Source organism: Phacochoerus africanus, chromosome X (assembly GCF_016906955.1).
Source record: "Phacochoerus africanus isolate WHEZ1 chromosome X, ROS_Pafr_v1, whole genome shotgun sequence".
Taxonomy (NCBI): Eukaryota; Metazoa; Chordata; class Mammalia; order Artiodactyla; family Suidae; genus Phacochoerus; species Phacochoerus africanus.
The window spans coordinates 45,102,594-45,216,703 of record NC_062560.1 but is presented as its reverse complement, the minus strand read 5'-3'; the positions used below and the strand labels follow the sequence as shown (position 1 = coordinate 45,216,703).

The following is a 114,110-nucleotide window of genomic DNA, read 5'->3' as shown; positions in this document are numbered from 1 at the left end:
CTAGCGGAGGACTGAGCTTAGAACCCAGGCTCGGAGCTTCGGTGAGCATTGTAGAGCGGCCTCGGGTGGCGGTGGGGCTTCGAAGGAGCCTGGCGTCCACGGCGTATCCCAGTTCCTTCCTAGTTGGGTGCCGGGGCGTCCCGGGTCCGGGTCTCCGGAGGCGGGGCGGGGCGAGTCCTCAGGTCCCACCCCCTACCTGACCACGGGCCCAAGAAGAGCAGGCGGGGTCAGGCCCTGGGTGGGCTCCAAGGGGAGGAGGGACTGCAGAGGACGAGAGAAGGCGGGAAACGGAGAAGCCAAGAGTGAGGCAGAAACAGGTGAAGAGAAAAATAGAGATTGAGGGACATCCACACAGGGAGATAAAGACACTAGTGGAGATATAGACAGAGATGGTGGCAGAAAGAGACAAACCAGAAATAAGAGGAGTTCCCATTGTGGCTCAGGGGAGACGAATCTGACTAGGATCCATGAGGACATGGGTTCGATCCCTAACCTCGCTCAGTGGGTTAAGGATCCGGTGTTGCCCTGAGCTGTGGTGTAGGTCGCCGACGCGTCTCGGATCTGGCGTGGCTGTGGCTGTGGTGTAGGCCAGCAGCTGTAGCTCCGATTGGACCCCTAGCCTGGGAACCTCCATGTGCCGCCACTGCGGCCCTTAAAAAAAAAAAAAAAACAGACAGGAGGAAGGACAGGGACAAGAAGAGAACAAGAGGAAGCTGTGAGGGTCAGAAATGCAGATGGGGGAGTTCCTGTCATGGTGCAGTGGTTAACGAATCCGTCTAGGAACCATGAGGTTGGGGGTTCGGTCCCTGGCCTTGCTCAGTGGGTTAAGGATCTGGCATTGCCATGAGCTGTGGTGTAGGTCGCAGACGCAGCTCGGATCCTGCATTGCTGTGGCTGTGGCGTAGGCTGGTGGCTACAGCTCCGATTGGACCCCTAGCCTGGGAACCTCCGTATGCTGTGAGGGCGGCCTAAGAAATGGCAAAAAGACCAAAAAAAAAAAAAAAAGAAAAGAAAAGAAATGCAGATGGGAAGACCGAGCATCATATGGAGGCCAAGGGAGGGAGGAGGCCAGGGGGCCGTGTAGAGGTAGAGTTGTAGTTGGCTTGAGGGCTGAACTGACTGTCAGGCCCGGCCTCCTCAGGCTACCTGCCCCCTTACCCTCGAGCTGAGGGGCCCTCAGGGAGGTGCCCGAAACTGCATCCTTTCTCTTCCTCTCTCTCTCTCTGTCTCTCAGCTCTAATGTAACCCCATCTGTTTCCAATTAGAATTTCAGCAGCACTCCCTTGGGTTTTTCTTTACTGTCTTCCTCCCTGCCTCAGCCCTCACTCTGCCTCTGTCTTGCTCTGTCTTCAGCCCTCCTTATTTCTCTGCTTTGATTTCTCTGGCTGGTGGCTCTCACACTCCCTGAGCCCCTGGGGAGATATTTGATGGACTAGGAGGGTTAGGCAGGTGGCCAGCATAAGGGAAGAACAAGGCGGTCCAGCCCTAATGGTGGAGTTGGGGATGCACTGTCTACTTCCTCAGGCAGAGACCCTGAGAGGCTGGGGAGAGAGACATGGAGACGTCAAAGACAGACAGACAGACAGACAGACAGGAGAGAAAAGATACCAAGAGAAAGAGAAGCCAAAGTTTAGAGACAGTAAAGGAAGGATAGAGATGCAGAGAAAGAGTTACCAAGAAAGAGAAGTACATGTAAAAAAAAAAAAAAAACACACGAAAAAAAAAACAGAGCCGGAGTTCCCGTCGTGGCTGAGTAGTTAACTAGCACCCATGAGGACGCGAGTTCAATCCCTGGCCTTGCTCAGTGGGTTAAGGATCCGGCGTTGCCGTGAGCTGTGGTGTGGGTCACAGACCCAGCTCGGATCCCGCTTGGCTGTGACTGTGGTGTAGGCGGGCAGCTGTAGCTCTGATTGGACCCCTAGCCTGGGAACCTCCAGATGCCATGGGTGCAGCCCTACAAAGAAAAAAAGAAAAAAAAAAAAAGGACAGGGAAAAGAGGGAATAAAAGTGATAGAAACAGAAATTGGGAGAAAGAGAGATGGCAGAAAGAGAGAAAGCGAAACAGAGGAGCAGAGAACGTCAGAATTAGACAGAAGTCAGAGAGTCAGAACCAAGAGGGAAAGAGAAGGAAAGACCGAGTTAGCCACACACCTTACCCTGAGTCTGGGAATTGCTGGTCTGAGTGTTCTCATTTCCTCTGTTCTCTGAGTGGCGGTTGGAGAATAGGGCCTGACTGGGTCACAGGAGGGATGCTCCCCTGGGGATACACCTTTAGAGCTCTAGGCTCTGAGGTTGGGACCTGGGAACCACCTCAAGGAGCCCATTTCGGGCCGACCTCTGGAGTGGACCAATGGGGGCCATCTCTGGGGGATCGGCTGTGTGATCAGATTACCTGCAAGCCCTTGGAAGAGGAAGGAGGTGCCAGTGATCAGTTGTGAGCTGACAGTGGACTGGTCCTTTCCTCACCCTCATTATACCCATGAGGCAGCTGCACAGAAAGGTAAAGCCACTTGCCCATGGTTACATGGCCTGAACTCGGCCAAACTGGGAGTTATAGTCTTATTTATAGGGCGGAGAGTTTCATTGAGGTCATTTGCAACATAATTTCCAAGACCACACGTTCACCATCATAATTAGGGGTGTCGGAGTTCCCGTCGTGGCTCAGTGGTTCACAAATCCGACTAAGAACCATGAGGTTGCAGGTTCGATACCTGGCCTTGCTCAGTGGGTTAAGGATCCGGCGTTGCCGTGAGCTGTGGTGTAGGTCACAGATGCGACTCAGATCTGGTGTGGCTATGGCTGTGGTGTAGGCCGGCCGCTGTAGCTCTGATTGGCTCCCTAGCCTGGGAACCTCCATATACTGCAGGTGTGGCCATAAAAAGCAAAAAAAGAAGTTTCTCCATTGAACAGCTCACCCCGTCAGATAGTGTGAACTAGCTGTATGATGCCGATGGAACCTCTACCTCCACAGCCAAACGAGAGGGGAGCATCTCCATTCCTTCTTAGATTCCTTTCATGAATTATAAAGGCAATTATAAGGCTGGACTCTGGAATTTCATTCCCTGAGCACTAGGAAGAAAAAAAACAGGTTCATGGAGCCAAATTTTTATCGCAAAACACAAAGGATAGGGCCAAAGAGAATTTTTTTTTTTAATTTCGGTGGAATAATGAACACACGTTTTCCTTCTACAGAAGGAAATCTCAATTCTAATCTAGCCCACCAAACCCCATTAGTAATTTCAGTCCACACAGGCTCTGCACGCCCCTCATTCGTCGCCCTCCCCCCACTGGAGTCTTAACAGGCATCTTCTCTCTTTTTTTTTTTTAGGGCCACACCCCCGGCATATGGAGGTTCCCAGGCTAGGGGTTGACTCACAGCTACAGCTGCCCGCCTACACCACTGCCACAGCAATGCCAGATCCAAGCCTCATCTTCAACCTACACCACAGCTCACGGTGATGCCGGTGATGCCGGATCCTTAACCCACTCAGCGAGGCAAGGGATCGAATCTACATCCTCATGGTTACTAGTTGAGTTCGTTTCCGATGCATCACAACGGGAACTCCCACACAGGCATCTTGTGAGATGTGCCAGGTCCCATTGTAGCCTTTAGATGTTTGACCTGTGCCTAATGCTCTTGCTTTAGCCCTCAGACTGGCTCTTAGGTTCCTCTGAATAGATCTCTCTCTCTTGGTCAAATCTGTGTCCCCCAGGGCAATGGGCAACTTGTTCTTCCCAGACATGATGGGAGCTTGATGGTTTTGTGAGCTCCATCTGCTAGAACAACATACAGATGTGTCTACCCCAAAAGATAGTCAGCTTCAAAATACATATAGTTGGGAGTTCCCTGGTCGCCTAGTGGTTAAGGATCTGGCATTGTCACTGCTGTGGTGCTAGGTCGATCCTTGGTACCGGGAACTTCTGCATGCCAAGGGCTGGCAAAAACAGCAACAACACAACCCAGCCATATAATTGACAAAAGATTAATAGTCACAGTATATAAATGATATCACCCCCCACCCCACCCCACAACAATAAGAAAAAAGCAACCCAATAGAAAAGCAAGGAAGCAAAGGATGTGGTAAAACATTTTACAAAAGAGGAAACACAAATGGCCAATAATAAATATGTGAACATGTGCTCGTGGTACATCAGCCGTGTCTTAAAACAGCAAAATACCATTTCATCAAGCAAATGGGCAAAAAATATAAAATCCAAGAATACCAAGTGTTGCTAAGGATTTCTATCAACAATGTGTCTCATTCAGCGGATGGGAATGTAATGGGTATCACGGTCATTTTGAAAAGCTGTTTGGCAGGATTTACTAGAGCTGCATATTTGCACACCCATCACTGTGGTGGCACCTCTAGGTATATACCTAACAGAAATGTGCACAAACATTAACCAAAGACATGTACATGAATGTTCAGGCGACCCTGCTGTGGCACAACGGGATCAGCGACATCTCTGCAGCGCCAGGATGGAGGTTTGATCCTGAGCCTGGCATAGTGGGTTAAGGATCCAGCGTTGCTACGGCTGACACATAGGTCAAAACTGCAGCTCAGATCTGATCCCTGGCCTGGGAACTCCATCTGCCATGGGGTGGCCAAAAAAGGAAAAGAAAAGGAATGTTCATAGCAGCTTTATTCATAATAACCCCAACCTGAAAACTCTCCAAATGCACATGAACCAAAGAAAGGATCAGGAGGTCCTGTCGTGGCTCAGCAGAAATGAATCCAGCTAGCATCCATGAGGACGCAGATTCGATCCCTGGCCTCACTCCGTGGGTTAGAGATCCAGCGTTGCCGTGAGCTGTGGTGTAGGACACAGACGTGACTCAGATCCGTCCTTGCTGTGGCTGTGGCGTAGGCCAGCGGCTGCAGCTCCAATTCAACCGCTAGCCTGGGAACCTCCATATGCCGAGGGTGTGGCCCTAAAAAAAGACAAAAACAGAAAAGAAAAGATCGATAATTCATGGCGTATCCACACAATGGAATCCTATCGAGCACTGTTGTGGTGACAAGTCTCCGCAGATTCCTCGGGTTTCTGCGTGGTTCGTGGCTTCAGAGGGAAGGGCATGTTTGAACATCAGTTTTGGAAATTAGAGACAGTGCATCCCTCTGGAGAGATTTAGAAATAATTCAGGGTAACACACCTGGAAATGCCCCAACCCTCCCCCCAACCAGGAGAGTATTTGCACTCTGGGGTAGTGAATAACTTTTTTTTTTTTGTCTTTTTGCTATTTCTTTGGGCCACTTCTGCGGCATATGGAGGTTCCCAGGTTAGGGGGTCTAATCGGAGCTGTAGCCGCTGGCCTACGCCAGTGGCCACAGCAACGCGGGATCCGAGCCGCGTCTGCAACCTACACCACAGCTCACGGCAACGCCAGATCCTTAACCCACTGAGCAAGGGCAGGGACCGAACCCGCAACCTCATGGTTCCTAGTTGGATTCGTTAACCACTGTGCCACGACGACGGAAACTCCGTGAATAACTTTTGAATACTGAGGGGAGGACAGCCAGATGTGTCAGCAGCTTCATAACAACTCAGCCTCCTAGCTTCAGGTCCCTCACCTGTATGGCAACCCTCTGCACTCAAGGGAAACATCTGGTCCAGTACACGGGGCGTGAGGGACCAAGGCACATTGTCGCTTCGGTTGTTGCTTTTTGCTGGAATAAATGGTCTGTTTTCCTGACATGCGGGTCTTGGTTTTGTTCGTGTGTGTGTGTGTGTGTGTGTGTGTGTGTGTGTGTGTATGCAAAACTGGGGTAAGCCAACTTGTTAGCTTGCAAATAGGGTAAAACCTCAGAGCCCACTGGTCCATGAAAATGGACAGCTGTAATTCCATGTGCACAACATGAATGAACCTCACAATCTTGGGGAAAAGAAGCTGCTAGATGTTAAAAGATGCAGAGCATATGATTCTCTCTATACAAAGTTCAAAAATCAGACTAAATTAAACCACGCTGTTATAGGTCAGGATGATGGTTACCTTGGGAAGGGGGTTAGTCACTGGAAGTGGGTATTTGAGATGAGGTGCTGGTCCTGTCCTGCTTTTTTTTTCTGGGTTTTTTTTTTTTTTTTTTGCGTTTTATGGCCACACCCGAGGCGTATAGAGGTACCCAGGCTAGGGGTTGGATCAGAGCGGTAGCGACCAGCCTACACCACAGCCACAGCAACGCAGGATCCCTAACCCACTGAGCGAGGCCAGGGATCGAACCCTCAACCTCATCGTTCCTAGCCGGATTCGTTTCCTCTGCACCACACGGGAACTTCTGTTTCTTGATCTGGTTGCTGATTACATGTGTATTCAGTTGGCAAACATCAGATTATACCCTTATAACATGGGTACTGTCCTGTATGTATATTATAGCTCTCTAAAGAGTTAAATGTAGGAGCTCCCTGGTGGCTCAGTGAGTTAAGGCTCCAGTGTTGTCACCGCTGTGGCTAGAGTTGCTCCTGTGGTGAGGGTTCCTGGCCTGGGAACTTCTGCATGCCATGGGCGCAGCCAAAAAAAAAAAAAAAGAGTAAATATGAATTAGAGCCACATGTGTCAGTATGGATTGTTCTCAAACCTACAGAGTCAGAAGAGGAAAGTTGAAGCCTGATATGTAGAGTATGGTATTTGTTTTCAATAAATTTAAAAAACATGCAAACAATATATGCAGTTTATGGATACCTGATGACATGATAAAGGGAATGATCCATAATAAATTCAGAAGTGCAGTTACCTCTGATGAGGGAGGGAGAAGGATGAAATTGGGTAGGAGAACCTAGTAGGGTTCTTAGGGAGCTGAAATACTGTGTTTCTTTCTTTTTGTCTTTTTTTTTTTTTTTTTGTCTTTTTGCCATTTCTAGGGCCGCACCCTCTGCATATGGAGGTTCCCAGGCTAGGGGTCCAATTAGAGCTGTAGCCGCCAGCCTACGCCTGAGCCACAGTAACTCGGGATCCGAGCTGCATCTGCAACCTACACCACAGCTCATGGCACTGCCAGATACTTAACCCCCTGAGCAAGGCCAGGGATAGAACCTGCAACCTCATGGTTCCTAGTCGGATTCGTTTCCTCTGCGCCACGACAGGAACTCCTTTCTTTTTGTCTTTTTAGGATCACACCCAAGGCATGTGGAAGGTCCCAGGTTAGGGGTTGAATCAGAGCTGCAGCCGCCTGCCCACACAACAGCCACAGCAACGTGGGATCTGAGCCACACCTGCAATCTATGCAGAAATGTTGACTGGATCCTTAGCTCACTGAGGGAGGCCAGGGATGGAACCTGCATCCTCGTGGATACTAGTCAGGTTCTTAACCCACTGAGCCACAACGGGCACTTCCTGTGTTTCTTTAAGGAAAAAAAAAAGGCAAATGGCAAAATGTTGAGAGTTCGCAGGTGTTTATTATTTTCTTCTACAAATTATTGAGTACTTGAAATACTTCATAATTTAGGAGATTAAAAAGAATCCTACTGGCGTTAAATTAAATTTAGAGATTACTGTGGGGATACATTTCTCCAATGTTGATTCTTCATGCCTGAAGCATGATATCTCTCCCCATTTATCCAAGTCACTTTTTTTTGTTGTTGTTTTATTGCCTTTTCTAGGGCGGCTTCCCGCAGCATATGGAGGTTCCCAGGCTAGGGGCTGAATCAGAGCTGTAGCCACCGGCCTACACCACAGCTCATGGCAATGCCGCATCCTTAACCCACTGAGCAAGGCCAGGGATCGAACCCGCAACCTCATGGTTTCTAGTCGGATTCATTCACCACTGCGCCACAACGGGAACTCCTATTCAAGTCACTTTTTCTCCTGTACAAATGTGTAGCACTCCTCCTTTTCTTGCTCACTGTCTTCATAGGAAGTTGATGGATTTTGCTACCATGATGAACCATATCCTGTTCTAGTAGTTTTCTAATTGTATTTATTTATTTAATTTTCTAATTTTCAATGTCGGCAAAGAAAGGCTATTTTATTTTGTATTAGGTCTTGTTTTCTGGTCACCTTCCTCACCTCTCTTATGAGGGCTAAAAGTTCTTTTAGATGATTTTCTGGAGTTCCCATCCTGGCTCAGCGGTAATGAACCGGCCTAGGATCCATGAGGGTGCAGGTTGGCTCCCTGGGCTTGCTCAGTGGGTTAAGGATCCGGCGTTGCCGTGAGCTGTGGTGTAGGTCACAGATGCGACTCAGATCTGGCGTTGCTGTGGCTGTGGCCTAGTCCAATAGTTCCAGCTCCGATTTGACCCCTAGCCTGGGAACTTCCTATGGCCATGGGAGCGGCCCTGAAAAGCGAAATTAATAAAATAAAAATATTCTAGTGGAGGAGTTCCCATCATGACTCAGCGGTTAATGAAACCGACTAGCATCCATGAGGACTCGGGTTCAATCCCTGGCCTCACTCAGTGGGTTAAGGATCCGGCGTTTCTGTGGCTGTGGTGTAGGCTGGCAGCTACAGCTCCGATTCAACCCCTAGCCTGGGAACCTCCATATACCTCAAGTGTGGCCCTAAAAAGACTATATATATATATATATATATATATATATATATATATATATATATCTCCTAATGGAGCACAGACTGGACTGAGAGTATCTATGTCATTTATTAGAGCAGGAAAAAGGCAATTTGTATCGCTCAAAAGGGATAGATTTTTTTTTTTGTCTTTTTTCCATTTCTTGGGCTACTCCCATGGCATAGGGAGGTTCCCAGGCTAGGGGTCAAATTGGAGCTGTAGCTGCCGGCCTACACCACAGCCACAGCAACACGGGATACCAGCTGCATCTGCAACCTACACCACAGCTCACGGTAACGGCGGATCCTTAACCCATGGAGCAAGGCCAGGGATCAAACCTGAGTCCTCATCGATGCTAGTCTGGTTTGTTAACCGTTGAGCCACGATGGGAGCTCCTTTTTAGGTATTTAAAAGAAGAGTGGGAGTTCCCGTTTTGGCTCAGTGGTTAACGAATCCGACTAGGAACCATGAGGTTGTGGGTTCGATCCCTGGCCTTGCTCAGTGGGTTAAGGATCCGGCGCTGCCGTGAGCTGTGGTGTAGGTCGCAGACGCGGCTCAGATCCCGCGTTGCTGTGGCTCTGGCGTAGGCCGGCGACTACAGCTCCGATTGGACCCCTCGCCTGGGAACCTCCGTATGCCACGGGGGCGGCCCAAAGAAATAGCAAAAAGACAAAAAGAAAAAGAAAAAAAGAAAATTAATCTTGTTCTGTCATCTTGAGGAGAAGTCATCCACCTCGGCAGTCTTCAGCTTCTGGAGAATTCCTCTCTGAATCCTCAGTTTGAAGTCTATTAAGGTCTTTTCCACTGATCTCCAAGAGCAGTGTTCTCTTTGATCTTGCACGCTTTATTTAGGTGGATATTTTGAAAATGCAGCTTGAACCTATTGCACAGCCATCTGGAGGCACCATGTTAAGTCTGCACGGGAGTGCAAATATTTCTTCGTAAGTTCCCGTCGTGGTGCAGTGGAAACGAATCCGACTAGGAACCATGAGGTTGCAGGTTTGATCCCTGGCCTTGCTCAGTCTGTGAGCTGTGGTGTAGGTCGCAGACGAGGCTCAGATCTGGTGTTGCTGTGGCTGTGGTGTAGCCGGCAGCTGTAGCTCCAATTAGACCCCCTAGCCTGGGAACCTTCACATGCCGCTGGTGCGGCCCTGAAAAGACCAAAAAAAAAAAAAAAAGTCTTCAAGATCCTGCTTCCGTGCATGAGGTTTTTCTTTTTTCTTTTTCTTCTTCTTTTTTTTTTTTTTTTGGTCATTTTTTTGTCTTTCTGTCTTTTCCAGGTTCCCAGGCTAGGGGTCCAATCGGAACCACAGCTGCCAGCCTATACCACAGCCGCAGCAGCTTGGGATCTGAGCTGTGTCTGGGACCTACACCACAGGTCAGGGCAACGCTGGATCCTTAACCCACTGAACGAGGCCAAGGATCGAACCTGCAACCTCATAGTTCCTAGTCGGATTCGTTTCCACTGCGCCAGGACGGGAACTCCCCACATGAAGATTTCTAATGGTGAAAGGCCTGTTTGTCCAGAGGTTGGTGGTCTGAAAAGACCTTTGACCTCTTCAGCCTCCAGGGCCAGCTCGAGAATAAACATATCTAGGATATGCTCATTCTCTCCCCATAGACCTCTCCTTTTGTTGCAAAATAACACTGACCTCAGTAACCAAATATAACACTCAGACTATACGCGTGGACAGGCTGTAGGAGCAGATGGTAGAAAGATAGAAAACAATTTACCAAGTAACAATATCCATCTGATCAGATAACCCAAGTCCGGGGTGGGGGTGGGGGAACCTTATTCCTACGAAAACAAACCAAACAAGGAAATTCAATGCAGAAGGAACACTTTGAAAGGTCTGTGTTCAATTCGCTGTGAACGTACTCCCAGGCACCGGCAAAGAGGTGTGACTCAATTCGCTGAAGGCACTAAGAGTTTCCGATAGAGGCACTGCTACTGAGTTGAAGGTCACAGTCTGGGCACCGAGGGCTTCAGCAGAATGGCAGAGGAAGCCTCTATTTGCATAAACGCCTATCTGTTAAAAACCATAAAGGAACACAGCAGCAGTCAAGCCAAGTTGGGTTTATTGCCTTGCTGCAAATGAAGGCGACCACACACCCCGGGGAACCATGGATTATCTGAAAAAGACCTGTTAGAAATAAGTTATCGCCGTTCCTCCCGTTGTGGCGCAGCAGAAAGGAATCCGACTAGGAACCATGAGGTTGCAGGTTCAAGCCCTGGCCTCGCTCAGTGGGTTAAGGATCCGGCGTTGCCATGAGCTGTGATGTAGGTCGCAGATGCAGCTCGGATCCGTGTGGCTGTGGCTGTGGTGTAGGTCGGCGGCTACAGCTCCGATTCGACCCCTAGCCTGGGAACCTCCATATGCCGCGGGTGTGGCCCTTAAAAAAAAAAAGGCAAAAGAAATAAGTTATTATTGGATTCAAGTTCATGTTAGGCAGTTTTGTAGTTTTCTTCCACTTATTAAATTTCTTGCTAAGCGTTTTTACTCTTTTTTAAAATTATAGTTGATTTACAAAGTTGCTTTGACGAAGCGTTTTTATTCTTTTTGATGCTGTTGCAAATGAAATTGTTTTTTAATTTCATTTCTGGGCTGTGCATTGCCGGTCTGTGGAAATACAATTGAATTTTGTACTATTGATCGTGCAGTCTGAAACCTTGCTGGTCTCATTTATTAGCTCTAATGGTTTTGTTGTGCATTTCTAAACATTATCCGTGTATGAGATCATGTCGTTTGCAAATAGAAGTGCTTTCACTTCTGTCTTTCCCATACAAATGCCTTTTATTTCCCTTTCTTGCCGACCTGCCCTGGCTAGTACCTTCTGCACAATGTGAAATAGGAGTGGTAGAGGGAACATCCTTGCCTCGTTCCGGATCTTTGGGGGAAAAGCTTTGAGTCACCATTAAGTATGATTTTTAGGTTCTTTGGAGCTGGGTCTTGGGGTGTGTGCTTGGATTAGTTGTCTGATGGGTTTTAGCAACCCTTTTTCCACCCAGGATGGGGGGCTCCAAACACTTTCGGGGAAGGGGAGCCTGGTTCTAGTTATCTTTTTTTCTTTTGTCCTTTTAGGGCTGCACCTGTGGCATATGGAGGTTCCCAGGCTAGGGGTGGAAGCGGAGCTATAGCCACTGGCCCGCACCACATCCACAGCAATGCCAGATCCGAGCCGGGTCTGTGACCTACACCACAGCTCAGGGCAATGCCAGATCCTTAACCCACTGAGCAAGGCCAGGGATCGAACTCGCAACCTCATGGTTCCTAGTCGGATTTGTTTCCGCTGCCCCATGATGGGGAACTCCTCTCGTTTTCTTTTCTTCTTCTTTTTTTTTTTTTTTTTTTTTTTGGCCATGGCTTTAGTAAGTGGCAGTTCCCAGAGCAGGAGTCGAACACATGCCACAGCAGCGACCCACGCCACTGCGGCAGCAACACCAGATCCATAACCCGCTGTGCCACAAGAGAACTCCCCAAAACTGTTTAATTAAAAAAAATTTTTTAGTTGATTTTTGCACAACGAAGTTTCAACTTCTTAACCTTTTCTGCTGCCTGGACTGCAGACACTGACTGACCTTGAACTACAGTCCCTGTCATTCCCATGTCTCTCCATCCCCCTAACCTCTTCCTCCTGTGGGCTCCAGGGTCTGTCCATTTGTCACTGTGCTGTCTGGGGATTGGTACCAAGGTGGCGTGAGATTCCACTTGTGTAGAACTTTGTTGAGTAAAGTTTCTTGTGGAAAAAAAAAGTCTGATGGTAGCTGTGGGGTTTTGTCCTTTATCAGGCTGAAGAAGTTCTCGTTTGTTGATGATATACTGATTCAGGTTAAAAACAGGTGACAGGGGGAGTTCCTGTCGTGGCTTAGTGGTTGACGAATCCTACTAGGAACCATGAGGTTGCGAGTTCGATCCCTGGCCTCACTCAGTGGGTTAAGGATCCGGCATTGCTGTGAGCTGTGGTGTAGGTCGCAGAAGCAGCTCGGATCCCGAGTTGCTATGGCTCTGGTGTAGGCTGGCGGCTACAGCTCTGATTAGACCCCTAGCCTGGGAACCTCTATATGCCGTGGGAGTGGCCCTAGAAAAGGCACTTTGTTTGTTTGTTGTTTTGGTAACAACAAACAAACAAACAAACAAAACAGGTGATGGGGTGTTGAATTTTGTTAAATGATTTTCCTGCTTATATTGAGATGATCCTTTGGTTCTGGTGCTTTCTTCCACTGCTCTGGGCTTTTATATTAATTGATTTCAGACGTTTAGCAACCTGACATTCCTTGGATAAGTCCCACTTGGTCATGGTATATGATCCTTTTTATATGTTGTTGGATTTAGTTTGGCAGGAATCTTTTTTTCTTTTTCAGCCACCCCAGCAGCATATGGAAATTCCCGGGCCAGGAATCGAATCCGAGGCGGAGCTGTGACCTATGCTACAGATGCAGCAACCCTGGATCCTTAACCCACTGTGCCAGGCTGGGGATCAAACAGGCACCTCCACAGGGACAAGCCCCATCATCAACCCATGGTGCCACAGCGGGAACTCCTAGTTTATTAGGATTTTTTTTTGCCTTTTTTTTTTAAGGTCTGCACCCATGGCATATGGAGGTTCCCAGGCTAAGGGTCGAATTGGAGCTGTAGCCGCTGGCCTACACCACAGCCGCAGCAACGTGGGATCCAAGCTCAGTCTGTGATCTACACCATAGCTCACAGCAATGCTAGACCCTTCAGCCACTGAGCAAAGCCAGGGATCGAATCTGCGTCTTCATGGATACTAGTCAGATTTGTTTCTGCTGAGCCACGCCAGGGACTCCTGGACTCTACTTTTCTAGTGTTGCCTTAGTCTGATTTTGCTTTTGGCCTCATAGAATGAGTTGAAAAATGTTCTCTCCTCTTCAATTTTTTGGGAAGAGTTTGTGAATTGCTACTAATTCTTGTTCTTGTTCTTCTTTTGCTTTTTAGGGTTGCACCTGCAGCATATGGAAGTTCCCAGGCTAGGGGTCGAACTAGAGCTGCAGCTTCTGGCCATAGTCACAGCTACAGCTATGCCAGATCCAAGTCGCATCTGTGACCTACACAGCAGCTCACAGCAATGCTGGATCCTTAACCCACTGAGCAAGGCCAGGGATCAAACCTGTGTATCCTCATGGATAATGGGTTCGTTAACCGCTGAGCCATGAAGGGAACTCCCATATTTATTTATATTTAAAAATAAGTGTTGTTGGAGTTCCCTTGTAGTACAGCAGTTTAAGGATCTGGTGGTGTCACTGCAGTGGCTTGGGTTGCTGCTGTGGTTCGAGTTTGATCCCTGGCCTGGGAGTTTCCACATGCTGTGGGTGCAGCCAAATGAATAAATAAATAAATAAAAATAAGGAGTTCCCATTGTGGCTCAGCGGTAATGAACCCAACCAGTAACCATGAGGATGAGCGTTCAATCCCTGGCCTTTCTCAGTGGGTTAAGGATGGGGCGTTGCCATGAACTGTGGTATAGGTCACAGATGCGTCTCAGATCCTGCGCTGTTGTGGCTGTGTCCTAGGCAGGCGGCTGCAGCTCTATTTGATTCCTAGCCTGGGAAGTTCCATATGCTGCAAGTGCAGCCCTAAAAAGCAAGAAAAAAAAAGGTGTTATTGATTTTCCTTGAAATATTCAGCTGGGATTTGAATCGAGATTCAACTGAAATTATATATTAAGTTGGAGATAATTGAAATATTTATAATATGAAATGCTCTCATCCAAGAGTATGAAACATGTCTTCATTTATTCGTCTTTTAAAATTATTCATGAAGTTTAACATTTTCTCTTTAGAAATATTATCCCATTTATACTAGTTTTCTATTGGTGTGTAACAACACTGCCATGGACTTCTCAGCTTAAAGCAGCATGGGTACATAAGGTCAGAAAAAGAAACAGTGAACCATGGAGAGGATGGAAAAGAGCTTTTATTGAGCTCCTACTGAATGTCATTCTTATTAAAACTTCCAAGCTGCTCTCAGGGGCAGTTATTAGTACCCCCCCCCTTTTTTATTACCCCGGGATAGCAGAAATTTTCTTTCCTTTTTTTTGTCTTTTTATCTTTTCTGGGGCCGCTCCCGTGGCATATGGAGGTTCCCAGGCTAGGGGTCCAATTGGAGCTGTAGCCACTGGCCTACGCCAGAGCCACAGCCACGCGGGATCCGAGCCACGTCTGCGACCTACACGACAGCTCACGGCAACCCCAGATCCTTAACCCACTGAGCGAGGTCAGGGATCGAACCCGCAACCTCATGGTTCCTAGTCGGGTTCGTTAACCACTGAGCCATGACGGGAACTCCTATTAGTTACCCCTTTATGCAGGTAAAGGGGTTGTGCCTTAGAATGGTGAACTGACCTATGCATGGTCACGTCACCTGGATTGAACCCATCACCCTGTAAAGGCGCTGGTCCATAGGCCATCTGTAACTGCTTATTCCATGATGTATCTCGTCCCCAAGGACGGAGAGGTGGGGACCAGACCCCTATTCCACTGCATTGAGTCATTTTTTTTCCCTGCCTGTCGGCTGAGGCGGCAGCAAGGTCTGTTGCCTTGGCAACTGCCCTCCTACTGCCATGGCAACCGCCATCGCAGGCTCCAGCTCTCCACCCTGCCCCTTGGGCATCTCCATGGGGACCGGCGGGTTGGAGGGGCTGCGGGAGCTCGGCGGCTGCGCCTGCGTAGAGCGGCGGGAGGGGATGGGGAGGGGAGGGCAAGATTCCCCCGCGTGCGCAGCCGCAGAGCACCACAGCCGTGCCAGCTATCCCAGGCGCTGCGCACTTGCTAGCCAGTCCGCCCGTCCGGAGCCCGGCTCGCTGGGGCAGCATGGCGGGGTCGCCACTGCTCCGCGGGCCGCGGGCCGGGGGCGTCGGCCTTTTGGTTCTGCTGCTCTTGGGCTTACTTGGGCCACCCCTCGCGCTCTGCGCAAGGCCGGGAAAGGTGCGATCCGGGTCTGGCTCGGGGTGGGGTTGGGGGTGGGGAGGAGGATGCTACGGGGGAGGGTCGGTGCCCGGCCGCTGGTCCCTCATCCTCGATGGTTCTAGCTCCCGGGACGTGCGGAGAGATCAGCCAGGGTGGTCCGGGGTCCAGCCGCCAGTCTGCGCCGGGCTCGGTCTATGGGCTGTGCGGGTGGCAGTGTCCGGGGCTCATCCGGCGCCGCGCCCTGCTCAAACCTTGGCACCCGCCTCTGGGCCCGGCTTGGCCCGTCTGCCGCCTCTGGCCTTGTCCATGGGACTAGCGCGCTTTCAGGCGGGGGGGTGCAGGTATCGGTAGGTGTGTGCGCGTGATGTGATGACGGGCGTGAGAGTGTGCTACCCCTGTGTGTGTCCTTGGATGTTAGCGCTTCTGAGCGTCCATACAATGTGGGTCCGGGTGTGCAGTGTGTGTGATGCTTCTGCGTATGACTTTTCTTAGTGACACCATGTGTTTTCAAATCCTCCGGTGATGGTGTGACTTATGGGCGTGTCTGTGTGTGTGTTCGTGGGATTGGGGTTTTTTGGGAGGAGGGAATGGTCTTCACCTCCCCGAGTGCACATCTCATGTTGGTTCTGTTGAACTGAGCGACTAGGATTTCGTATGTGTGTTCACGAGGCTGTCCCTCTGAGTTCCTTGGAGGAGCTGTGTCATTGTGGAGAGAAGCCATGATGTCGCTGTCGGTGCTGCATTATGTCTTTAAGGGTGGTGCGTGTTCATGCATCTGGATGGCGTTGGTATTGTAACAGCACAAGCAGCCATGTGCGTGAATGTGTGCAGTTCTTTGCGTGTGGATGTGTTAGTGTTGGGTTGCGTGTGACATCACAAGGCCTGTCCGTCCAAGTGAGTGTGAGGTCATGATTGATGGGTATGATCCCTGGGGAGTCTGAGGGGTGCTGGGCCTCAAGGGCACTCGGACCATCTCCTCCTCTAACGAAGAGAGTTCAAGGTTGTCTGCGTCAAGGATTTTTTTTTTTTTTTTTTTAGGGCCGCAAGTGCAGCAGATGGAATTTCCCAGGCTAGGGGTCGAAGTGGTGCTACAGCTGCCAGCCTGTGCCACAGCCACAGCCATGCCAGATCCAAGCCTCGTCTGCAACCTGCACCACAGCTCAGGGCGATGCCAGATCCTTAACCCACTAAGCAAGGCCAGGGATCAAACTCGCATCTTCACGGATACTAGTTGGGTTTGTTACTTAGCCCCAACGGAAATGCCAAGGGATTTTCTTTAATGAAATACTTTTATAAATGACATGATACATGTAAACGTATGTATATAAAATGTAAGGAGTGATGATCAAATAACCCCTTTGTGTACCCATTACTCAGCTTAAGAAATTGAGCTTAAGAAATTGACCCAGCATTAGAAGCCCCTGGGGGCCTCTCTCCATGGCAGCCCCTCTTCTCCGAAATCCTTATCCTGTGTTTTCTGTGAATTTTGTTTGTAGCTCATCACATATGTATGTATCTCTAAACATTATCTTGTCTAGTTTTTCCTTGCAGAAATGGAATCTTACTGGGCGTCTGGCTCCTGGTAGTCACTAGGGGTCACTAAGAGATCATCAGGGTGGCTGGTAGTTGCAGGCAGTCTGCAGTGGATTTCTGTATCCTTTTTTTTTTTTCTTTCTCTACAATGGTGGAGATTCATCCACATTGAAGTCTGTGGCTATAATTTATTTATTATTTGTTTTTTGTCTTTTTAGGGCCGCACCCAAGGCATATGCTGCGTAATGTTTTATCCTATGAGTGAATCACTACCATATGAGTACATCGCGGTTTATAGATGCGTTCTCAATACGTCAGCAACAATATTTGGGTTGTTTCCAGGCTTTTTTCTTTCTTTTCTTTTTTTTCCTCCCTTCCCCCCCCCCTTTTTTTAAAGCCACACCTGCGGCCTATGGAGATTCCAGGCTAGGGGTTGAATTGGAGCTACAGCTGCTGGCCTTTGCTACAGCCACAGCCACAGCCACACCAGATCCAAGCTGCGTCTGCGACCTACACCACAGCTCACGGCAACGCCAGATCCTTAGCCCACTGAGCGAGGCCAGGGATCGAACCCACAACCTCATGGTTCCTAGTTGGATTCGTTTCTGCTGTGCCACGATGGGAACTCCTTAATGGTCGTTTTGGTCCTTTTTCATACTTTTGATACTCTTATTTCTTTAAACTCATTGAAATTGCTTCAAACTGCTTGAACTGAAAATTAGTCGTTGGGTAATTTATTTTACAGATAGACTTGAACACGTCAAATGGTATATGAACACGGTTATTCATGCCAACATTATTTATAAGAATAGGAAAATATCGGAAACGCCCTAAATGTTCATCAGTTGACCACTGGTTAAATAAACTATTGTACATCCATACAAAAGGGATTCGATGTAGAAGAAAGGAAGGATGCAAGAGAGAGAAAGGGTGATCTTAAGGTACTGATCTATAGATTTCAAAAAGCAAGGGGGCAGGAGTTCCCGTCATGGCACAGCAGAAATGAATCCGACTAGGAACCATGAGGTCGTGGGTTCGATCCCTGGCCTTGCTCAGTGGGTTAAGGATCCGGCGTTGCCGTGAGCTGTGGTGTAGGTCGCAGACGCGGCTCGGATCCTGTGTTGCTGTGGCTGTGGTGTAGGCCGGCAGCTATAGCTCTGATTCGACCCCAAGCCTGGAAATCTCCATATGCTGCAGGTGCGGCCCTAAAAAGCAAAAAATAAAAATAAAAACATTAAAAAAAATAAGGCGCAGAACAGTCTACTACCTTTGGGGTAAACCAACTGGACAGTAGAAATCTATAAAATGCCAAAAAAAGGATCTATCAAATGCAAATATAGCTACCTATTGTCCACGACATGAACATAGAAAAATCTATAGCTGTCATATCGTGACCGGTATAAAGAAACCTGGTCTTTAGTTGTCCAGGGGCAAGTTCTAAGTCCCTAGGAAATTGGGCCCGGGGGAGGGAAAATCTAGGGGGGTCTTTGGTGGTTCTAAGTGTGTCCGGAGATATTTGGAGTTCTCCACTGGCCTTAGAGGTACTTGCGCACAACTGAGGGGCCAGCGTGCCTTTGGTGGCATCTGGGGATATCTGAGGTACATTGGGGGCTTCCCTGACCTGACGGATGCTGACTACCTTCCCACCACCTTGTCTTCCCGCAGGAGCCCCGCAGCCTGGGCGCAGCCTCGCCGCCTATGGCTGAAGCCGGTACTCCCCGCCGTTTCCGGCGGGCGGCGCCCCGGGGAGAGGCGGCAGGGGCTGTGCAGGAGCTGGCGCGGGCGCTGGCGCACCTGCTGGAGGCCGAAAGGCAGGAGCGGGCGCGGGCGGAGGCGCAGGAGGCCGAGGATCAGCAGGCGCGCGTCCTGGCGCAGCTGCTGCGCGTCTGGGGCGGACCCCGCACCAACGACCCGGCCCTGGGCTTGGAGGACGACCCCGACGCACCCGCTGCACAGCTCGCCCGCGCCTTGCTCCGCGCCCGCTTGGACCCTGCGGCCCTCGCAGCCCAGCTTGTCCCGGCCCCTGCCCCAGCCGCGGCGCTCAGACCCCGGCCCCCAGTCTATGATGACGGCCCCACGGTACCGGATGCTGAGGACGCCGGCGACGAGACGCCTGACTTGGACCCGGAGCTACTGAGGTACCCCCATTAGAGGTGGTCGGGGGGCAGACACTTGCTTCACCCGTGGAGGTGCGAACACCTAGGTCCTGGGGCCCTCGGAGGGAGTTTGGTCCCGGACCAAAGATGTGGGGGCAGAGACACCTGGCTGGGAGGATGAATGGGAGGCGGGGAAAGTAGTTTCTGGGAGGGGAGGCGGGGACATCTGCCTCCTGAAAGCAGTGGGACGCCAGGGTGGGAGGAGGCAACCAGGTCCCGGCGGGTAAGGAGTAGCGGCGCCATCTAGGTCTTTGGTCAGGGGTGGTGACGCGCGGACACATCCTCACTGCATTCCTCTCCGCTCCCCTGCAGGTATTTGTTGGGGCGGATCCTCGCCGGAAGCGCGGACTCCGAGGCGGTGGCTGCCCCGCGTCGCCTCCGCCGCGCCGCGGACCAGGATCTGGCCCCTGAGGTTCCCCCCGAGGGCGTGCTGGGGGCCCTGCTGCGCGTGAAACGTCTAGAGAACCCCGCACCCCAGGCGCCAGCGCGCCGTCTCCTGCCCTGAGCAGCGCCTGGATCCTGCGCGCCCTCCAGCCCGGGACCGCCCTGCCCCTGACACCCTGACAGCTCCCTCCCGCCAGAGAGCGGCATATCCCGCCAGCCACAGTTGCTGCCCTCGAACCCCATGATCCCCACCCCGGACCCTACAATAAATATGATCTGAAGCAGCTTATGTGTTTGTTTGAGTGGCAGCGTCCAGGGGGCTGGGGGGCTGGGTGGCAATGGCTGCCCTTAGAGGAGGAAAAAGGGGCCCCTGCCCTCAGTCCTGCCCCCGCCCCGCAGTCTGCGTCTCTTCCTCACTTGGGAGGTATCCATATAGACAATGGCAGTGACCACCCAGATCCCGCGACGGGGGAGCCCAGAAGGCTCCGAGGCCACATTCAGCAGCACCTTCCAGGGGTCCATCCTCCAGAGGACAAAGGGGTGGCTGTTTTGAGGCTTGTGAGTAGAGCTTGGGCAGGGCTAGTTGGCACATCCATAGGCCCAGATCAGCTGCCTTCTGGTATGGGTGGGGATGGGATACAGCTGACGTGGCACTCACTAACCTGATGTGGCTGGCACTAACCGATTTGTGGTCATAGCCTTTGCACTAGTTATCCACAAGTTTTTGTTCAAATTGTCCCTTACTCAATAAGGCTTTCCTTGACTTCCCTGTCACTCTATTGCTTTTAATACGTAGCCTTATGTCATAGTCACAAGGGCAGGGATTTTTAGTGTCTTGCTTGCATCTTTTACACCCAAAGCAAGGCCTGGCACACAGGGGGCTCCCCCGCATTTCTTTTTTTTTTTTTGCTTTTTAGGGCTGCACACACGGTATATAGGAGTTCCCAGGCTAGGGGTCGAATCGAAGCCACAGCTTCCGGCCTACGCCACAGCCACAGCAATGCAGGATCCCAGCCGCATCTGCCACCTACACCACAGCTCACGGCAATGCCGGATCCTTAACCCACTGAGCGAGGCCAGGGATCAAACCCGCAACCTCATGGATCCTAGTTGGGAGCGTTAACTACTGAGCCACAAAGGGAACTCCCTTCCCCACATTTCTTGAATGAAAGAATTCTCATAATTCAAGTACTAGTCTCCCCAGTCTCATTCCCACCCACATAACACTTGGGATGGAGGCAGCTTTGAAAACTGAGAACACCATTTATTTAATTTTGCACCAAATCTCTCAACTTGACACAACCAACACTACGCCCCACATTGCCAAAAAGCCCATCACCAAAAGAAAATCTCCCTAGGAGAGGGGTCCATCTATCCCCAGTACACCAACAGTGTCCCACATGGCTAGTTGCTGGGGGGGGGGTCACAGGTGAAGGAACCGCCACCCTAGTCTGGGGGAGGGTCTGCTTTTCTAGGTCAAGATCTTCAGGCCACGGAGCAGCCACAGCGGCACATGGCTTTCTGGTGCCGGGCTTTATCCCCACCTGGCCCTGCCATGGCCTCCTTGGCCATGGCCTCCCGGAACCTTTGGATCTCATGGATGAGCAGGGAAAAGGCCTCCTCCACACCTTGGCGTGTCTTGGCTGAGGTCTCCACGAAAGGGGCCCCCCAGCTCTTGGCAAGGGCTGCAGCAGCGGCATGCGCATCTCCGGTGGTGGTCACTAGGTCGCACTTGTTGCCCACAAGGACGAGGGGCTGGGTGTGGTGAGGGCCCCAGGTGGCCCGCATCTGCTGCAGCTGGGCTAGAGATGAGAGGTCGTCGAGGGCAAAGACACCCAGCACACCATCTCCAATCGCCACACACTGGTCACGCAGGGCCCGATGGGTGGCCTGTCCTGCCGTATCCAGCACGTTCAGAATGCAGCCTCCGTGGTCCAGGGCCATCTCCTTCCAGTAGGAATCCTGGATGGTGGGGTCGTGATCTTCCACGAAGCACTGGTGGTTCAGCTGGATGGTCAATGCGCTCTTGCCTACACCACTCGCACCCACCACCACCGCCTTGTACTCGGGCAGCTGCTTGCCCACCCCCCGGGAGGGTGCCCGAGCCTTGTGCTTCTGCTCCTGGGAGCTAGGGCTCCAGGTGCCCAGGCCCAGATCAAACATGCCAGGCTTTGTTGGCAGCGCCATGCCCCCAGCGGGCAGCTCGAAGAAGAGATGCGGAGAGCAGGCCCTGCAAGTGGGAAGAGATGAAAAACACCACAGGGGGTGGGTAGGGAGGGATTAGGCGAGACCATTTAGGGGCAAGGGGACAGTTGGGTGTCACTGAAGCAACAGTGACTTGAGGGCCTGGTGTGTGTTAATCACCTAATATACCAAATACAATACACATGTTGTTTTCCTCTCATTCCCTTTTACAACATAAGTTCCGTGAAGGCAGGGACTTTTCAAATGTAATTTCTAGGGAGTTCCCATCGTGCCTCGGTGGTTGACGAATCCAACTAGGAACCATGAGGTTGCGGGTTCGATCCCTGGCCTCGCTCAGTGGGTTAAGGATCCGGCATTGCCGTGAGCTGTGGTGTAGGTTATAGATGCAGCTCGGATCCCGCGTGGCTGTGGTGTAGGCCAGTGGCTACAGCTCCAATTGGACCCCTAGCCTGGGAACTTCCATATGCTGCGGGATCGGCCCAAGAAATGGCAAAAAGACCAAAAAAAAAGAAAAATTCCATACCTTCAAGTTAACTTGGCTAAAGTGTACAGTTCAACGTGTTTTAGGACTGTGTTCACCATAATCTAATTTGGTAACCTCCCCAGTCACCCGGAAAAGACACCCCCTGCCTATCAGCAGTCCCTCCCCATTCCGGAGGGAGGGCGGGGATTTGGTCGGTTTGGATTTGGGCTTGGGTCACTGTAGGACCCCAGACCGGCATGGTGCCCACCGGAGTTTGAGCTGAGCAACATTCCTGCCCCCAGGGAGTTTCTGTTCTAAAAGGTGGAGACAATAACCCAAATAAGTAAGCAAATTATGAGGTCTGTTGGCCATTATCATTGAAATGTGGTCTTTCTTCCACACACAGCTATGGAGAACCTACTGTGTGGCAAGACAAAGAGGTGAGGAAAAAAAAAAAAAAGATAACAAACCCTGGGCCTCATGAACCTGACATTCTAGTCCGGGACACAGACAGTAACAAAGGTACGTCCATCAAATAGGTTTAAGTTCGGAGATAAGGAGGCACAAGGTGCTTGGTTCGTGTTAGGCGTTTCTATTTGAATTTAATTGTCACATTAATTCGAGGACCTTCCAGCGTGCCAGGCATTGTAATGGGTGGGGGTGGGGGTGGGAGGGGTGGGGGTGGGGGTGCAGCCAGAACAAAATAAAGTCCCTGCCCTTGGGAGGATTAGATTCTGGAAGTGAGAAAGAGACAATAAACAAGATAAGCAAGTAAATTACCATGTAGTTAGAAGAGGATGGGCACACAGCAGGTGCTCAATTAGCGTTCGCTATTAATAGCGAGTCCCCATTAACCCATTCAATACACATCCTGGTCTTGGTTCGGTGTGTGGCCTCAGGAAATGCATCATAATAGCCGTGGCTCCAAGTCTCCCTGGAAGCCCTGGGGCAGGGGCAGTTGGGGCGGGGGGACAGGTGGCGGGTCTGAGGGATCCACGGCGGGGGAGGGGGGGGAGTTCTGTGGAGTCTGGGATCTGGGGGTCAGAGTGTGGGGGGAAAGCAGCGTCCAAGGTGGGGGACCGGGCTGTGGGGGGTGGGGGGCGCCCAGGAAGGTGCTCGTCCCGGGAGACGGGGCCATGATGGGGAGAGGTGAAGTGAGGACAAGAGTTCTGGGGGGGTCCCCCTGGTTGGGGGCAGAAAGGGAGAGGGTCTGGCCGTGAGGATCGGCCGAGGTGAGGGGGTTAGCACGGCAGCAGGGCAGGTGGCCCGGGGGAGGGGGGGACCTGGAGCAGAGGTGGGGTTCGGGGATGTTCCGCGGGCGGGCCTGACAGCATTTGCTGAGGGATCGGGAGGCCGGGGGGAGGGGGTCTGGGGACTCCGGCGCCGGGGTCCGGGCGGCTGGAGGAGGGGGGCGGCGACACCGGAGGCAGGGCCAGGTGAGAAGGGCCCCGGCTCCAGGCGGGCGTCGCAGGGAGCAGCGTCCCCGAAGCCCCTCCCGACACCCGTCGGGGGCACGGGCTGCCACGGCCACGGGGCGCTTTTTGTCACCGAGGTACCGCGAGGCTCGGAGAAGGGAGTGGCGGTGACTGGCCCGAGGTCACACAGCCCATCGCAGGGCCAAGTGCCCCGGTGTGGTCAGGGGTTCTCGAGGCCCTGGGCCCCTGCCCCACGCCCGGACCCCGTCCTTCGTGTCGCCTCCCAGATGGAGGGACAGGGTGGTGGTGGGGGGACTGGGATCCCCACTCCATCCCCAAGAGCAGTCTCTTTCGTCCCCTTCAGGGCTGGCCTAGGTCCCCGCACCACGTCGGTCACATGTCCCGTGACTAAGCCCGGGCGACCGGCCAGCGTGAGGTGGGGAGGGGGGGATCCCCAGGTTCACCCCGAAGTCATGACCCCCCGCCCGCCTGCACTTCCGCGCCCCGCTCCCCGCCCGGCGCCCACACCCTCACTTAGGCCCGTCCTCACAAAGGCGTGAGTGTGCGGGGTGCTGGCCCTTGAGGAGAGAAGGCCACAGGGGAGGGTCCCCTCGCACCCGACTTCAGCCGCATCTCCACAGTCCTAAGCAGAAGGACCTCCGAGATCGGGGCCGGGGCCGGGGCCGGGGCCGGGGCCGGGGCCAGGGGCCCGGGCGGCCCAGCTCACCTCTGTCCGGGGAAGGCGGGTGGATCCGGGACCCGAACCTGCTGGCCGCTCTGACAGGACTGACAAGGGCGGAGATGCTCCCCAGGGTCCGGTGGCCGGGGTGGGGGCGACGGAGTGCGCATGCGAGGAGGACGGCCTTTTGGCCCCTCCGCCCCCAGCCCCCGCCCCCCCAGCCCCCGCCCCGAGGTGAGCCGGGTGTCACCGAGGGGTGTCACGAAGTGGGTTTTCTTGGGGTGCGCTCTGCGCGCAGGTCCCTCCTGCATCCTGCTGGCACCTCTTCCTTACCTTGCCCCCATCTGGGACATACTTTGGTGTTTTTAGTGGGCGTGGGGTGTCGGATTTTTTTATCTCAGCCTCTAGACTTTGCAAAATGTTTTGTGAGGGCCTCTTTGAGGCCCTGGGAGCTTGCGCTGCCTCAGGTGGACTTTTTGGTAGCTTGGGAGAGGGTTGTAGCCGACCCTGGAGGGAGAGAGTTGTAGAGGAGGGCTTATTCTGTGAAGACAGAAAGAACCCGCTTTGCAGAGGAGGGCTTATTCTGTGAAGACAGAAAGAACCCGCTTTGAGGTGGTGGTGTGCCCAGCCTTCTCTTAGACTCTCTTGCAGCTATGACAATCATGTGAGACAGTTCTGACCAATGAAATGCAAGCAGAGGCCTGTGGGCCTAGGACAACCAGGACAATCCTTCCAAGGGGATGACTGAGCAGGCCAGCATTCCCCATTCCCCTCTTCTTGACCGGGTGGGTCTCTGCTGGTCATCTTGTCCCAGAGTGGCCATGAAGAAAAATACAGGAAACCTCAGCCCGGCTCCTTTGAGCTGCCAGAGCAATTCTCTTTATGTGGGAGAAACAAAACCCTCACATTATCCTCCAATCCTCAACCCCACAGTCAATAGCAGACACTCCTTCCTCCAGGAAGCTACCCTTGGCCACCAAATCGAAGTATGTTAAACCCACCTCCCCACCCCCACCAATCAAGACCAAAAAGCAGGTGGGGAGACTGAGGCCTAGGGAGTTTTCTTGCCTTCTCAGCCCAGGGTGTAGCTGGGACCGGCTGGGAGGCTCCTATTTCTAAGGTGGGCGCTTACTTTCTCACAGATTCCACCATTTAATCCCTTGTGGAGCCAGTCGAGCTATTGTTCTACTTGCAGTTAGTTTGAGGGGGCGCTGGATGAGCTGGGGGTTGACATGAGAAAGACCCACGCCCTCATGCCTTCATTTACACATCAGCCCTGCTGGCCAGGGGCATGGGCTTCTCTACCCACTCGAAATCAAAGCCTTTCTCCAGGTTTTTGTAACAGCTTGTACTTTACTGCATACGCCACCCCGCCAGACCTGCCAGTCATCCCCCCTTCCCTTCAAAGTATCATCTTTACATCAGCCCCGCCTTGGGGCGACTGTGCTACCGCCCCTTCCTTCGGGGGCAGAGTAGATGGAGTCCCTTGGAGCTGGCAGTGAGCAGGGAAAGACGTACAAGTGATCGTCACTGTCCTCTTAAAAGTATTTACACTTCGGGCGGCACCCTTGAGGAGTGGTAAAGGGGCTTCAGGATGGGAGGGAGCGAGGCTGCCTCTCCTCCAAGGTACAACTTGGGATGGAGTAAAGCAGGCCCGCGAAGAGGCTTCTGGGATCTAGCGGGAGTGGGGCACGCCCTCCCCAAACTTGTTCTGGTGGGCGATGTTCTTCACAGCCAGGAGAGCCTGAGGAGGAGGAGGAGGAGGCAAGAGAGGGGAGGGGAGAGAGAGTGAGCACCCCTCTCCCTCAGCGAGGACGCTGCGCCCCCTCCAGCCCTCCACCGCCTTCTCCCTTGCATTAGCCCCCATGCAGAAGGGTCTCCATCCGCCCCTGACCCAATCGCAAAAGCTGGGGGGGCGGGAAGAGGGGTGTGCGCGAGTGTACGGGAGTTATAGAGTCTGCCCAGGGCCCACCTCGTGGTGAACATAGGCCTGGCAGGGGTAACACCAGGTAGACAGGTCGGCATAGCTGAGGACCAAGGGGTGGCCTGAGCTTTCGTGGTGCTGGAGCATATGGGCGTTGATATAACGGCCGCAGCAGACCTAAGGTTGGGGAGTGCGGGTTGGGTGGGGGTCAGTGGCCCACTGTGGTTTGCTCCCGGGCCGGCTGCCACCCTGCCCCTTCCTCGGTGCCATACCTGATAGCAAGACAGACACACCCAGTTCTCCTGGAGTGCTCCACAGTCTTGACAAGGTTGGGTCACGTCCAGGCCCGCTTCAGGAACGGGGCGTACTGCCACCACATGTGGACACCAGAGCAGTGGTGACACAGCATAGAACATGGCCTGAGGTGGGTGACACTGAGTAAGCGACGGATGCCATCTCCTCCTGACATGCTCCTATACAGCCCACGCTCCGATGTTGGGGCACAAACGGGCCAAAGAAAGAAGCCGCCGCTCTAGCCTCGGCCTGAGCTCACCTGGTCACTGTCAGCTTGGTTTCCAAAGACCTGCATCAGCATTAAATTGTCCATGTTCTGACCTCCAGCTGCCTCTCCTAGCAGCCCTTCCTCTTTTGGGGACTCCTGGATACAAGGAGGGAGACAAGTGATGTATCCAGGAGGCCTGATTCTTGTCCCTTCTCCCTGCTATTGAGGCGGGGAGGGGGCTTACCTGAACTTCATTTCTTAGTTCCAAGGCTCCGAGATTGCCTACCAGCTTGCTGGGGGAGATCAGAGTTGTGGATCCTTGCTGTGGAGACGCTGGAGGGGTCTGGTTGTCACCGCCTGAGGCTGGAGGGCTTTGGATCAGCTTAGCTCCTCCCACAGCCTCCCCTGTGGCGGCCTTTGAGGACTGGTCCTGAGTAAGCTCCACCAGGGCTGCCTCTGACTTCGTCTGGCCTTGGGGGGACGCTTTCACTGATGATACCGAGGTGGCCTTCCCTGTGCCTGCTTCCGGAATGTCCCTTTTTGGGGCGGTCATCCCCTTGGATGGCTTAGGCTTGGCTGGTTGGGATGGCTTCTTGGCGAACGACTTAGAACTGGAGGGTCTCTCTTTGTCTTCGACCTCTGGAAGCATGAGAGGGAGATCCTTGAGTGTGGGGGTGCTATTCCTTCTCCTGCCTCTAATCCCTGCCCTCCCGAGCCCCCACTGCCCCCCGATTCCCCAGGCCCCCTCACTTGTGACCCGCAAGCTGCGCCAGTATCTGCGATGGATTTGGGTGGTTTCGGCGATCGAGGCCAGGGCCCGTGAGAGTGGGGGCCTCAGCAGGGTCAGCAGGGGTGGTGAGTCCCCAAGGAGGGAGCGGGTACAAGCAGCCATGGACTCCGAGATGGATATCAGGTTATAGCCACCCTTTGTTAAGGAAAAGAGGAGGGAAAGGTATGATGGGGCGAGGTCCTCAGACAACTGGGGAGACTGGATGTCCTGCCTCCCTGGGGGCCCTGCAAGTCTGGAGGGTGGGTACTGGGGACAAGTAAGTAGAACACACATCTGTCAGGTGGACAGCACCCACTGCGTGTGGTAGTTGTTCAGGGGGATAAAGTGTGCTGTAAAGTGTAAGATAATAATAACCACCGCCACCACCACATTGATGGCAACTTTAGTGAGAGCTGATTTCTGTTAAGAGCTTGCTGTGTGCCAGACCCTACTTTAAGCACTGAATCCTCACAACTGCATGTGCTCAGTGTGTGTGGGAACCTTCCTGGTATGGGACCCCCTGGCCCCACCTGCACAGAAGCCTCTGCCCTGACCTTGTACAGGAACTGGTGTCTCCACACAAATCTCTGATTTTTTGTATTTTGCCTTTTCGAGGGCCGCTTCCCGTGGCATATGGAGGTGCCCAGGCGAGGGGTCGAATCGGAGCTGTAGCCACCGGCCTACACCACAGCCACAGCAATGCGGGATCCGAGCCGCGTCTGCAACCTACACCACAGCTCACGGCAACGCCAGATCCTTCACCCACTGAGCAAGGCCAGAGATCGAACCCACAACCTCATGGTTCCTAGTCGGATTCGTTAACCACTGAGCCACGATGGGAACTCCACAAATCTCTGTTCTGACCTGGTATGGGAATCCCCTTTTCTTATACTCGATAGGAACCCCTGTCTCTGCTCTTTTTGCAGAGAAAGCAACTGAGGCTCAGAGTAGTTGGATGACTTGTGTGAGGTCCTAACAGCTGGTCAGCTGAGGCAGGAACCCGGGCTCTCTGAGGAAAGAGCCCACCACCCTGCTCCACCACTAGCAGGCCTGGGCACACAGTGGGCACACCTCACCAGCCACTTAATATCTCTGTGACTTATTGTCCTCATCTGTAAAGGAGTAAAAGTGACAGCACAGTACATTGCTGAGAAGGTTAAACTAATGTACGAACAATAATTGATAATAAGCTACTAGAGGTTTCCTGGTGGCTCAGCAGGTTAAGGATCTGGCGTTGCCCCTGCTCCGACCTGGGTCACTGCTGTGGCGCGGGTTTGAGCCCCGGCCCAGGAACTTCTGCATGCTACAGGCATGGCCAAAAAGCAGCAGCAGCAGCAGCAGCAGCTAAGCTCTTGCACAGGGCTTACCATGTGCTGGGCACCTTCTGGGATTAGCCAGCCGCATCTTAGAGATGAGGAAACTGAGGCATAGGGGTGGGGGTGGGGCGCTGGGTAATTTACAAGTCAGTGAATTTACTTTGTCTCAGGATCTTGTTGGAGGCAGTTCAATTAGTGGTAAAAGGCCGAGACTCTGGAGCCAGACTGCCTGGGGTTCAAGGCCTGGCTCTGCCAGTCAATGTGTGACCTTGGGCTAGTCATTACACCTCCCTGTTCCGCAGTTTCCCTGACCTTGAGAAGAAAATGATGAGGTCAGCAGACCACACTTCACAAGGCTGCTCTGTTAAGTAAATGCATTAATAATGCAAGTCAAGGAGTTCCCACTGTGGCGCAGTGGAAACGAACCTGACCAGGAACCATGAGGTTGCGGGTTCGATCCCTGGCCTCGCTCAGTGGATTAAGGATCTGGTGTTGCCGTGAGCTGTGGTGTAGGTGGCAGACACAGCTCGGATCCCGCGTTGCTGTGGCTGTGGTGTAGGCTGGCAGCTGTAGCTCCAATTTGACCTCTGGCCTGGGGACCTCCATATGCCGCACCTGCGGCCCTAAAAAAAGCAAGAAAAAAAAATAGTGCAAGTCAGGTGCCGAGAAGAGTGTTGTTTTGCACACAGTGCGTGCTCAATTCAAGTTGCTCATGTTGGTGCTATTATTCATGCCCAGTGTATGATGACAACCTCAGCTGGAGACACTCAGGGGAGAGTTTAGGAAATTGTCCTGAGTGTGGCAGCCAGTCAGCAGAAAAGACAGGACTCTGAGTCTCCCGAACACCCTCCCACCCAGGGGAAAGGACCGAGAGAGTTACCTCTAGGATTAGAATAATACGGCCATTGGCCAGGCCCATCAGCAGGTGGGTGAGGTGGGCGTAGCACTCAGGTGACACCTGGCAGCCACCCAGCGGGTCTCCCCGGGCAGCGTCGAAACCAGCTGAGACCAGCACCAGTTCCGGGTTAAACTGCGGTGGGGCGAGAAGAGACACAGGAGCATGAGGGTGGGGGGGTCTGTGGATGCGGGAGTTGAGGGAGACCCAGACACCCAGAGCCAAGGACAAATGAAAATACGGCGATGCAAGTCAAGAGAGATGGTGACCTGCGAGACATAAGACCAGAGCCCTGAAAACATCGAGGGGAGGACATGGAGAGACCCATGGGAGACTTGGGGACGTGGGTACATCAGACACAGAGCTGGAGACGCAAGCAACATGCAGAGATATGGAGACACCAGAAATGGATAGATGGGGACATGAAGCAGAGTTTTGAGATGGGGAGACTTATGTCAAGAGATGGTGACATGAGACAGAGAGGGAGATGTCCTCACGTACACACCAGAGAGTGAGACCAAGAGGCACACCCTCCCCTCCCTGGATCAAACTTGGGGACACATGTGCACAACACAGGGTTTTTTGTTTTTTTTGTTTTTGCTTTTTAGGGCCACACCTGCGGCACATGGAGGTTCCCAGGCTAGGGGCTGAATTGGAACTAGAGCTGCCTATGCCAGAGCCACGGCAATGCCAGATCCGAGCCACATCTGTGACCTACACCATAGCTCACGGCAATGCCAGATCCTTCACCCACTGAGCGAGGCCAGGGATCGAACCCGCAACCTCCTGGTTCCTAGTCGGATTCGTTTCTGCTGCACCATGACGGAAACTCCCTAACACAGGGTTTTATATACACAGTGCCAAAGCGAGGTGCACACACGCTTCCATCACAGAAGGTGACAAGCGCCACACACAGAAGGCAGTCACAGCCAGCCACACACCCACACACAATCAGACAATCTCCTACAGACCGGACTCATACATGGTACTAGTCACGCGCACAGTTTCTCAGAGGGAACAGGAAGCCACCGCTACCCCCACATGGACACACACAGTCATACACACACCATCACCGCAATCCCCACAGTCACACATATACTGTTGCGCCCCCAGGAGGTGGTCACTTGCACACGGTCACACACACAGAAGGTAGTCACCTGGCACTGTGTGGCATCAGACACACATACACACCTGAACACTCATGTCTGCACAGAGGGCAGAGCGATGGCACTCACACTCATCCACCTTCACAGTCAGCCACACACACACATGATCTGTCACAGACACAGAGAGGTTACACACAGAGAAGGCAGCTACCTACAGCCACTCACGCAACGTCAGGCACATATATACAGGCCATAGGAGACAGAGATATGACTGTCACACTGACACTGGGTCACAGAGAGCCATGTGCAGTGATATACACTATCACACCCATCACACAAAGAACTGGTAGTGACAGCTACCTGGGCGAGGGCTCACACACACGCGAACCCCTCCCCACTTTGCACATGTGGCTCCACTGAGATGGCAGTCACATGTGGCCACTATCACAGACAGACAGGCACTAGCGATGGTGAATACAGAGGACACGTACACAGCCAGGCACACCCCCAGGCATGCCTGCCCCCGCACACCCAGGGGTCCCTCTCAGTTACACACAGAGAAGGAAGCCACTATCCCCTGTCAAACATACCCAGAGGCCATCACAGGCACGTCCCCTGCCTCAAAGCCATCAGGATGGCCACCCACAGGCCCTCTCACAGGATCAGTCGCCGGCACATCAGACACATGCACATTCGCTGCCACCCACACAGTCATGTCACATGCGTTCGGGACGGTACCTCATAGGCAATAGGAAGCACCAGCCGATGCCATGCAGCCAGGTACTCGGGGTCACCCATGCGGGGCCCATTCCAGGCCACGTTGACAGTGAAGCCCGTGCCCGCAGCCTGACCTATCTGGCTGCTGGCACCCTCATCCCCCATGGGAAAGAAGGTGCCATGATCGTAGCGGTGCAGGGAAATGTAGAGCACACTGCAGGGGTGGGGTGGGAAGGGGCTGGTTAGCGGGTTAGCGGCTGGCCTGCCTTGAGGCACAGTCCGCCCACCTCCCTGGTCGCACCCCACTCCCTGCCCCAGTGCCTCACCTGGGGTCCTCCTCAAATAAGTGCTGAGTGCCGTTACCATGGTGGACGTCCCAGTCCACGATCAGGATCCTGGGGAGGGGACAGCTTCTCAGTTACCTGGGATACTCGCCCTCCTAGGGGAGGGCAGGGGCTAGATCCCTGTAGTCTGTATGCAGAGGCATTTATTGAGGGTGGCAAGACCCTGGCACCCTGGGGAAAGCACTAGATGGTGGGCTTATGGGTCCTATCAGGGTCCTAAGGGCTTCACCGAGCAAGTACTTAGGGGCTCGGGGGGCTGGATCTTGGGTCTTTTTTTTTTTTTTGCTGCTGCGCCTGCGGCATATGGAGGTTCCCAAGCTAGGGGTCCATTGGGAGCTACAGCTGCCGGCCTACACCACAGCCACAGCAATGCGGGATCCGAGCAGGCATCTGTGACCTACACCACAGCTCACAGCAACGCCGGATCCTCAACCCACTGAGTGAGACCAAGGATCAAACCCACAATCTCACTAGTTAAGATTCATTTCCACTGCACCACAACGGGAACTCCTGGATCCTGGGTCTTTTGAAGTAAGGAGGGGGGAGACGCAGCAAGGCGTGACACTCTAGGTTCTGTTGGCATAGCAGCCAGAAATTCTGGGTTTAGGGGACCCTGGATTCTGCTTTATAAGCATCTGGGTGCCAGAGTCTGGCGTCCTATCCCGGAAAACACTGAGAGGCTAGATCCTTGGTCCTTTTCTGAAAGCGCAGGGCGATGGGCCCTTGGGTGTTTCAGGGTGACTTGGGGGGGGGCAGCCCTGCCGGGCCTGAGGAGTAAGCCCTGGGTAGGGGGAGGGGGAGCCAGGGAGCCCTCACCGCAGCGCATGCCCACTGATGGCCTGAGCATGGCGAGCAGCTACTGCCACAGAATTGAAAAAGCAGAAACCGCAAGCCGAGTCCCTTTCTGCGTGGTGTCCAGGGGGGCGCACCACAGCAATACCATTCAAAACCTGGGTAAGGGGCAGGGAGCAAAGATGAGAACACGCACCCTCACCGCTTTCTCTTCCCTTTCTCTCCTCTCCCCTCTCTCCGGTCCCTCTATTACTTCACCAGCTGCTAGGGGGCCCTAGCCCTGGAGCCCCCATCCCTCCCTGGGGGTGCTTCCCCCGCGAGCAAGGCCTCTGGTGAGCTGGGGGCCCCTCCCCATCACAGACCGCTGCCCGCGCCCCCTTTTCTCAGCCCGGGCCAAATTCTCAGAGCTGCCTCTTCCCCCACCCCCACCCCCAGAACTTCCTCTCCTGGAGCCTAAGGGCCCCTCCCCAAAGTGGAGGCACCTCTCCGGCCAGCACAGCCTCCACCAGGCGGCAGGCGGCGCCCACGGCCAGCTGCGCACATGCGAAGGTGCCAGGGCAGATGTAGATGGAGTCATAGTTGGCACCCTCGCGGTGCAGCTCCCGGGTCCTCATCTTCTCCGTTGCCCGGATGCGACTCACGTATTCAGCACTGGAGGCACAGTGGGGGGTGGGGGGGTACTTGGGGGGATGGTCAGGTAACTCTGTCCCCTGCGTGTCCCCTCCCATGTGTCACAGCAGCTCCGTGTACCAGAGAGGCAAGCCCAGGCTCCAGCCCCCAGGACGCCCATCCCACACCCCCACCCCCAGCTGCCGGGGTCCGACCTGTGGCAGGCAAGCAGCTCAGCATCCGTGGCGGGACGGGCGGGCAGAGCGAGGCAGCGCCCGGCGAGGCCCAGCTCCTCCAGTCGGCGCATGATACGCAGGATGCGCTGAGGCATCTCGGGGTGGTGGCTGGGGGTGGGATGGGGGGAACCTGAGGCAGGGGGCTTTGTGTTTGAAGGGGGGGTCCCTCCCTGGGAGGGTCCCTCCCCATGTCCCCACTTCGCCTGGCTCTCTGACTGCATACCTGTCCCATAAGTTGTAGTGATCCATCATCTGTTGGTCGTAGACCAGCCCTGTGCGAGCCTGCAGCACCGGCCACGCCAGCATCGGTAGCTCAGGGGGCTGCCACGGTTCCTCCTCCTCCTCCTCCACATGGTCCCCCTCCACAGTGTCCTCGTCCTCCAGGGTCTCAGCTGCAAGGGGAGGCCACAGTCACCCTCCTCCTACTCCCCCCACCCTGGATTCTCCAAATACTCTGGAACTCAGTTTACCCAAACCTCCAAAGGGGGCGAGGCCTGGAACCAGGGCCCACTGAGAGAGAAGGGACCTCCACCAAGGGACCTCCCACTGCTCATTCCCCCATCCAACTCCCCCCCATCCAACTCCCCCCCACCCAGCACCCTCCACACCTCCTACCAGATCTCACAAGGACCTCCCAGAAGGGCTCAAGGGCTTCCAGAGCACAGGATAGTGACGCCTGGGCACTGGAGGGCAAGGGGAGGGCAACGTGACCCACGGGCCCCTGAGTGGGGCAGTGAGGGTCCTGCTTCTCCCCTTCTCCACCTGGGCTCACCTGGGACAGGGGGCGCCCGGGAACTCCAGCAAGGGACAAGGGTCTCCCAGAAGGGTGTGGAGCGAGGCGCTGACGCCCTCAGCCAGGGAGCGGAGGTTGTAGCCGCCCTAGGAGGGGGAATGTGAGGGCTGTCAGCGAAGAAGCAGACACTAGTGGGTGCGAGTAGTAACAGTGGGTTGCTGACTACATGTCAAGCAACAAGGCCCTGAAGGCTGACTTTGTGTCACTGGCTGCACAACACTATGAGGTAACCACTATTATGATGCCTGTTTTACCTAAGAAAAATGGAGGCCCAAGGCAAGGTGAGTGACAGGTGAGGCTGCCCAGCTAGGGAGGGGAAATGATGGGACAGAAACACCTGCCGGGCTGGCAAGTTATTTTTTTTTTCTTTTTTTGTCTTTTTCTAGGGCCACACGTGTGGCATATGGAGGTTCCCAGGCTAGGGGTCGAATCGGAGCTGTAGCCACCGGCCTACACCACAGCTACAACGTGGGATCCGAGCCGCGTCTGCAACCTGCACCACAGCTCATGGCAATGCGGGATCCTTAACCCACTGAGCGAGGCCAGGGATCGAACCCGCCACCTCATGGTTCCCAGTCAGATTCGTTAACCACTTGCCACGATGGGAACTCCTGGCAAGTTGTTCTCCTGTCTTCCAGGTTCCACAGGCTGAGAGCCGTAGTGGGTCACTCACCTCCAGTGAGAGGATCAACTTGCCTCCTGCCAGACCCATGAGCAGATGAGTTAGCTGGGCGAACCCTGCCGGAGTGGCGGCCATCTCGCCCTACAGGGGACGTGGAGGGTCAGTGTGGTCCCCTTCTGCTCCCCACACCATCCCAGTGAGCCAGCCTTACCTTGGGGTCCCCTTGGAGGGCATCAAAGCCAGCGGCTACCAAGACCAGCTGGGGCTGAAACTGCAGGGGGAAGGGACCACATGAGGCCACCTGCCTTCACGGCCCATCCCTCAACATACCCCTGCCTCAACACACCCCTGCCCCTCAGGACCTCAAGGGCGACTGGCAGCAGGAGGTGCAGGAAAGCAGCAATGTAGTCGGCATCTCGCATCCCCACCTGCGGACAGGGAGGCATGATGGGGACGTCCTGCTGTCTACCTTGAAAGGCCGGGGTGGGCCTCACGTTGGGGGCAAAGGGTGGGCGGACATTGACCTGGTTCCAAGGCACATTGATGGTGTACCCCTGGCCTTGGCCAAAACCCGTGGTGGACCAATTAGAGGCCTTAAGGTGGGGCCAGAACCGACCCTGCTCGTAGCGGTGGATGGAGAAATAGAGGACGCTGGAGGCAGAGAAAAAAGAAGAGGAAGGAGTTGAGGAGAGAGTCAGTCTCCCCAAAAACCCCCAACCCATAGTTACCACAGATTTCTCAATTACTCTTTCATTCTCTCCTTAGTTTCCCCACTAATTCTTTTTTTTTTTTTTTTTTTAATGGCTGCACCTGTGGCATATGGGCCAAGGATTGAATTTGAGTTGCAGCTGTAACCTATGCTGAGGCTGCAGCAATGCCAGATCCTTCAACCCACTGCCCTGGGCTGGGGATGGAACCTGAGCCTCCGAAGCCACCCGAGCCGAGCTGCTGCAATCAGATCCTTAACCCACAGCGGGAACTCCGCCCCCCCCCCCCGTTGATTCTTTTTTTTTTTTTTGCCTTTTTTCTAGGGCTGCTTCCCATGGCATATGGAGGTTCCCAGGCTAGGGGTCGAATCGGAGCTGTAGCCACCGGCCTTACACCACAGCCACAGCAACGTGGGATCCGAGCCGCATCTGCAACCTACACCACAGCTCACGGCAATACTGGATCCTTAACCCACGGGGCGAGGCCAGGGATGGAACCCGCAACCTCATGGTTCCTAGTCAGATTTGTTAACTACTGCGCCACGAGGGGAACTCCTGATTCTTTAATTCATACATTCATTCATCCTCTCAATCATTAATTCTTCCCTTTATCTGTGACCTCACTCACTCAAGCGTTTGGTCTCTTACTGAAACCCCGCCCTCAGCAAACATTGCTGCCCCCCCTCAGGGCCCGTCCAGTTCCAGCTCTCAGATCCTGAGGGCTCTCAGTTCTATCCTACCCCTGCCCTGTGGGGGACACTAGATCATGCCCTCCCACCCACCCGCCCCTGTGACCAAGGTGGTGACCAGCAGGACAAGTCTGTGATGTTGGAAGCCCATGGGGGCATGTGGCTCTTACTTGGTGGAAAGCTAAGGCTGAAATGAGCATCAGGCCAGGTTAGGGAGCTTGGTGTTTCCCCTGAATGAAGTGGGGAGACTTGGGTTAGGGGTTAGGAGAGGCAAGACTTGGTTCTGTATGTGGAGCTGGAGTGGGGATGCTGGCTGGGGCTCCACGAGGCCAGTAAGGGGGGGCAACCCCTTGTCCCCAATACCTTACAAGCCAACTCCACTACTTCTATTTTCTAGGTGAGAAACTGAGCATTCAGAGCAGGGAGGGGGACTGACACAAAACAGACACTGGAAAAACACGATGGTGTATGTTCTGATAGCGTGGTAGGAAGGCTTGATTCTGACTGAGGCGATCAGAATGAATAATCCCTTGGAGTTCCCGTCGTCGTGGCTCAGTGGTTAACGAATCCGACTAGGAACCATGAGGTGGCGGGTTCTATCCCTGGCCTTGCTCAGTGGGTTAAGGATCCAGCATTGATGTGAACCAGGGTGTAGGTTGCAGACACAGCTTGTATCCAGCGTTGCTGTGGCTCTGATGTAGGCTGGTGGCTACAGCTCCGATTCGACCCCTAGCCTGAGAACCTCCATGTGCCACGGGAGCGTCCCAAGAAATAGCAAAAAAGACAAAAAAAAAGAATGAATAATCCCTCATCCATTCTTTCATCATTTATTCATCCATCTTCCTGCCTTGTTCCAGAAAGGATTTAAGGGGTGGGGCGGGATCAAGATGGCAGAAGAGTAAGAGGTGGAGCTCACCTTCTCCCACGAACACAACCACCACCACAACAAAGCCCATCCGCATGCAGAAAGGATTTAAGGCAGTTTTTTTCGTTTTTTTTTTTTTTAGGGAAATGCAAGAAATAGTGGTAAGCAATGACTCTAGACCAACTTAACAGTCACATTTTAATAAATGCTGATAACGCAGCTATGAAATTTAATACGATTGGCATAAAAGGATTTTTGAAATTGAAGAGAACTGTCTTGGAATTAGGGAATGAAATCCATGTGAAAACTCGGGTCTTGCATAGATGGGGGATGACTCTTTTACTTTTGACTCTGATAGATAAACACACAATGGAACATAAAGATTATCATTGGGGAAAGAAAGGACTAAAGAAAAGGACTGAAGAAAGTCCACCCCACAAGAGCCACCAGAGTCAACAAACAGAAGAACTAACACCTGGGGACAGGTGGGGGGTGGGGGAGGGATGGACTGGGGGTTTGGGACTGGCTTATGCACACTGAGGTATATGGAATTATTGGCCAATGGGGACCTGCTGTATAGCACAGGGAACTCTACCTGATATTCTATGTGGGAAAAGAATCTGAAAGAGAATGGATGTGTTTACATATATAACTGAATCACTTTGTTGTATAGCGGATATCATTACAACCTTGTGAATCAACTATACTTCAAAAAACTTAAAAAAAAAAAAAAAAAGAACACCCAAGGAAACTAAGTTTACAAAGCAGACAGAAGGAGGAGGTCCCGTCTTGGCACAGCAGAAACGAATCAGACTAGGAACCACGAGGTTGCTGGTTCGATCCCTGGCCTCGCTCAGTGGGTGAAGGATCCAGCGTTGCCGTTGAGCTGTGGTGTAGGTCGCAGATGCAGCTCGGATCTGGCGTGGCTGTGGCTGTGGCATAGGCTGGCAGCTGTAGCTCTGATTTGACCCCTAGCCTGGGAACCTCCATATGCCACAGGTGCGGCCGTAAAAAAAAAAAAAAAAAAGGGACAAAAGACAAAAAAATAAAATAAAGCAGACAGAAGGAGATTTTTTTTGTTATATTTTGTTGTCTTTTTAGGGCCACTCCCGTGGCATATGGAGGTTCCCAGGCTAGGGGTCGAATCAGAGCTACAGCTGCCGGCCTACACCACAGCCATAGCAATTTGGGATCCGAGCCGCGTCTGCGACCTACACCACAGCTCACAGCAACACTGGATCCTTCACCTACTAAGGCCAGGGATTGAGTCTTCAAGGATACTAGCCGGGTTTGTTACTGCTGAGCCACAATGGGAACTCCAGAAGACTTTAAAAAGAGGTTCAACAGACTTTCAGTGAAAGAATGGTGAACTGATAGAACAGGTTTCCCTCCCCACTTTCCTACAATCCCAGTCAGAAGACAGTAAAGGAATTTTAAACAAGTAGGAACCCAGAAAGAGAGTAGGACAAAGGATGTTAGACAATTGGAGACATGCTGAGCAGGTTGGGAGGGCACCCGAGACGATCTGAGGTTTCCCTTCTGGGTAAGTCAAGCACAGACCCAGGTCCATGCACATGAAATCAATTCCTAACAGGCCACTCATTTAATGACCAGTTCACTAAATTCACTCGTTCCTTCTGACTACTTAGCTTTAGTCTGTTTTCCTTGTCTTCATAATAGTGTTTTAGTGACTATCCAATGTTTCTCCATGCTAGGACGCTACTGATGGAGTTAAGAAACTAAGAGAAGGAGGAGTTCCCGTTGTGGCTCAGTGGAAATGAATCTGACTAGTAGTATCCATGAGGACACAGGTTCGATCCCTGGCCTCGCTCAGTGAGTTAAGGATCTGGTGTTGCCATGAGCTGTGGTGTAGGCCAGCAGCTGCAGCTCTGATTTGACCCCTAGCCTGGGAACCTCCATATGCCATGGATGTGGCCCTAAAAAGAGAGAAAAAAAAAAAAGAAACTAAGAGAGGGGGACCAGGGAGAGGGACATGGGTAAGTTTTTTTTCCACTTATACATTCTTATTCATTAAGGAAGAATGTATTAAATATAGTCTTAATTTTCCACATCTATACATAGTCAATAATATATCCATAAAAGAACACAGCTATAGCCTCTAGTGCATTTATTACAACAAGAAGAATGATTAGTAATATTAAGGAATTCTTGGTAATTTGTTTAGGCATAATACCATGGTTATGTTTCTTTTTATTAAGAAAAGTCCTACATTTTAGAGATATAATCTGGAATATTTACCACCATATCAGAGAAATGATATGGTGGTATCTGGGATTAACTTCAATGTAATACAAGAGGGTGGCAACGAGGGCAGGTATAGATGAAACAATATTGGCCAACAAGTTGATAAATGTTGAAGCAGTCAATTCAAGAAGCGAGACATGAACAAAATAAAGAACACCAGAGGAAGAAATTTATAAAGGTTAAAAACATGAATTACCATTTGATCCAGCCATCTCACTCCTGGGCATCTATCCAGAGAATCATGACTCGCAAAGACACATGTACTCCAATGTTCATTGCAGCACTCTTTGCAATAGCCAAGACATGGAAACAACCTCAATGTCCATCGACAGAGGAGTGGATCAAGAAGAGGTGGTACATATACACAATGGAATATTACTCAGCCATGAAAAGGAACGAAATACCGGCATTTGCAGCAACATGGATAGACCTAGAAATGGTCATGCTAAGTAAAGTCAGTCAGACAGTGAGACACCAACATCAAATGCTATCACTCACATGTGGAACCTAAAAAAAGGACACAATGAACTTCTTTGCAGAGCAGATACTGAGTCACAGACTTCGAAAAACTTATGGTTTCCAAATGAGACAGGTTGGGGTGTGGGGGGTTGCCCTGAGGGTTTGGGATGGACATGCTATAAAATTGGGTTGTGATGATTGTTGTACACCTATAAATGCAATACAATTCATTAAGAAAAAGAGATTAAAAACACAAAAAATAAACAATAAAATAGTAGAGATAATCAAAAAAGCCAAAGGCTAGATTTGAAGAGATGAGTAAAACAGATGAACGTTTGGCCAGGCTAAGGGTAAAAAGAGATGTTACCCCAAGAAGAGACCCCTCCCTTTCCCCAGAATTTGGCAGGATTTTATCTCCCTGTCCACACTCCCTAAAATTGAGACTTGTAATGGACATTTCCTGCCCCTGGTCCCAGGGAAATGCCTTTTAGGAAACAGACCTACATGAACCATAGCAGAGCAGCCTGAGGACAGCTACCTACAACAGTGCTTCATTCTTAGGTTTAAATGGCCAAATAAGGATTACTAGACATTTGAGGAAAACCACCAGCATGAAAGAGAAAGACCAAGGAGTTCCCGGTATGGCACAGCAGGTTAAGGATCTGCTGTTATCTCCAGTGGCTTGGGTTACTACTGAGGCATGAGTTTGATCCCCGGCCTGGTGCAGTGGGTTAAGGATCTAGTATTGCCACAGCTGAGACACAGGTTGCAGCTGCGGCTCAGATTCAATCTCTAGCCCAGGAACTTCCATATGCTGAGGGTGCAGCCAAAAAAAAAAAAAAAAAAAGAGGACCAAGAAAGAACAGTTCCACCATCCCCATCCCCAGAATAAACTGGCAATTCAGGAGTTCCCATCATGGCACAGCGGAAACGAATCCAACTAGGAACTATGAAGTTTCAGGTCCGATCCCTGGCCTCACTCAGTGGGTTAAGGATTCATCATTGCCGTGAACTGTGGTGTAGGTTGCAGACATGGCTTGGATCTGATGTTTTTGTGGCTATGGCGTAGGCTGGCGGCTGTAGCTCTGATTGGACCCTTAGCCTGGGAACCTCCATATGCTTTGGGTATGGCCCTAACAAGCAAAAAAAAGAAAAAAAAAAGAGGCAATTCAGAAGAAATTTTTTTTGTCTTTTTGTCTTTTTAGGCATAAAAAGGCATATGTCCCTGTGGCATATGGAGGTTCCCAGGCTAGGGGTTGAATCAGAGTTACAGCTGCCAGCCTACACCATAGCTACAGCAACTCCAGATTCGAACCGCATCTGTGACCTACACCACAGCTCACGGCAACACCAGATCCTTAACCCACTGAGCGAGGCCAGGGATCGAACCTGTAACCTCATGGTTCCTAGTCAGATTCGTTTCCGCTGCGCCACAATGGGAACTCCCAGAAGAAATTTTTTTTGGTTATACTCTCGACATGAAGAAGTTCTTGGGCCAGGGCTCGAACCTGAGCCACAGCAGTGACCCAGGATGCTGCAGTGACAACACTGGATAATTAACCTGCAGAGTCACATGGGAACTCTCAGAACAGAAGAAATTTAAGTCTTCTAATTAGTATTCTATAAAAACAAGATCAGGAACGAGAGGGCATAGACAGAGAGGATGAAAGCGCTCTTGGAGATTAAAAGAATACATACATAAATAATTCAACAGAAGGACTGGAAGGTAAAGTTGGGAAATCTCCCAGGACACAGAGCAAAAGGCAAAAGAGACAGAAAACATGAGATTAAAAAATAAAAGACCCCGAGGGTCAACCCAGAAAGTATAACATCTGACTAACAGAGAGAGAGCAGAGGAGACACAGGAGAAGAAATCATCAAAGATCGAATAGAAGAAAACTTCTGAGGATTTACGAAAGGCATGAGTGTTCAGATGTAAGATGTCTACCACTACTGGTAATCAGAATGAGGGGCGAGGTGATTCAGAATGCTAGGGACAAAGAAAAGCATAAAACCTTCCAGAGAGGAAAATATCCTGGAAAGGAATGAAAATCTAGACACCTAGACATCTCTCAACAATATGAAATGGGAAATAATAAGGCAGTGTCTAGAGAACAACAAACCCCAAATAGATAATGGGTCATAGGAGCACAGGAGCTATGGAGAAACAGTGGAATTTATGCAGTTGAATTTGATAAACGTTGGATAAAACAACTATTTAGTCATGTCCCCTACTGACAAGGACTTGCCCAATCATTTTCTGCAGGGAAGTCTGGCAGTAGATTCCAGATTTTAATGCATACTGACTCTCTGATGACTTGGAAATTCATCTTACAGATATGCTCAGAGCAATATAACATTATGTATTGACCAGACTATGCAGTGTAGAATTGCCTGTAATGGCAAAAACTGGGAAGTGCTGTAAACACCCTGGGGTTAAATGACTAAAGGTACAACCATACAATGGAACACTGTACAGCGCTTACAAAGAAGGAGATGCTTTTCAAAGCCACTAACATGTCCCTGTCATGCTGTTAAATGCAAAAAGCGAGTTGCTGAAGAAATGGAGCGGTAGTATGTTAATAATAATGATGATAATGATGAATGTTTGTACATCTACAGGAAGAACACTGTTAAGGATATAACTTTATCAAGGGTGTATTTTTTTTGTCTTTTTTGCCATTTCTTGGGCCATACCTGCAGCATATGGAGATTCCCAGGCTAGGGGTCGAATTGGAGCTGTAGCCCCCAGCCTACGCCAGAGCCACAGCCACAGCCACACGGGATCTGAGCCGAGTCTGTGACCCACACCACAGCTCACGGCAACACCGGATCCTTAACCCACTGAGCAAGGCCAGGGATCGAATTTGCAACCTCATGGTTCCTAGTCAGATTCGTTAACCACTGTGCCATGATGGGAACTCCTCAAAGGTTTTTTTTTTTTTTTTTTTTTTCCCTTTTTTACAGCTGCGCCTGAGGCATATGGAAGTTCCTGGGCTAGGGGTCAAATGGGAGCTGCAGCTACTGGCTTACACCACAGCCACCATCACAGCAACGATGGGTCTGAGCTGCATCCAGCTTGCAGCAATGCTGGATCCTTAACCCACTGAGCGAGGCCAGGGATCGAGCCCGTATCCTCATGGACACAGTGTCGGATTCTTAACCCACTGAGCCACAACGGGAACTCCCTATCAACAGTTATTTTTGAGGGGATGGGAATTACAGGAGACTCACTGCTTTAGACAATGTTACATTATTTAACTTCCATTTTTTATTCACTTTTTCATTATTTAATTTTTTAAGTAAATCATTTGTAGTATTGTCATAATCGGGGGAACAAGGTAGTAATTTGAGGTTCACTCCAGCTCCAGGATAAACTGGTGAGATTTCCAAATATTTGTGGGCTCAAATTGTGTCAACTTCTTCTCTGTGGGACCTAAGCTGTAAGCCTCAGCTTTCCCATCTGTAAAATGGGGGACCCAACAGTCTCTGCCTCAAGGTGAACGTCAGAGAGAGAGCAGACACACAGAGAGCAGCACAGAGCCTGTTCCCAGGGCAGGCCCCATGAATGCGAATGCCTTCCTTTCCCTCCTGGGCCCCTCCTGGCTGGGTCTGTGAAGGTATAGGGGGGTGGCTGGGAGTCTAGCAGCTAGCGTGGCACTTGGGACATACCTGGGGTCTTGGTCAAAGGTGAACTGTGTTCCCTGACCATGGTGCACATCCCAATCCACAATAAGGACCCTGTGAGAGGGAGAGAGGGGGGCACTGTGTAAAAAGATCAAGGTGCATCTGGGGGGAGTGCCCAGACGTGCCCACCCTCATTACACCCGCCCAGCTGCTTGCTGCTGACCTCTGAATGTCATGCTTCTGCTGAGCGTAGCGGGCGGCCAAGGCTACGTGGTTGAACATGCAATACCCGTCCATAAGACTGTGCTGGGCGTGGTGTCCAGGAGGCCTGGGCAGGACAGGGAAGGCCATAGATATGAGGGGGTCCTCCTCAGCAGAGAGGGACTCTTTCCGGCTCCCTAATCCTAGACCACCAACGTCCCCAGTGCCAATGCCTGCACAGGTCCCAGGCTAGGGGTCCAAGCGGAGCTGCAGCTTCCGGCCAGAGCAACGCGGGATCCAAGCCCTGTCTGCAACCTACACCACAGCTCATGGCAACGCTGGATCCTTAACCCACTGAGTAACTGGGGCCCTTGGCTCCACAACCCCCAGTCTGCTCTTCTCCTCCAAAGGAAATTTAATAATGCTCACTAAAATTATCAATGCATACACCCTCATACCAAGTCCTTCTGCTCCTGGGGACTTAGTCCACAACCTATATAACAAAAAGGGTGAAATAACATGTTTATCAATGGATGATATTTGCTGCAGCAGTTTTTTTTTTTTTGGAAAAAGCAAATGGTGGAACCAAAACGCCCCATGGTAAGGGGCTGGTTGGCTTACTGCGCCACTGTGTAGTGCTGTTTTACGCTGTTCAGAGAAAAGCTGTCAAACAGGTGTGAGTGAAAAATGCACAGTACGCAAAGGAGTGGGTCAGGTGCTACCACCGTTTGTGGTTAAAAAAAAAAGGGGAGGGAGGAAAAAAGGCTACATCTTCTGCATGTCATCACTTCTGGGGTGCCAGTGACGATAAGATGGACTGGGATTTTACAGGCCGACAACAAAGCAGAAAATGCTGCCAAAGGAATTCTGAGACCTCCTCGTTTCTAAGGTGCATCTGGATTTTAAGATGTTACAAATGTGGAAAAGCATACATCTCAGAATCAGCAAAAGATGGTATTTCCTCCATGACTAGGCACAGACTATTTCTGGGAGGACACATGAGTCACTGGTTATACAGTGACTACCTCCAGGAGAGGAAGCCGGGGATTGGGGACGGGGGGGGGGGGGGGGGGGGGGGGGGCGTGGGGGGCGTGGAGAGGACTTTAACTTGTACCTTCCCCCTCAACCTTTTAGAATGTTCCATTCTTTTTGTTTTCTTTTTAGGGCAGCACCCAAGGCATATGGAAGTTCCCAGGCTAGGGGTCCAGTTGGAGCTGCAGCTGCCGGCCTACATCACAGCCACAGCTAGGTGGGATCTGAGCCCTGTCTGCAACCTACACCACAGCTCATGGCAACGCCGGATCCTTAACCCACTGAGCGAGGCTAGGGATCGAACCCACATCCTCATGGATCCTAGTCAGATGCTTACCACTGAGCCACAACGGAACTCCTAACCATTTGATTCTTGAACCGTGGAAACATACTACCCCTACCATTACCTTTTATATTTGAGAAAGGATTTTTTTTTAACATAAAAAGCCAAAGGCCAGCAGGTCCTACCTGATGATGGCCATGCCATTCCGGATCTCAGCCCCCAGGACGGCATCCACCAGCCTGAGGACGGAGCCTGAGGCCAGGCAGGCGCAGGTGTATGAGTTCTGCAGAGACAGTGGGGAGCCAGAGAGGGAGTGAGGGGGTGAGCAGCCCTGTCTGCTCAGCTGCTCCCCCCAGGGTGGGGGGGATGGGGGGATAGGCATTGCCACCACCCTCTGCCCTCGCAGCTCTCAGCCATACCGGATGCAGATAAACCGAATCATAGGTGTCTGCTAGGACGCGGAGCTCCCCCTCATTCATGTACTGGGTCGTCTCCATCAGATCAATGTACTCTAGGCTGGGTAGGCGGATGGGAGAGGAGATTCAGAGGCCTGCCTCCCTCCTTGTCCCTGAGCCAGGGCCCTGTCCCCTTCCCAGCTGACTCCTCCAGGCACCAACCCCCTGGACAAGACAGGCCTCCTTCAGCTGTCAATTGGGGGGAATAACTGGAATATAGAACACAGTCCTTGCTTCATCCCTAGCCTGCCTCATTTCCAGTAACATCCCTTGCCCTCTGCTCTGGTCACACCAAATCCTACCTCCAGGCCTTTGGCCAGAGTGTTCTAGCCATCTGTACCTCCCTTCCCTCAGCCTTCTTTGTACCACTCTCACTCTTTTTTTTTTTTTTTTGGTCTTTTTAGGGCTGCACCTGTGGCATATGGAAGTTCCCAGGCTGGGGGTCCAATCGGAGTTGCAGCTGCCAGCCTATACCACAGTCACAGCAATGTGGGATCCAAGCCGTGGCAGTGACCTACACCATAGCTCATGGCAATGCAAGATCCTTCACCCACGGAGCAAGGTCAGGGATTGAACCCGCGTCCTCATGGATACCAGTTGGTTTCGTTACCGCTGAGCCATGATGGGAACTCCATCTTTTTCTCCTCTTAGTTATTTTTTTGGCCACACCCACAGCATGTGGAAGTTCCTGGGCCACAGGGATTCAGGAATTGAACTCGTGCCACAACAGTCACCCAAGCAGCTGCAGTGACAAGGCTGGATCCTTAATCCACTGAGCCCCAAGGGAACTCCTCTCTCTCCTCTTAAAGCTCAGCTGAGATACCCTCTCTGCCAAGTTAATGTCCCTCGAGCCATATCTCACCAGGCCCCTTACCCTGGGTTCCTGCAGCCCCCTGAAGGAACCTCCTGATCACTCTGTCCACATACCCGTCATCTGTTTACACATCAGATTATAGTAACGAGAGTTCATCCGGGCTGATGATATATCAGGCACCATTCTAAGTACCTCACACAGGTTTACTGGCCCCCAAGATAAAGGCGATGACAACAATGAGATTCAGAGAGGCTCAGTGACTTGCCCAAGGCCACAGAGCCCATGACATTTCTTGCCAAAGCATCCAGCCTGCCCTGGTTGGCCCAGGGCAGCCTCCTCCCCATCCCTACAAGGCACCCAAGCCTTCACCTGTGAACCAACATCAGCTCCTCCTTTTCGGCGAATCGGGCCTGGGGAGACATGAGGAGTAAAGAGCTATAAGGCTCTGGCTGTGCCTGGGTCCTGCCAGCTGCTGCCCTCCATACGGGGTGTCGGCTGGGGAACTCACCTGAAAGGACACGCAGCGGTCCAGGAGGCCCTCCTGCATCAGCTGCTCCTTGATGGCATGGAGCCGCTCAGGGCCTTCAGGGAAGCTGGGTTGACAGAGACACAGACATATGACACTGGTGAGCACGTCTGCTCCTGCGCACCTTTCCCCATCCACCTGTCCACAGCTGCTGATGCCGGAAACTCTGGAGTCAGCCCTGGCGCCTGCTGGCTCGGTTCTTACAGTAGATCCAGAGCCTGCCCCTCTCCTCATCACCTCCACCGCTGCTACCATGACCTCTCGCCCGGACACCTCCTCACCGGCCTCTGGGGTCCTGTCCTTGTCCCTCTCTCTGCAATGGTTAAAGCTCAAATCAGATCACGTCCCTCCACTACTCAAACCTTCTCATGGCTCCCATCTCATTCAGGGTAAGCGCCAAAGTGCTCCCCCGCCCCAGAAGGCCCTTAACCATCCACCCCGTCACCTCCCTGAGCCTCATCTCCCTCTGCTTCCCCCGCCCCCTGCCACTCACTCTGCTTCTCCTGCACTGGTCTCCTCCGTGTTCCTCAACCAAACCGAGTACGTCCCAGCTGGCACTTCTCCCTGCCCAGGACAAGCTTCTCCCAGATGTTCTCTGTAGCTCACATCCTCACCTCCTGCAGATCCCTGCTCGCATACTGAGGCCTCCCCTGACCACCCTATTTATTCTGGTCTTTTTAGGGCCACACGCACAGCACAGGGCAGTTCCCAGGTTAAGGGTCGAATCGGAGCTGCAGCTGCCGGCCTACACCACAGTTCACGGCAATGCTGGATCCTTAACCCACGGAGCGAGGCCAGGGATCGAACCCGCATCCTTGTGGATCCCAGTTGAGTTCATTAACCACTAAGCCACGAAGGGAACTTCAATAGTAAAGTCTTTTGACATCCTGACTCTTCCACTGGGATAGGGGTGATAGATACTAAACTGGTGAATACATAAGTATAATAACAGACAAACAATGACACGGCTAGGAATAATCTGAAGCTCAGGGGAAGGGGAGTGGTCAGGCAAAGCCCTCTCTGAGGGTCTCCTGGAGACGTGAATGTTAACTGGGAGAGAAGGTGGAAGTGAATTTCTGGAAAGGGCATTGGCCAGAGTAAAGGCCTGAGGGGAGGGAGTGCCTGGCATGTTGGAAGCACAGCAAAGGGACCAGTGTGTGTGAGGTGAAGCGAAGCAAAGCGAATGAGGGGGAGGACTGGCTGATGAGGTCACCAAGGTGCTAGGGAACCAGATCACGTGGAACCTTAGAGGCCAAGAGGCTGGGGTGAAGAATGTGAACTTTACCTTCAGGGCAACAGTTTGCCCTTGAATGACTTAAAGAGAGAGAACATCATCTTATACATATTTTTGGTGTGGAGAGGGAGCATGGGCAGCAGGGCTGAGGGTGGGAGGCCTCTGCAAGTCTAGGTCAGAGATGATGGTGGCAGCAATGGAGGTGGAGAGGAGAGGTGAGATTCTGAACATAGAGCCAAAAGGATGTGCTGATAGATTGCAACGTGTGACTCTTCTGTATCAGCACAGACGTCCCTTCTTCAAGGAAGCCTCCTGGGAACCCTGGATGCTAGTCTAGGGTCCTCTATTAAACACTTCTGACTCCCCTGGTCTCGAGTCCTTCTTCACGAAAACACCTCACACTGCTGGCGGCTGTTTGATGACCTGCTCTCCTTATCTCCTGTCAGCTCCTGGAGAAGGATCCTTGTCTATCTGGTCTGATACATCTGTAATCACCATCCCCGGGCACACAGTAGGCTCTCAATAGATATGTGTTGGCTAAATGAAAAGAACCCATTCGAGCCTGAGCCTCGTCTCCCTAGGTCATGTGCTACAGTAAGAAAGGATTCATTCTTGCTAATGGGCTCTAAGGGTGTATGTTTGTGTGATTTGAGTATGGCCTGGAGAAGCCAGCCTCACCTGTCATCCCAGAGGCAGTGGAATTCATTTAGCTGCTCATCCAACACCAAGCCAGTGCCAGACGGTGTCCTGGCCTCCAGGTTCAGATCCTGTGAGGAAAAAGAAAAAAGGGAAAGGCTGATGCATTGAGGGCCTGAGTCAGAGGGAACCTCCCACACTCTCCAGGATGGAGAACCTCACAGTTTTGATTGTCACAGGAGGCTACATTGCAGCCAGGCCCCCTCTCACCAGCCCTTGGAGCCCCACGATTAGGTCTTGCTCGGCTGCTTGGCTAAGCTTCTTCATTCTGCCTTTCTTCTTTACATCCGCTAGATTGGGGCTGGAGCGGAGTCCGGCACCCTTTTTAACACCTCGCTTCTGCCAAACAGAGAGAAGGGTCAGAGTCCAGTGCACGGCCCACTGCTCCCCCTCCCCCTCAAGAGGGCCAGTCAGGGGCCTCACCGAGGTGACGCTGGAGTCGTGTGGGGGGGAGTGGGGGTTGTGCCTACTTCTTCGCTGCCTGGTTGTGGTGGAATCCTGGCCGGTGGAGGTCATGGCTGGGGAGACTTCACCCCTGACGCGGTTCTGGGGGGTGGGATGGAGGTGACTGAGAAGGGGCCCCGAGCGCCCTGAAGACCCCTCATCCCAGCCCCTTCCCAGGCCCCGCCCCCTACGCTAGCCTCCATCCCTTAGGCTATCTATTCCCCACCACCTCTAAACTCCGCCTCTCTCAAGGCTCTCTCCCTCCAAGGGGGTGTCCATTCCACTTGGTCCCGCCCATTCCACGAGGCTCCACCCCTTTACACTATTCTTTACCCTTTCGGTCTGGCTCTTTCACAGAGCAATTAACCCCCTGGCCCAGTCCTGATCTAAGCCAGCCCTTGCCAGCTAATCACCGCCCCTTTCACTCTATCAAGCCCCATTCCCAGATCCTTTCATTCCTCAAAGCCTCGCCCAGGCCCCACCCCTTCGCAAACCTGCCCTGGCCAGCCAATCTCCCGGGATAATCACCCACCCTTTCACTCAGCCAGCCCCAGCCCCGGGCCCCGACTCCACCCTTAACGATCCACTTAACTCCACCCCTTATCGGGCTGGACCGGCACCTTCCACTAGGCTAGATCCCGCCCCTAACGTTTCAACGAGCCCAGCTCCTCGGGGGACTGCCCTTTCCCTTCCGCCAGGCTCCACCCCCTGCCCAGGCCCAACCCCTAACGCTTCCCCAAGCCCCTACAGCCATTTCCGAGTCCCTCCCCCCAGGCCCGCCCCCCCCTCCCCGCCCCCGCTGTCGACGTTGACGAATCTCTCCACTCACTTGGCGCAGCCCCTTTCTCAAACTCCGCCCTTGGCGCGCGCCGCCAATTTCTCGGCGACCTGTAGGGCCGCGGGTGCCTGAGCCTCTCTTTTCCATTGGGCCAGATCTCTCTACAGCCCGCCCCGATCCCGCCCACACTGGGGAGAGCCCGACTTGCGCCTCCAGCGGAACGCACAAACGGCGGATCAGCGCGTCAATGCGCGACGCTGGCTGTGCCGCGCCTGCGTGAAGCGCGCGCCGGTTGCCTGACGCGGCGCTCGGGCTCAAGCTTCTCCCCTCCCCCAATCGCCGCAGCTGTCACCCTGGCGGTCATGACCGCGGTTTCTCTGTCCCTGTCCAGTTACCTTAGGAGCCCACCGGACTCGCGCCAACTGTACCGTGCGGTGACTCAAGAGTGCAAGCAAGCAAGCGAGGGAGTTAGGAAAGGGCGTCTTCTCCCTGCCCCCTGGCTTCCCGCGCGGCGCGCCCTGATGACGTAGCGCGGGCGGGCTGGTGGCTGGGCCTGGAGCGCGGTGGAAATTGGACGAGGCTGGTGGCGGCCAAAAAGGGAGTGGTGATGATGACAAATGTGAGGATTTTCTGAGTTCATATTCACTAAGGTGGTACGCAAGGAAGCACTCACCAAATGTTAGCTATTAATAGTCTGCCGCGAAAATGGATGGTGGAATGGAAGGGGGAATGATCGTGACGATAGCAAGTTGTATGTGACAGGCATTGTCGTAAGCCACAGTTCTATGAGGTACTTCCCACTACTAAGGCTGCTTTGCAGATAAGGAAACTGAGGTTATGGGACTTAGCCATGTGACTTTGGGCAAGTTACTGAACGACTCTGTGCTTCAGTTTCCTCCTCTGGGAAATTGTGATAATAGTGCCGGGGAGTCAGAATGGACCTTGGGAGGGGAGTTTTTCTTGGGTGACAGCTCTTCCTGTCTGCTCCCTCCAGTGGGTAACCTCTGCACGCAAGCTGGAATAGAAAGTGTATGGGTAGGGGGGAGTTGCGGCCCCCCCCCCCATGCGCCCTCCCAACTCTCTCCCACCCCATGGCTCAATGTCTGAATATCAGCCTCGCAGGAGGCCGGTTTGTCCTCCTAATCTCCCTCTCTCATTCTTCACCATTTCCTACCGGGCTGTAGGCTGGGGCGGGAGAGATAAGGGGTCTGGGGTTCAGCATCGCTGACTAACCAACAGATTGACAGCCCCACCGCCCAGTAGCTGGGCCCTCTGACACTCTTGCAAACCCCAGTTTCAACCTTGTCTTCCCTTCCACTCTTTTCCTACCTGAACGTGTCTTTTGTCCCAGTGGAAGAGGGTCGCAGCTAAAAGATCTTTACACCTCCACGTACGCCAGAGAAAACATGTATATGCAGTGATACACACAGAGGAACGTTCTGAGGTGATGCTTGCAAAGTGAAAGAGTAGGGAGTCTTGTAAGGGCCAAGACCCACTTTTTTTGTATAGTCAGAAGGGAGGTTTCTGTACAACAAAGGTTGGCAAACTTTTTCTGTAAAGGGCCAGATAGTAAATATTTTAGGTTTTGCAGGCCACATACTGACCTCTGGGGCATTTTCTTCCTTCCTTTTCTTTCTTTCACTTTCTCTTTTCTTTTCTTCATCTTCTTTTTTTAGGGCTGCACTCGCAGCATATGGAGGTTCCCAGGCTAGGGGTCCAGTTGGAGCTGTAGCTGCCGGCCTACACCACAGCCACAGCCACAGCCACAGCCACGCCAGTTTGGAGCCGTGTCTGAGACCTACACCAGAGCTCAGTGCAACGCCGAATCCTTTAACCCGCTGAGCCAGGCAAGGGATTGAACCTGCGTCCTCGTGGATGCTAGTCAGATTCGTTTCTGCTGAGCCATGACGGGAACACCTTCCCTTTTCTTTCCTTTTCTTTCTTTTGCCTTTCCATGGCACACAGAAGTTCCCAGGCCAGAGATGGATCCTGAGCCACAGCCACAGTGACTATGCCAAATCCTTAACCACTAGGCCGCCAGGAAACTCCTCCTTTCCTTTTTTTGTTTCCCTTTCTTTTTTTCTTTTCCTTCTTATTTCCTTTCCCTACCCTCTCTTTCATTCCCATTTTCTTTTTTTGTTTGTTTTTTTCTTTTTGCCTTTTGTCTTTTAGGGCCGCACCCTCGGCATATGGAACTTCCCAGGCTATGGGTCTAATTGGAGGTACAGGCGCTGGCCTATGCCACAGCCACAGCAACGCCAGATCCGAGCCGCGACTGCGACCTACACCACAGCTCACGGCAACGCGGGATCCTTAATCCAGTGAGTGAGGCCAGAGATCGAACCTGCGACCTCATGGTTCCTAGTCGGATTCGTTGCCACTATGCCATGACGGGAACTCCCCCTTTCTTTTCTTTTCTTTCTTTCTTTTTTTTTTTTTTGCTTTTTAGCCCATACCCATGGCACATGGAAGTTCTAACTAAGGGTTGAATTGGAGCTGTAGCCACTGGCCTACACCACAGCCACAGCCACACCAGATCCAAGCCGCATCTGCAACCTACACCACAGCTCAGTACAACACGGGATCCTTAACCCACTGAGTGAGGCCAGGGATTGAACTTGCATCCTCGTGGATACTAGTCAGATTCATTTCCTCTGAGCCATGACAGGAACTCCTGTTGCCCCTTTTCTTTCTTTCTCTTCAAAAATGTGAAAACAGGATTTCTCTTGTGGTGCAGTGGGCTAAGGATCCTGCATTGTCCCTGCAGTGGCTTGGGTTGTTGCTGTGGTGCAGGTTCAGTTCCTGGCCCGGGAACTTCCACGTGTGAAAACAGGCTGCAGTCTGGCTTTGACCTGAAGGGCTGGAGTGTGCTGATCCTGGCTATAGAGTGTCAGTCTTTGGTTTTATCTGTCTGGGATTCTTTTCTAGGATGAATGCAGAGGTTCTATGTTTCCTGAGTAGAGGTATTCCTATTTTTATGACTTTTTTTCCATTATAGTTGACTTACAGTATTCCTTTTGTGTGAGGTGTGAGGACAGGGATTGATGGATAAGGTCAGGTCATTTCTGGTGTTCTTGTATGGGGTCAAGCAAATGTTCCTGGGCCGAGTGAGGATAGGGATGCCTATAGTTTCTATAGTGTTGTTCCTCTACTGAACCAAGCAAGGGTTCTAGACAGGACAAACCAGTTGCATCTAGGGAGCTCCAGACTAGGAGTTCTCATACAAATTCAGGATGGAGCTCCTTAGACTGAATTATGACAAGTTCCTATGAAGAGATCAGGGAGCCCAGTTCAGAGTCAGCACAGGTGTTTCTGTACCAGTTCAGAGTTGAGTTCGTGTAGACATTAGGATCAGGGTTTTTTTTTTTTTTTTCTTTTTGCCATTTCTTGGGCCACTTCCGTGGCATATGCAGGTTCCCAGGCTAGGGGTCAAGTCGGAGCTGTAGCTACCAGCTTACGCCACAGCCATAGCCACATGGGATCCGAGCTGTGTCTGCGACCTACACCACAGCTCACGGCAATGCCAGATCTTTAACCCACTGAGCAAGGCCAGGGACCAAACCCACAACCTCATGTTCCTAGTTGGATTCGTTAACCACTGAGTCACGACGGGAACTCCTGGATCAGGTGTTCTTGTTGAGATTCAGCCAAGTGGTTTTATGAGTTGGGCTAAATTATGTCAGCTGCTATAAAACCCAGCCTCTCAGAGGCTTCACAGATACATGTTGATTTCCTACTTATACAAAAGCTGTTGGGAATATTTATTATTGGTCATTCATGGACCCAGGCAACTTCCATTTTGCAGCTCTGCATTCCTCTGAGCCCTTGGAGGTCTCACCTGGCAGCTGGTAGATGGGGAAGGAGAGAGAGCGGAGGATTGTGTGAGAGACTTAGGGGCCAGGCCTGGAAGTGTCGTGTATCAGTCCATTGGTGAGCGCTCTGTCCCATGTCCACATATAACTGGAATGGAGGTTGGAAAAGTGTGTGCGCTTAGGAAGAAAAGAAACAGGTGTCTGCTACAGGTTCTATAGACGCCACAGAGCTGTGCTGTCCGGTGTGGTGGCCGCTAGCCACTGAGATCTTGAAATGTGACTGGTCGAATTTGAGATGGGAGCCGTGAACTCCCACACCGGCTTTTTTTTAAGTATGAAAATAATTGGAGTTCCTGTCCTGGCACAGCAGAAACGAATCCGACTAGGAAACTTGACGTTGCAGGTTCGATCCCTAGCCTTGCTCAGTGGGTTAAGGATCCAGCATTGCCGTGAGCTGTTGTGCAGTTTGCAAATGAGGCTCAGATCTGGTGTTGCTGTGGCTGTGGTATAGGTCAGCAGCTACAGCTCCGATTAGATTCCTAGCCTGGGAACCTCCATGTGCCGTGAGCATGGCCCTGAAAAGACAAAAAGAAAAAAGATATACTATTTGCTCTTCAAACACAGGTTTGAATTGAGTGAGTCTGCTTATGTGGAGTTTTTTTTTTTTTCAGTAAATACTACAGTACCGCATGATGTGAGGTTGGTTGAATGCACAAATACGGAGGAACCAGGGATATGGAGGGCTGAGTGTAAAGTTATACATAGTTTTTCTGCTGCATGGGAGTATTGGTGCCCCAACCCCCTTTCACTGTTCAAGAGTCAACTGTAGGGAGTTCCCTGGTGGCCTAGTGGTTAGGGATCTGGTGTTGCCACTATTGTGGCTCAGGTTTAATCCCTCCCTTGGGAACTTCCTCGTGCTATAGGTGCAGCAAGAAAAAAAAAAAAAAAACAACAACAACAACAAAAAGCCCTCAGGAGTTCCCATCATGGTGCAGTGGAAACAAATCCAACTAGTAACCATGAGGTCTCGGGTTCGATCCCTGGCCTCAGTGGATTAAAGATCCGGCATTACCATGAGCTGTGGTGTAGGCCAGCAGCTGTAGCTCTGATTAGACCCCTAGCCTGGGACCCTCCATATGCTGTGGGTGGGGCTCTAAAAAGCAAAAAAAGTCCCCAAAGAGAAGTTCCTGTTGTGGTGCAGTGGAAACCAGCCCGACTAGGAACCATGAGGTTGTGGGTTCAACTCCTGGCCTCGCTCAGGGGGTCAAGGATCTGGCGTTGCCGTGAGCTGTGGTGTAGGTCGCAGAGGTAGCTTGGATCTGGTACTGCTGTGGCTGTGGTGTCGGCCAGCGGCAATAGCTCCAACTTGACCCCTAGCCTGGGAACCTCCATATGCCATGGGTGTGGCCCTAAAAAGCAAAAAAAAAAAAAAAAAAACCCAAAACCCAAAGAAATAACAGCTTCAATAATCGACTGTATATAAATATATTGAGTAAAGTAAAATATATCATTAAAATTAACTTCACCTTTTTCTTTTTTCTCTTCCTAATGCAGCTATATGAAAATTTTAAATCACACGTGACTCAAATTGTATTTCTATTGGACGGCACTGCTATAGAGAATTCTCTTTATAAAGTATCAGGACGGGTTCTGTGTAGCTGTAAGGGTTTCTTTATAGGATCAAGTTAGTGTTTCTTGTCTGAGGTCAGGAGAATGATTCTGTTATCTGGTAAGGCAGGTTTGTAGAAAAATATGAGGGTTGAATCAACTATACTTTAATTAGAAAAAAAGATTTTTTTTTTTGTCTTTTTAGGGTCGTACCCTCGGCATATGGAAGTTCCCAGGCTAGGGGTTGAATCAGAGCTGCAGCTGCTGGCCTTTGCCAGAGCCACAGCAATGCCAGATCTGAGCCACGTCTGCGACCTATGCCACAGCTCACGGCAATGCCAGATCCTTAACCCACTGAGCAAGGCCATGGATTGAACCTGCATCCTCATGGATACTAGTGAGGTTCGTTACCACTGAGCCACAACGGGAACTCCCAGAAAAATTTTTTTGTTAAATAAAAATATGAGGGTTTGAAACATCGTAGAGAGAGAGGGAAGAATGCGAAGGCATTTTTTTTTTCTTGTGCAGATTAAGCTGAGCTCTTCTGGAGTTCCCCCAGGTGCACAACAGGATCGGTAGTGTCTCTGCAGTGCCAAGTTGCAGGTTCGACCCCCCTGCCTGGCACAGTGGGTTAAAAGGATCTCGCATTGCCGCAGCTTTAGTGTAGGTCGCAACTGTGGCTTGAATCTGATCTCTAGCTCTGAAACTCCATGTGCTGCTGGGCGGCCAAAAAAAAAAAAAGATTTAACTGTTCCTTTAGAGGCCAAGAAGGTGGTTTTCTGAAGCTGGTCAGGCCAGAGGGTCACAGCCTACTCAGACCAGGTATTTCTGTCTTTTTGTCTTTTTGCCTTTTCTAGGGCTGCTTCCGCGGCATATGGAGCTTCCCAGGCTAGGGGTCAAATTGGAGCTGTAGCCGCCAGCCTACGCCACAGCCACAGGCACATCAGATCCGAGCTACATCTGTGACCTACACCACAGCTCATGGCAACGCCGGATCCTTAACCCACTGAGCGAGGCCAGGGATCGGACCCGAAACCTCATGGTTCCTGGTCGGATTCGTTAACCACTGAGCCCCGACGGGAACGCCAAGGTTCATTTCTTAGATGTTTCCCAAGTGGCAAAGATTCCCGTTGACTGTGAGAGTGGGGTTTTCTCTATCTGCTCAGGACACAGATTCCTCCCGGGACTCAGAGGGTGGTCCTGTGTGAGGTTAGGACAAAGATCCTGTACCAAGGTAGGAACTGTTACCTTCAGAGATTCAGGTCAGTGTTTCTTCTTCTTCTTCTTCTTCTTCCTCTTCCTCGTCTTCTTCTTCGTCGTCTTCTTCATTGTCATCGTCGTCGTCGCCGCCTCCTCCTCATCCTCCTCCTCCTCGTCCTCCTCCTCCTCGTCCTCCTCGTCCTCCTCCTCGTCCTCCTCCTCCTCCTCGTCCTCCTCCTCGTCCTCCTCGTCCTCCTCCTCCTCCTCATCCTCCTCCTCGTCCTCCTCCTCCTCGTCCTCCTCCTCCTCGTCGTCCTCCTCCTCCTCCTCGTCCTCCTCCTCATCCTCCTCCTCGTCCTCCCCCCCCTCCTCCTCCTCCTTCGCTTTTTAGGACCAAAGCCATGGCATATGGAAGTTCCCAGGCTAGGGGTCGAATCGCAACCGCCAGCCTGTACCACAGCCACAGCAACGCAGGATCCTTAACCCATTGAGTGAGGCCAGTGATTGAACCCGCATCTCCATGGATCCTAGTTAGGTTTGTTACTGCTGAGCCACAATAGGAACTCTGGTCAGTGTTTCTTTTGGTGGGTCCAGACAGGGCTAGAGTGAGGCTTCTGGGACAAGGCCAGGGCAGGGGCTGTCATAGAGATCACTGGGTTTCCCATGCAGGGTTAAGAAAGTATTTCTGGAGGGGAGGGTTAGGAGTTCCTATAAAGGATCAGGTCAGAGATTACGATAAATGAGTGAAGTATTTCTGCTGAGAGTCAGGAAAAGGTTTTCTGCAGAGAGTCTGGTCAGAAGTTCCAGCACAGCTGTAGTCACAGCTTCCTGTACAGGATCAAGGCCATGGAGCTAACATAGGGTGAGGTCAGAGAGCCCTCTACAGTGTCTGGGAAGGGGGTCCTTTGATAGGTGAGGCCATAGGTGCCTGTATAGGATGAGATATGGGCTTAAAGTTGAGGATCTGGGTAGGGGTCCCGGACACAGGGTCAGGAAAGGGTTTTCTGTATAAGATCAAGACTGAGGTTCTGTCAGGAGCTCCCTTCATGGCTCAGCGGTTAATAAACCCTACTAGTATCCATGAGGATGTGGGTTCGATCCCTGGCTTTGCTCAGTGGGTTAGGGATCTGGCATTGCCATGAGCTGTGATGTAGGTCACAGACGCAGCTTGGATCCTGCGTGGCTGTGGCTGTGGCTGTGTCTGTGGTGCAGGGTGGCAGCTGCATCTCTGATTCAACCCCTAGCCTGGGAACCTCCAAATGCTGCAGGTGCAGCCCTAAAAAGGAAAAAAAAAAAGACTGAGGTTCTATTGAGAGTTAGATCAGATTGTGGGTTCCCTCAGGCTCTACAGGGTGGGTCGTGAGATCAGGATTTTTGTCCCGAGTGACGTGACGGGAGTCGGGAGTCATTGTCAGCCAGGGAGGCAACCTCTGCTGAAGAGGCTGAGGACCGGTTTCTATGGAGAGAACCAGGTCTGTGGTTCAGAATTAGATTTTTATGGTGAGTAAAGTATTTTAAGAATGTGCTGCCTGGAGGGCAGGGCCCCTGTACAGTGTGAGGACAGAGGTGTCCCGTCCAAGGTGAAGACAGGATTCCTTTAAAGAGATTGAACCTCGGGAAGAGGGTCAGGACAGGCATTTCTGTGAGGGCTGATTCAGGGGCTTTTTTTTTTTTTTTTTTGTCTTTTTGCCTTTTCTAGGGCCGCACCCGCAGCATATGGAGGTACCCAGATGAGGGGTCTAATCGGAGCTGTAGCTGCCGGCCTGCACCAGAACCACAGCAACTCGGGATCCAAGCCGCGTCTGCAACCTACACCACAGCTCACGGCAACGCCGGATTCTTAACCCGCTGAGCAAGGCCAGGGATCGAACCCACCACCTCATGGTTCCTAGTCAGATTCATTAACCACTGAGCCACGATGGGAACTCCTGCAGGAGCTTTTTTACAGTGTGAGTTCAGAGATTCCCACCAGGAGTAAGGCGAGTCAGGCAGGGGTTCCTTCTGTGCAAGGTGACGGCTGGTGTTCCTGTCCGGGGGCAGGATGGGTTTCCTGCTGATACTTAGAGATTTTCCTCAGGGTTTCAGAACTAAGTTCCTGGCGTTCCTGTTGTGGCTCAGCTGGTTAAGAACCTGACATAGTGCCCATGAGGATGTAGGTTCCATCCCTGGCCTTGCTTAGTGGCTTAAGGATCCATCATTGCTGTAAGCTGTGGTGTAGGTGACAGATGCCGCTTGGATCCATCGCTGCTGTGGCTGTGGTGTAGGCAGGCAGCTGTAGCTCCGATTTGACCCCTAGCCTGGGAACCTCCATGTGCCACAGTGCAGCCCTAAGAAGACAGAAAAAAAAAGAAAAAAAAATTCCCCTCTGAGAGTCTGTGTGGAAATATGCCAGTCCTCACACCTTATAAGAACAGCTGCCCTAGCCTGCTATAGGAACCTCGTCCTTTTCTCTTTTTTTCTCTTTTTTAGGGCTGCGCCGTGGCATATGGAGCTTCCCAGGCTAGGGGTTGAATCGGAGCTACAGCTGCTGGCCGACACCACAGCCACAGCAATGAAGGATCCGAGCCATGTCTGCAACCTACACCACAGCTCACGGCAATCACAGCTCATGGGATCCTTAATCCACTGAGAGAGGCCAGGGATTGAACCTGTGTCCTCATGGTTGCCAGTCAGATTCGTTTCCGCTCTGCCATGATGTGAACTCCTCAGAAGAGTTTCTGTTCAAGACAAAGCCAGGGGCTCCTCCAGGGCGAGAGAGCTGGGGTTCTGTGGGGCATCCAAGCTTGAGGGTTTTACGGGCCTGTGGACTACTATGAGTCTCCAGTGGGCTAGTGTGGCGATTTGCTGAAGGGGTGCTGTTCTGTTGCGGACGGCTGCTCACCCACACTAGGTTCAGGATGGGCAGGCCCACAGTCCCCATCTCTCGGGCTCCAAGGGAGAAGCTGTGAAGAGAAGCAGCCCATTTAAGTGTGAGCAAGACTCACGTTGGTGGTGGAGATGGGGAGGGTGTCACCCATCTAAAGTCCACTCCTTAAACTCAGTGTGGTCAGGGCACGTGCTGAGCCTTGGTTTTTCATTAGTAAAATGACCATGGAGTTCCCATCGTGGTTCAGCTGTAACAAACCTGACTAGTATCCATGAGGATGTAGGTTTGATCCCTGGCCCTCCCCAGTGGGTTAAGGACCTGGTGTTGCCATGAGTTGTGGTGTAGATCGCAGACATAGGTCGGATCCCGCATTGTCGATCCCTCGTTGTGGATCCCGCGTTGCTGTGACTGTGGTGTAGGCTGGCAGCTGCAGCTTCCCATCTAACCCCTAGCCTGAGAACTTCCATATGCCGTGGGTATGGCCCTAAAAAGACGAAAAATAAAATAAGATGATCATCATGAGCATACTTTCCTCAGTCTTTTTTTTTTTTCTTTCAAGGCATTGATGAACTAAAGTGACTGAAGCCTCTCAGCCATTGCCAACCCACAGTAAGTACTCAGTTAAGGATGCTGCTTGCTATTGGGAACCTGTGGGAGGGCGGGGGTGGAGCCTAAGCCACAGAGCCTGGCTAGCCCTGTGCCACCAGCTGCGGTCTCGGTTGAGCCACTTAAGCCATCTGGCTTAGGATGTCACCTGCTCCTGTGTAAGGGTTGTTAAAATGGAAGTACAGGAGTTCCCGTCATGGCTCAGTGGTTAACAAATCCGACTAGGAACTATGAGGATGCAGGTTCGATCCCTGGCCTCGCTCAGTGGGTTAAGGATCCCACATTGCCATGAGCTGTGGTGTAGGTTGCAGACACGGCTCGGATCCTGTGTGGCTGTGGCTGTGGTGTAGGCCGGCGGCTACAGCTCTGATGAGACCCCTAGCCTGGGAATCTCCATATGCCGTGGGGTGCGGCCCTAGAAAAGACAAAAAAGACCAAGAAAAAGAAATGGAAGTGCAGATTCCGCTCTATGGGGGTGGGGGAGCCATTCCCCCAGGTGAGTAGGTGTGTCTTTGCCCTAGAAAAGACAAAAAAGACCAAGAAAAAGAAATGGAAGTGCAGATTCCGCTCTGTGGGGGTGGGGGAGCCATTCCCCCAGGTGAGTAGGTGTGTTGGAGAGGGAGATGGCACTGTGGGGAGCTCCCTCACCTTCAGGGTCTAAATATCAACCCCAGAGCCTATTTTGTCCTCCTAATCTCCCCCTCTCCTTCTCTGCCATTTCCCACAGGGCTGCAGGCCGAGCTGGGTGGAGAGAGATAAGAGATGAGTGGCAGGAAGGCCCGGGGACAGCCTCATGGTCCCAGGCTGGCCTTCTGACCTTCTTGCCAGCTACCATTCCCACCCCGCCCTTTCTTCCCTTTCCTGTCCTCAACATATGTCTGTTTGTTGTCCCTTGGAAGAGGCTCCCTAGCTCACACCGGCTGAAACTATACGTGTTGATAGTTCTTTGTTTGGTTTTTTTGTCTTTTTAGGGCCGCACCTTCAGCATATGGATGTTCCCAGGCTAGGGGTCCAATCGGAGCTACAGCTGCCAGCCTACACCACAGCCACAGCCATGCAGGATCCCAGCTGCATCTGAGATCTACACCACAGCTCACGGCAATGCCAGATCCTTAACCCACTGCTCAGGGCCGGGGATCGAACCCGTGTCCTCAGGGATGCTAGTCGAAGCCACGGCAGGAACTCCTCGTGCTGATACTTCTATAAAGAAGTGTACACAGGACTGCCCCTGTTGTCAGCCACTTAGAGGCACTGCGACATGGCACACACCACATGGTATGCTCGATCTCTCTCTCTCTCTCTCTCTCTCTCTCTCTCTCTCTCTCTCTCTCTCTCTCTCTCTCTCTCTCACACACACACACACACACACACACACACACACACACACACACACACAGAGACTTGCACTGAAATACCACCGTTACTAGACCCACGAAGACATCCTGCCACACAGACCCTCGTGGTCACCCTGTTCTGCCTCAGCCATGGCCATACACAGCTCCTGTTCATCCTTCCAAAATGCGTGTCCGTCAGCTTCTGTGCCCGGTGCCTCTGCTGTCACGCCATCTCAAAGATTGCCCCGAGGGGTGCACAAGCACAGGACACCACCCCCGCACGTTTCCGCAGCGCCCGCAGTTTGGCTGTGTGCTTCCTCATCCTCCCGCACAGTCGCCTGGGCCCGGCCTCCCACAGGCCCCTGGAGTCCATGTGCACCACCTCCTAGAGCCCCGTCCCCACTGCCTGTCACACACTGGCTGTCCCCGTGACAGGTGCACGTGCGTGCTGTCTCATCCAAGCTGGGCGCTGTCACGCTCCGCTTCGTGCAGCACCACACATGCCATCTCACACAGTCCCACATGGCGGCCACACGCTGTCATCAAAGAACCAAAGACGCTGATAATGCAGCCCCACCCCCATCCCCCTCTTTATTCGGTCCCATACAGACTCACAGCTCTGATTTCAGGACTCCGGTGGTTTTATTTTACAAAAGCTTTGAAGGTCCAGGCCAGGGGTTGTCTGGGGCCCAGAGGGTTGGGTTGGACAGACTTGCCGGCTACAAGAGGAGAGGGGTGCCACCCCTGCTCCGAGGCCATGCTCTGTGCCCTCACGAGCTGAGCGGGGCCACCACAGTGGTGGTGGTGGTGGGAGGCACCGGGCCTGTGGTGAAGGAGCCTGTGGGTGAGCCCAGCAGGGGTCCCGGGAAAGGCATGAGGTGGCTAACTGGCCCTGACAGCACCACGGGGCCCAGGCCTTGGTAGAGGTGGGCAGTACCAGGGGGGCCCAGTGTTAAGCCTGAGGCCGCCTCCCCGCAATTGCCGCTACTGCTGCCCCCAGCCACCACCATGAAGCCGCCAGCTGGTCCTTCAGCTGCTCCTGTACCTCCCAGGCTTGACCCCCTTTTCTTTTTCCCTTTTCCAGATGCTTTGCGGTTTCGGGTCTGGATGCCATCCTTGCGCATGGTCAGTGGTCGGTTCACCTGCCAGGAGGGAGGGCCATGGGTATTCTGCAGTTCCACATCTTGTCTCCCTCTGTGTCTCCTCCAGCTTGCCCTCTCCCCCCAACTTTTTTTTTTTTTTGTCTGTTTAGGGCCACACCTGCGGCATATGGAGGTTCCCAGGCCAGGGGTCTTATTGGAGCTGTAGCCACTGGCCTACGCCAGAGCCACAGCAACGCGGGATCTGAGCCATGTCTGCAACCTACACCACTGCTCACGGCAACGCCGGATTCTTCACCCACTGAGCGAGGTCAGGGATCCAACCTGTGTCCTCATGGATGCTAGTCAGATTCGTTTCCACTGCGCACAATGAGAACTCCCTCCACCCCACTTCTTAAGAATAGAGAATCGCCTCAAGGACTGGGGAGTACGCCCCTGGCCTGGCACAAGGGGTGTCCTCAAGAACCCTGAGGTTGGAGGCTCTGAGCTTGGCAAAGTCTCTCAGGCTGATGGGAACTGCCTCAGGTCCTCGGATGGGGGCGTGGAAGTTAGCTGATGGCCCGGGGAGGAGGAAGGGGAGGGAGGAGAGAGCAGGAGGGAGGAAGGAGAGGAAGGAGTAGAGGACCGAGAGGTAGGGAAGGTGGCCCCGGGGGGGCTAGAGGAGAAGGAAGGGGAGTGGGAGGAGAGCAGGGAGGCTTTGAGGGGCCCATCGGCACCTGGTGGAGCTTGTAGTAGAGGCCACAGGCGTTGCATACAGGGTCCCCACTGGCGTTTCTCCGCCACAGCGTGGTTGTGGTTGTCTGGCAGTTGGTGCACTGGGTACCTGCCCGTTTGCTGACAATCTGGGGGCGAGAGAAAGTGAGGATCCGCGCCCAGGGGGCAGGGTGGGGGACCCAAGAGGCAAGAGTCGGGTCGAAGGCCGAGTTTCCGGCAGGGTGAGGGCTGGGGGTTCCGTGGGGGGTGAGGACAGGGCTTCTTGGCTGGGATAGGGGTTGGGGGTTTTATGTGGGGGACTACATCAGGCGTCCCCAACTTTGGCCATCCATCGGAATCACTTTTGGACTTAGGAGTGGTCCTGAGGCCCAGGCGGCATCCCAGACCAAGGAAACTAACACATCTGGGAGAGGCCTCAGGCCCTAGGGGCTCCACAGTGCCCTAGGGTGATCCCAGTGTGAAGCCATGGATGAAACTGGTGCCGGGAGAGGCTGGGGTTCCTGCTTGCGGCCTATGAGGGTAGGCGGTCCCATACAAAACTGGCTTCCTGTGTGGATGGGGAAGGGGTGGGGGATGCGGGTTCTTGTAGAGGAGGACCAGGATCCCTGCACAGGGTCAGAATGGCAGGTGGCACAGGCCGAGGTCTTACCAGGCGCTTCTTGGGCCGGATGAGGGGCCTGTTTTGCCCATTCATCTTGTGATAGAGGCCACAGGCGTTGCACAGGTAGTGGCCTGTCCTGTCTCGCCGCCACAGTGGAGTGGCCGTTGCTCCGCAATTCACACACTCTCTGGCCTCTGATGGGGTGGACAGAGGGGGAGAAAGAGCCAGGCTCAGCCCAACTTTGTCTCGGACCCCCCACCCCACCCCAGCCACCCCCTCCCACACCTCAACCTCCCAATCCCTTTTTTTGGTGTGTGTCTTTTGTCTTTTAGGGCCGCACCCATGGCATATGGAGGTTCCCAGGCTAGGGGGCGAATCGGAGCTGTAGCAGCCGGCCTACACCACAGCCACGGCAACGCCAGATCCAAGCCATGTCTTTGACCTACACCACAGCTCACGGCAACACCGGATCCTTCACCCACTGAGCGAGGCCAGGGATTGAACCCACATCCTCGTGGATACTAGTCGGGTTCGTTAACCACTGAGCCACGACGACGGGAACTCCCTCCCAGTCTCTTTTTGAGAATCTCACCACAGGGAGTTAGAGGCAGAGTTCCACGAAGCTTGGGGGAGGAATAAGCTGCTGGATTGAGGGGGCTCCCAGTGGGAGAAAAGAAGGTACTGGAAAAGTCAGGGCCCCCGTAGGCACTGCTGGGGACAGGGATTGATGAAGTCAGTGCAGGCCCCAGGGTCAAGAGGTCTGGACTCAGCCGCTCTGTCTTTAAGGTCTCCAGGAAGCTGCTGCCGCCTTTCCCATCCAGATCTTCTGGGGCCTGGGGAGGGGAGTCCTCTCGGGTGGGGCACACCGTTGAGGCAGGATAGAGCCCAGGCTTGCCATAGGCCCAGCCAGCATATGGTGAGCCCCCTGGGATCCCCTCCATGCAGTTGAGCAGTGGGTACACCTGAAAGACTATTGGGTGGGGTGTGGGAAAGAAGGAGGCAAGAAGAGGAGCAGTCAGTCTGAAGTCATCCTGCTTTCCGGGTCTAATGATACCCAAGAGCCCCAACATGGTGGCCATGTTCCCAGCGTTTCTAGAGGTGACCAGAACAGGTGCTGGCCCCTGGGTAACACCTGGGTCCTGCGCCCTACTGGTTACTCTGGCAAGAGCCCTAACCTCTAGCCATCTCCAAGTGGGTTTCGAGGATGACTTGTTGGGACTTGGGGTCCCATGGATGAGTCGTCAACTCGGGCCACCACCGACTTCCAGCACTGCTTCCCGATATGGCTGCCTCACTCAGGACAGCAGGTCGGGTGGCATTCCCAGGTCGGGACCTAACCAGGGGCAGTGGTCACCACAGCCACGTGAAGGCTTCCAGCCATTTTCAGAATGACCTTGTTGTGGGCTTCTTGCCCGGCTAAGGGTCTCTGTGGTAACCCCGAGAGAACGGAGCCAGTGCCAAGACAGCCACCCAAAGAAGTTACCTGGGGAATGTCTGTAGGCCTCAGCATCCCTGTAGTAAGCCAGTGCGGCAGCTGCAGCTGTGGCGGTGCCGGGGGCCGTGGAGACTGCTGTATCCAAGCCCTCGGGCCCGGAGGGGAAGAAGACCCCCGACTCTGGTGGCGAGGACACCAAGGCAGGGTCCATAAACTGGGGCAGGGGCTCGGAGGTCCCCAGGGCCCCGAGGCCAGGGAACTCCATGGGGCCTCCGGGGTTTGACCTACGAGGACAGGAGGGGTCCTCAGGCACAGAAGCCCTCCTCTCTTTGCTCTCTCCTCTCTGTCTTCCCTCTCTTCTCCCTCCTCCCACCACTCCTTCCCCTCCGTCCTCTTAGCCCCCCTTCCCACCTCCCCTGTCATCATCCCCTCCTTTTGCCTCCTCCTCTTCCTCGATCCCTTCCCTGTCTGCCTTATCTTCCACTCCATCCTCTCGCTCCCCATCCTGCTGCTTCCGCATCTGTCCTCCCCGAGCCTCTTCCTCCTCTTCCCTTTCTTCTCCTTGGCCTCCTCCCTCCCCTCATCTCTTCTTCCTCCCTCCTCTCAGCTGCCCTTCCTGCTCCTCCTCTTCCCCCTGCTTCCTTCTCCTTCCACTCCTCCCGGGGTCTCTGTCTTCTGCTCTTCCTCTCCCGTCCTCCTTTGCTCTCTGGCCCCCCCATCTCTTCCTCCCCCCCTCCCCCTTCTGCATTTCATCCATCCCTCTTTCCTCCTCTCCCTTTCCCACCCCCTCCTGTCCCTGCCCTCCCTTCCCCTCTTTCGTCTTCATCCTTCTCCTTTCCCTCCCTCTCTGCTCATCTCTTTGCCCCTCTCCTCATTTTCTCCTCCTCCTCCTCCCACTTCCTCTTCTCTCTCTGCCCACACCCCTCCCTCCCTCCCTCCCCTCTCCCTCTAGAAGAGTCTAGGTGGGGTGGGCTGGGGTGCAGAACCAGAGTCTCTTGAGCTCCTTGGTCACCCCCGGAGCTTGGGGGTCACCCTCCTGTGCGCCCCAACTTCATCCCTATCTGTTGCATCTTGCCTTCTGACTTTCTCAGAAACCCCATGGTTTCCGGCTTGACTCTGCCCTCCCCCACCTCCGTTGGGTCTGCAGGCAGAGGGCCCCCTCAGTTCCTCCCTGATCCATGGGGGGGGGGCCAGTACCCCCCACTGCTTATCTCTGCCATCCCCGCCCAACTTTTGAAATCACCCCAAGGCCACTGGCTTCCTCTGCGAAGGGGGACAGGTGGGAGGTGTCCCCTGGGGAGGTCTGCCATGGTTCTGTTCGCAAGTTCCTTCACTCCCCACCACCCTTGGGCCTCAGTGTCCCCATCTACCAGCGAGGAGGTGGTGACAGGGGTCGAGCTAAGCCTTATGAGATGGCAGCTTGGTCTCTCTGCCCCTTTGCCTCTGTCCTTCCCCGTGTGAATGTCTGTCACTGTGTGTCTCTCTTTCCATGACACGGTTTCATCTCAATTCTTGCTCTCTGTGTTGCCCTCCCATTTTTCTGTGCCACCATGATACATCTTGCTCTCTCTCTCTGCTTTTTATACGTCTCATGTTTTCCCTCTCCCTTTCTCTGTCCTCCCCTGTCTCTGTCTGATTGTCTCTCTCCATCTTTCTCTCTCTCTCTTTTGAATGGCTGCACTGGTGGCACAGGGAAGTTCCTGAGCCAGGCATTGAATCCCAGCAGCTGCGGCAGTGCCGGATCATTTAACACCCTGCGCCAGCCGGGGATTGAACCGCGCCTCTGCCGCGACCTGAGCTGCTGCAGTCAGATTCTTAACCCGCCGTGCCACCCGCGGGAATTCCATCTTTATCTCTCTTTTTATCTCTTTATTTCTCTATCTCTTTGCTCCCTCGGTGTCTTTTTCTGTCTGTCTCTCTCTCCCTCTCCACCCATCTCTCTGACCGGCTGTGCATCTTCCCCACTTGGTCTCTTTCTGCTTGTCTCTTTTTCTCTCTCTCTGGGCCCTCTAGCCTTGTTTCCATGTCTGACTCTTCCCATACCCCTGACCATACCCCTCCCGCACCCAGCCCTGGATGGGGGGCCCAGAAGTGCACCCCTGGCCCTGCCTAGCCCTGTGAACCTGAAGGCCTCCCTCTCCCTCTCTGTAGGGCCAGGCCACATGACCCATTGTGTAGACTGGCTGAGAGTCAGCACCAGGGGTGGGGTGGGGGGCGGTTGTGCTGGGAAAGAGAGGGGCCTGTCAGTGTGCCTAACCCAGACCTCCTGTAGGCCCCAGGGCCCTGCTTTCTCTCCCTGGGGAGCGTGTCTTGCCTCCACATCTCAGACTCCATCTCTTTCCTCTCTGTCTTGCCATGATTCTTCCCATCTGTGAGTGTCTCTATCTGTGAGTATCACTCCGTGTTCCTGTCTCACTCTCCTGTTCTGTTCCTCGGTCTTCCCCTCTTTCCTGCTGTATCTCTGTCTCTCTCTCTCTCTCTCTCTCTTTTAATGGCCGCACCCATGGCATATGGAAGTTCCTGGGCCAGGGATCCCATCTAAGCCACAGCTGTGCCCACCGCAACGGCAATGCCAGATCCTTAACCCACTGTGCCACAGCAGGAACTCGTCTCTCCCTCTTTCTTTGAGTCTCCATTTCTCCTTTCTCTTGGTGTCCGTTGTTGGCTTCCTTCTCTGTTTCTTTCTCTCCATCTCCCCCTTTTCTCTGTCGCTGTTTTGTCTCTTGCTCTTTTTGTCTCTCCCACCACTGTTCCTTTATCCCCTCATCCTCACCTCACCATCCCCCAGTCTCGCTCCAGCCCCACTGCCCCCCATGCCTGCACCTTGCACCTTGGCGGGTCCAGGACTGCCCACCCCTCCCATGGCAGGGGCCCAACCCCCCCCACCCCCAGTTATCACTCTCCGGACAGAGATAAAGTTTATCTCGAGGCTGGGGGATATGAAAGCTCCTTATCAGCTGCCCCACTACAGTAAGTGCTGCCCCAACGGGCAGCAGGCAGCAGGCCGGCACCCTCAACTCTCCCTCGGCCCAGCCCCTCACCCCAGGTAACATCCCCAACCCAGCCCTCAGGGGAGGGTCCCTCGGGGCCGAAGGGCACAGAGATGGGATCTGGGGCAGATGAGTCTTGGGAGAGGTCAAGGGTCAGCTATGGAGTTGAGGAGTCAGACGTTTGGGAAGATAGCTATGGAGTTTGGGGGAAGCAGATACAGTTTCGAGGAGCAGAGACAACCTTGCAAGGTCACATTTGGGGGTCAGAAATAGATTGGGAAAGCAGACACAAGATTGGGGATCAGAGGCGAAATTTGAGAGAAAGTTGAGAAGTTGGAGATGTAGTTTGGGAGTCAGGTGTGGATGCTGGGAGTCGCGAAGAAGTCGAAGGGCCCAAGGGTTTTGTTAGAGCAGAGATGGAGTTACAGGCAGAAATGTGTCTGATGACTACAGATGGCTTATGAGAGCTCGGGAAGAGTTTGAGAACTGAGCTAGAATTGGAGTGGTGAAGGATTTGGGGCCAGAGAGGATAGCGGGGTGGCGGGGGGGGGGGCGCAGAGAAATATGTGGGGGCTGAGATGGGGTTTAGGGAAGGCAGACAGCATTCAACATCTGTGTGGCAGAACGGATACTGGGGATAGACTTGGTCTTTGGGGTGACAAAGTCATGTCAGTGCCTAGGCAAGGGGCCGGGGGCGAGAAATGGTTTTAGGGGATCAGAGGGAAGGGAACGAATATGGGGTTTGAGAGGCAGAGATGGGGATAAGAGCATGGAGCTAGGGCTTGTCAGGCCAGAGACAGGTTTGGGGAGTCAGAGACAGAATTCGGGACAGAGACCAGGAGGTCGTGGAGTAGACGAGGGCTTGGGGAGCAGAAATAGGTGTGTGTGGTGGGGGGGGGCAAAAATGAGCTTTGGGAGAGAATTCAGAGACAAGTTTGGGTGAGCAAAAGTCAGATTTGGGGCAGAGGCAGGATTTGGTGGGCCGAAGGCATGTTTCGGGGGGCAGAGGTGGGGTATGGCGAGCAGAGTTAAGGGATCGGGGGCATAGATGTCTCGGAAGGAGGAGATGGGTGTCAGGGCAGAGAGAGGTGGGGTTTAGGGGGTAGATTTGAGTAGAGATGGGGATTGGAAAGACAGAGGTGGTCTGGAGGAGCTGTCAAAGGATTCGGGGTGGTAGACACTTTGGGGACCAGTGGTGGGTTGGGGAGCCTAGAGCAGGCTGGAGGAGTAGCCTTCAAGTAAGGGGCAGCGGGCTTGGGGTTTGCCTTGCTGGGGGCTCTTGAGGGGCTGAGACTGACCTGGGCTGGTTGGTGCGGAGGGTTCAGCTGCTTTGGGGATGTGGCGAGCTCAGTGTGATCCCAGGGGGTGTCCTGGCTGGCCTTAGCCTTTGAGGCTCCCTTCCTCCTTCCCTCCCTCCCTCCCTCCCCTCTCCCTCCTCCCTCCTCACCAGGGAGTGGCTAGTGCCCCAGTGGGTGGGGCGGGCCAGGGGAGGGGGCGGGCCCCCTGCTGGTGGGGCACCTCTTTGGCAGTGGGGGGCTGTCGTCCACCCCACCTGCCCACCCTGGGGATTCTTGGAGACCCTGTTTGCCTTGGGTTTCCACGGATTTCGATGTCCAGCCAAATGAAATGGGCCGAAGCCAAGATAAAATGAAAAACAGCAGATAGGGTTTCATGACTTTCAGGGAGTCTTTGTAAAGCCCTTGCTGTGCGCTTAGCCAGGTTTGGGCTGGGCCCTTCTGTCTGAGTCTTCCTGACCAAAGGGAGAGGAGGGATGTGACTGTACCCATTTTGCAGGTGACAAGAACGAGGCGCAAAGAGATTGGGTGGGAATTGGAATCCAGATGTCCGTGGGACATCTTCAGGACCCAGGCCCACCCTGGAGGCCAGGCCTAGACGGGCGGGAGGCAGGGGCACCATCGCTCAGCACCCCACTGGGGCTTACGCCAGCTCCGGCCTGCCCTGGGGCAGGAGATAAGTCTTATCAGATGGAGGCCACAGTGGCTGTTGGCTCCGCGGTAACAGGCTGTCTTGGGATGGGGGCGGGGCTTGAGGGGGGGCACCCAGGGACAGCGGCCTCAACTTCTTGCCCGCCATGCGGCTTTGGAGGCGGGAAACAGGTGGGACTTGGGGTTGGTTCCTCTGCGGGTCCTTTGAGGAGTGGGATAGGGTGGGGGAAGGGAAGGAGAATGGAAGGCATAGAGGAGGGAGAGAGACCAAGAGATGGGACCAGGGAGCCGCAGATAAACAGAGAGAAAGAGACACAGAGCTGGAAGGAGGCAGAGAGAGGGCACAGAAAGGAAGGCGAGACAGCGGCGGGGGAGGAGGGGGGAGACCCACAGAGGGAGCCGGAGACGGTCAAGGACAGAGAGAAAGAGAGGCAAAGAGAGCGCAGGAGACAGGTGGAAATGGGCCGGAGGTGAAAGAGAAAGCCTGAAAGTGACAGAGGTCAAGGATGCAGGTGGAGAAGCTGAGAAGGGAGATGCAGATGATGGGGACAGGGGGAGAGAGCCAGACATGCAGAGACAGCATCTGAGAGGAAGTCCATGAGACCCAAGGTGGCAACCTGGGGTGCGTCCTGGGCAGGTGGTGCTGGGGTGAGTGGGACAGGAGGGGGTGTGGATTCATGTGGACCCAGGTGGCCCGTGACTCTGCCCTCACCCTGCTCAGGGGGACCTCCAGAGAGTCACTGGGCCTCTGCACCTCAGTCCCCACCTTCTTGCCCTGTCCTACCTCCCCCACGTAGTAACAACAGTGACAGCGACCAGTGTCTCATGGCTGATGCAGGCCTGGGCCGGGCCTGTTCTGAGCACTTCCCTCCTGTAAAAGCATTGAACACACATGTACGCAGCACGTGTCCAACTTGGGTCCCTATAGGACAGGGCTAAGACCACTGAGTCATAGCCCCAGGACTCCACGGGACAGGGAGCTCCCCCGACCGCCCATCCTATAGATGAAGAGACTGAAACCCACCAAGGGATGGAGAGGGCAAGGATGGAGCCCTGGGTCAGCGGGGTCTGCTTACCCACTGGCTTACCCCAGAGGGAACTCACCATCCTCATTTTATCTCTCTGGACCTCTGTGTTCTCATTTGCAAAATGGGAGATTTGAGGAGGAAGGATTGGTGTTGGTGCCAGCATGTTATCAGCGTTAGTACTAGAATTAGTAGTGGTGCTAATAAAAAAAAGGGCGCAATATGATCATTCATATAGAGTATATATGTACTGTATTTGTATAGAGTACATTTATGGAGCTCCGGCTGTGTGCCTCACTCCATGCCACGCCTTCACCAGGGAGAACAAGGACAAAGATTCCTATGACTCAAGTGGTGATGGTTTCAGGATACCCACTCCGGAGCCAGCCCATCCTCATTTGTAGACTTCCTCTCACCACCGACTGGCATGTGGCCTTGGACGAGTGGCTGTCCCCTCTGGACCTCAGTTCCTCATCTGGACAGATGGAGTAATAATAGCAGCTACGCCATAGGGTGATGAGGGCAACTAAATGAGATTTAATCCGTGAAGTGATTTTGACGCATTTGATTCTGAAATCTCTATTTATTGAGTATGAATGATAATATTAGGTCCTTTTTTATTAGCACCACTCCTAATTCTAGTACTAATGCTAGTAATATGCTGACACCAATACCAATACTAATTACTAATATAACATTCTAATATTGATACCAGCACTAATGCTAATATTTCTGGGGGTCTTTTTGTCTGCTTAGGGCTGTACCCGCGGCATATGGAGGTTCCCAGGCTGGGGGTCCAATCAGAGCTGTAGCCGCCAGCCTGTACCACAGCCACAGCAACGCGGGATCCGATCCGTGTCTGCAACCTACACCACAGCTCACGGTAATGCCGGATCTTTAACCCACTGAGCGAGGTCGGGGATCGAACCTGCAACCTCATGGTTACTAGTGGTGTTCATTAACCGCTGAGCCATGACGGGAACTCTTTTTTTTTTTTTTTTCTAATGGTAATCTTAATAGTGATAGCGGTAACAATAATAACTCTAGCCGTGAGCTGTGGTGTAGGTTGCAGACGTGGCTCAGATCTGGCATTGCTATGGCTGTGGTGTAGACCGGCAGCGGTAGCTCCAATTTGACCCCTAGCCTGGGAACTTCCATATGCTGCAGGTGTGGCCCTAAAAAGCAAAAGAAAAAAAAATTCTACTCTACCATGAATACTTTTAGTAATACGAATACATATTAATTCTGAAAGTAGTAATTATTATTCATTTTAATCCTATCAATGACACTAGTGGTAATAATAATTCTTTTTTTTTTTTTGTCTTTTTGCCTTTTCTAGGACCGCTCTCGAGGCATATGGAGATTCCCAGGCTAGGGGTTGAATCGGAGCTGTAGCCACTGGCCTACACCACAGCCACAGCAACTCGTGATCTGAGCCGCATCTGCGACCTACACCGCGCCTCACGGCAATGTCGGATCCTCAACCCACTGAGCAAGGCCAGGGATGGAACCCGCAACCTCATGGTTCCTAGTTGGATTCGTTAACCACTGCACCACGACGGGAACTCCAATAATAATCACTCTGCTACTAATACATTTCCTGGCATGAATATAACAACAACAGCAGCATTATTTGCCGAGCCACGCAGGCACTGTGCTAAATGCTCTCCATGCGTCATTTTATCATTTTCTCACCAGGCCCTTGTGGTCTAAGTGGGTATGATTAATTGCCCCCGTGTTTTAGACTGGGAATCGGCCCAGAGAAATGAAGATGTTCGTCTAAGGCCTTGGGTTCCCGTCTCAGCTTTTCCTGAGTTGCTGTGTGATTCCTGGTCAGGCCACCCTCTGAGCCTCAGTTTCTTTGCCCGGAAAATGGGGGCAATCACAGGACCCACCTCAAAGGTCATTGTCGTCGAGAGGCCACTCAACACAGGGCCCGCCTGGCATGCCGTAAATGGTGCACTCTGCAGTGTAACTCTCCTCCTTGTTATTATTAGTAGAAAGAGCAGTTGCCGTGTTGGGGGGTGGGGGTCGGGTAGGGAAATCTGCCCTCCTCAGGAAGGGCAGGCAAGAGGCACATCTCAGACGCACGTTTGGCTGCTGGACTCACGGTCCATTTCTTCATAACTGGAGGCGGGGCAAAAGCTCAGGAAGGGAACTAAAGGGTGGGGAGTGGGGGGCCTCGGGGCTCTGACTCCATCAAGAGCCAAAACCCTGCGGCTCTGAGGCCAGGCCTCACCCCATTCCCTCCCCCATCCCCAAGGAGGGGGCACAGGCCCAGAAGTCTGTGGCGACAGTTCAGCCAGCAGGGAGGCAGCTGGGAGTGGGCAGATAAGGGAATCGGCAGGGCCAGGCTAGGCTTGGGGGGAGACCAACGAGGGTGGGGGCGGGGTGGGGGTGGGGTGTCTGCGCCAAGCCTCCTCTCCATCAGGCCTCCATATGAGACTTAGCCCCAACGGCCTCTCTTCCCGGAAGCCTTCCCTGACGGGTTCCCTCCCTCTTGGCATCTTCTGGGGGCTCCAGAGCTTGGTTCAAGCCCGTGGCATTTGGGATATTCTTGCCCCTTCCAGACTGTGGAGTCCACCAGGGCTGGGATGGAGCCCGGCTCCCCTTGGTGTCCACGGCACCTGGAGCAACATCAGCCAAAGTCCGCTAAGGAATCAAACATTTGCGTCGGAGCCAAACTATTTTGGTTTTATTATTATTTTTTATTTTTATATTTTGTCATTTTGCCTTTTCTAGGGCTGCTCCCACGGCATATGGAGGTTCCCAGGCTAGGAGTCGAATCGGAGCTGTAGCTGCCAGCCTACGCCAGAGCCACAGCAACATGGGATCGGAGCCTCGTCTACAACCTACACCACAGCTCACGGCAACACCGGATCCTTCACCCAATGAGCAAGGCCAGGGATCGAACCTGCAACCTCATGGTTCCTAGTCGGATTCGTTAACCAATGAGCCATGACGGGAACTCCTAGTATGTGCTTGTTTTGTTCAGCATAATGTCTGTGACATTCATTTGAGTTATTATGTGTATCAATAGCTCATTCCTTTTTTTGAGGGGGCATATGCATGGCACAGGGAAGTTCCCGGGGCCAGGGATCGAACCCGTGCCACAGTAGCAACCTGAGCCACTGCAGTGACAACAGTGGCTCCTTAACTCTCTGTGCCACCGCAGGAGCTCCTCATTCTTTTAAAATAAAGATGTAATTCACATACCACAAAATTCACCCCTTAAATCAGTGATTAGTACATTCACAAGGTTGTACAAGTATCACAACTTTGGGATTCCAGGAGTTCCCGGTGTGGCTCAGTGGTTAACGAATCCGACTAGGCACCATGAGGTTGAGGGTTCCATCCCTGGCCTCGCTCAGTGGGTTAAGGATCCGGCGTTGCCGGGAGCTGTGGTGTAGGTTGCAGACGCAGCTCGGATCCCATGTTGCTGTGTAGGCCAGCGGCTACAGCTCCGATTGGACCCCTAGCCTGGGAACCTCCATATGCCGAGGAAGCGGCCCAAGAAGTGGCAAAAAGACAAGACAAAACAAAACAAACTTTGGGATTCTAGAATATTTTCATCACTCCAAAAGAAGCTCTGTGCCCACTGGCAGTCATTCCCTTTTCCATTTTCCTCGGCCCTGGCTCCTGGCGACGACTAATCTACTTTATGTCTCTATGGGTTTGCCTGTTCTAGGCCTTTCATATAAATGGAATCATACAACATATGGCCTTTTGTGATGGGTTTCTCTTACTTTACATAAAGTTTTCAAGGTTCATTCATGCTATGGCGTGGATCAGTACTTCATTTCTGTTCAGGGTTGAAAGACATTATATGAAAACTCTACGTTGTACTACCCATTCATGTGATTAATGAACAGTTTTGGCTAGCATAAATAATGCTGCTATGAGCATTTATGTAAAAGTTTTTATGTGGCCATATGTTTTCAATTTTCTTGGGTGCTATCTAGAAATGGAATTACAGAGTCCCGTGGTCGTTCTCTGTGTGGCTTTTTGAGGAACAGCAAAAGTGTTCTCCATAGCAGCTGTGTGAAGGTTCCAATTTATCTACATTCTTTCCAACACTTGTCGTCTTTCTTTTTGATTCTAGCCATCCCAGTATTTTGTACTTCTTTTTTTTGTTTTAATGGCCGCACCCAAGGCATCTGGAAGTTCCCGGGCCAGGAGTTGAATATGAGCCGCAGCTGTGACCTATGCTGCAGCTGTGGCAACATCAGATCCTTTAACACACTGCCCTGGGCTGGGAATCAAACCTGCACCCCTGTAGAAACGTGAGCCACTGCAGTCAGATTTTTTTTTTTGTCTTTTTAGGGCCACACCCATGGCATATGGAGGTCCCCAGGCTAGGGGTCGAATTGGAGCCGTAGCCTCTGGCCTATGCCACAGCCACGCAACATGAGATCTGAGCCATGTCTGCGACCTACACCACAGTTCACGGCACCTCGGAATCCTTAACCCACGGAGCGAGGCCAGGGATCGAACCTGCGTCCTCATGGATGCTAGTCAGATTCATTTCTGCTGAGCCATGATGGGAACTCCTGCAGTTAGATTCTTATCCCACTGTGCTACAGCAGGAACTCCTCATTGTGCTTTTGATTTGTGTTTCTCTAATGACTAATGATTTCGATCATCTTTTCATGTGTTTGCTGCCATTTGTATAGAGAAATGTCTATTCAAATCCTTTGCCCATTTTTAATTATTTGTCTGTTTTTGAGTTGTAAGAATCCTTTGTTCTAAATGCTAGACCCTTAACAGATATGTGATTTACAAATATTTTCTCCTATTTGTGGGTTGTCTTTTCACTTTCTTGAGAACACGTGTCCTTTGAAGCACAAAAGCTTTTAGCTTTGCTGAATTTCAATTTATTTTTTCTTTGGTTGCTATGCTTTAGGTAGCGTATCTAGGAAACCATTGCCTGATCCAAGGTCATGAAGCTTTATGCCTAGGTTTTCTTCTAAGTTTTATAGTTTTGGTGCTTACATTTAGGTCTTTGATTCATTTTGAGTTGATTTTTTTTTGTCTTTTTGCTATCTCTCGGGCCGCTCCCGCGGCATATAGAGGTTCCCAGGCTAGGGGTCGAATCAGAGCCGTAGCCACCAGCCTACGCCAGAGCCACAGCAACGTGGGATCCCAGCCTCATCTGCAACCTACACCACAGTTCACAGCAATGCCGGATTGTTAACCCACTGAGCAAGGGCAGGGACTGAACCCGCAACCACATGGTTCCTAGTCGGATTCGTTAACCACTGCGCCACGACGGGAACTCCTGAATTGATTTTTTATATGGTGTGAAGTAGGGCTCCAGTTTAATTCTTTTGCATGTGTATATCCAGCTGTCCCAGCACCATTTGTTGTAAAGATCATTCCTTCCCCTATTGAATTATTTTGGCACGCTTGTCAAAAATCACTTGCCCACGATGTCTAAGTTTACTTCTGGACTCTCAATTTTTTTTTTTTTGGCTGTGCCCACAGCATGCAGATGGTCCTGAGCCAGGGATAGAACCCATGCCTTAGCAACGACATGCCACTGCATCAACAATGCCAGATCTTTAACCCACTGAGCCACACGGGAACTCCTGGACTCTCAATTCTATTCCATTCTATTTCGATTCTATGTATATATGTTTTTTATGCCAGCACCCCACAGTCCTGATTACCATAGTTATGTATTAAGTTTTTAAATTGGGAAGTGTGAATCCTCCAACTCTGTGTTTCTTTTTCAGTATTATTGTAGCTATTCTGGGTCCCCAGCTATTGAATTTTAGGGTAAGTTTATCAATTTCTGCAAAGAGGTAAACTGGGATTCTGATTGGGATTGCACTAAATTTATAGATCAATTTGAAGAGTATTGCCATCTTAACACTATAAAGTCTTCAGTTCATGAACTTGTGATGTCTTAAAATTTATTTAGGTATTTAATTTCTTTCAACAATGTTTATAGTTTTCAGTGTACTAGTCTTGCCCATCTTTTGTAAAATTTATTAGTAAGTTTTCTTTTTCTGTGCTATTGTAAATGGAATTGTTTTCTTTTTCTTTTTCTTTTTTTTGGGGGGCCATGCCCACAGCATACGGAGTTTCCCCGGGTAGGGGTCTAATCGGAGCTACAGCTGCCAGCCTATGCCACATCCACAGCACCGTGGTATCCAAGCCACATCTGCGACCTATACCACAGCTCACTCATGGCAATGCCAGATCCTTAACCCCCTGAGAGAGGCTAGGGATCGAACCCATATCCTCATGGATACTCGTCGGGTTCTTTAACCGCTGAGCCTTGACAGGAACTCCCAGTGGAATTGTTTTCTTTTTTTCTTTTCTTTTTTTTGGTCGTTTTGCCATTTCGAGGGCCGCACCCTCGGCATATGGAGGTTCCCAGGCTAGGGGTCCAATTGGAGCTGGAGCCGCCAGCCTACACCAGAGCCACAGCAACACGGGATCCAAGCCACATTTGCGACCTACACCACAGCTCCCGGCAACGCCGGATCCTTAACCCACTGAGCAAGGCCAGGGACCGGACATGCAACCTCATGGTTCCTAGTCGGATTCGTTAACCACGGCGCCACGACGGGAACTCCTGGAATTGTTTTATTAATTTCATTTGTGAATTGTTCTTTGCTAGGGTATAGAAATACAATTAAGTTTTTTATGATCTTGTATCTCGTAACCTTGCTGAGCTTGTATATATAATGATTTCGTTGTGGGCTCTTGAAGATGTTCTGTGTACAAGATCATGTCATTTGTAATTGGAGATAGTTTTACTCCTTTCTTTCCAAGTTGGAGGCCTTTTATTTCTTTTTCTTGCCTGATTACCCCGGCTAGAACCTCTAGTGCAATGTCGAATTGAAGTGGTGAGAGGGGACATCCTGTCTTGTTCCTGATCTTCAGGAGAAAGTTTTCAGTATTTCACCATTAAATATGATGTTAGCTATAGGTTTTTTATAGATGCCTTTTATCAGGTTGAGGAAGTTATCTTCTGTGCCTGGTTTGTTGAGGGTTTCTATCATGAAGGGGTATTGAATTTCGTCAAACATTTTTTTCTGCATCTTTGAAGAAGATCATGTGGGTTTTGTCCTTTATTTTATTGCTATGGTGTATTACATTGATTGATTTCTGTATGTTGAACCAATATTGCATTCCCGGGGTAAAGGCCACTTGGTCACGGTATATAATGCTTTTTTTATGTCACTTAATTCTATTTACTAGTATTTTATTGAAGAATTTTGCTTCTATATGCATAAGAGATATTGGTATGTAGTTTTCTTTTCTTGTTATGTCTTCGTCTGGTTTTGGTATCCGGTAATAATGGCCCCATAAGTTTATCCCCTTTGGTTGCTGAGGAGTCGTCTATGGAACGGACACATCATAGTTTGGTTAACCATTCATCTGCTGATGGACATTTGGGTTGTTTCCAGTCTTTTCCCTGTTACAGCAAACCTGCAGCTTACACACTCATATGTCTCTGTCTGTACACACACATGTGCAAGAGATTTTCCAGGGGCAGGGCATACCAGGCTATCTATTCCATCGTCCACCTACCCATTCATTCATCCACCCATGTGCTGCCTTTCCTTCCATAAATTATTTATCTCTGGGCATATAACATGTGAATTCCGAGGCAGCTGAGCAAACCGTTTTGTAAAAATAGACTGGAAACCTGCTATGGGCAAATCTTTTTGAGTGCTGAAGCCCATCTTTAACCATCCTCTATTCCCAGCATTTGGGGCGGGGGGGCTCCCTGGGAATTAACTCATAGGGCCATGGCTGAACTACCACCTGGAGACTGTGCAGAGACCAGAGTCCACAAGACTAGGGGCTCCCTCACCTCCAAGAAACTCTCATACATGTTCCTTCATCTGTCTCTTATTTGCTCGGGACCTGTACTCTTCCCTTTCCTCTTTGCCTGTCTCTTTTGCTGGTTCCTTCTCTTGGTTCAGAACTCTAAATGGCCTTCTCTAAGTTGACATGTTCTGTCTTGGTGAACTCTTCCAGTCTCTGTCTTCAGAGGATCTCCAGAGTCCAACCCCTTTTTTTTTTTTTTGTCTTTTTAGGGCCACACCCACGACATAAGGAAGTTCCCAGGCTAGGGGTCTAACCAGAGCTGTAGCTGCCGGCCTACGCCAGAGCCATAGCAACATGGGATCTGAGCTGCGTCTGCGACCCACACCACAGCTCACAGCAACGCTGGATCCTTAACCCACTGAGTAAGGTCAGGGATCGAACCCGCCACCTCATGGTTCCTAGTCAGATTCGTTAACCACTGAGCCACTACGGGAACTCCTGAATTTTATTTCTTTTCTGTTTCTCCCCCTAGAATGGCAGCTCCACAGACATAGATATGCCTGACTCTTCTGTTCAACACACACTCTCCAATGCCTGGAACAGAGCCAAGCACACAGTAGGTGCTCAATGTATGTTCGTTGGTTGATGCCATGAGTGAATGGTGGGGGAAGGGAAATGGATTCCTGTTTCTGTCAGGAGCTGAGCCGCAGTTGAGCTCAGTCTGAACCTACCACATCCAAAGGTAGGAAGCGCCACGTTCCCCAGGGGTGAGACCAGCTCAGGCGCCCCAGGAGGAGTCAGTAGCATCTGGGTTGGCCCTTGAAAGCTTCAGGGGAATCAGAGATCTGGGGAACCAGAGATCAGTCAAGCCTTCGGGGTGGAGGAAACAGCAGGCAGCACTTGGGAGGAGTGAGGTGAATCAAAAAAGGATCAAAATGGGAGTTCCCGTCATGGCACAGTGGTTAAGGAATCCAACTAGGAATCATGAGGTTGCGGGTTCGATCCATGGCCTTGTTCTGTGGGTTAAGGATCGGGCGTTGCCGTGAGCTGTGGTGTATGTCACAGACTCGGCTTGGATCCCCGCGTGGCTGTGGCTATGGTGTAGGCTGGCAGCTACAGCCCCGATTGAACCCCTCGCCTGGAACCTCCATATGCCACAGATGCGGCCCCAGAAAAGGCAAAAAAAAAAAAAAGGGTAAAAATGGATGAGCTCACCGACAAGGAGAAATCTGTCAGGGGTCTTGAATCTCAAGGGGATAACCCTGAGTTTGGTCCCCAGAGATGTCATACTCTGGTTCCTGACCCCCAAACAGCCCAGAGACCCACACATAATGCTGAGACAATAACAAGGAAGAGTTCGTGTTAATGGAAAGATTATGAATGTATGGGGGCAGCTTGGATGGAGGACGTTCAGACATCTCGTTCCCAAACCCACCCCAGATCCACACCCTCCCCCCCGCCCCCCAGCCAGATGTGTGACGTGCGCAAGTCCTCCGTCCTTGGAGGTCTCTGGGCCCGGGATGAAGTTTTGCAGGAAGGAAGACAGAGGGTGACATCACAGGGGACAGCAGGGCGGAGAGCTCGCCTCCATCATGAGGACATATAGTTGGACACCTCGATCAGGTTTCTGTCAGGGTCTCGGAAGTAAATGGACATAATGGGCCCTTTTGCCCCTGTTCTGGGGACTGGACCCTCCTCAATGGGGACATCACAAGCCTGAGGTGGGAAGAGAGAACAAAAGTCATTCATCACAGTCCACGTGTCACACCGAAGGTCAATTCCTTACAGTGGCCTGGGAGACCTCCGTGTCCTTCTGTATCGCCTACCATTCTCCCTCCCTCCCTCCGCTCCAGCTGCTCACCAGCTGGCTGACCTCCAGCAGAGTACCTAACCGCTCTGTCCCTCAGTTTCCTGATCTGTCGATGGGGGATGATAATGCACCTCGTGTTATCTAGTAAGTGGCAGAGTCAGAATTCAAACCTAGACAGTCTCGGCTGGGAAGTTCCCTGGTGGTCTAGTGGTTAGGACTCAGTGTTTTCACCACCGTGGTCTGGGTTGGATTCCTGCTCTGGGAACCAAGATCCCACATCAAGCCCCTGCATGCTGCGGCAAAAAAAACCCAAAAAACAGGAGTTCCCGTCGTGGCTCAGTGGTTAATGAATCCGACCAGGAACCATGAGGTTGCAGGTTCTATCCCTGGCCTCACTCAGTGGGTTAAGGATCCGGTGTTGCCGGGAGCTTTGGTGTAGATCACAGACATGGCTCAGATCCTGCGTGGCTGTGGCTCTGGCATAGGCTGGCAGCTACAGCTCCAATTAGACCCCTCGCCTGGGAACCTCCATATGCTGCAGGTGCGGCCCCAGAAAAGGCAAAAAGACAAAAAAAAAAACAACCCAAAAAACAAACAAACAAAAACCAAAATAAAGACAGCCTGGGCCAAAGTCCATACCCTTAACCCCTATAATTTACCCACTTTAACTCCAAAGCAGACTTTTTTTCACTGATATTTTCCAAAGGAGTCCAGATCAATTTGCACAAAATATATTTAATACCTCCATCTGCATTCCCCAAAAGGAGAACCGATGACCTCCTCACGTGAAATCATTTTAAGTGTTAAAGGAACACTAAATTAAGTAATGGTGAGTCAGAAATTATTCCCTCTTCAATCCTCTTTCAGACCTTCTGATTATACCAAGAAGAAAGTCTCTGGTGGATGCCAAGTCCTTGGCCCCTCCTTAACCACTTGCCAAATCCCCCTTTGCAATGCCAGGCCCAGAGAGTGGGGGCATGGAAGTGGCTAGACTCAAATAACATTGAAATGCTTTTATAGCTGTTTGTTTTTGCAGCCCCATGTTTTATGCCCAAATATCATGGGTTTTCATTTACTTGGTTAAACATTTTATTTTTTCTTTTCTTTTTTGGCCGCGCCTGTGGCATGTGGAAGTTCTGGGACCAGGGATCAAACCCGAGCCATAGCAGTGTCAATGCCTGATCCTTAACCCACTGAGCCGCCAGGGAACTCCTGAACATTTTCTTTTTACATAAATGTATTTACATAAAAAGGATTGAGGTATAATATTTTTCAAAAGGGTGATATAAAGTTTTCTTTTCTTTTTTTAAATTGTCTTTTGTCTTTTTAGGGCTGCACCCACAGCATATGGAGGTTCCCAGGCTAGGGGTCCAATCAGAGCTACAACTGTTGGCCTACGCCACAGCCACAGCAACACCAGATCCGAGCCTATTCTGTGAACTACACTACAGCTCACGGCAACACTGGATCCTTAACCCACTGAGCGAGGCCAGGGATCGAACCCACAATCTTGAGGTTCCTCGTCGGATTCGTTTCCGCTGCGCCATGATGGGAACTCTAAAGTTTTCTTTTAAAATGCATTTGTTGGGAGTTCCCATCGTGGCTCAGTGGTTAACGAATCCGACCAGGAACCATGAGGTTGTGGGTTTGATCCCTGGCCTCGCTCAGTGGGTTAAGGATCTGGCGTTGCCGTGAGCTGTGGTGTAGGTCGCACAGGCAGCTTGGATCCTGAGTTGCTGTGGCTGTGGCATGGGCCAGCAGCTACAGCTTCAATTAGACCCCTAGCCTGGGAACGAACCTCCATATGCTGTGGGAGCGGCCCTAGAAAAGGCAAAAAGAGAAAAACAAAAACAAAACAAAACAAAAACATAAAATGCATTTGTTTATAGGAAAAAATGATGTCAACAAAAATAATGAGTAAACAATTGCATATAGGGCTCATCTGGATGTGACAAAACCTGTTGTGTCTGAGGTTTGAGTCATGCTTGTCTTTTCACAGAATCTGCAGCACGTTTCTCAAAAGAGGGGAAGGCTGACTCACCTTGAGGTGCTGGACCACTTCCTCCAAAGGCACCTCTGTGATCAGACAAATATCCAGGGAACCAGGGACTGGGCAAGCAGCTTTGGGTTCAAATTCCTTTCCCACCTCGTGGAGGTTAAATTTCTGGTCTCCAAAACACAGTGCTTTCCGGTCTCCCTATTTGGGAAGCGAAAACAACCTGAAACTAAACCTCCAAGATGAGTGTGAGGTAAAACCCCCTACCTACCCCACGGAGGTTTAAAAAAAAATAGAATAAAGCTTATTTATTTATTTATTTTGCCTTTTCTAGGGCCGCTTCCCACAGCATATGGAGGTTCCCAGACTAGGGGTCGAATCAGAGCTGTAGCCACCGGCCTATGCCACAGCCACAGCAACACGGGATCCGAGCCGCATCTGCTACCTACACTACAGCTCACAGCAATGCCAGATCCTTAACCCACTGAGCAAGGCCAGGGATTGAACCTGCAACCTCATGGTTCCTAGTCGGATCCATTAACCACTGCGCCATGATAGGAATTCCGAAAAAATAGAACAAGGCTTATGATGAAAACCAGCAACCTGTGGTCCCACTGTAGTCTCATTCCCCAGAGGCTGCTGCTCTCAATGTGTGTATGTGTTTCTTTCTTCTGGAAAATTATTTCCATATCCCCAAATAATATGTTTATACTCCTCATGGCAGAGATGGCAGTTTGTCTACTCGATTCACGTCTCCTTTTTTTTTTCTTTTAAAGACAACCCAAGTTTCAGTGGGGTGTGTGGTGCCACGAGCTTTAAACACCTGCATTTCCCAGCATCCCTTGCTGAGAGGCCAGGTAAGATGAACCAGACAATGAGATGTCAGCTGGGGCCATGAGTGGGGCTTCTGGGAACCTCCCCACCCCACTGAGCTGGTGCTTTTTGCCCACTCACTTCCTCCTCCTTCCAGCCACTGCCCGAGCGCTGACTGCCTACCTCCAGACTGGTTGTTAAATAGGAGAAAAAGAAAGCTCTATGTTATTTAACTTATGGGTCGTAGAGTTTTCTCCCGAGGGTCTCCAAACACAGTCCCTAACTGCTGTGCCGCTCTTTCTGGGTCTGAGAGTTTTAGAAATTTTCTGTATCTCCTTGCTAAGATGAATGAGGACCTAGCTCCTCCCCTTTCACTGCCCCTCCTAATAGAATTCTGTCGTCATTTTTAGTTCCTCTTTTGGTCCTTTTACAATTTTTTTCTTTTCCCTTAGAGTTTATGACGGGATATTGAATATAGTTCCCAGTGCTGTACAGTAGGACCTTGTTATTTATTCCTTTTACAGCTTTTAAGGAAACCACTGCATCTTTCTGTTTGGTTTTTTGCTCTTTAGGGCCACACCCGCGGCATATGGAAGTTCCCAGGCTAGGGGTCCAATCGGAGCTGTAGCTGCCAGCCTAGGCCATAGCCACAGCAACGCCAGGTCCGAGTCGCTTCTGCAACCTACACCACAGCTCATGGCAACGCCAGATCCTTAACCCACTGAGCGAGGCCAGGGATCGAACCTGCGTCCTCATGGATGCGTCAGATTCGTTTCCACTGAGCCTCGACGGGAACTCCCTTCCCACAGCCTTTTAAATACGTGGTTTCGTTGTCTTCCTGAATCTGCTATTGCTGTTAAGAAGTCTGATGTTAATCTGTTTTTTTATTCCTTTTTTTTTTTTGCCTTTTCTAGGGCCACACCCACGGCACCTGGAGGTTCCCAGGCTAGGGGTCGAATCGGAGCTGCAGCCACCAGAGCCACGGCAACACCGGATCCTTAACCCACTGAGCAAGGCCAGGGATCGAACCCGCAATCTCATGGTTCCTAGTCGGATTCGTTAACCACTGCGCCACGACGGAACTCCTGTTTTTCATTCTTTTGTAGATAATACATCTGACTTTTCTTGATCCTAGATATACTGAAATTTCACTCCAGTGTGTCCAAATACAGGCAGTTGAGGCTTCATATGCCTCACTATCATTCTTGGCCCATGCAAGGTCCTTTTCTTGTTTTATTTGCAGCTTTATTCTTTTGATCTCCATTCATTCCTTTCCCCACTCTAGGCAATCATTATAAACGTGTTCGACGTTCATCTTTGGGTTTTCCTAAGTTATCGTAAAACATGTATTATTTTATGTGTGTGTGTTATGAATGGTATCAGGCTGTAGACCTCATTTGGCTTCTTCATTTTTCACTCTTTTTTTTTGCCTTTTCTAGGGCCGATCCCATGGTATATGGAGGTTCCCAGGCTAGGGGTCGAATCGGAGCTGTAGCCGCCGGTCTACGCCAGAGTCACAGCAACGTGGGATCTGAGCCGCATCTTCGACCCACACCACAGCTCACGGCAATGCTGGATCCTTAACCCACTGAGCAAGGCCGCGCATCGAACCCGCAACCTCACGGTTCCCAGTCAGATTCGTTAACCACTGAGCCACAACGGGAACTCCCCTCCTTTTTACTTTGAATCTCTTTTTCGTGGGATCTTTCCTTCTCTTGATCTGAACTGGACTGATTGTTTTCAACGTATATTTCTGGATATTCCTCTTGGGATCCACTGTGTCCTGACTTTGATGTCTTTCTTATTCCTGGATTTTTTTTTTTTTCTTTTTTGGGGCTGCCCTGTGGCATATGGAGTTTCCAGGCCAAGGATGAGATCGGAGCCACACTTTCGACAACGCCACATCTGTGGCAATGCTGGATCTTTAACCCACTGTGCTGGGCCGGGAATCGAATCTGAGTCCTGGCACTGTAGAAATGCCACTGATCCCATTGTGCCACAGCGGGAACTCCTCTTATTCCTAGATTAATCGTTCATTTTGTTGTAGTGTATTCTCAAGTAATTTTCAAAGCAAGTAAGCAAAGTTTCTGAGTCTTATGTCAAAGAATGTTTTATTTTATGCTCACCTTGATTAATAGCTTGTTCATAGAATTCTAGGTTGAAATGTTTTCCCTCAGAATCTTGAAGTTGTTCTTCTGTTGTCTTCTGGTCTCTGACTCTTGGGAAATCTGAAATCTGCTTATTGCCTTTCCCTTTGTAGTTGAACTACTTTTTTCTTTTCTTTACTTTTCTTTTCTTTTTTTGGCTGTGCCTGTGGCAGGCGGAAGTTCCCAAAAAAGAGAGTGAACCCTCACCACGCAGTGGCGCAAGCCACAGCAGTGACAACAGGGTGCTTAACCCTCTGAGCCACCGGGGAACTCTGAACCACTTTTCTTTTTAACCTCTCTGAAAGCTCCTAGGAGCTTGATTTTACTTTGATGTTCTATAATTTCATAAGAACATATCTAAGTGTCAGTGTTCTGGATATTCAGTTAGTCCTTTTCGTATAAAGACTGGAACATTCTCTTGCATCATCCTATGGTAATTTCTTCCCTTCTTTTTCCCCTCCATTTTCTTTCTCTGAACAACCTCTTTGGTCTTTTTTTTTTTTTTTTTGGTCTTTTTACCTTTTCTGGGGCCACTCCCGCGGCATATGGAGGTTCCCAGACTAGGGGTCGAATCGGAGCTGTAGCCGCTGGCCTACACCAGAGCCACAGCAACGAGGGATCCGAGCCGCATTTGCAACCTACACCACAGTTCACGGCAATGCCAGATCCTTAACCCACTGAACAAGGCCAGGGACCAAACCCGCAACTTCATGGTTCCTAGTCGGATTCGTTAACCACTGAGCCACAATGGGAACTCCACCTCTTTGGTCCTTTTACAATTTTTATTCAGATTTTAGAATCTCCTCCATTGATCCTTTAAATTCTTCTCATAGCTCTTGAGTGTACTTGCGCGCGCGCGCGCGTGTGTATGTGTGTGTGTGTGTGTGTGTGTGTGTGAGTTTTAGTTTACTTTTTTTTTCCCTAGGGCCGCACCCAAGGCATATGGAGGTTCCCAGGCTAGGGGTCCAACCGGAGCTATAGCCGCCAGCCTACACCACAGACACAGCAACACCAGATCGGAGCCATGTCTGCGACCTACACCACAGCTCACGGCAACGCCGGATCCTTCACCCCCTGAGCGAGGCCAGGGATCGAACCCACATCCTCATGGATAGTAGTTGGTTCATTACCACTGAGCCACGACGGGAACTCCTAGGTTACTTTTTAAAGTATTACAATCAAGTTTTATCTGCCCTACAGTTTGCCATTTGGGGAAGTAATTACCTTGAAAGTCACGACCTCCATGCCCAGAATCTTGGAATAAAACGTAGTGGTGTCTTTGATGTTCTTTACTGTCATTACAATGTGGTCAAGTCTGTGGATACGACACGGGAAAGGGGTCTGACTGCTGTCCCTCCATGGCTGAAAAAAGATGAAAAAAGTTAGAAGAGACCACACTACCCCTGGTCACACCCATGTTTCCTGTGTTTCATTCTCGCCACCTCCCCGCACCTTCCCAAAGACTATACTTCCTTCGACCCCCATTTCAAGGGAAAAGTCCTGGGAGGAATCTTCAGGACTTGTGACTCATGTGTGGATTCACAAGAGTCCACATGTCTGCCATGACCACTCTCCGCTGTTTCCTTGTGTGTGTGTGTGGGAGGGGTTTCTGTCTTTTTAGGGCTGCACCCACGGTATATGGAGGTTCCCAGGCTAGGGGTCCAATCAGAGCTACAACTGCCAGCCTACGCCACAGCCATAGCCATGCAGGATCTGAGCTGCATCTGCGACCTATGCCACAGCTCACGGCAACGCCAGATCCTTCACCCACGGAGCAAGGCCAGAGATCGAACCTACAACCTCATGGTTCCTAGTCGGATTCATTTCCGCTGTGCCACAACCACAGGAACTCCTGTGTTCTTGTTCTTTTCCTCATTCCAGAGGGATAGAGATGAAGATAAGAAACCAAGACCAAAGCCTCGTTTTCCCCAAGCTGGAATTCATCTCTTTTGGAAGAAAGGACCCAGACACACAGGAGGCCCAGCCCTATGAGTACAAGCCCTCTTTTGGCCAGTTTAACTCAATCTCCCCCCTTTTCACACCACAGTTAGGATCACAGGACAAAATGGGAGCATCTCAGATGCAGTCAGTGTTTCTGGGCCTGTGTTTTTTTTTTTTTTTTTTTGGCCTTTTCTGGGGCCACTCCCGTGGCATATGGAGGTTCCCAGGCTAGGGGTCTAATTGGAGCTGTAGCCACTGGCCTATGCCAGAGCCACAGCAACGCAGGATCCGAGCCACGTCTGCGATATACACCACAGCTCATGGCAATGCTGGATCCCCAGCCCACTGAGCAAGGTCAGGGATCGAACCCACAACCTCATGGTTCCTAGTCAGATTTGTTAACCACTGAGCCACGACGGGAACTCCATGGGGCATGTGTGCTTACAGATGAAACTTGACACACAGTGGACAGGCACCCCCTCTCACTTCCTGCCTCTGGCATACCTCCCCCCAGATCTTTCTCTTGATTTGCATTCATTAATAATTTGCATATTTATATTACATCTGCTACAGGATTATACGATGTCTGTGTAGTATAAATTGCAGAAGATAGTGGTCAAAAGAACAGACTCTGGAGTCAGACGAACACTTAATTACGCCCTGTGCCTTGGTTTCCCATTCTGGAAAATGGGCATTATTTTTATATGAGTTTTATAGGACTGCTGTGAACAATTTTTTTCCTTTTTTGGGGGGGGCTGCACCTGTGGCATATGGAAGTTCCCAGGCTAGGGAGCAAATTGAGCTACAGCTGCTGACCAAGGCCACAGCCACAGCAACATGGGATCCGAGCCCAGTCTGCAACCTACACCACAGCTCATGGCAACACCGGATTTTTAACCCACTGAATGAGGCCAGGGATCGAACCCGAGTCCTTATGGATACTAGTCAGCTTCATTACTGTTGAGCCACAATGGGAACTCCCTAGAGTTGTGTTTTTAAAGGCTTAGAACAATGCCTGACATAGCAAGTACTATAAGAGTTAGGGATGGGCATTCCCGTCGTGGCGTGGTGGTTAACGAATCCGACTAGGAACCATGAGATTGCGGGTTCGATCCCTGGCCTTGCTCAGTGGGTTAAGGATCTGGTCTTGCCATGAGCTGTGGTGTGGGTCACAGACCCGGCTCAGATCTGGCATTGCTGTGGCTGTGACATAGGCCAGCGGCTACAGCTCCGATTGGACCCCTAGCCTGGGAACCTCCATATGCCATATAAGCCCCTAGAAAAGGCAAAAAGACAAAAAGACAAAAAAAAAAAGAAAGAAAGAAAGAAAGAAAGGGGGCAGTTCCTGTCCTGGCATGGCAGAAACGAATCCGACTAGGAACCATGAACTTGAGGGTTTGATCCCTGGCCTTGCTCAGTGGGTTAAGGATCCGGCGTTGCCGTGAGCTGTGGTGTAGGTTGCAGACGCGGCTCGGATCTCACGTTGCTGTGGCTCTAGCGTAGGCTGGCAGCTACAGCTCCAATTAGATCCCTAGCCTGGGAACCTCCATGTGCTGTGGGAGCAGCCCTAGAAAAGGCAAAACGACCAAAGGAAAAAAAAAAAGAGTTAAGGATGATTATGATGTCCTGGTCATCTTGTTAAAATCCACACTTTCTATCCTGACCCCCTAGTCTCTCCGGCTTCATCCATTGCGCTTGAGCTCCAGGCCATATTGTTCTTTTGCCTGTTCCTTGTACCTGTGGTCTCAGGGCCTTCTGCCCATGTCTCCCTTATAAGAATATAAGCTTCATAAAGGTAGAGATTTCCATTTTGTTCCCCACTGTGTCCCAAACAACTAGCAGATGTTTCATAATATTTGTTCAGTTAATGAGTTACCTGCTACAATAATTAGGCCCAGTGCCTGGCACAAAGTCTGACTCCTACTTTATTCTGTTCCATTCCCTTCCATTCTTTTTTTTTTTTCTTTTTCGGCCACACCCACCCACGGCAGATAGAAATTCCCAGGCCAGGAATCAAATCTGAGCCAGAGCTGCAACCTATGCCACAGCTGTACCCAATGCCAGATCCTTAACCCACTGCACCATGCTGGGGATCAAACCCGTGCTTCCAAGAGACAAGCCGGCTCATTAGTCCACTGTGCCACAGTGGGAACTCCCCATTCCATTCTATACCATTCCCCTCTATGCTATTTTCTTCTATGCTACTGTGTTCAATTCCATCCAAACCATTACATTTTAAACAATGAATTTTTCTTGATGCACTAGCAACGTTTCTGAGTTCTGCTGCCTCACAGATACAGAGGATCCACATGGACCCAAAAGCAGCAGAATGAGACAATGACTGACACTTGGGCTCCAGTGTAAAGAAAATCGTATGTTTTTTTTTTGTTTTTGCTTTTGTTTTTTGTCTTTTTGCCTTTTCTAGGGCCGCTCCCGCAGCACATGGAGGTTCCCAGGCTGGGGGTCTCATCAGAACTATAGCCAACAGCCAACACCAGAGCCACAGCAACGTAGGATCCGAGCCGCGTCTGTGACCTACACCACAGTTCACGGCAATGCCGGATCCTGAAACCACTGAGCAAGGCCAGGGATCGAACCCGCAACTTCATGGTTCCCAGTCGGATTCGTTAACCACTGAGCCATGATGGGAACTCCAGAAAAATCGTATGTTTAAAAAAACTTATTAACCTTTTAATATCTGTAGGATTCATAATAATAGCACTCCCTTTTCAGTCCTCATACTTTATATTTTTTCTTTCAAAAACAGAAATTACTAATAGTTTATTAGTCTCTTTAAAGAACCAATTTTTGTTGTTGTTGTTGTTGCTTTTTAGGGCCACATGGCATATGGAGGTTCCAGCTAGGGGTCCAATCAGAGCTACAACTGCTGGCCTACACCACAGCCACAAAAATGCTGGATCCGAGCCATGTCTGCAACCTACACCACAGCTCACGGCAACACCGGATCCTTAACCCACTGAGCGAGGCCAGGGATCAAACCCAAAACCTCATGGCTCCTAGTCAGATTTGTTTCCACTGCACCACGACGGGAACTCCAAAGAACCAGTTTTTGACATTTATTTTCTCTGTTGTGTATTTGCTTTCCATTTTACCAGTTTCTGTTCTTATCTTTCTGATTTCCTTCCTTTCACTTTCTTAGGGTTCAATTTGCTGTTCCTTTTCCTGATTCTTTCTTTCTTTCTTTCTTTCTTTCTTTCTTTCTTTCTTTCTTTCTTTCTTTCTTTCTTTCTTTCTTTCTTTCTTTCTCTCTCTCTCTCTCTTTCTTTTTCTGGCTGCTTCCATGGCACACAAAAGTTCCCGGGTCATAGCAGTGACAACACTGGATCCTTAACCTGCTGGGCCACAAGGAAGCTCCCAGATTCTTGATATGGAAGCTTAGGTAACTGATTTTCAACTTTTCTGGTCTATAGGCATTTAGAGCTACACATTTCCCCTGAGCACTGCTTTAGCCGCATCCCCCACTTTTAGTAGTTTTTGGAAATTAACTCAACCTACTCCTCTCATTATTCAGTGCCCTGCTAGCTCAGATTCGCTCCGTGATTCCTGCTTTGCAGATGCGGAGATCCATCTTGACAAATTCAAGGATAAGCATGGCTGCCTTGCGTTCTCTCTCTCTCTCTTTTTTTTTAGGGCCGGACCCGAGGCATGTGGAAATTCCCAGGCTAGGGGTCAAATCGGAGCTGTAGCTGCCGGCCTACACCACAGCTGCAGCAACGCCAGATCCTTAACCCACTGAGCGTGGCCAGGGATGGAACCCGCGTCCTCATGGATGCTAGTTGGGTTCGTTACTGCTGAGCCACAACGGGAACTCCAGAGCCGGCTCTTTAAGAACAGGAAGACTCTCCAAGCGGCTTAGAATCCAAGAGTGAGTGAGACAGGAGGAGGAGGGGGAAGGCAGGTCCAGATCATGCAGGACCTCTGAGGTGAGGTTAGGGAGACTGCTTTATAAAATGATGATCAACTGAAAAAGAACACACAACCTAAAAGTTGTGAGTTAGGACCAGAAGGATAGCCCAGGAGACAGCCTCTTAGCCCCGAGGAACTGATCCAAAGACGTAAGGGAAGGGCCTTTGGCTGGGGAAAAAAAAAAAAAAGAAAAAAAAACAACCCCGGAGTCGAACATCAAAAGGTTACGGCTAATCACAAAAAACAGACATCTCAAGTTAATGATTTTAGGGCTTTTCTTTGTATGGAAAGATACAAGAGTCTGGGGTCATTAAAATAATTCCTCACATATGCATCTTAACTAGCTAGGGCCCGTATCCTGTTTTTCTCCATCCTGAATTCCTTCAGGGCACCCCATTGCGGGGCAGCTGCAGAGGCTGAGGGCTTGAGGGCCGGCAACCAGACGTCGTAATCACCTAAGCTTACTGAGTGCCAAACCCTCTTCTAAACCCTACACAAAATATAATCCATTTTATTCCTCACAACAACCTTATATGTGTCTTACATGCATAAATATATAAAATCTAGCATCTCCAAAATATGATACGCTCCCTCCTGCCTCCTCCACAGGGAAGGCTTCTATCTTTCTACAAAGTCCTTTTCAAGGTCTCCTTCAGGGTGCTGGGTGCCAGGTTCCCTGGAATTCTTCTAGCAAACCTCAAGCTCAGTGCTGCTTCCTGGCCGCTCCCCGCACCACCCCATCCTGGTGGCCCTGGCTGAACTGGCTCCCATAGCTGCCCTGAGGGAGCAGAGCGGAGCCGCCAAACCTCAGCCCAGGGCCCCTCCGGCAGACAGGCTGCCGGCTGAGCCTGTGTTAGAGCAGAGAGTTTCCGTGTCCCTCTGCTGCCCTCTGCTTGTCTTTGAAAGAGGAAGGAAGAGAGAGGAGGATGGAAAAATGGATGACAGCATACCGGGATAACCCGCATGGAAAGGAAGCAGGCTCCCAGGTCCAGCCAGGGACCCCCAGCCTTGGCGCCGACACCTGTGCCCAAGCCCCCCTGCTGCCACCCCATGCACCTGCTTCTCCGAAGTCCTGCTCCACATCCTGGCTGGCAGCCTGGAGCGCAGACGGCGCAGCATGTAGGCTAAGTGTCCTCGCCCCTGGGGCTCCAAGACAACCCTCTGGCTCAGCGCCTGGAGATCAAGGGGCAGGAATGGGAGGGCCACGGACTGAGGACTGCTGGTGGTGACAGAGGTAGGTGGTGCAAGTACAAGGACTCTGACATGAAACTCAGGGCCTCGAAAGTAAAGGCTTAGAGTTCCCGTCGTGGCTCAGCAGAAATGAATCCAACTAGGAACCGTGAGGTTGTGGGTTTGATCCCTGGTCTCGCCCAGTGGGTTAAGGATCGGGCGTTGCCGTGAGCTGGGGTGTAGGTCGAAGATGCAGCTGGAATCTGGCGTTGCTGTTGCTGTGGCTGTGGCTGTGGCGGGCAGCTACAGTTCCGATTTGACCCCCAGCCTGGGAATCTCCATATGTCACCGGTGCAGCCCTAAAAAGCAAAAAAAAAAAAAAAAAAAAAAAACCAAGAAAGAAAGAAAGTAAAGGCTTAAGGTGAGCCCTTGCCAATCAGGGCACCATAATATAGCACTATGGACAGGGTGGCCAGAACCACAGGAATTTATCTTCTCACCATCCTGGAGGCCAGAACTCCAAGATCAGAGTACCAGCATGGTCAAGTTCTGATGACATTTCTCTCCCTGCCTTACAGGTGGCGACCTTCTTTCCGTGTCCTCACCTGGCAGAGAGAAAGAACATGTTGTCTTGTATCTTTTTTTTTTTTTTTTGTCATTTTGCCATTTCTAGGGCCACTTCCGCGGCACATGGAGGTTTCCAGGCTAGGGGTCTAATCGGAGCTGCAGCCACTGGCCTACGCCAGAGCCACAGCAACGCGGGATCCGAGCCGCGTCTGCAACCTACACCACAGCTCACAGCAACGCCGGATCATTAACCCACTGAGCAAGGGCAGGGACCGAACCCGCAACCTCATGGTTCCTAGTCGGATTCATTAACCACTGTACCACGACGGGGACTCCATTGTCTGGTATCTTTTTATAGGGGCACTAATACCACCATGAGAACTTCAGCCTCGTGACCTGGTCTAACCCTAATTATCTCCCAAAGGCCCTTAATACTATCACATTAGGGGGTTAGGGCTTCAACACGTGGTTTTGGAAGCGGGACATAAACAGTCCATAACAAGATGGATATGTGGGAGTTCCCATTGTGGCGCAGTGGTTAACGAATCTGACTAGGAACCATGAGGTTGCAGGTTCGGTCCCTGGCCTTGCTCAGTGGGTTAATGACCTGGCGTTGCTGTGAGCTGTGGTGTAGGTTGCAGACGCGGCTCAGATCCCGAGTTGCTGTGGCTCTGGTGTGGGCCAGTGGCTACAGCACTGATTAGACCCCTAGCTTGGGAACCTCCATATGCTGTGGGAGCGGCCCTGGGAAAGGCAAAAAAAAAAGATGGATATGTGTAAGGGATTATTATTTTGGGGGGGATGGTTTGGCCACGCCCATGGCCTGCAGAAGTTCTTGAGCCAGGGAGCCACATCACAGCAGTGACAATGCCAGATTCCCAACCTGCCAAGCCACTAGGTAACTCCTGTAAGAGATTACTTTGTTATAACAACATAGAAAAGCCACCTATCCCCAAGTATTGGGGGGAACCTTTCTTCTAGGGTGTGAGTCCTCTGATGTCTTTAAAGTGTGTCTCCAGAGTGTGAGATCTTTGATCTGTTTGCAAGTCTATGTCCAGGGTACAAAGTTAGGGATAATCTGAGTTAGAGTATAACTACTCTAACGTAATTGTCTGATTCCAAGCCAAGATCTTAGAGCTATTAAGTGTTCTTTGTCCCATGGTGTAATGTTTCTTTCTTTCTTTTTTTTTTGTCCTTTTGCCTTTTCTAGGGCCGCTCCTGCGGCATATGGAGGTTCCCAGGCTAGGGGTCTATTCAGAGCTGTAGCCCCAGGCCTGTACCACAGCCACAGAAACGCGGGAACCAAGCCTTGTCTGCAAACTACACCACAGCTCACGGCAACGCCAGATCCTTCACCCACGGAGCAAGGCCAGGGATCGAACCTGCAACCTCATGGTTCCTAGTCGGATTCCTTAACCACTGCGCCACGGCGGGAACTCCAGGGTGTAATGTTTTTGAATCCTTTTGAGGTGTGAGCTCTGGAGGCCTCCCTATCCCCATCTCTCTTTCACTCCACCCCCACCCTTCACTACTGAGAGGGAACAGTCCTCAGCCCCATTGCTCTTCACCTTACCTTCAGCTGTCCACCCTCATCCCCTGGGGCATGTGAGTTTCAGATTCTTTTTTTTTTTTTCCGCTTTTTATGGGGGCACCTGCGGCATATGGAAGTTCCCAGGCTAGGTGTTGAATCAGAGCTGCAGTTGCTGGCCTACACCAGAGCCACAGCAACGCCAAATCTGAGCTCTGTCTGTGACCTATACCACAGCTCACAGCAACGCCGGATCCTTCACCCACAGAGCGAGGCCAGGGATCAAACCTGCAACCTCATGGTTCCCAGTCGGATTCGTTCACCACTGAGCCACTCATTCTGTATCACATTGGGCAGGTGCTCCCACCACACATGTCACTCTGCAACAGTCAGTGGCTAGAAATGGACATTTACAAGGTTTTCCCAGTCATTTGCTGCTACAGGCCTTGTGCACACAGCCCTGCGCCTGTGTGTGCGTGTTGGAGTTAGAAGTGGAATGGCTGGGTCAAAGGGTTCACTCATTCAACAGACGCCTGATGAATGGGGTCTGTGTCCTGAGCACCGTTCTAGGTGCTGAGGAGACATCAGAGAACAAGACAGACAGACCCACGTCCCTGCCCAGGTGGACCTGACCTTCTAGTTGGGGAGGAGGGTGACCAATTTTTGTTGAGATATTTCATGAGGTCCTGCAAGGTTTCACTGTCATCAGTGGTGCATTTACTGGCTTTTTCACTGCTCTCGGTGGGGCGGGGTCTGCACCAGGACGCTGGCTGCCTTGGCCTTTGGTTTCTATGAGATCTGCCAGGGCTGGGGCTGGGACGGTCTGTTTGGGGATGTGGCTGGGTGTGTGCCTGTGTGGTTGCGGAGGGGGAATGTGGAAACTGAATGGCCTACTGGAGAGAAATAGAAATGGCCTACTGGGGGGAAATAGAAATAGAAAAGACCAACAATTTCATGGTGTCAGAGGGAGCTAGGGACAAATACCATCTCCTGAATTAGGCATGAGCAGCCCCTCTCGGTCCCAACTACGGAGGGGGTGCAGGAGTGGCATCACTGAGGAATCTAGTATCGTGTCAGAATATACCATTGCGGGGAGCTCCCATTGTGGCACAGCGGAAACGAATCCGACTAGGAACCATGAGGTTGCGGGTTCGATCCCTGGCCTCGGTCAGTGGGTGAAGGATCTGGCGTTGCCGGGAGCTGTGGTGTAGGTCGCAGATGTGTCTCGGATCCCGCGTTGCTGTGGCTCTGGCGTAGGCTGGCAGCTGCAGCTCTGACTCAACCCCTAGCCTGGGAACCTCCATATGCTGTGGTTGCGGCCCTAAAAAGCAAAAAAAAAAAAAAAAAAGGAATATACCATTGTGTGGTGATTGTGTGGACACTCCTGGGATCCTGGGACCACACAGATGGGAAGATGGGGGTGTGGGCGCCACATGAGGTAGCATACACTGGGGTGTGGACACCCTTGGTTACTCCGATGGGGGTCTGGGTTTTCTGGAAGTCACATACACTTGGGAGTGGATACTCCTGGAATCACACACACTGGACATTACACACTCTTGGGATCACACAGAGTGAAGTATAGACCCTTCTGGGATCAGGTGGACTAGTGTGTCATCACTAGTAGAGTCAAACAAACTAGGATGGAGTCAAACAGATGTGTGTGTGGACTCTTCTGGGCTCACACACACTAGGCAGTGGAGTCTCCTGAGTCACCCAGACTGGTGACATGCAGGTCACACATACTGGGGTATGGACACTCCAAAGGTCAGATAACCGGGATATGGACACCCTTGGTTTTTTTCGTTTTTTGTTTATTTTTTTGGCTGCTGCATAACATATGGAGTTGCTGGGCAGGCTGGGGATTGAACCTGTGCCCCAGCTTTCCAGAGACGCCACTAATCCCGTTGCGCCACAGCGGGAACTCCTGGACACCCCTGGGTTTATACATATTGTAGTGGGGGGCCACTTGGTGTCACTCAGACTTTGATGTGCACTTCTGGGATCTGACAGCCTAAGGTATGGGCAACTGTGAGTGAGGTCACACAGAGTGGGTGTGGACAGACACAGGGCCACAAAGATGGGGGTTTGCACACTCCTGGAGTCAGGCTGGAGTGTGGACAGATATCAGGTCACCCAGGAGTTCCCGTCATGGTACAGTGGTTAATGGATCTGACTAGGAACCATGAGGTTGCAGGTTCGATCCCTGGCATCGATCAGTCGGTTAAGGATCCGGCATTGCCGTGAGCTGTGGTGTAGGTCGCAGAGGCCGCTTGGATCCCATGTTGCTGTGGCTCTGGCGTAGGCTGGCAGCCACAGCTCCGTTTCAACCTCTAGCCTGGGAAACTCCATATGCTGTGGGAGTGGCCCTAGAAAAGGCAAAACAGACAAAAAAATAAAATAAAATAAAAAGTCACCCAGACAGAAGGCGAACGCTCCAAGGGTCACACTACTGGAGAGTAAACATTTCCAGGGTCACATGAGGGAGTTTGGGACATTCTGGAAATTAAACGCAGTGGGGAGTGGACACTCCTGAAATCACACATGTTGTGGACTGGACCCTTCTTGTGCCACGCTGACTGGGTGTGACATCCATGATGTTCCACCGAGGAGGGGACATTCCTGCGGTCATAGTGACTGAGGTGGGGCCAGTCCTATGGTTACATAGGCTGCGTCGTAGACACTCCTGCAATCTCAGTGACGGGGTATGGACATTCCTATGGTCAAAGAAATGATGAGCTGGCACCCCTGGAGTTAGAGACGGAGGTGTGGACACTCCTACAGTCACAGAGTTGTTGATAGCCACTCCATGGTATAGAAGTGGGAAGGGACACTGCTGAGGTCACAAGCTATGGTGTGGGTGGCTCTGGGGTCACAGCGATGGGCATTTGGACACTCATGGGGTCACACAGATTGGGGAGTGGACATTTGTGGGGGTCACACACATTGGGGAGTCAACACTCCTGGGGTCACGCACATGGGGGTTTGAACACTCATGATCCCACAGATGCAAGTGTAGACACTGCTGATGGGACACAGCTTGGAGGTTGGGCACCCTGGGGTCACACGTGCTGGTATTTGAACTGTGGTCACACAGATTGGGGTTGGGCTACTTCTAGAGTAGGGGATGGGGACGCCTCTGGCATCACATACAGCAGTGTGTGCACTCATGCATGGAGAGAGGATACACAAACTGGGGAAAGAATGATGCTGAAGGTATGCATTCGGGGACCACTGATGACGATGGGGAAGTTCAAATGACACCTGTTCAAGGAGTTAAACAAGGAGCCCCTTAGATGGAGGCAGTTTTGGTAGCTTACACGAGCCAGAGTCAATATGCTTGTAACCGAGAAACTGGAAGTTCAGAACAACCAATCACAAACAGCCAACTGGGTTTTCCCACAGAAGCACCCTCCTCAGCTCTAGCCAATCAAATAAGCTCACTTTGCTTCTACATATACCCATTTACCCTATAAAGTTTTGCCCCAGTTCCTGTTTGCAGAGTGCTTCTGACCACTTCCGGGCACTGCCTTATTCCAAAGTCTGCCCAATAAACAGAAAAAAAAAATTTGTTTTTGTTTTTGTTTTTTTTAGGGCTGCACCTGAGGCATATGGAGGTTCCCGGGCTAGGGGTCAAATTGGAGCTACAGCTGCTGGCCTTAGCTTCAACCACGGCAATGCGGGATCCGATCCGTGTCTGCGAACTACACCACAGCTCACGGCAACGCCAGATCCTTCACCCACTGAGTGAGGCCAGGGATCGAACCCGCAACCTCATGGTTCCTGGTCGGGTTCGTTTCCACTGAGCCATGACGGGAACTCCTGAAAATTTTTTGTCTTCGTTTTATGGCCACACCGGCAATCATATGGAAGTTCCCCGGCTAGGAGTGGAGTCAGAGCTGCAGCTGCCAGTCTACGCCACAGCCACAGTCACACCAGATCTGAGCTGCATGTGACCTACATCGCGGCTTATGGCAAGGCCGGATCCTTATACCACTGAGTGAGGCCAGGAGTCAAATCCACATCTTCATGGATATTATGTTGAGTATTTAACCCGCTGAGCCACAACCAAAAATTGTTTTTTGTCTTTTTAGGGCCACACCCAAGACATAAGGAGGTTCCCAAGCCAAGGGTTAAATCAGAGCTGTAGCCACTGGCCTAAAGCACAGCCATAGCAACGTCAGATCTGAGACACATCTGCAACCTACACCACAGCTCACGGTCCTGCCCGATCCTTAACCTACTGAGTGAGGCCAGGGATTGAACCTGTGTCTTCATGGATGCTAGTCAGATTTCTTTCTGCTGAGCCACAACGGGAACTCCTAAATCAAAAATTTTAATGTGCCGGGGAGTTCCCGTCGTGGCGCAGTGGTTAACGAATCTGACTAGGAACCATGAGGTTGCGGGTTCAGTCCCTGCCATTGCTCAATGGGTTAAGGATCTGGCGTTGCCGTGAGCTGTGGTGTAGGTTGCAGACGCGGCTCGGATCCCGAGTTGCTGTGGCTCTGGTGTAGGCCGGTGGCTACAGCTCCGATTCAACCCCTAGCCTGGGAACCTCCATATGCCGCGGGAGGGGCCCAAGAAATAGCAACAACAATAACAACAACAAAAAGACCAAAAAAAAAATTTTAATGTGCCTCAGTTTATCTTTTAACCCACAAAAAACATTCACACAACAGACTCTAGAATGTGAGCTTCACTTGAAAACACCACGGGATACCCACCGACTGCCGCTTTTTGTTGATTTTTTTTTGTCTTTTTGCCTTTTTCTAGGGCCGCTCCCGTGGCATGTGAAGGTTCCCAGGCTAGGGGTCTAATCGGAGCTATAGCCGCCGGCCTACACCATAGCCACAGCCACGCGGGATCCGAGCCGCGTCTGCAACCTACACCACAGCTCACGGCAACGCCAGATCCTCAAACCACTGAGCAAGGCCAGGGATCAAACCTGCAACCTCATGGTTCCTAGTCAGATTCGTTAACCACTGAGCCACGACGGGAAATCCTGATTTTTTTTTTTAATAAAAAATAAATAAAGCCAAGCCAAGCTACAGAGCACCAGTGCCTTATTCACCCCTGGGTTTCAGAAGAGCAAGGTCCATGTTCCCATCCCCGAATCCCCGCAGTGGAGCCAGTGTCCAGCCTGGAGGTGCACATGCCCTCCCAGCCCCTCAACCTGGCCACAGCTCTGTCTGCTGTAAAGGAAGATCAAGAAACTCCTAGAAGCCAGGCGACGCTCCTGAAAGAAGGCTCCCCTGTCCACAGGCTCCTCGGCTTGCAGAGCCTGTTTCCCCAGAGGATTCGATCCAGGCAACACTCTATGTATATCCAGAAATAAATTCTCCTGCAATAATTAATAGACCCCACAATATCAGTGGTTTCGCACAATTAAAAATGGGTTTTTTTGGAGTTCCATTGTGGCTCAGTGGTTAACGAACTCGACTAATATCCGTGAAGGTGCGGGTTCGATCCTGACCTCGCTCAGTGTTTAAGGATCTGGCATGGCTGTGAGCTGGGGGATAGGTCACAGATGTGGCTCGGATTGCACATTGCTGTGGCTGTGGTGTAGGCCAGCAGCTGCAGCTCCAATTGGACCCCTAGCCTGGGGACTTCCATATGCTGTGGGTGCAGCCTTAAAAAAAAAAAAACCACACAAAAAAAGTTTTTTTTTTGTTGTTCTCATCACAGACGAATATGGGTGTGCCTGGTTGATAAGGGGACTTCTATGTGGTGGCTGAGGACTCCAGGCTCCTTGGACACTGTGGCTTCACCCTCTGCTGGGGCTCCAGATCGCCAGGGCAAATGGAGAAAATACCACTGTTTCTTAAGGACGTACATCATTTTAACTTAAGTCCATTTGGTGGAATTAGTCTTATGGGCCTATCCAGGTGCAAGGGAGGGTGGGAAATATAACTTCAGGCTGAGAAGCCGCTTTGCAACAGCTCAACATTAGGGCAGATGATGTATGACTCTTGGGGACAGCCAACCATCACTATGATGTCCTGCCAGCTGGGTGTTATCCCCAGGAATCTGAGGCTGGTGCAAGCAAGTGACTTGTTCGAGGTCGCAGAGTTAGATCTATGATTATGTGCTCGGTGTCCACTCTCCCCGCTCCTTGCCCCACGCCACTGGACTGGCCAGCTCACTGCTTTGAATTTTAAGAAAAGTCAGGAGTTCCCATCATGGCTCAGTGGTTAACGAATCTGACTAGGAACCATGAGGTTGCACGTTCGATCCCTGGCCTCGCTCAGTGGGTTAAGGATCCGGCGTTGCCATGAGCTGTGGTGTAGGTTGCAGATGTGGCTCGGATCCCGCGTTGCTGTGGCTGTGGTGTAGGCTGGTGGCTACAGCTCCGAGTCAACCCCTAGCCTGGGAACCTCCATATGCGGGAGCGGCCCAAGAAATGGCACAAAAAAAAAAAGAAAGAAAGAAAAGTCTTAGGCCTGGTGCTCCGTTTTGCAAACAATTTTTGTTTTGTTTTGTTGTTTGTTTTTGTTTTGTTTGTTTTTGTTTTGTGTGTGCGTGTGTTTTTGCTTTTCAGGGCCACACCCGCAGCATATGGAGCTTCCCAGGCTAGGGGTTGAATCAGAGTTGCAGCTGCAGGCCTACCCTACAGCCACAGCAATGCCAGATCGGAGCCACACCTGTGGCCTACACCACAGCTCACAGCCACACCAGATCCTTAACCCACTGAGTGAGGCCAGGTATCGAACCTGCATCCTCATTGGATACTAAGGTTTGTTACCACTGAGCCACAACAGGAACTCCTACCAGGCAGTTTTAATTTGAGAACTGCATCCACAAAATGTCTTGGCAAAGGAGGTGGAAGACAAGTGATTCCCATTTCACAGATGAAAAAGAGTAAGTTCAACCCTGAAGATAAGGGGGAAGCCCCAGGTCACAGGCTCTGCAGACCTTCCTGATGGTTCCTAGTCGGATTCGTTTCCGCTGCGCCACGACGGGACCTCCCTGGCTTGGCTTTAATAATGGGCTTCGGGGTATATCTAGAGTTGGTAGAATTCAGCCACAACTCTCTATAGATGGATTAAAGATAGCTTTGATTTCATTGTCTCCAACACCGATCCCTTCTTCTCTGAGAATGACGCACTTTCTGTTGTTGTAATGAGACCTATCATGCTTCTTCCCTGTCCACCACTAGCCCCAGCACTTCTCCTAGGATAAAGCCCTAGAAGAACTAGAAAAAATGGCAGCATCCAGGGTTGCGCAAGGCATGCAACCCTTGGAGCTATTTCATGTTCCTATGACACAGGGCCACGCAACGTGCTGGGACAGTGCTTGTTTACAGAGTGTTGGTTCTACCACCAAAGAAAATGCCTGCCTTTCTACCAGATCTAGGGTTTGTGAGAATGCGAGGGAAGACAACCAAACCACATAGGCTCTGAGGCTCAGTTTCCTTGTCCATAAAATGGACATGCTAGAACCTAGCCTGGCTATCGCCATAGGTAGTTAGGAGATTATGTGAAAGGGTCTTTCTCAGTAAGGCATCTTCTCCCTGCAAATAACAGAAAGCCCTATTAGAGGTTCTTCAGGCGAGAGGGGTTTATCTCCTTCCATTACCAGAAAACCTGAGGTTAGAAATCTCAGGCTCATGATATTGTAAGCAGGGTCTAATTTTTCTTCCCTCTTTTATCTTGACCATCTTTAAGCATGCTAACATTTGTCTTCATGCTTTTTGCCTCGTAGCCTCAGGATGGCTGCTGCACTTCCAGCCCTCACATCTGTATCCAATGCAGGGAAAAGGAATCAGGACAGAGGCTTTCTCTTTTTTTTTAAGTTTTAATTGAAGTATAGTTACGTTCTGAGGTTGTGATCATTTCTGCTGTGCAACAAAGTGACCCAGTCATACACATATACATATCCATTCTCCAAAAAGGCTTTCTCTTAATGAGGCATTGCATTTTTTTTTTTTGGTCTTTTTGTCTTTTCAGGGCCATACCCAAGGCATGTGGAATTTCCCAGGCTAGGGGTCGAATCAGAGCTACAGCTGCCGGCCTACACCACAGCCACAGCAACGCAGGATCCGAGCCGCATCTGTGACCTACACCACAGCTCACAGCAATGCCAGATCCTTAACCCACTGAGCGAGGCCAGGGATCAAACCCACAACTTCATGGTTCTTAGCCGGATTCACTTCTGCTGTGCCACAACGCGAACTCTGTTAGGAAAAATTTAAATGTAGAGGATGTTGTAATGAAAAATTTTTAGCTCAAGTTCAGGAGTTTTTTACAGCTTGCATTGGTGGCAGGCAGAATGATGTCCCCACCTCCCACAAAGAAGTCCCTGTCATCATTCCCAAAATTTGTGACTATGTCATGTTACAAGGGAAAAGAGAATCAGAGTTTAAGATGCAATTGTTTGCTAATCAAGGGACCTTAAATTAGGGAGATTATCCTGGATTATCTGATGGGCTCATGTAATCACAAGGGTCCTTAAAAGAGAAAGGGGGGATGGAGTTCCCATTGTGGCTCAGCTATAATGAACCTGACTAGTATCCATGAGGACTCGGGTTCCATCCCTGGCCTCACTCAGTGGGTTAAGGATCTGGCGTTGCCGTGAGCTGTGGTGTAGGTCGCATAGGTCACAGACGCAGCTTGGATCTGGTGTTGCTATGGCTGTGGTGGAGGCTGGCAGCTGCAGCTGATTCCACCCCTAGCCTGGGAACTTCCATGAGCTACACCTGATGCCCTAAAAAGACCAAAAAAAAAAAAAAAGCGGAAGTGGGAGGTGATTTGATGGGAGAACTCACCTAAATTTACCTCTGAAGGAGGAGGAAGGAGGCCAGGAGCTGAGGGATGCAGGGTCCTCTGCAAGATGGAAAAGGCAAGAAAATAGAGTTTCTCTCAGAGCATTGAGAAGGGGACTCAGGTCTGCTGACACCTTGACTGCAGCCCAGTGAGACCCAAGTCAGATTTCTGACCTCGGGAATTGTCAGGTAATAATTATTTTTTTTTTTTTCTTTTTAGGGCCACATCCAGGCTAGGGGTCAAATCAGAGCTGCAGCTGCTGGCCTATGCCACTGCCACAGCAACACCAGATCTGAGCCTCGTCTGTGACCTACACCACAGCTCATGGCAATGCTGGATCCCCAACCCACGGATCGAGGCCAGAGATTGAACCTTCATCCTCATGGATCCTAGTCGGGTTTGTTACCACTGGGCCACAATGGGAACTCCTGTCAGTACTCATTTGTGTTGCTTCGAGCCACTAGGTTTGTGGTAATTTGTTCCAGCCATGATAGGAAACTCCTATGACATCCATTTATTTTTCTTCTGTGAATATAATTGAAGAGAAACTCAACACCTATTACTTCAACTAAAATATGTAATACAAGCCCATTTGTATAAATTGCTTTTCTTGGACTTCCCGTCGTAGCTCAGTGGTTAACGAATCCGACTAGGAACTATGAGGTTGCAGGTTCGATCCCTGGCCTTGCTCAGTGGGTTAAGGATCCGGCGTTGCCGTGAGCTGTGGTGTAGGTTGCAGACGCGGCTCGGATCTGGCGTTACTGTGGTTCTGGTGTAGGCCGGTGGCTACAGCTCTGATTGATTCGACCCCTAGCCTGGGAACCTCCATATGCCGCAGGAGCAGCTCAAGAAAAGACAAAAAAAAAATTGCCTCTTCTTTCTTTCCTTCTCTCTGATTCTCTGCACCCACCAATCTTGCCTTCTCTCTGTGTCCATGGGGAGAAAGAACGTGGTGAAAAACATGGCTATTTCTTGGTAGTGGGATTTAGAGTGATTGTTAAAACGTTTCTCTCTCCTTTTATTTTTATGGCCTCACCTGAAACATATGGAAGTCTCTGGGCTAGGGGTTGAATCAGAGCTGCAGCTGCTGACCTATGCCACAGCCACTCCAGATCCGAGCTGAGCCTGCGACCTATGTGAAGTTGTGGCATCCTTCACCCCCCGAGCAAGGCCAGGGATTGAACCTGCATCTTCATGGATACTAGTCGGGTTCTTAACCCACTGAGCCATGATTGCCACTCCTGTATGTTGGGTTCTTGACCGTCTGAGCTGCAACGGAAACGTCTTCTTTTTTTATTTTCATGTTTCGGCTGTGCCTGTGGCATGTGGAAGTTTCTGGGCCAGGGACTGAACCCAAGCCACAGGAGTGACCCAAGAACCCGAAGGGACGCCAGATCCTTAATGAGTTATAAGGGAAATCCTAGAGTGATTTTTTTTAAAAAAGAGTTTCATCTTTGTGCTTTTTCCGCACTATTATGTTTGCATTTTTTTGTAATGAGTAGGCTTTTTTTTTTTTTTTTAAATGAAGACAATAAGGTCACACTTATGTATGTTTCTCGACAAAGCCTGTAGTGATGCCCACGGCCACCAGTGAGCATGGGTCCATCTTAGGCGAGGGCTCCCCAGAGCAAACCAGATCTAGCCTATTCCTTCCTCCTCTTTCCCCATCTTAGACAAACATATAAAATTCAGTTCTGGCGTTCCCATCGTGGCTCAGTCGTTAACGAACCTGACTAGGAACCATGAGGTTGTGGGTTCAATCCTTGGCCTCACTCAGTGGGTTAAGGATCTGGCATTGCTGTGAGCTGTGGCGTAGGCTGGCAGCAACAGCTCTGATGAGACCCCTAGCCTGGGAACCTCCATATGCCGTGGGTGTGGCCCTAAAAAAAGACAAAAGACCAAAAAAAATTAAAAAATAAAATACATTTCTGCCTGTTATGGACTAAATTGTGTCCTCCTCAAATTTGTATGTTGAAGCCCTAGTCTCCAGGAGCTTGGAATGTGACTGTATTTGAAGACAGAGCCTTTAAAGAGATGATTAATGTTAAAATGAGGTCACTAGAATAGTCTCTAATCCAATCTGACATATCTTTTGAAGAAGGGCAAGGGAGTTCCTGTCCTGGCTCAGTGGAATGAATCTGACTAGTATCCATGAGGATGTGGGTTCGATCCCTGGCCTCACTCAGTGGGTTAAGGATCTGGCATTGCTGTGAGCTGCGGTGTGGTTCTTGGACGCAGCTAGGATCCTGCGTTGCTGCGGCAGTGGTGTAGGTTGGTAGCTGTAGCTCTGATTGGACCCCAGCCTGGGAACCTCCATGTGCCGAGGGTGCGGCCCTAAAAAGACCAAAAAAAAAATTAATAATTCCTCAAAGATATTTCATTTTCACTGCCTTGTAACCTCCCAACAAAACTGTGACCCTGTGATAGATCAGAATGGTACTTGTGACTCCTCATCTGACCGAAGAGGAAAAAAAAGTTCCCTGGGGGACATATGACTTGGCCAAAGGCACATAGCCAGAATGAAGATTTCCTGACTCCAGCCCTGAACATGGCATCGAAACGCTGAGATAGGGGGCTTCCATCTTCCTATCTAGGCCATAGTCCATCAAATCACAATTTCCTTCTGGAAAATCACATTTGATTTTGGCCCTGATCTCTAAAACACCCCCATCTTATTATTGTTCAGAGAGCTTTTTTTTTTTTTTTTTTTGACATGCTCACAGCATGCAGGTGTTCCAGGGCCAGGGGTCAAACCTGAGCCATAGCAGTGACAACACCACATCCTTAACCACTAGGCCGCTGGGGAATTTCACTAGTTAAAATTTTTTTGAGGCGTTCCCGTCATGGCGCAGTGGTGTAGGTTGCAGACGCGGCTTGGATCCTGCGTTGATGTGGCTCTGGTGTAGGCCGGCGGCTACAGCTCTGATTCGATCCCTAGCCTGGGAACCTCCATATGCTGCAGGAACAGCTCAAGAAAAGATAAAAAAGACAAAAAAAAATGCTCTTCTTTCTTTCCTTCTCTCTGATTCTCTGCACCCACTGGGTCTCACTGGGCTGCAGTCAAGGTGTCAGCAGACCTGAGTCCCCTTCTCAATGCTCTGAGAGAAACTCTATTTTCTTGCCTTTTCCATCTTGCAGAGGACCCTGCATCCCTCAGCTCCTGGCCTCCTTCCTCCTCCTTCAGAGGTAAATTTAGGTGAGTTCTCCCATCAAATCACCTCCCACTTCCGCTTTTTTTTTTTTTTTTTGGTCTTTTTAGGGCATCAGGTGTAGCTCGTGGAAGTTCCCAGGCTAGGGGTGGAATCAGCTGCAGCTGCCGGCCTCCACCACCCCCATGAGCTGAGGTGTAGGTCACAGACGAGGCTCGGATCCCACGTTGCTGTGGCTCTGGCGTAGGCTGGCAGCTACAGCTCTGATTGGACCCCTAGCCTGGGAACCTCCATATGCCGCGGGAGCGGCCCTAGAAATGGCAAAAAGACAAACAAAAAAAAAAAAAAAAGAAAGAAAAGAAAAAAGAAAAGCTTTTCACCCTTTAAAATTATTTTAAAAGAATTTTAAAATTTTTTTGAAAATTATATGCCATTCAAGTTTCACATAGATGTATAACTGAGTCACTTTGCTGCACACCTGAAATTAACATAACATTGTAACTCAACTAGACTTCAGTTTCTAAAAATTCAAATTTCTGGAGTTCGCTGGTGGCCTAGGGGTTAAAGACTGTGTTGTCACTGCTGTGGCTTGGGTTTAATACCTAGCCTGGGAACTTCCACGTGCTATCAGTATATGGCCAAAAAAAATTCAAATTTCAATGTTCATGAATAAAGTTTTATTGGAACACAACCACAGGCATTCATTTACCTATTTTCAATGGCTACTTTTTTTTTTTTTTTTTTAGGGCTGCACCCATGGTATATGGAAATTCCCAGGCTAGGGGTCAAATTGGAGCTGCAGGGGGAGCCTACACCACAGCCACAGCAACCCAGGGATCCTAGTGAAGTCTGCATCCTACCCCGCAGCTTGCAGCTTGGGGCAATGCAGGATCCCTGACCCAGTGAGCTAGGCCAGGGATTGAACTTGTGTCCTTATGGATAACTAGTCGGATTCATTTCTTCTGAGCCACGATGGGAACTCCCTGACTAGTATTCATGAGGATGCAGGTTCTGATCCCTGGCCTAGATCAGTGGGTTAAGGATCTGATGCAGTGAGCTGTGGTGTTAGGTCACAGAAGCGGCTAGGATCTGGCATTGCTGTGGCTGTGGTGTAGGCTGGCGGCTCCAGCTCCAATTTGACCCCAAACCTGGGAACCTCCATATGCCGCGGTGCAGCCCTAAAAAGACAAAAAACAAACAAACAAGAAACCCAAAAAAACTTATTGAAGAAAGCGAAAGACTGTTTTGTGGCCAAAGTTCCAAGCTGTGAACAAGCAATCGCCATTGAGAGAATGTTAGATCTGTGTACGGTGCTTTGAAAAATCAGCCAATCAGGGATAGCCTCACTCCTGTGACTACCTTCCTGAGAATTGGCAAGTCAAGTACAGGCCCAAACTTCTTCTTCTTCTTCTTTTTTTTTTTTGGCTGCGCCTGCCGCGTGCAGAAGTTCCCTGGCCAGGGCTGGAACCCGTTCCACAGCAGTGACAATTCAGGATCCTTAACCAACTGAGCCACCAGGGAGCTCCCCAAGCTTCAGAAGTGGATAAAGAATCTGAACAGGAAAATTACAGGAGAGGATGCCCGAATGTCCAATAAACGTGAAAGATGTTCCACCTCATTATTCCCCGGGGGAAAACCAAATTAAAACAATATGGAGGAGTTTCCTGGTGGTCCTCTTGGTTAGGATTTGGCATATTCTCCACTGTGGCCCAGGTTAAATTCCTGGTTTGGGAACTGAGATCCCACACGAAGCTGCTTGCACGCCCGCTGCCAAAAACAAAACCAAACCAAAAAACTAGGAACAACAACAACAAAATTAAGGTAATTCTTTATGCACTGTTGATGGGAGGGTAAATGATTCAACCGCTTTGGAAAACCATTTGGAATTATTTAAGAAAGTTTAAATATATGCATCTCCTGTGATCCAGGAATTCCACTTCTCCTGGCACACTGGAGAAAGGATCAACAAATTATCCCTGGGTGACAAATGCCCGGTCCTAAAAGTCAGCCAGGGAGAAACCCTCCTGAAAGTCAGCCAATCAGAGACAACCCCATGCTTCCGGATACAGCCAATCAGCAAGCGCTTGCTCCCGCCGCCTGTTCTGAAAGTCCACGGTTGACAGCAACCTTGCTCCAGCCAGGGCAGGAGCACGTCGCAAGTCCACCTGTGCCTCCATATTTCAGCTTCTCTACATTTGCCAATCCCTAGACGCCCGGCTCCCTGGAACCTTCCTCAAACTCTGATTTCATTCTGGAAAACTGCGTTTTACGAGTACAGCTTACCCACACAGGTAAACGTGAAGTTCATCTTATTTGCAGTAGCTACTGATTATGATTTATTGTTAGTTTGCAAATTCACAGCCCTTCCAGTGGCTTACTGTTGGTTGCGCATTCCGACGTGTAGTAAGACACACTGTGAGATGATCAAATCTAAATTTTACAATTCTTGTTGTGGTTGCTATAAACCATTTTTTAATCGATGTATATTTAAACTCCCAAATGTTAAAACACAGATGTAAGTTTTGTGGTAAATTTACTAAACATTAGACTTTTTTTAGAACGAGGAAAAAGTCCTTTTGAAGTTCTGTGGACCGTATCAAATCGTATCAAATCGTTCATTCAATATAGAAAACGGTAGAAAAGTCAGATATAAACCATCATAGCACAGCTAAGTATGAGATATATAATTTCCTCAACTGGTACCAGAGAAAACTGATAAAATAATTTTTGATTAAGGGATTCAGATGAAGACGATAAACTAATCTAGCAGAAGTTGTAACGGCCGTAGGCCTATATCGTTATCAAATTTTCCGCTCAAATCTCTGCTTGAATGTACAGCTACCAAAAATATTTTCTGATTCCAAAACTACAAGCGAATTTTCAAGTGCCGAGATGAAATCCACTGCAATTACACAAAATGTAGTAGCTCCATTTACTATTACAGATATTATGAAAGGTCTAAATACCTCCTCGTTTTTGGTATATCAATGAATGCAAGTAATTACAATGCAGAAGAAAAACATTTCCCGTTGCCTATGTAATATGTTTTTCATGAAAACATTTTCTAATTAGGCTGTTTCTAGTAAAATCTCTTCCAGCTGACCATTTAGAAGCAGTAGAAAATTTTTGCAGAGGCTATCTTATTGAATTAGAAGTTAATGAGAAAAACTGTACTGCTTTTGGCGCTAGAGGCTTATTGAGATTTTCCAAGAACTGACATTTGGTTCTATTGATTTCTCTTCTTATCTTTCTTCAGGCATAATTTTTCTTGTTTTGTAAATTGAAAAATCAGATAATTGATTGGTGACCAGTCTTCTTTTCTTTTATAAACATTTTTAATGCTGTTAACTTTCCTCTCGTCATTACTTTAGCTCCATCCCACAGATTTTGATCTGTTGTATTTTCATTTTTATTCAGTTCTCAACAGTTTCTCACTTCTCTTCCAATTTCCTCTTTGACTCCTGGGTTATTTGGAAGTGTGTTGCTCGACTTCCAAATATTGGAGGAATTTCCATATATATATATTTCTGTATTGATTTCTGGTTTAATTCCATTGTGGTCAAAGAACATATTTTCTGGGTTTTAATTCTTCTAAATTTGTGAATGTTTGTTTTATGGCACAGAATAGGGTCTATTTTGGTGAATTTTCTATGTGCGCTTGAGAAGAATTTGTATTCTTTGTATTCCTTGTTGGTGGGAGTGCGCTATAAATGGCAGGTCAAACTGTTTGATGATGTTAATTCAAGTCTTCTATACCCTTACTGATGTTCTCTCTACTTATTCTCTTTTTTGTTAAAAGAGGATTATCGACCTCACCACATGTAACCGAGTGTGCCTGTTTCTCTTTGTTTTTTTTTGTTTTGTTTTGTTTTTTGTCTTTTCTATGGCGCTCCTGTGGCATACGGAGGTTCCCAGGCTAGGGGTCGAATTGGAGCTGTAGCCGCCGGCCTACACCACAGCCACAGCAATGCAGGATCCGAGCTGTGTCTGCGACCTACACCCCAGCTCATGGCCACGCTGGATCCTTCACCCACGGAGCAAGGCCGGGGATCGAACCTACAACCTCATGGTTCCTAGTCAGATTCGTTAACCACTGTGCCACGACGGGAACTCCCCTCTTTGCCTTTCTATCAGTCTTTAGTTCATATATTTTGAAGATTTGTTAAGTGAATAAGATTGCTGCGGCTCTTTGGTAAATTGACTGTTTTATTATTATGTAATGTTCCTCTTTATTCCTGATAATTTTCCTTGTTCTGATATTTATTGTCTGATACCAATATAACTTCCTTGGAGTTCCCATTGTGGCTCAGCTGGGTAAGAATCAGACATAGTGTCTGAGAGGATGCAGGTGCAGTTCCTGGCCTTGCTTGGTGGGTTAAGGATGGGTGTTGCTGCGAGCTGTGGCTTAGGTCGCAGATGCAGCTTGGATCCAGTGTTGCTGTGGCTGTGGCAAGGGCCGGCAGCTGCAGCTCTGGTTCCACCCCTAGCCTAGGAACCTCCATATGCTGCAGGCATGGCCATAAAAAGAAAAAAAAAACTATTATCTTTTTTCCCATCCTCTTACTTTTCACCTGTTTATTTATATTTATATTATATATCATATTGACATTAATATTTAAAATATTTTTATTTCATTGTATTATAAATATGTTACATAGTATATTTTTATAAATATTTTATACATTTTTAATAAATACCTGTAAAATTTTATACGTATTTCTATTTAAAGCAATTTATTGTAGAAAGTGCAGAGTGGATCTTATTTTGAAAATATGTGTATATAATCAGAGAATTTCTGTCTTCAAATTGATGAATTTAGACCCGGGGGGGTCATGAGCTGACCATCTACTTTTGTAAAGAACATTTTATTGGAGCACAGAAAACACCCGTCCATTTACTGTTGACTGTGGCTCATTTTGCACAACAGCAGAGTTCAGTGCTTGTGGCAGAGACCTGCAAGCCTGAAACATTTACTCTCTGGTCCTTTAAGCAAAAGTGGCTGACCCTGGTTTAGCGCATTTACATTTTTTTTGGCTCCTCCCCCTCAATAATTAATTTTTGAGTTACTTATTCAATCATTTTGAATAATTGAACAATTACTCAAAATGACTGAATAATTTTCAGTATTCCATTTTACTTCAGCTTTTGGCTGTTCGGCTATCACTCTTAGTGATGATTTTCAGGGGTTGCTCTAGGGATTATAATGCATATACCTAACTTTTCACAGCCTATTTATTTATTTGTCTTTTTGCCTTTTCTAGGGCCGCTCCTGCGACATAAGGAGGTTCCCAGGCTAGGGGTCGAATTGGAGCTGCAGCCACCGGCCTACGCCAGAGCCACAGCAACACAGGATCCAAGCCTCGTCTGCAACCTACACCACAGTTCACCGCAACGCCGGATCCTTAACTCACTGAGCAAGGCCAGGGATTGAACCCGCAACCTCATGGTTCCTAGTCAGATTCGTTAACCACTGCACCATGACGGGAACTCCTTTCACAGTCTTTTGAGAGTTGATATTTTAGCACTCCAAGTTAAAATGTAGAAGCCTTGCAACCGTATAGCTCCTTTGGCCCCAGCCCCTTCTGGTGTATTCTTGTGTGTATTACATCCATATACTCTGAAAACATCAGCAAAGATAACATTTATGCTTAGAACAGTCATTCATATTTTAAAGAATTTAAGAGGAGAAAAATTGTCTTCTATATATACCCAGCTATTTACAATTTTTCTTGCACTTCCTTCATTCCTGATGTTCCAAGTTTCCCTCTGGTATCATTTGTCTTTATCATTTCTTGTAGAACAGGTCTACTGTTGGCACAGTCTCTTAATTATCTGTCATCTGAGAATGTCTTTATTTATTTTGTCTTTTTGTCTTTTCTGGGGCCGCAACTGCGGCATATGGAGGTTCCCAGGCTAGGGGTCTAGCCGCCGGCTTATACCACAGCCACAGTCACACGGGATCCGAGCCACATCTGCAACCTACACCACAGCTCACGGCAACGCCAGATCCTTAACCCACTGAGCGAGGCCAGGGATGGAACCTGTAACCTCATGGTTCCTAGTCAGATTCAATAACTACTGAGCCACAACGGGAACTCCTGTTTCATTTCTGAAGGTCATTTCTGCTGGTTGGAATTCCAGACAGACTGTTGCTTTTCTGTACTTTAAAGTTGTTGTTCCACAGTCTTTTGGCCACTGTATTTTGATGAGCAATATGTGGAATTTGTATCATTTGCTTCCTATAGTTAGTGTGTTGTTTTTCTCTAAATGCTTTCAAGATATTTTTCTTTATTTTTGTTTTTGGCAATTTGATCATGATATTTCCTGACATTATTTTCTTTGAGTTTATGCTACTTGGGGAATCACTGGATTTTGAGAGTCTGTGAATTTATGTCTTTTACCCAAGCCTGGGAAGGTTTGGGCTATTTTTTTCTTTTTCTTTTTTTTTCTTTTTTTTTTTTTTTTTTTTTTTACTTTTTAGAGCCACACCCGTGGCATGTGGAGGTTCCCAGGCTAGGGGTCCAATCGGAGCTACAGCTGCCAGCCAACACCACAGTCACAGCAACGCAGGATCCGAATGGAGTCTGTGACCTACACCACAGCTCACGGCAACGCCAGATCCTTGACCCAGTGAGCGAGGCCAAGGATCGAACCTGCAACCTCATGGTTCCTCATCAGATTCATTTCCAGTACGCCACGATGGGACCTCCAGTTTTGGCTATTATTTCCATTTTTTCCACACCAATATCATCTTCTCTTTCTGAGTCTCCAGTGGCATGAATATTAGACCTTTTGATATTGACCCATAGGTTCCTGAAGCTCTACTCACATTTTCAATATTTTCCTTTTTGTTCTTTAAATTGGTTAATTTTGATTTGGACCTATCTTAAAGTTCACTGATTCCTCTGTCATAGCCATTATTCTCTTGAGCTTATTCAGATAATTTAAAAAATGTCTTTCTTCCTTTTTATTTACTTATTTATTTATTTTGCTTACTAGGGCTGCACCTGTGGCATATTGGAGGTTCCCAGGCTGGGGGGGGAGGGGCGTCGAATCGGAGCTACAGCTGCCGGCCTACACCACAGCCACAGCAACCCCAGATCTGAGCTGTGTCTGCGACCTACACCACAGCTCACAGCAACGCCAGATCCTTAACCCACTGAGTGAGGCCGGGGATCAACCTGCAACCTCATGGTTCCTAGTCGGATTCGTTTCTGCCATGCCAGGACAGGAACTGCCCCCTTTCTTTCTTTCTTTTTTTTTTTGTCTTTTTGTCTTTTTACCTTTTCTAGGGGCACTTCCGTGGTATA

At 50.8% G+C, this 114,110-nt stretch overlaps 5 protein-coding genes and 1 long non-coding RNA gene across 11 annotated transcripts; 2 read left to right on the top strand and 4 right to left on the bottom strand.

Annotated features, from left to right (window-relative positions):
- The first annotated feature begins 15,233 nt into the window (after positions 1-15,233).
- PCSK1N (proprotein convertase subtilisin/kexin type 1 inhibitor) lies at positions 15,234-19,787 on the top strand. The gene is made up of 3 exons (XM_047765596.1): positions 15,234-15,448; positions 18,629-19,101; positions 19,432-19,787. The coding sequence occupies exons 1-3, from the start codon at positions 15,335-15,337 to the stop codon at positions 19,622-19,624; spliced, it is 780 nt and encodes a 259-aa protein (XP_047621552.1). The 5' UTR covers positions 15,234-15,334; the 3' UTR covers positions 19,625-19,787.
- A 959-nt stretch (positions 19,788-20,746) lies between these two features.
- ERAS (ES cell expressed Ras) lies at positions 20,747-21,998 on the bottom strand. The gene has a single exon (XM_047765486.1). It carries the CDS (start codon positions 21,688-21,690, stop codon positions 20,989-20,991), a length of 702 nt encoding a protein of 233 aa, XP_047621442.1. The 5' UTR covers positions 21,691-21,998; the 3' UTR covers positions 20,747-20,988.
- A 3,115-nt stretch (positions 21,999-25,113) lies between these two features.
- On the bottom strand, positions 25,114-50,466 carry HDAC6 (histone deacetylase 6). Of its 5 annotated transcripts, none has more exons than XM_047764482.1 (29): positions 50,361-50,466; positions 49,167-49,289; positions 48,954-49,082; positions 48,726-48,814; positions 46,796-46,880; positions 46,657-46,697; positions 45,438-45,534; positions 45,204-45,301; positions 43,726-43,830; positions 43,548-43,616; positions 35,415-35,541; positions 35,253-35,318; positions 35,102-35,161; positions 34,942-35,031; positions 34,248-34,354; positions 34,091-34,158; positions 33,699-33,867; positions 33,455-33,583; positions 33,113-33,281; positions 32,655-32,788; positions 31,821-31,889; positions 31,516-31,708; positions 29,657-29,806; positions 27,442-27,616; positions 26,936-27,330; positions 26,743-26,847; positions 26,462-26,608; positions 26,238-26,366; positions 25,114-26,009 (listed from the first exon to the last, which is right to left on the bottom strand). In XM_047764482.1, the coding sequence occupies exons 2-29, from the start codon at positions 49,257-49,259 to the stop codon at positions 25,941-25,943; spliced, it is 3,357 nt and encodes a 1,118-aa protein (XP_047620438.1). In that variant the 5' UTR covers positions 49,260-49,289; positions 50,361-50,466; the 3' UTR covers positions 25,114-25,940. The 5 variants fall into 5 exon arrangements, with proteins under 5 accessions (XP_047620438.1, XP_047620436.1, XP_047620441.1 ...); XM_047764480.1 differs by lacking the exon at positions 50,361-50,466 and adding an exon at positions 50,017-50,125; XM_047764485.1 differs by lacking the exon at positions 50,361-50,466 and adding an exon at positions 49,808-49,831.
- Positions 50,467-50,503: 37 nt separating this feature from the next.
- Positions 50,504-84,101, top strand: LOC125118256 (uncharacterized). Its single transcript, XR_007132804.1, has 5 exons — positions 50,504-50,584; positions 60,011-60,060; positions 62,476-62,516; positions 79,523-79,606; positions 83,573-84,101. It is a non-coding gene; the product is annotated as an uncharacterized LOC125118256 (long non-coding RNA).
- On the bottom strand, positions 62,015-69,622 carry GATA1 (GATA binding protein 1). 2 transcript variants are annotated; one of them, XM_047764486.1, is made up of 6 exons: positions 69,530-69,622; positions 65,290-65,525; positions 64,399-64,776; positions 63,855-64,000; positions 63,208-63,333; positions 62,015-62,533 (listed from the first exon to the last, which is right to left on the bottom strand). In XM_047764486.1, exons 2-6 carry the CDS (start codon positions 65,504-65,506, stop codon positions 62,162-62,164), a joined length of 1,239 nt encoding a protein of 412 aa, XP_047620442.1. In that variant the 5' UTR covers positions 65,507-65,525; positions 69,530-69,622; the 3' UTR covers positions 62,015-62,161. The 2 variants fall into 2 exon arrangements, with proteins under 2 accessions (XP_047620442.1, XP_047620443.1); XM_047764487.1 differs by lacking the exon at positions 69,530-69,622 and having other exon boundaries at positions 65,290-65,602.
- GLOD5 (glyoxalase domain containing 5) lies at positions 80,452-92,772 on the bottom strand. The gene is made up of 4 exons (XM_047764488.1): positions 92,681-92,772; positions 86,981-87,118; positions 82,842-82,997; positions 80,452-80,706 (listed from the first exon to the last, which is right to left on the bottom strand). Exons 1-4 carry the CDS (start codon positions 92,741-92,743, stop codon positions 80,581-80,583), a joined length of 483 nt encoding a protein of 160 aa, XP_047620444.1. The 5' UTR covers positions 92,744-92,772; the 3' UTR covers positions 80,452-80,580.
- Positions 92,773-114,110: the final 21,338 nt, after the last annotated feature.

Bases quoted from the DNA above. Each gene is read 5' to 3' on its own strand.
- GLOD5 (XM_047764488.1), bottom strand. From the start codon at position 92,743: ATGCTGCGCCGTCTGCGCTCCAGGCTGCCAGCCAGGATGTGGAGCAGG. The intron at 87,119-92,680 runs GTGCATGGGGTG...ATCTTTTTTCAG, and splicing joins GCAGGACTTCGGAGAAGCAG to CCATGGAGGGACAGCAGTCA. The intron at 80,707-82,841 runs GTGAGTCAGCCT...TTCCCACCTCAG, and splicing joins AAGTGGTCCAGCACCTCAAG to GCTTGTGATGTCCCCATTGA.
- GATA1 (XM_047764486.1), bottom strand. From the start codon at position 65,506: ATGGAGTTCCCTGGCCTCGGGGCCCTGGGGACCTCCGAGCCCCTGCCC. The intron at 64,001-64,398 runs GTGAGATTCTCA...CCACCCCATCAG, and splicing joins TCTGCCTCTAACTCCCTGTG to AGGCCAGAGAGTGTGTGAAT. The intron at 63,334-63,854 runs GTAAGACCTCGG...TCTCGCCCCCAG, and splicing joins TCCGGCCCAAGAAGCGCCTG to ATTGTCAGCAAACGGGCAGG.
- HDAC6 (XM_047764480.1), bottom strand. From the start codon at position 50,112: ATGGAAAAGAGAGGCTCAGGCACCCGCGGCCCTACAGGTCGCCGAGAA. The intron at 33,868-34,090 runs GTAGGAGGTGTG...CTCCCCTTGCAG, and splicing joins GGAGGTCCTTGTGAGATCTG to CTGAGACCCTGGAGGACGAG. The intron at 26,367-26,461 runs GTATGGCACCGA...CCCCAACCTTAG, and splicing joins TGTGTCTGTCTTGCTATCAG to GTCTGCTGCGGCCGTTATAT.
- PCSK1N (XM_047765596.1), top strand. From the start codon at position 15,335: ATGGCGGGGTCGCCACTGCTCCGCGGGCCGCGGGCCGGGGGCGTCGGC. The intron at 15,449-18,628 runs GTGCGATCCGGG...GTCTTCCCGCAG, and splicing joins TCTGCGCAAGGCCGGGAAAG to GAGCCCCGCAGCCTGGGCGC. The intron at 19,102-19,431 runs GTACCCCCATTA...GCTCCCCTGCAG, and splicing joins TTGGACCCGGAGCTACTGAG to GTATTTGTTGGGGCGGATCC.
- ERAS (XM_047765486.1), bottom strand. From the start codon at position 21,690: ATGGCGCTGCCAACAAAGCCTGGCATGTTTGATCTGGGCCTGGGCACC.